Genomic DNA, 121,896 nt, shown 5'->3' with positions numbered 1-121,896 from the left:
CTACCCTCTTCCAGCGTACAGCCATTATCCTTGTCCTGTTGCTACACGCCCTTGTAAAAAGTTTTCTTTCTCAGCTTTCTTTTAAGTCCCCTTTAGGTACTGGATGGCCCCTATAAGGCCTTGAATCAATCAGCAGAAGGAAACTGTAGCTTGGCTGCTCCATCCTCTTGTCAATTTAACACAATTTAACACAAAATTTAACACAAAAGAGTCTGCTGAAAGATGCCAATGTATACTAGACTGTCTACAGTGTGGGCATGGTAGCAATTCTGTCAAAGGTGTACCACAAACCCCAGGACAGCAGTGTCTTAAAACACAGAAGATGGATGTGTATCAAAGCTTGATCAAACCATTCTTTATCTCTTTTGTCCTAGTGTAAAGCCAGCTGGTCAGAAGTGTAGAGCTACCTGAGGTTTTTAAAGTTTTAAAGGAGCTTAGAGATGACGTCTTGACTAGCAAACATAACTTCTGCGCTATCATTCTTGTCACCTATTCTATGACAAAGACCCCACAGGATAACACTTGGCTTTGCTAACTGGATGCCAAAAACTTTGTTGGGCTTGTGGTAATATTAACAATCTCAAGTGAATCACATAGTTGAACAGCCACAGGAAAATGTGTGCAAGTCCTGCAATAAAGCCTTTTGGATATTTTATTTTATTCTACAAATAAAGACAACTGTCCATCATTAAATGGAAAAAAAATAATAGTTTGAGTTATATATAGCATGAGACAGTAGTTCCCTTCACAAAAACATTTCTAATTCATTAGTTTATTACAAAATATCCACTCACAAAAAAGCACAAGCACAATCTTTATACTTGTGAAATGAGTTGATATTTCATATACAAAATAATTTCCACATAATTCCATATAACTTTATTTTATATAGAAATAGGTCATTATTACAACAGCTGTACAATACACTACTTTTTATTTATTAATTACATAAAATCTTTCTTAGAAACGTATCAACAGAAAACATACAAAAAAAGCGAAAAGTGCATTTCTTTTTTTTCTCCTCAAAGAAAAATTCAATCCTAAATGTTATAATGAAAGAGATATGTAATAGTCTGCAGCATCCCGAGTCAGTGGGCCAAAACACAGTGCATATTTCTCAGAGAGTTGCAGTGGGTGAGTTACTTAGGTTGAAGAGGGATCTGCATTGTAATATTGGAGAGTTGCATGATTGTGCTTACAATGTGAGTTCTTCTTTGCAATCACAATTCATACTGAAAACTGTCCAGTGCGGGCTGTGGTTATTTTATTTTTTGTTTTCTAGTCATGAAGAACAGTTAGGGTAAGCTGCTTAATACGTATCAGATTCTAAATCAAGGGTTATGAGCTGTAGACCATCTTCACCAATGACTGGGCTTTCTCCTCCATTGGATGTGCTAATTTGGCCACAAGAATAAGGAAACAAACTTCTCTTTACAGAAAGTGCCTAGGTTTTTTTCCTCTGTGCAGTTGTGCAAAATAATAACAATAATCATAATAAAAATAATCTCTTGTTCTCTCCTCAATAGACCTTTGATGCAGTGCTTTTCATACACAAAAGAAGAACTGAAACAGTGAAGGCCAAGTACCTCATGAGTCTGTCAACAGTCTTTTGGAATTGCCGGAGAGCTTTCGGAGCAACACGCCCAGGCTGAACGCCTCCTCCCAGGCACCCCTTGGTGATGGAGGCTGTGCAGGGCAGTGTTCCTTTTGGTGCTGCTCTGCCAGTACGTTCTGTGCTCACGAGACAGTGCACGCTGAACCCAGCATGCTGCAAATGCACCGTCTGTGGAAGTCTTGCACTCTGTGGTGTACTTCTGCCATAGAGCTTTGAAAGAAACGCTTGTGCAAAAGCCAGAGCAGGAAGTACAAAGTCATTCTCCTCGGCCCCATGTACCCATTGGTTAAAGCTAATCGTGCATTGATTGTGCTGGTGGGACTCTATCGCAGTGGCTGTGGTAAATTTGATGATTCTGATAAGCTATTGCTTCTTCTTGATGTTAGTTGCTGCTGCTGCTGCTGCTGCTGTGTCTGATGATACCCCCTATTTCCTTGCTGTGGTGAGTAAGATGGCAGGAGCAAAGAGTCAGGTTGCTCATTGTGCAAAGAACTTGGTGTTTGCACCTACAGATAAAATAAAATTCATCGTGGTGTTCAATTCTTTCACATGTTAAAGCTCTTCATCCTCATTGTACAAGGTGCTTAAGAATACTACTGGTTTGTTTGCTGGCTTTTATTTCTGGGGCTGTTTGGCATGGGGTTAGCTTACCTAATGCTAGAAGGAATGGACATAAATTGCAACAATTAGGCATTGAGAAAGGTTTTCTAATAAGAATGCACTGCCTAAGATTTGCAGGTTATCCTAAAAAGCCTTGGGAACCCTGCTTTAGAACAGGGTGGGCAAACCTGTCAGAAATAGCACAGATGGGTACAATGAAACAAACAGAACAGAGGATCCTAGTGTACCTCATACTGTCCCTTCTAGCCCTTCCTTTTTCTGAGTCTGCAATAAGGTGTGACCTTGCAGTGGTGAACTCAATGTGAATTTTGCAGATGCTTTTATTGAGACCAGTATCTGCCATAGTTTTTTCATTAATTTTCAGCTATGATAAGGATTTCAGTTCAATAAAAAGAGTTTAATAATTTGAGGTTGATGTTACTCTTTCCACAATTCCAGTCAGACAGACTGTGTTCAGCTTGTTTTTAGTTAATACAGAGGAACTTCATTTCCCCCTTCCCCTTTATTTTAGTTTATGTTGAATGGAGTAAAAAACTAAGTATTTTTACATCTTCATATCACCTGCTTGTTCCAGGCAATGTGCTCCATTTTATCTTCTTTGCCTCGCAGAGTTGCGGAAATATGTTAATATACTGAAGGGATCCAGATATCTGATCCAGATCTCATTTTATGTCGATATTGGTAATTAAAAATCATCTTTTGACTTGTAAACTACGCAAATTTTGTACAGAATAAAGAGTTCAGAAAAAATCCTAAGGCTGCAACTTTCTCTGTCTAGAAATACACTTTAATTACATCCAGGATAATCTGATTATGTTTTCAGTGTACAGAATTAATAATTTCCTTTGAAATATTCTGGTTGTTCTCACTGCTCCCTTGCTATACTGGAAGGGTACACGACAGCTCATCAGTGTCTTGCACATTTCAGTATCTATTTCAGTATCTCTAAAATGGCCATTTCTGCTGTGGTCAGGCTGCTGCTCAAACTTGGTGCCCTGTTTGCACAGCTCTGAGTGTACATTTTAAACACTGTCCTCTTTGTCCTACCCTACCTGCAGGTAGCGTTGTTGCTGATGCTGTTGGTGCTGGAGTTGCATAGGTGGCAGAGAAGATGGCTGGGAAGGAGGTGTAGTGGCAAACCCTTGGTTTAACACTGCTTGTCCCATCAGTACGATTGAAGAGCCACTGCTGGAAGTCTGTACTTCCAAACTTTGAAACATTTGTTGGGTTTGAGAGTATCTGTGGAAGAAAGAAACAAAGCAATCAAGAACAAACTTGCTGGAAGCAAAGGTCTTCTCTTAGCATAGGGATGGAGTTCCCTTGTCTTCAAAAATAATTCCTAACAAAGGATTCCAGTGCTTATGTGAACAGCCCCATTGGCAGCACTGTTTCCCCTTATTCTGTGCATGAGATGCACTTGGAGGGCAGAATACCCTTCAGCTCCAAATCCATACCACATTTTAGATTCATTAAAGATTCTGCTATCTGCACGTCTCTCTGCAGCCACAGCATCCACAGCCTAGGCTCTTTAAACCAAGTGGCCTTTGATTCTGTATGAATATGCAGAACTCTGAACTGCAGCAAGAGAGAAGTAAATACTCCCATTCTGCTGCCTGTGCTCTCCTGTGGGGTGGTAATCTCTTGCAGAAAGAAGGGTAGGGTTGATTACTTCTTAAGCTGCTCATGTACATACTGCCAAGTATGGTCAGCAGTTCCCATTGCTGTGAGCCTCACTGCAGAAACAGAAGAAGCCTCTAGAAGTCCTCTGGAGTGAGGAATGGGACAGAAACAAGTGACTCAGCTCCTCTTCCCAGTCTGCTTTTGCACAGCAAAACTTAAGTGTGTGTTATTTTGTGGAAGGCTGTGGGCAAAACCACAATGGGGCCATTGCCAACCCAGCCTAACTCTGTTTATCCTGTAATGGGTGATGAGATCATAGCATGGCGTGTGTGTTCGCTCAACAGCTGTTCAACATTAGGGCTTAGTCAGAAATGTTACAGTTTGGGTACTTGTACTCAAGATGTGAGCTCTGAAAAAAGGGTCAGGAAGTCTACATGAGCTGAGAGACGTCTCTGAAAATCAGGCCTCTTTTATTTAGATGCTTAAAAACAGATGAAAAGTGGTGTGGATTTCAAGCTGATAAATTTTACTCACGATAATCTTAAACAGCAATAGTGACTTCTTTAAAAAAAGAAGTGCTGAATACCTCCATTCCTGAGCTGACGTACAGAATTACTTTGAAAGTAATGATATGCAAACAGTTGCCTATTATTTAGCAGTTCACAATTAAGTACAGCGACAAAAAACAACTAAGAAAAAAAACATTCTGACTAATATTTTGAGCTTCCTCCACCCAAGTTCAAAGGAGATAAGAACTGGGGTGGTTTGTTCAGCAGCTTTTCCAAGAGTGCTGAGGCCCAGGGGCCCGTTGGTTCTTTCAGTTCTGCTGGTGTAGATCAGGCCCAGCTACACTGGCATTAGACCAGTGGCTCCCTGCCCAGAGAGCAGGGTCATTTCAACGGGGCCAGTGCTGACTTTTTCTCTCACGTTTACCTTGGTGAGTCAGATGTTCCAGCACTGAGATGTTCCAGCATCATGTGAGGAAGAAAAATCTCTCCCCCCAGCTTTAGCTTGTTTCAATGCCACTGGCACCGTGTGTTTCTCTCTGTCACCTTCCCTAATGTGACCAGGCAGGGTAAGGCTGACCCTGACACTGGAAGGCAGGCTCAGCACAATAACACATTCCCAGTATTTAGAACTTCTTCATAATCTCACTAAAGAAGGCTATTTCCCCTCAAAAGCAGCTTTCATGTTTTATCTTTGACAAGTCACATACTTTGCCTGGGATCCTGCCATGCTGAGGTCTGAAGGGTGTCTTGCATTGCAGGACCCGGGCATCATGGGCTGAATGGGCTGGCTGAGCAGCAGTCTGGCACAGGGAAAAAATAGGGAAAAGTGACATTGCCGTAACACAAGGACTGCACAAATCCCACGTTTTAAAAACTGCGACAGGATGCAGTTGTTGGCACAGTGCAAGGCCTAGGGCTGGGAGATCTCACCTCGGGTCCTGGTGATGCTGCAAGGTGGGGAGTGGGGCAGTGTGTAATGGGGGTAAATGCCTTGCTAGGAGGCTGGGCTGGGATTTCAGGAGTGTGAAATGTTTTGCTCCTGTTGGTGAGAATGGCTCACCTTTGAGCTTTCTGAGTAATAGACTAATGTTCTTTGGTTTGCATGTCAAGTTGGATGCCAGCATCCTAACTCTCCTCCACTGCCCACCCTTGGGAGCCTGGAACAGTTCAGCCTGGAGAAGAGACGGCTCTGGGGAGACCTCATACCAGCCTTATACAGACTTTTTAGCTGGGCCTGTAGTGACAGGACAGAGGGTAATAGTTTTAAACTGAAAGAGGGTAGGTTTAGACTAGATATTAGGAAGAAATTTTTTACAGTGAGGGTGGTGGAACCCTGGAACAGGATGCCCAGAGAGGTGTTAGAAGCTCCTCCCAGGAAGAGCTCAAGTCCAGGCTGGATGGGGCTCTGAGCAACCCAGTGTCCTTGCCCACAGCAGGTGGGGTTTGGAACTAGATGACCTTCCAAGGCCCCTCCCAACTCAAACCATTCTGTAGCTCTACGAAAGCACCGACATCCCACTCCCCCGGGGCTGGAGGTGAGAGGAAGCCCGGCAGCCGTGACGGCACACGGCGTGTCCCACCCGAGCGCAGCTGGGGGTCTTCACAGAGAGCTTTTGGGACTCATGCCAATACCGGGCGGCCCGACCCGGTGCTGCTCCTACCCCGACCCGTTCCCCCGTCCGGCCGGTCGGGCCCTACCTGAGCTGCTGGTCGTGGCTGCAGCCAGGGGCGGGAGGGCCGCCAGGGGGAGCCGCGGTGCTGCCGCCGCCGGGGGCTGCGGCGAAGGAGGGGGGAGCGCCGCGGGGAGGGCGGCCGCCGCCCGGCGCCAGCTCCGCGCTCCTCGGCGCCTTCGGGCCCTGCAGGAGATGGGGTGGGAGAGAGAGAGGGACATGGGGACATTGGGAGCACGGCCGTGAGGGCGGCGGGGAGGGAGCCCGTAGACACAGGCCGTGCCGAGCGCCTGGCGGTGCGTCCGGCCGGCCGCTCTCAGACCCAAGCGACGGCAGTGTCCCTGCAGCCTGCCGCCGCTTCCCGAACCCGAACCCGCGCTGCGTACTGCCGGACCGCAAAACCCTCGGGGCCAGAGCGCTCTGAAAGCAAAGCCCGCGGCCCGGTTGTACCGTCAAGCAGCTGGGGAGAGAAGCGGTACCAAGAAGTGGGGGGAGAAATGACACCCCACGAAGACAAAAGAGCAAAGTTCGGTGTGATTAGCGCTGGTGTAAAAGCCCAGTAATGGGAAAAAACCTTTTTTTTTTTTGAAAGACCTTTTTTCCCCTATTTTTTTAATCACGGATACTTTTTTAAATTATAGTGGAGTCATGATGCAGGTACGTAGAAAGTTAAGAGCTTCTGCTGAGGGGTCTGAAGTCATGGTGCAGCCGTGTTTGCTGCACACTCAGCAGAGATAGGAGCTATGATTTCTTTGAAGGGAGGTACAACAGGTGGGTGGGAGAGCAAACACTGGAGTGCTGAGAAACCTGCAGTTAAGGAAAAAAACACAGCCCTGCCAAACTTCCTCCTGGCTTTCACAGGTTCAACTCACTGAGGCTGAACTGTTTCCCCACACAGGACAGGAGTCTGCTATGCTCACAACCTGGGGGTCTCAAGCAACTCTCTGTGTATTCCAGCTGTGTGCCACTGCAGCAGACAGTAGGCTTCCTTGTGTCAGTGGCATCCAGCTGGAACCGGGGAATGAGCAAGGGCTAAAGCTTACTTGGAGAGATCCCACTGCCAACATCAGTTTTGCTAAATTCCATGTGGTTGGTCAGGTTTCTATCAGCACCAGCTGGGGAACAATAGGTCATCCACATCTTTTGCATGCCCCCTTGCTCAGTGGTCAGGCTGAAATAGATGCTCAAGTAACCCTCCTGAACCAGGTTTTAAAAAGGGGATGTAAGGTAAAGTAAATGCTGTAGGGAGACCCTTTATATAGGCTTATATAGGAGAGTATGGAAGGATAGGGAAAGGCACACTTACAGGACTGACATGATTTTACTTGCTCGTTTAATAACAGCTCTGTCTCTTTCTGTACAAATGCTTTTCTAGTCAAAGAAATTATTACCTGGCTCGATACCACGCTTGCTTCTCTCAGTGCTTGCTGGTTTGCTGTTTGAGAAGATGCCATTTGCCCTTGAAGCTGAGGACTGGGGACAAGCTGCTGCTGAGATATGGCCCCTGACCTCTGCTGTAGGGGTTGTGGCTCTGGCTGCTGGGTATTGCTAAAGCTCAGGGACACCGTCGGCTGCTGTAGGAACATCTGGAAAAGAAGGGGGGAGGGTTTAGTTACATAGCCCAGCTGTCTTGGATAATGAAGGTGACAGAATTAAATCCAAACATACATTATAAAATAAAGTCATCACATTTCTGGATTCACTATGTGTTTACTGTTTGTTGTAAATCACTTGTCTTTCTGACATTAACAGTTCTGCTGTCTCTTGGTTTCTTGTTCTGCAAGTGTACTCATTATTCGCCATATGTCTCCTGAAGGTACAAACCCCCTCTCCTTGGGGCAGGCACAGCCCTCATAAGAGCAGTTCCTTGTACATTCACTGTGTTCCAGGGCATCCTGACCAGAGAGAATAAAGTAACTCTGTGTCTTTTCAGTTTTTTCATTTCTCCTTTCAACAAAATCAGCCCCCTTTCCAGACAGTGCTGCTTCTGAATCTGTCTCTGGAAATTCAACAGCTTACATACAGTTGGGTTGTCAAATGTTCTAAATGAGGCTACGGGTAGGCCAGAGCTGTCCGTGTTGAATGGCTGTGTCCTTATCATTGAGACGATGTGTAAACAGACAGTCACTGTCATTTATCTGATTTCCCATCAGGTACCTGTCACCCCGTGTTCTTCCTAACTGTGCCATGTATTTGACTTGTGCAAAAAAGCTAACAGCTCCTCTGTTGGTGTCCCTGCAAATGATATCCCTACATTGCAAGGTGAGGCTTTCTTCTTTAAAAGTTGTAGGGCTTGGGAATTTTTGCTTTTCTAGGTGCAATTTCTTTTATTGTAGCTGTGCAGAGGAAAAAGGCGTTAAAAAAAATGGATTAAGAATGCTACAAGCTATCTTAGCAATATTTCAAACCTAGCCTCTTGCCACCTAGCACTCTATGGGGGTATACATCCCAGGTAGTTGAAGGCATTTTTGGCTCTGATTCTGATTCCACACCACTGCTACATGCGTGGAACTCCATTAATTTAAGCAGAGATACTTTGGGTTTAAATGAAATAAGAAACACAATTATTTTCTTCATTATTCATTCATCAGTCTCCTGCCTAGCAGTACATCTGAGCTACGCCCAGTAATTAGTACACCTTTCTGCAGCTTATTGCTAAATTAACAAGTCCCTGAACTATAATGTCCCCTCTAATTTCTCTTGAAAAAAAAAATGTATCTTTCTCCAAAGGACCAGCACAATGCATTGCTTTTCTTTGCATAAAAATGGGTTGATCTATCATATTTGTACTTCCTTAGCTAGCTTTTAATACATAGTTTTTATTTAAATATGATAATTTTAAATGAAGTTCCATGTGCCAAGATTTTACTTAGAAAAAAGGTACAGACAAAGCTTACATTCATCAGATGGAAGAGAAGGGCAATTAATAAAAATGTTAATGGACCTATTGCAACTGCTTGTTTCAGGTGCTGTAGGCTAACCATATCTCAAAAGATGTCTGATAGAAATAAATAGGTCAAGTAACAGAGTTGGGGCTGCTCACAGCATGTCTGAAACTAGCTCCGAGTATTTTCTTTTAAAAACACTGCTCACCGAGTTTGGAGCCATTACATACCAGAAAGACAGATGGTCTCACAACTTTTGCCAAGTAAGTAGGTCTTATTATGAATAAATCAAATACAGAAATTATGAAAATCCATTTTCTTGTTTATTTTCTGTATATAGCAGCTAATCTTTGGACATGTTTAGTAAGTGAATTGACTTGATGAGTTCTAGCAATGAAACAGGTGGCCATTGATACACCGTTTTATCTAAAACATTCAATGTGATATTCAGAACAGGTAAAGCAAGTTATGTGTTTCATAAATATGATGGAGAGTGAGCCCAGTGGTAGTAGCCAGATCACTGCAAATTAAGAGCTTTAGGAGGACTATCTTAAGTGTCCTCCCTATGTGTGTCAGACAGAGCTGGAGAAACCCTAAATTCATCGAATGCAACATCAACACCTATTGATGCAAATGTCAGGCAGGGTGTGAACTTGTGGTGAACAACTTACTCTGCAGGGACCTGACTGTGTGCATGCCTTACTTCCAGATGAAGGCCAAGGAGCTTATCCTTCAAAGTGAGCTGGTAATTACCAGAGTGTGCCACTGGGTCTGAATATGCATGGCTCATGGCTGGCAGCTAACATGCTATGAATTTACAACCAAGTTTATCCCAGTAAACCAATTTCATTTGTTTGTGTGTTCGTACCCTGAGAGGGCTCTGAGTGTTTCATACCTAGGGACACTCTGCAGCATTATAATGGCCAAACCAGCATGATTACTGTCTAAACATGAGTGTCCTGGAAGAAACAAGCTCAGGGCAGGAAGTGATGGTGCCATTTAACCCATGTCCCTGCAGAACTAGAAAACTCAAGATGCCTCATCAAAACAAGAGTTAACCTGAGACAGGATCAAAGCATGGAATTTCTACCTGCTAGTTAAACCTAAAAGCAAGAATGTGGTTCATTTGTAAAAACCTTAATGGTGTTTTTTCATAATGTATCTCTTTTGTGATAGTCTTGCCTGAATCCCTCGGAAACCCTGAAATATGGCAGCTTTAAATAACAGCAGAAACCCCCTAATAAAAATGAACTCTTTCCCAGCCTGACCACATCCATGTAGATAAATTAGCAGCCCCCTAACTGCACTGCTGCTAATGACATGTCTCGTGGCTGATTTTGCAGACTGCAAGGTCAGTGAAGCATCTTACAAATACTTTTAATTGGCCAGCTTGTTAACATATGCAGCAAAGCATCGAAGGAGGGGAGGGACCCTCTGACACTGCTGCCCCCTCATTCCGAGATAGATGGTCCCTATAGCTAATGGATGAATCACATTGGCAAGACATTGTGAAGAAAAGGGCTCTTTGACTCTACCTGTCCTTTGGATAATCAGGGGATTATAGCCTTCAGGCTCACCCTTAATGACATCAAGACTCTTTCTTTATGTAAAATATGGAAAGATGAGAAGCACAGCACTGGGAAGCCAAGATTCACTGACTTCGAAGGGAGCCTGATTTGCAAATGATGGGTGGCTGTGGATGGTCTCGTTTGTAGTTCTTGCAGGCTGGCCTGGCTCAGTCCTTCTGCCTTTCTCCCCATCCACAATTCATTAGCTAGACTGTTCAAATCTGGAGCAGACACAGCACCCTTCAGACTTCTGAGGTAACTCTGGCTGCTGCTGTCCTTCATACTTTATTTTGTCAGGAAAAGCAAGAATTAATGGGGTTTTGAAGAGTTTTGTTCAGGACCTACAACCCTCCTGCTCGTTTCATTGTTCATTGCACAAGGCTTCTGGAGATAGTTTCCAACACAGACTACAGTGCTCAACACCTGTCTGGTAGGGAAAGCGTTTCCTGGTGGACCTCCGTACTGCAGTTTTGAAGATCTCTGAAGGAAATGGAAATTGGGCTTAATTCTCCCTGTACACTTCTGTGTAGAAGGGAGTGAAGCAGTGGGGCTGATATGCTAATAAATCAGATAACGAGGGAAAATTGGAGAACAATTCTCCTTTTTCAGACAGCCTACAGCACTCCCCCATGCTTACAGCTCTTCCACACAGAATATTAAAGACACCAGAAATGTGCCTGATAGTAATGCTTGCCTGTTTGCTGCTGCCATGCTTTGTAGCTCTGATAATAGACACAGATCAATGTCAGCAGACATACAGCTCTCTGAATGATGAAACCTGTGCTGCAAGGCACGTGGTTGTATTTCTGATTTCACAGTTTACTCTTAGTTGCTTGCGAGTCACGAAAGCGCTGTGTGAAAAAACATGAGGCTTTCTTCTCAAGTTACCCCTGGCCAAATAAGACAAAGCTAATTTGTGGTCTCACTCTATCTGCAACAGCACAGTAATTTTTTAGGTTTTTTTTTTACTGAGAGAAAATGGAAGAAGGAAAAAGACCTGGCCATGAGTCAGTGTGACAACTTGCACCTCATCATCTTGTTTGTTTGTTCTGAGCAGACTGAAAAGCTGAGGGTGATCCTCCTCATCCAGCACTGTCCCTTCTGGCAGACATGCAGACCCTGCATATCAAAGCTGCCCTGCAGTCTTGCTACTCTCTCAGTTCTGCATCTGCAGTAAGCTGGGGAATGGTTGGTACTGACACCTGAGAACTTGTACTGGTATGAAAATACTTTGATCAACCTAGTATAGTCTTCACTGGGAAGAGTACCACCCAAATGGCAAAAAAAATTGTGTGGGGTAGGCAGTACATAGCTACCCACCATTTACCCACTGGGCCTCCTCTTCTCTCTGCTTGACTCTGTCCGAGAATCTGTCCCATGGTCTTTGGGTTATCCTTAAACGCACCACAGGGCATGTGGGGAAGAGCTATGTAAAAATACAGTCTGTTTCTTGCATATAAGAATCTGCTCTGATCTTCTATTCGTGCTTGAATTATTAAAAAAAAAAAAGGATGAGCGTGTATGGCTACTGAAGACTTCACCAGGAGAGAGTAATGGTTTTCATCTGCTTAAGAGCAGAAGTGAGAATTTCATGTCTCTTGATGTTCATAATAACAATAATAGCTTTCAGACATATGACATGATTCTGAACTGAAAGCCAGTTAATTGCAAAGAGACTTGCTCTTCCCATTAATAAAAGTCATCACAGAAGCAACAGAAGAAGTGCACTGAACTTAAACCTGGTCCATCTATATGCTTATATGGCACCAGGAACTGGAACCATCCTGGTTTGGGGACTCACCATTGCTGTGCTTTCTTACAGCAGTGCACATGCAGAAACTTATGTGGAAAAGTTCCTAATTTGGCTTCTCTGATCCCTTAATTGCCTAAAAATATGATTCCAATCTGTTTTAATATGTGAAAGTGATTTCATATATGCTGATGATGCGTGAGAGTCTATTTCTGTGGAAGTCGCAAGCAAAATTCCTGCTGACTTCAGCAGGTCCCAGGTTTTCATCCTGTGCTTAAAATGCATCCCTGCATTCTGTGACAGAGCTTGTCTTGTAAAAAAAAAATCTTGTTAGTATGATACTTACAGTAGGTCTCCAATGCAACATTTCTAGCAGGCTCATTTAACCTGGCATTTATAATTAACTTATGAGGAACATAGCAGTAATCACCCTGCATTTAGCAAACTTCGTAAAACTGGATGGTTTGTCTGTTTGTCATTAAGTGAAACCTGAAATGTACTGAACTGCCCTCTCTATTCTTTCTGAGCTTTGGTAGACATAAGGGGTAGTGCAAAGCAGAAACTGTGCTTGGTGAATTAAAAGCAGATTCACTCAGTGAATTCTGTAGGAGGTATCAAAGGCAGAAGAGCAGGCTCAGTTAGCTTCAGCCTAAAGGCTTAAGCTGGTCTGGTGAAGAACAAATTCAGACACCTCCCAGATATGAACAAGTGAGCATCAGCAGAGGTTTGGTTTTCTTATAATCTGACAAGGAAATGAATCTCTTGTGCTATCTATCTGGGCTGGGGTAGGGTCAGGAAAACAGGGAGTGAATGAAAAGAGATGAGGACTGCCTGAAGAAGGGCTGTTGGCTAAGAAAGAGCTGGACAGATGAGACACTGAGCAGGAGTGATGCCAAGCAGTGACTGTATGGAAGCTAATAAACTGGAGAGACATAATCACTGCCGAGTCTGAACTTGAACATTTTTCTGTTACAGCTGCTCAATCAGAAGACTCAATAGATACAAGTAGTAAAATGTTACTGTAAATGATGCAATTTCTTCCCCTCCTCCTAAGCTTGTGATATATCTTCCTTTCTCATCTTCTAGAGAGCTCCAAAATCTTCCTTGATATAGGTTATTCAAGAGACTTTCAGAGGGCATCCTCTGAACATCACCTGAACATCCTTGTTCAGGTGAGCTGGTTTCCACATGCCCAGATTTCCTGGACCCTGGAACTAATTTTAAGTTGCCAATCCCTATCAATGGCCATGCTGCCCCTCCCAGCAGTAACACACCTGTACACTGGAGTCCTGGACCAAGCAGAGCTGCTCCTGTATCTTCTGGAGCTCCTCCTGCTGCCACCGAATGTTGGCCTGAAGGATCCGGGTGCGCTGCTCTAGCTGGTCCTTGATGGTCTGGAACATGCTGAACTGTGCTGAGAACTGGAAAAGAAAAAAAGGGGGAAAAATTTGTAATTATAACACAAACAGGTCTCAGCAGAACATTGTTCTGCAAGAAGTTATTTGCTCTTGATTGTAAAGCACAGCCAAAGGAATAAAAGGCTTATTTGTAATATACTAGCATCTAGGCAGAGATAAATCTTGTTTATTTTCAATTTTACGCACATATATTAAATTGCCTCAGTTAGAGTGATCTGCTTACAACTGACCCTGTTATGTTAGGGAATTACCAGAAGGACTGTTTTTGAGATTATTCTACTTCAAAATATCAAGAACATCTTAATTGGATGGCAAACGTGCATTATTTTTAGTAGCCTGTAGACTGGAGCCCTTGGTGTGGGCTGTATATTCCCGATGTGTTTTACTAATACTTTCCTTTTTCCACACAGAAATAGCAGTGCTGCCATGGTTTATTCTGCTGATGACTTACTATGCCATTGTGCAAGATCTGACCACAATGAACATTTTCTAGGTTTCTACAGCTGCGTATTACTCAAGCTACAAGAAATGCTCATTAAGTTATTTTTATACCTGATGTAGAATGAATAGCGCAGCTCAGTGGGAGAAAGGCTGTTCTAAATAATAATATAAAATGGAGGTCACTACTTGGGGTCAAGAAGAAAGTGCAACCCCCAGGAACAACAATACTTGGCACAAAGTGGAATCATTCAATAAGCACAGAGGGGACAAACACGGCAATAAATTCCTAGATTTATTTGGTGGTTTTGGGTATGACTCAAAGTCTGCTAAAGTTAATTATTACTTTAATAAGCTTTGGAATATTGGTTTACATGAGCTCATATTCCAAAAGCAAAAAACAGCCTTTGAAAAGCAACAACAACAACAACAACAAAACTTCAAAAAGTCTCTAAGCTTTTTTGTAATCAAGGCATTGAAGACCTCTCTGAAAACATGCAGTGTTGTCATTGTCCAGGCTAGAGAAGAATAATAATTTTGCTGTGACTTGAAAGTGGTGCCCTGTTCCTGTGGTTGTTCAGCAGCTCTTCTACATGCTGCTGGAGCCTTCCTGCTCCATGGAGGGGCACTGGCTTACACATTTCTGCCTTCTTAACAAGAAAACAAATATGGTAGCAAGAAGGCAATTGAAGAGAGCTCTGGTGCTAGCAAATCTGTATAGTTAAATGAAATTTCTGTCTGCTTAGAGAAATATAAATGTGACATGTCAGATATGTATTAGAGAACTGCTTTGCCTTACACCACCTAAATTATATGAAATAATTTCAAATTCCTTTCAACAAACAGCTGAAATTTCCATGTATGTGGCTTTTGGGTGAGCAAGGATGAGAGTTAAAGTTTATTTCTATTTACCAGATGGAGGGGGGCTTTCCTGCATGACCCAGAAGGTCACCACTTAAAGAATTTCCCCACATGGCAACTTGGAGGGGAATTTCATGGCCATCCCTGCTTACGAGGAAGAAGGGCTGCTAAGGCAGCATGTCCTACTGCTGGCAGACACCCTCCAAGAACACTTTATGATGCTATAACATAATTAATTCAGATGCATCTAATTCCTGCTTTAACCTGCATACATACTTTTTTTTTTTTTTAAAGCAAAGTCTTGCAACCTAATTCCCTCAATATGAACTCTGTTCCTGAGGACTACTCTTAAGTCTTTAAAAGGCTTCTTATCAGAATGGAATTAAAAACATTTTTAGCCAAAAGCTGCCTGGCTTGCTGATGGAAGTTGTTTCATTAACGTGAAAACTTCTTGAAGACATTTTGGGAAAGGAACACCATTTTCTTCAGCTAATAAAAATAAGGATTTTACAACACATACTTTTATAATAATTTTACACTTTCATAAGAAACAAAATCCATTTCCAGTCCTTACTTTAGAATCTGAATTTGCTTTGCCAAGTTCTACTAAAAAATATATTGCTGTTGATTTTAAATTATTATTCCTTAATTTTTTCCAGTATCTGCTTATGTTATATATATTATAATATTTGCATACTCAGTTAGTATTGTCCTTTTGTTCTCTTATCCATATGCTTTTTGTATTAATACACTTAGCAACAATTAGCTGGTCTACTTGAGTGAGAGCCATTACCAGAAGAAGACAATGAACTTTCTCTTTTGCTTTTTTCCCTTTCCCACTCTAGCCCCCAAATTTGTTGATAATTCTAGCCATGATGCCTGTGATACAAGGCTTCTATTGTTTTTGTACAATGAGCCACTAACAGCAATTGACCTGCACCAGAGGGCATTTATCAATCAAGATCATTAACTTCTAATTAGGGGAGAAATCTTTAATGTTCTAATAAATTAAAAGAGCTTAAGTCAAATTTTCTTGCAGAAAACACTGCACAGCTTTAACTCTGCCCTTTGCATCAGATGAAGGTGATTTTTCTCATTTCGGTATTTACAAACTTCTGTGTACTGAGAGGACAAGGAGAAATGGTTTAAAACTTGAAGAGGGGAGATTTAGGTAAGACATTCAGAAGAAATTTTTTAATTTGAGGGTGGTGAGACACTGGCACAGGTTGCTCAGGGAAGCTGTGGCTGCCCCCTCCCTGGCAGTGTTCAAGGCCAGGTTGGATGGGGTCTTGAGCAACCTGGTCTGGTGGAAGGTGTCCCTGCCCATGCAGGAGGGCTGGAACCAGATGAGCTTTAAGGTCCTTTCCAACCTTAGCCATTCTGTGATTCTATGAATGTGATTCTTTAGGATCCTCAGAAAAGTGCATATTACACACAGAAAAGTGCCTGTTTTTCATGTACAGGTAAACATGGAAGACTAAAGCTGTGAAATACCTATAATTGCAGAGCATCACCAGTTTCATCAAGGTTTGTTAACACAGTAATTTAATCTGATTTCTTAAAAAAAAAAAAAAAAAGTTACACTTTTGGGACCATGTCAGCAGACATTCAGGTAGGGATGGGCACAATTCACCAGGCTCTGTGCCTGGTGTTGATACTGGTGCTGATGGTCCAGACAACCTGTGCAGCCCCCCAGGGAGAGGAAGTGGCACTTCTGGGCTGTGCCTCTTCCCCAGCAGTATGGACATGGACATCTGAAGCAAGCTTGCTGGACCATAGCTGAGGAGGAGCATTTCTCCCCACTGGATTCCACTGCAGGGTGCTGGGGCTACTCCCTCTCTCTAGGTGCTCTGGGGCTGCAAGCAGGGGCAGAGACCTAAGAAATAGTCCCCCATTTCCAGTGTGATGAACAAAAAGATAGACACCTCAAAGACATGCTACATCCTACAGGTTTCATGACAATAGGTAGCTGTGTAAAGAAGAGAGACTAATCAACCTTCCTTATCTGTCTTCCAACCTTCTGGCCAATGCTAGAGACATGCAACAGGCTTGTGAGAGTCTCATAAAGACCGGGTTGCTGTAATTCCATTAAAACTATAGCTATGTAAAGGAGAGAGGGATCCATTTTTCCTTTCCTCCTGGGGGAAAGGCTGGGTCCATGATTCAGCCCCTGGGAAACTGGGGTTCATTAGTTCTGCAGCCCACCAAACAACTTGTTCCTTCTTTCTGTCTCCTGAACAACACCTGCACAATCCCAGATTATTAGTGCTAATTATTATTCAGTCATCAACATCCGCTGTGTTGTAGGGGGGTTTAATTTATTACAATGAAGAAGGCAAACAAACAAATATTCAAATAGGGAGCACTTGGTTTAAAGCAAATAATTTACATTCAGGTGACATCTAGTTCATTCAGACGAGCAAGGCAGAAGCTAAAGCCGCATTTCTGTGGAACCCAAACCATCACAGCCTTTGATGGAAATAAAACTAATCAAAGTTCAAGCAGATGGTGCCTGAGGCAGCAGCTAGCTGCTTGCTGCAGATGTGATCACGGCCACTTAAAATATCCTTCCCCCCCCCTTGCTGCCCCGTTAGCCCCAAGGACACTCATCAGAGTGCCAGGGCCCTGCCTGGCCATGCTCAGCATGCTGATTTTTCATCTCCTGTCATCAGTCACTTTCAGCTGAGGGTCAGCAATCTACACAACTCCTCCTTGTGGGCTGGCAGCCGGGCACCCGGCCCTGCTCTTCCTAAAAGAGATAAACTTGGGTTCTGCTGCTAAACTGCTGCAAAATCATCAGCCAGGAAACCAAGGAAATGATTGGTGGTGGGAACCACAGGTGCTTGGGTTTTGTCCCTCACTCACTTAGCTCTGCGGGCACCTTGTCTTTTAAATAATAGATTATCTTGCTCTAGGCTGACATGTTCATTATTGTAAGATGGGAGTTAAGCAACTGAAGAAAGCAATTAATAGTTTATGAAAATCACCCAAGTCTGTGGAGAATTTCTACCTCTCCCAGGAGTATCTCCATGGGGTGTGAGCCTTGGCAACTTGAGCTACAACATCCTGGTGCTATTTCCCTGCTCCATCAAGGGAAGCTCCATCTTGGGCTTTTCCAGGAGCATTGCTCAGACTTTTACTGCTATCTGTAATCAGATTACAGATAGCAACTGATTTGCTATCAGTTGAGAGGAGGGTTGCTTGTATAGGCAGACTGAAATAAGCCCTCATCCTTTCACCAGCATTTAACCAGATGAACCAGGGGCCATTTAACTCTCTGGTTTGGCTGAGAAGAAATGGAACTGGTGTGCAAGTAAGAGCATTTACTGGGAAGGGGGGGGCGGGGCTCTCAGTAAACAACTGGGAATACTCACCAGGAGCTTTGATGGAGAAGAAAGGGAGGTAGAAAAAACCCAAACAAAACACGCATGGATTTGTAATAAATAAACTAATTTATGTTTGGAAGCGCATTAATGAGTAAGGGAGAGAAATATCTGTGAAAGAAAATGAATGCTCAGAGCAGATAATTGATATGCTGTTTCTTTGCTGCATGCTGGTGTGGAGTCATGAAAAGAATATTAAACATGAAAGATAAATGAGAATTTGTTGTTTTAAAGCAGGGATCCTCAGGACTTTATATATTTTATATGCTACAGGAGGAAACTCTGGCATCTTGTGAGGAAGTACAGGCTACCAATGATAGAAGCAGCCTAGGTCCAGGAATAGGGCGACATTTCTAAAATCAGAGGACGAGAGGGTGTATCATCACAGAAGGAACACAGGGGAGAGACAGTGTAATTGGAACATGGTAGTCAAATTTGCTGCTTCAAAATCCACTGCAAATAAGACACTGAGGTAGCTTTTTGGCCAATCAACTGTTTTTGAGGAAGGGGTTAACAAATTTCACAGGAGGAATTTGTCTCCAGTGGCCTCCTCACCATTACTGACACACTCACAAAATTACTTTTGTTGAACTTGTGTGTCCTTTACTGCTGGTTAGTTCTGTATCAGCACAGCCAAACAGGTGTTTTTAGGACTGGGTGTCTTTGTTAGTTTTTTGTTTTAATTCTCATTGACTTTGATTTGGATGGGTCCTGACTATGTAGAAGCAAAGCTGAAAACTCTTTTTTCATCTATTTTTTATCCTCCTGTGGAATTAGGTATGCATGTGCAGCTGACCCTACACATTCCTGGGCTTCTGCTGTATCTGTATGCAGATATAGGTTTAAACACACAAGCGTACAATTCGCATTACTTACCCATAATATTTTAAGTGGCTGAGAGCTGGTGGATTCTTGGATTTTAGCTACCAAAGAGAAAATCTAAAAGCCCTAAAAGACCTGGACTAATTTATTTATTAGATGAAAGCAGAAAAAATCAAGACATAGGCAAGTGACCTATTCCACTTCCATATTCCCAACTAACCTGTGCCAGAGGTGCAGGCTGATTTTGTAGAGTTGCTTGAGGGAGCAACTGTTGTGGGAGAAGCTCACATGGAGGCTGAGAAGGCAAAGAAACTTGGGTTAAAACCAAACCAAACCTAAATTGAATTGAATTAGATTAAACTGAACTCAATTAAACTAAACTTTATTTATAAGTTTGGCTCCTTTAAATTTCGGCTTCTAAGACCATGGCTTTTGTATAGGCTGTTTTTAATTGCTAAGTGGTGTATGTAGCACACACTTCATGGTGTCTGCCTATTTTGGTGACTGTGTGAAGTTACCTGAAGAGCAGTAGGTTGACTGAGTCTATGCACAGACAAATCCTGCTGCGTGCTTGGTGTTCTTGGCAAGGGAGTGTTAGGCTCTGCAATCAGCTTCGTTGGTGTAGCTGCAAGAAAAGTACTGGTGAGTTCTCACACACTGGAAATCATCCCTGTTTGAAGTGGGAGTTACAACAAGACCTGGCTAGAAATGATTACTATCTGCATAAATTCCAGCAGGACTAAAGGCTGTTCTTGTTGAGCTCAGTGGCAGTAAAATTAAACGGATAAGGTGGACCTGGGCAAAGATAAAAGTAAATGAGACAGATTATAATTCTGTGCTCCAATGAACAGAGCTAAAGGACCCAAGAGCTGTTCTAAAACAGCTGGAACTTCCTTCATATGGGCCAAATAATTGGAAATTTTGGTTGGCTCATTGGTTTTTCTTCCAGATCACGGAGCAGAAAGAGTGTATAAGGTGTGCCCAAGTCTTGGCTGGAGCATCCTGAACCTTGGCCAGAAAAGAATCACCCACAGGCTGTTATTACTCACGTAAGTCTAGAGGGCCTTCATATTGCTCATACTGATGCTCTCATATCTGAAGTCCTCATTTTCATAACAGATTGAAACAGCAAGACTCATGGCCAGTCCCACTACTCATTTTCCAGTGCATGGGTGCTTGCACTAGAACCTTCCTTCTTGTACGTAACCATTTCAGATTATGCATTTCATTGTCAGTGGCAAACACATATCATCGATACCTCATGAACAGCTGTTAAATTAGCAGCTGTGGCATAAATGCACACATTCTGTAACTTGGCTGAATTAAAAAATAATGCAGTAACCCAGGAATGCCACTCACATGCTGGGTCTGACTTGGGCGTGTGGGAAGATTTTGGTGAGCTCCTGGATGACACTGAAGGTGTCCGACTAGCACTGAGGATTGAGGCCCCAATGTCAAGTGCATTAAAGTGCTGTTCAGGATCCAAGCTGGAGCCACTGTCCTAAGACAAACAAACAAGAAAGGGTAGAAACATTTTGAAATGCATCTAGTAATGGGTGCACACCAAGTTTTCTGGCTGGCCTACAGTGATTTGAGCAGAACTAATCCTGGGTAGGCCAGCAGAAGATCTGGGCACAGATGCCAATGTCCCTTGCAAACAGCATCTAAGTAGTGCATTTTTAAAAGAGCTATCCCACTGCTTGAAATAAATAGCAAGATACTGCCACAGTCATTTGGTGCCTTCAGGTGTTTTTCTGAATCTTCTGCATTTAGATGGATACCAGAACAACTGCACCCTCTATGAGACACTCAGCCATGCAGTGAGGAGGAGCTTTTCTTTCTCCTCTCAGCAAATCACCCAGAAGGCTGATTGCCAGAACATGTCCAAATGAATCTTTAAACTGCAATACTTTGCCAAGGAAAAGTGGAGATATCTCACACTGCCCCTACCCCTGTTCCACTTAATTTGTGGATCTGTTACTGATCTCCAGGTTTATTCTTTCATGAGCTTATCCACTTTGCTTTAAAATTATTCCAGCAGGCAATGAATTCTGAAGTTGAGAGAATCCACCCAGACAGTGCTGGAGTCTTCAGTAATGTTAACATAGGAACAAGTTGTGATTACTACATATATTAATGAAAAATTATTTTCTTGTTGTACCTTTAGTGCTGAGGAAACAACCTCTGAGGACACTTCTTCCAAGCCCATCTCCTGTCTCCTCTCCACCCGGACATCTGCATAACTGAATGGAAAATATAATTCTATGTATCAATATGTTGTTATATTTCCTAAAATGCGCATTAAGGGAGTTCAGGAACAAATTATTGTAACGTTTTACGGCTTTATTGAACAACTGAAAACTCACTGAAGTTAAATGCTACTGAATAACACTTGACAAACTCTTTTAGTTTTCACTTTTTGTTCTGTTCCTGTCTTCTTGAAGTCAAGAAGAATATTAAAGAGGTGTATGTAAAGTCAAGTTCCCATCTTACAACTACTGTATGACTTCACTGGAAAGCTTCCATGCATCTCTTTAAAAACGATGCAAGGATTAGTAGAAGTGAATAGTTAAGGGGTCTGTCTATTCCCCATTTTTGCACAAAATGGAAAAATGCAACAGTTAACTAAACTCATGACTGATAAATCAAACTCAGCATAAAGTAAGGTAATTTCTTCTATAATGAACATATTTCCCTCAGAGAGTTCAGTCTTCATTTTTGCTACATAAAAGATAACCATGCTTCTATGAGGAAGTTTTGGCAGCCACGAGGATGCCCTTATCTTACTGTCCTTTATCTCCCCACCACTGGATATGATTTTCCATACCTTACCACCATGTGCGTGCACACAATGAACTCAGGCTTGGAGTTCCACTGGTGGTAGGTGATATAGTAATGAGTCTGGAGCCAGATCCACTGCTGTCCTTTGGTCAGAAACCGATAGCAGCACGACTTCCCCTTGCCAAACTGCATCACTGCCAGCAGAAAATACACACAGCTTGTAGCACCATTTGTAATGTGAAAATGACATACAATGTGAAAAGAGTGACAACAATATCTGTGGCCCCATTGATTCCCAAGGGAAACGTGAGTCCAAGCCTCTCTCAAGTCACTGATCCTGCCAGTCTTGTGATAAAGCAAAAATCATAAATATAGGTAGGTATCTTCTTCTGCTGACACTTTGGCTGGTACATTCCCACACAGAACAATTAACCTTAACTTTGGACACTAATGAATTAATGTCTGCCACAATTTAAATATAGATCTTACCCGGGTTCATGTGCTGATCACATACTGCTTAATTAGGCATCTGGGATTAATTTCTAAGTGTGATCATCTTAAGTTCTACAGCAGAAAAGTACAAGATAAAACTGCTTGAAAAGATGAGTCTTGTGTACAGATGGATTTGGAATGAAGTGGGTATTGGAGATAACATTGTTCAAAGACAAAAGTAATTGGAAACTGGAAGGAAAATCCCAGACTGACAATAATTCACAGTGCAGTAAACTGAAGCGTATTGAGGGTTTTATAAGATTCACCAACAAAATTAATGTCTCCCCCTGACAGTGATTTCAAGGAATTCTCAAACATGTATAGGTTTAGCTTTTCTACATTTTAATGTCAACATACAAAAGCTAATGTTGACGGGATATTTTTAGCTATCTGGAGGTGATAAACTGAGATGTTCCATCCAGTTCAGTAAACAAATATTTGAAAAGGATTGCCTCATTTTCTTTACAAAGTGAAAGAAAGAGTTTTGTTTTTTTTTTCAATTAAAACTTAATAGACTTTATTTAAGTAATCAGTTAATCCCAAATACATGGTGAACAACATTAGGGTAAACTCTGCAAGAGTTTTACAAAATAGGATCTCCTCTTGGATTGTGTGAACTATTCCTGGATATTCTTACTAATAGAGCAGGCGTCTAATCTGGTATACTTTATCCACTGAGTCTTGCTGACTGCTTCTGGTTATACAGAAGGTAAAACCTGCTCTTTTCAGAGCTCAGTGAGCGTGGCCCAGGTGCTGATCAGCTGTGCTGCCCCCCAATCTGCTATAACTCCACCAAGACTTACAGGCATGAGGCAAGGGTCAAAGACCTCCCCTTCCAAGTTTAAACCAATTTTATCTGAAACTACATCTCACTGTGAAGAGGTGTCCCAATGACTCCACACTCAAGCTGTGAGATACTTACAGTGTTCATGGCACCTTGCTAGCAGCTCTAGGTCATCTATATGGTAATAGTCGTAGCCAGAAGTACCCAGCACTTCAAAAGGCAAGTATCCTATAATTGGCGGCGCTCTGTGGTTAGGCACAATAGGAGTGAATTCATAAGCCATGAAAGAAACAACAGTTCTGCGTCTTGACATGGATATGTGTAAGGCCAGAAGATGCTCCCTCTCATTGGTGCAGTCTTCCCCAAAAGAGGACCAGATCAGGACTTTCCCCCACCTCATGCCCAGGATGCTTGGTTGGGCACGGCAGTACCGGTGCACACCATCCCTCTGGGACAAAGCCATGACAACCCCACTTTTCCAGGGAAAATGTTGCTGTGGAAAGCAACTCCTCAGGAACCTTCACACAAAAACCTGCTGTGAGGAAGCCATTCCCTGGCTGTTCCTCGGTCAGAGGCTCTGCTGCAGTTCCTGCAGTCCCTGCACACTGGCAAATGTGTTGCCAGGTGATAGGAAGCCATCATTTGCAAGGACTGAAGGGCTAGTAGGGGACATCATCTGGGCTGGTTGTGCCAGGGGAGGTTTAAGCTGGATGTTAGGAAACATTTTTTCACTGAGTGGGTTGTCAGGCATTGGAATGGCCTGACCAGGGCAGTGGTGGAGTCGCCATCCCTGGAGGCATTTAAAAGGCATTTGGACCTGGTCCTTAAGGACATGGTTCAGTGGTTGATTGTGGTGTTGGTCAAAGGTTGGACTGGATGATCTTGGAGGTCTCTTCCAACCTAAACATTCTGTGATTTGGTTCCCTCTGAGTGCCTACAGAGCTTGCCCATGGTGTGCTGAGGCAATGTTTCTACTTTCCCCAGCATAGCTGCCTCAGGCCAGAACAGACTTTTCCCTTCATAACTCAGTGGGAATTGCAAACACACACAATCAACAGCTGGATTTGGAAAGAATAATTTTGGCAGCTGTATAATAATTAGATGATTTTGCTGTGTGACAGGCTTTGGGCTATTGATATCTTTAAAGGAAACAACAAGCTGATCACAAATTCAGCCTGAGAAACAGAGTAGGTTTGTTTTTAAAGACTGATAAAGATAAACCCAGGGTAAAATACTAAATATCACGTTTTGCAGGAATTTCAGTAGTTGCCCTCTTCTTTAGATATGAAATGTGATTTGAGAGAATTGCACTTACAAAAATAACACAAGCAGGAGTGCTTTTCTCGTCACCAACCTGTGATCCAAGAATAAAAATTTCCACTCCAGACTGTGTCTTGATGTGAATTCCTCTAGAGGTTCTTCAACGATGCACATCTCCTGTATGGTGAAGAAAGCTAACTTACTGAGAGTTGCAGCTTCACCCCTCTGCTTCATTTAGTTTCTGTTAGCTATAAATACGTGCTATATAAGAAGAGAAACCAGAGGATTCACACATTTTCTGTGCAGTTCCAGAGAATGATATATTTATTGTATTTTAGATGGAAGATTTTTGCAGGAGTTGGGGAGAAGAACTTGAGATGCACACAGACTTCAGAGCCCTGACTGTTCCTTGGGGTACCAAAGTTTTTATGGCTTGGGGTGTGAAGACTGTGTTCTCCATGGCCTGAGAAGCAATGCCCCTTCCCAGCATCCAGTCTGAGTTTCATCCTACCTGGGTTTGCCACCTCTTTTTTCTCTTCGGTTGCATAAGATACTCACTGCCCCTGCCTGGCCTTGATGGATGTCTGCCTCCGAGCCTTCTTTGAGAAAGGGTAACACTCTTCTGTCCATCAAATACCTGGGGGCACCCCATGCTACAGAGTGGGAAATGCCTTTTCAGGCAGGTGGCTGAAATGCAGACATTTTGCTTGTGCAAAAGGCACTCCCACAGTGAAGAAGAATCTGGCTCTTAATGCTCTCAGCTGCCTTCAACACTTGCAAGAATCATCATTAATAATTGAATTACATGAGCCAGGGCACAGGCCACAGAACATCCTTGGCCCAGAGGGATGTGGATCAAGACATAGTTGGCAGGGATTAGTTGTTGGCAAGGAGGTGGGAAGGGGAGGAAGGATGGCACCACAGTGCCTGCTCATCTCTGGGCTGGCTTTGTGCCCATGGCTGGCACCCCCTCTGCTGACCTCTCCTCTCCCACTGATGGTTTGCAGGGGTAACTCCAGCTCCATGAGTTGTCAGCCTGGAGACCCCTGGATGGGACTTGCCAGCAGAAGTGCTCAGGATTTGCTGGCATCCAGGGCTACTGTGTCCCCCCATGTCTCCCCTGCAGGAGGGTCTCCATCGTCACTGGTAAGCCCCCAGAGCTGCTGTCCCCTGCTACCTGGTGTCACATTCTTCTGTGCTGTGGGCTCAGTGATACCCCCCCATTGCCTCCATTACCACAACTCTCTCAGCTCTCACTCTTGGGGAGAGAAGTGTTTCAGACAACCAAAGTTTTAAACCTTCTTGGGATCAGAGGAAAAGCTGAGATGCATTGCCATGGAGCATTTCTTTGATACATATCAATATTCACAACGTTGATTAAAGTTGCTGGCTGTACAGTGGCAAAAGGCTTTACGCATACCTTAAAATCCTCTCTCCCCTCCTTCAGTTTACACCAAAATCCATGCTGATGCCAAGAAAATATCCTAAAATTCAAGGTGCAACATGCAAACATTGCTGTGTGCAACTAAAATGTTGGCTCTACCTTGCTTAATATCAAGTCAGATAAATGTTATTGCCTTAATATTAGAGCAGAAAGTCAAGACCCAGGTAAACTGAAGAGATGGGTGCCCAAGGTCTCCTGGCAGCTAACACCTTCTCCCCCTTTGTATCAGGCAGCTCATTGTCTACCACGTGCATCCCATTTTGTTTCCATATCTATTATGAGACGTTAGCTCCCCAAAGACAAAGGAATTTGCTTTCAGAGTTCCCAGAGAACCTTAACTGCAGCCTCTACTGTTAATATGATTACTGTGGTTAAGATTTAGGGAAAGTATCCTCACTCACTTACCCAGAAGGGATTCTACTTGCCTGCCAGTGCCATGAATCAGTTCAGAGAGTACCTTGCAGGTCCCTGAGCAGTAATGGAGCCAGACCAAGGGAGAAGTGATTTCATACATGCTAGGTATTAATTAGACTTTTTAATCTCTTAACCTCTGAGGACAGGACATCTGATGCAGTAGCTCACATTTATTAATTAGAGAACCACAGTGCCAGGCACAAGGTTGGGTGGTCTATAATCCTGTCAGTATCTGGGAGCAGAAAAACCAGCAGCAGTCACCCAAAGACACTAAGGGGACACAAATGAAAGTGTTGGTGGCTACCTCTACATTGTCCCATAGCAGAAACAGAAAGCAGCAACAAAGGACCCCATTCCAAAGTAGGGTTAACAATTTCTAATGCAATGAGGCTTTCCATTTCCCATGCAAGGGGGGCAGAAGTGACACCAGTTCTGCCAATCCCAGTTTGCACTGGTAATCCCCTTCACTGGCTTTTTATGCGCGGAATGTGATATCTGTAATCCATTCAATTAGCAAAATTAAGAACTTTGCGTGTCACCCTGTCTGAAGGCGTTTTGAGAACTTCTGAAACGAATGGGATCTGGGACTCTTCCTTACCTTTAAAAACTGAGGTGTGGCCAAACGAACAGTGGCAACGAAGCAGACCTGCTTTCCTGGGGATGTTCTGTAAGCCCTTGGGACACCCTCATCAAAGCCATTGCAAGTAGAGTTAGGCACTAGGTAGGGGAAAAAAAATGGGACCTGGAGTCACACCTCATATGAGATTTGCTCTTCCTGAATATTTTTGCACACTTGAAGTGTACTAGTACTGATTTTATTCAGAGAAATGATTTAAAATCTCTTAAAGCTGATATGCATATATTTAAACACAAGTCAGACATGTTAGGCAGAAAAACATCAGAGCTTAGCTTCACGCATGAATCTTACAGGTTAATCCTGATAAAAATAAGGCCAAACCTTATTACAGAGCATAAACGAGCTTTGTAGAAAGAAACCACAAGCATCCCATTGCTCTTTTTCACCACTTGCAAGAAAAAATACATGCTGCAGCATGCCTAGTGTCCTGACTTCCACAAGGCAGTGAAAAAAGTGCTGGCAAGGGAGGTAGCTGAAGAGTTTGTCAAGTCATTGGTGGCAAAACAGTGGGATCCACCACCACTGAGGCTTCATCAAGCTTGCAAGAGGCTGCTTGTGATTCTGAGATGCTGAAGAGCACCTTCCCTCTCTGCATCTAAGGATAACTGTCCCCAGTGTGCCCAAGTTCTTGTTTTAAAGAAGAACAAGGAGGACCCTGTGTGGCTTCCAGAGATGGCGTTTCCAGTGAGTCTGCAGATAGCCTGCTGTCTCCTGAAATGCCGGGCAGAAGGGAAAACTGGATGCAACATGGCTACAGATTTTGTGTATGGTTTTTTATCTGTGTCTTTCATGATAACACGGCTCTTGTGTTGTCTTGAGGGCCCACCAGCACCTCCTGCCACAGAGATGTGTTGCCAAAAGCATGTGTTGCCATAAGCTAGCTCACAGTCCCATGTCAGAATGACATAATTCAAATTCTCCATCCAATTTCAAGCTGTTTAGAGATGGTAATCCCACTCTCACAGCAGTGAAATAAAACTGTATGCTGAGCTTCAGTGGGAACCAGGTTGGTCCCATGGGCTCTCACCCTGTCCAGCTGCCTGTCTCCCATGGTAGCAAAGAAGGTCCTACCTACCAGCCAGAGTTCCCCAATATGAGTTAACTTAATGCTAATAGGGATTAATGCTAATATAAAACTACCTTGCTTTACTATTAAATCTCTATATCCAACTTTATGAAGTTTCCTACAGTTTGTCTCTTGCACAGGTCTGCAAGGATAACCACACTCTTTCCTGTGAAAATGAAGTGTTTTGTATCCCTCTGGGGAAGAGATAAGTAGCAATTTTTATTCTGGGGTGCTTCTACACAGGGCTTTAGTTCAGTAGCATAAATTGCAGAGATCGAAGAAGACTCAATTTGAAACATGCTTTTGGAAGCCAATTCAAGCTATTTAAAGCTTTAGAATAATGATACTTAGATGACAAGAAAGGTAACAGGATATGAAACAAAAACAAGTACTCTGAGCAGAATTCACACCTGTGATTATCATGTTTAGGCCACTGTGTGCACAATATGTACTGTGCCAAAATGGGGAAGAAAGATTCCTCATCTGAGAAGGCAATGCAGATGTGAGCACCCACAGGGATTACAGCCCTCTCTTGCAGTTGAGTCTGGAGGGCATGGCTGGCTGGATATTGATATAAAAACACAGGCAAAATTCTCCTTTCACCAGAAAAGCACACTTGCTCTGGGAATTTCCTAGGAATATGTATTCTTGTTCTGCTCCTGGGGTTATGTGCATATAGGAGGGCTTCTTTGGGACTATTAATACAAGAGGTGGAAAAAAAAGGAAGACTTAGGAGCTGCAGGAAACTGGAGAAGCTTGAGTAAAGAATTATTGGTTCTTGTCTGATATGATTATTTTGTGCAAGTCTGTCGATTTCTGTAGTTGGTCCTGCTTAAAAATTAATGGTATTGCTATACACCTACATTAAAGGCATTGTAAGAAGTTATTTCCAAGCTTGTTATCTAGTATGTAGTCTTATTTGAAGTCAATGGGCTCATTTCTCTCTGTAATAGCCAAGTGGAGTAGCAAATGTTTGCAGGCTGGGCTCAGACTTGAAAAATAAGATAAGCACATTCAGCCTGCAAAGCACAGGTGTAAGTTAACCTGGTTACTGAACCCATGGGCTTGCAAATGACACCAGTTGCAGAAGAAAGCAGAGGCCAAATGGAGAGTGAGCTGCACCAAAGAGAGCAGATGGCATTTTTACATCAGCTGTTGGATACGAACAGCCATGGACCTGAGATGTATTCCCAGAAGAGAGCAGAATACATCCCTGAAGGTGGTGTTTACAAATTAAGATTAGAGTTCCAAGAGGTAACTGCAATTCTACCAGGGTAATAAGTATCATATAGGACAGCTATGTAATAAATTTGAGATTTTATCACAACATTTGGGAATGTTGAACTCAGTGGCAGTGAATGAGTCAAGTCGAAGGAGATGAGACGGAGCTGGCCTGGCTGAAAGTCATCCAGACTTTGAAAAGCTACTGTGCCATCTCCATACCCAGCTGCCCATCACAATGCCCAAAGCACTAAAAGCCTCAATGATGCAGGCAAGTAGCCACCACCTTGAAATGTACATCTTGATCTGAAAATAACAGCTACAATATGTGAAAGAAAAAAATCCCACATTTGTTTCTGAATCACTTTGCTTCCTGACTTACTTTGTTGGTATCTGTTCTCTCCACAGCTCTATCTGCATGGCCTGCTTTGGTCTGCTCTTAGAGCTGGTCAGCAAATTTCAACTCTTTTGATAAAATCCAAAGTGTTATTAAAAAAAAGAGATCATTACATGAATTGAAAAGGAAAAAAAAATAATCCTGATGTAATCTTTTAAGCGTTCCCTCTGAAAAATCCTATTTTACAATTTTTCAAGTCTCTTAAAAAGAAACATGCAACATCTTGAGGTAGCAAAGTTCAGTAGCTGACTTTCTGAAAGCACCACAGGAAAGCAGTGGAATGGAAAATATAAGATGAGGCTATGATGATATTAAGATTCACAAGTCAAATACAGGTCTTGGAGTTCTTTTGTCAGAAGATGCCTGATGAAAATGCAAAGCTGTCTGTAGATAGCTGAACTCAGCTAAATGTGGGCCTGTTTCACAAGTAAATGATCTAGATAAAATATTTTGAGTATGGAATTAGAAGGTTTTGTGAGAAAGCTAAATATATAATCTGAGAGGCGAAACAGTTTTTTTATAAAGAGTAGATAGCTGGGTTTTAAGAGTTTAGCATGAATTTTACTAGTTTTTGAGGTTACCTATCAGAGCAGCTACTCCTAGAGCTACCACAAAATTATTTTGTAGGTATTCTTTTGATGCTTTTTGTATCATTAAAGAACCTACAAATGTCATATGAGAAGATACAAAAAACCTGGTTTGCCTACACAACAGGACTTTTTTGTTGTTGCTTTTTGTTTTTGGTTTTGTTTGCTTGTTTGTTTTTTAAAGACAAGGATACTAGGAACAAAATGTTAAAAATAAGTAATATATGTAAGGAACAAAGACCTTAACTACCATAGACGAAATGTTTGTATCCTTAGGGATACAAATCATGCCACATGAAATGAATGAAAACAGGGTTAAAAAAACCCAGATGCTACATTATTCAGTTAATAATAGTACAGCAGTCAGTTAGTTGATCAGTCATCTGATTTTAACTTGGGATATTTAAAATGTATTCTTTCTTTTACAGAGAACTTCTCATTTATGCCAATTCCATTTGAAAGAAATCCCTCCTTCCTATTTTGTCAGTAGATGTTCATGTCCAAAGACCCAGTCTTAGTGATTGTTGAACAGACTGAACAGTGATTTCAAAAAATACAAGCCAAAAAGGCCAGAATAAAATCAAGATTGTTGCATACACATAAATTCAGATCATAGATAAACATATTATTCATCAATTTATATACATATATGTATGCATATATATATATATAAATAAAGATATATAATGAAGAAATGTAAAGTGCTGCCAGTGGCAGACTGGACTGCACTCAGTAGTTTTGGAGGAGTAAGTAGTTTTGGATGGATATTGTCCACATGTCACTTGTCTACATAGGTCTCTTTTTTCTTCCTCCTCTTTCTCCCCTCACTGTCCTCTGTGGTTAAGAATTCCAAGTCAAATCTTCAGGACAGGAATGGTGCCTTTTTTCTTAATTGCTCATGGAGCCCAGCATATTGTAGATTGCTAGCTGCAGTTTCTACAATATTGTTAACAGAAAATAATAATACGAAGCTGTCTGTTCTGATCAAAACATTCATTTTGGTTTGAGTTATTCTTGTTATCAGATGTTTCTGCATATGTTTATGGAGGCTCAAGATCGATGTGTCTTCTGTATAAATCTGTTCATTTCTTTTAAAAAGGAATTCAGAATTAATTAATTGTCTTAGGAGTGAAAATATCTTTTTTTCTCCACAGCATCATAGTTTTGTTGATGGTTGTTCTTATCTCTAAGAGATACATCAGCTAACAGTAGAATATCTGCTATTATTAGCATCCAGTAGCCAGATGCTTCCTGAGTTTCAATGTAATTTGGAAAAAAATGCATAATTTTAACTTCCACTATATTAGTGGATTATATTACTTGATCAGAAACTCTTTACACTTAATGGTTATCCCCTCCTTTAGGAGTAAAACTTCAGGCATTTTGGATGACAAGACAGATCTGCCACTTTAAAGGTGCCAGTGATCCTTTTTTCTTTTGATGAATACTTCAGAAGGCAGGACTCTGACTTTGTCCTTTACAGGAGTTTCTAAGCCTGTATGTCACCTCAGAAATAGGATAACAAAGACAATATTTGGCTATATAATTGTAAGAGATCTTTTCCTGTTTACAAACGTACAGTTTTCACAGGAGGGAAAAATCCAGCCTGCCTTATCTTTTCTTATCAGAGTTTGCTATTAAGCGGCTTTGTAAAATAATTTACTCTCACTTAAATTGACATTTTTTATACTGGGAGCTAAACATTTCCCTGGATTTTTTTGGAGGGTTATCCTTATTATTTGCCTCCCTCCTCAGCCCTGACATGACTCAGCCCCTTGTCAGGTACTATGGGTCAGCAGGTACAGAGATAGTACTTGGCTCTCTAAGGTGTTTGCATATCATCTCTCTTGTTAAAAAATAGGCTACAGGACTAGAACCTGGAACATATAAATTATTGGAAAGAGTTCCTATTTGCAAATTAAAAAAAAAAATTCTCATAGAAGCAAAGAGGGAACTCCACTTTCCTCTTCTGAGTGGCCCACGGGCTACCTCCCCGCCTCTCAAGGGACTACTGAGCCTTCACATCAGGTTACAGCCCTGCTTTTCTCACTGAAGCTTAATTAATGATGATTATATAATCCTCCCAAATGGAAAATCAAATCTCTTGTATTTGATTTAGCACAGCCAGTGACTCATGCAGTCCCTCCGCAGAGCTCACATTGCTGTTCCCCTGGTCGGCCGCTCTTGCTCGGGCACAGATAATTTCGAGGGCAGTTCTCTCATGTGCAGGCAGCTCCTGTCACATCCCCAGTATAGATACACAGCTGCAGAAATGCTGCTGCAGCAGGGGTTACAGAGTTTGACCTCCCTGCACACCATCCCTGGGACCAGCCCAGACGTAGACTCCCCTGCTAACCCTGGCACTGGGCTGTGCGGCTCCTCCAGCCTCTGGCTATAGCTGAGCCCAGGAGCTCTGGGGACTGTGATCTTCTGAAAGACTGAACACATGCTGTGAGCTCTGTAAACTTTCACAGGCAATATCTGGGGCTTGCACATGCATCTCCCTGCCCTGTCTTGGAAAGGGAAAATGTGCCAGTGACTTCCTCTGGGCGAACTTCATGGGCTCAAGGCAGGTAGCATGGCAACCCTGGTGGTGACAAGTCACCTTGGTATTAATCAGCTATTTCTTTAGCTTTAGTAGACAAAATAATCTCTTTGGCATCTCAGTGTTACAGTACAATAGTCTTTAAAGCTCCAGAGCTCCCATCAAAGTTAGGGAGAACATCTAAGCCCATAACTGGCTTTCTTAAGCCTCAGTCCTCTAACTTAATCCATTCAAACCTATCCCTGTATGATGTTCTCAGCCATAAGTCACAATGCAATTAACAGAGAAGGAACAAGGGAGGAAGGAGGGGGATAAGGTCATCGGGACTGCAGCACACATGTCCCCTTCCCTGAAGCACCACCATTATGTAAGCAATGAATATTTAAAAAAACTGAGCCCAAGAAGATGACGATTCAGGGGAGGTTATGTAAAAGGTTATTTGGAAGTAGAACAAAAACTAGAGATATTTTTGTTCTGGAGGGGAAAAAAGGACCTACTGGTTCTTCAAAACATTAGTGAAGGTTAAGTGAGAAGAAAAGGTGAAAGATTCATTAGGACTGTCACTGCCACAATCCTACACTAATGAGAATGGAATAGTTAAGTACCCTGATGATACAGCCTGCCCAGGGATAAAAACGTTTCCTGAAGCAGAGGGGCTGAGGTGTCCCTCTAGCAGGAATGTGCAGGCAGGGTGGACTCAGAGTACGCTCAGCAAACTATTGGAAACAAAGGTAGGATTTGGTGTTGGGTAGCTAAAAAGGATCAGCAGAGATTTGTATTTAGAGAACATCCTGTATCAGTCTCCCACGTGTAAATACATGCTCACACTTCCACTGCTGTGAAAAGCTACAGGGAAAAGCATTCTTGAATACATTCATAAGGAATGTCTCCTGCTAATTAAGCTTAATTTGCAAGTTCTGTCTTTCTCCCCTCACAGTATGCTCAGCTAACTCTTTTCTTATCCTTAGCTTAGCCTACTTCCTTCACAAACACCTCCAAAAAGCAGGATTTGGGGCCAGCTGATCCTATGCATGTAGGATGAGCACTGCCCTCTGAGTGGTATTTCTCTACCCTACCACCCCTCCCACTGCTCTCTTCCTTACTTGGAAAGGGGTTGGCTGGAGAACAGGTATTTATTTATTTATTTAATAGGAGGAAGAGAAGAGCAAATACTGTCAGGGCTGGCAGGTGACAGCCCCAGTGTATGGGCTGGTGGTACAGCCCTTGAAAATGGGGCATGCCAGGGCACGGGGGCCAAGCAGAGGCAGGAACCCACCCTTGCACTCATCATCCTCCACAAGTGCCCATGATAAAGCACAGCTGCTTTTCCCTAGCCCTAGGGCTGGAAAGCTGCCCAAAGGGCAGCTGCATTCATAAGGTGTTCACTTGAGCTGATGTCCCCCAAGCCTTGCTCAGGGTCCAGCTGTCTGACACAAGAAGCCCAGTTGGAGCTCATAGAGGTTTGCACCCTCCTCCAGATGCTCACTCTGTCCTTGGCCCAAGGTTATCAGCTCCCAAGCAGAGTTTGCTGCTGCTGCATTGTGAGTCTAGTGCACTTGCTTCCACCTTTGCCAGGAGGTAGTTTTGTGGCATGGGACACACTGGTGAAGTGAGAATTTCCACCAGGCTCTGCACTGTGCTGGGAAACTGAAGCCAGGGTGGACAGGTCAGGATGAACTTTGGAAATGCCACTCTTGAGTTCTGTGATGGGGAGAGAAGAATGGTGCAGGAGGCACCATTTCACAGAACAAGAGCAAAAAACATCCTCTCCCTGTCAGCCAGAGGGCTGGACTGCAGCAGAGCTGGGAAAATGTGGAAGAGGCAAAATACAGCTGGAAGATTTAGAAAAAAGGTGGCTTAAAGAAAAAAAAAAAATTGAAGCAGAAAGCATGTCTTATTTGAAAGCTATAAGCTGGGGTCTTTGGAAAACGATTTAGTGTCTTTTGAAATCAATATGTTCCCATTTAGTTTATATGCATTAAGCTTGGGAAGGTATCTGTAATGCAAGTTTTATCTTTCTTCTGAGAAATGGTCACAGATATAAATGCTGGGATATGAAATCCTACCGGGGTAAAAGGGCAATGTGTTAAGGTCACACCAAAATAAAAGGCTGAAAATCCTTGAAGAAAATGGATCAGAAATTCCCCTGGTAGAAATGTATCCTTATGAGTCAGCACCTGAAATCCAGTTTCTGCTCTAGAAAACAGAATATCTTGGTGTGCGAGTCTGTCAGGCAGCTGCATTTCGCTTTATTCAAACTAGAAAGCACACAGGCAGTTACATTTTTTTATACAAATAAAACCTCAAATCAGATGGCACCAAACATAATAAAATATACATATCTCCATCCTGCACATAGGTTTCTATTCTAGTCATGTGGAGCAAGAGCAGAAAGTTAAATGGGGACAGGGACATTTCTCTCTTTTTTTTTTTTTTTTTTTTGCAGTGTGGCATGCGGTTTTTGGAAAGCACGGTGGGGAATTTTTTAGCTGAGGATGACCTATTTGGAACAATACCAGCAACTTTGGAAATGCCACTCTGGAGTTCAATCAGGCAAGTAACTAAAGCAAACTTGGGCAGGCAGGAGAATGGAAAGTAATAAGAGAGTATTTCATTTCTGACATTAATGGCCGTGCAGCATTCTGTTTGTTAGGGAAGGGGCGAGGTGGAAATCTGCTCTTCATCCCTTGAAAGATGGTTTCACTAGATTGACTGTGGTGCATTAGCAATTGTGCTGACTGTATTTTTTTTATTCCTGGTGGGGTTTTTTTTAATTTTTATTTTTAAGAGTATTGGGGCTGCAGTGAGGGAGAGGAACGTAAAATGGCAGCTGGAAAGGGAGGTGAGTGGAAGTGTCCTCGGCCACTCGGGGAGCCCTCACCCACAGCAAGAGGCAGTAGGTGAAACACTCAAGTACGTGGCACTGCTGCCTTTCCCCAGGATGTGGCAGAGAAGAGTGAGAGGGCAGATTTGGCAGATTATCAGCTCTGGTATTGAATATGTGTTTAATGTAAGCCAGCAGATAGGGCAGCAAGCATAGTATTTAGCTAATAGGTAGAGTCTTAGCACACAGTATTAGCGAGCACAAACAAAGCCTCCTCTGAACCTGTCATTATTTGCAAACTTACCCAGAATCCAGAATCACTGCTAACAAGTGAAGGGCGGTAACAAAAGCAACCAATACAATTTCACTCCTCATAGGTATTCATCCAGCTATTGCAAAACAGCTGCAAGGTCCGTGTGAAGCAAAATTTACCCCATTATGTTAAAAATAGTCCTTTCAGTTAAAAGCCTGTCTTGTTCAATGGAGCAATACTTATATTTTATTTTACACAGCTAAAGTAACATTTATACAACAATTAAAGCTTACCATTGCTGTAAGACCGAAAATTTCCTACAAATTTTATGTATTCATATGTTGGAAATTCCTTTGGGTTCAAACTTCCTCTCAGAAGATGACAATAAAACTCTAATTCATTGTCAGCTGGATTGTTAAAAGAAGAAGAAGAAGAAATAAATATACTATTTAAGCTAAACACAACCAATGGTGTCTTCCAACCCAAATCTTGCAACTGGCAGCACGAGAGCAGCTTGTTACCACTTAGAGCCTTGTACACTGATATATGCTATACATTGCAGGATCAGAACCTCTGCAAGGAATTGCCTTGCAGGGATGCAGGCTGCTCAGTGCTGTTTGCCTGCTGCCCAGTGACAGCCTTCGAGAGTAACTCACCCTTCTTTTACACCACCTTCATCACAGGACTTACACTGCCACAGCACTGGTGTAACCAAGAAGAGAATCAGATCCTTCATCTACAGCTTTTTTTCTACTTAGGCTTTTCACGACTCACAGCAGCTGTACATCTACTGTTGGAAAACTATGCCTAATTACCTCAAAATGTCTATTAAATTAACTCTGGTATATTAGCTATCAGCTGCAGGTTTTGTATATTCAGTCGACTGAGCAGCTGTACGTCTTATATTATCGTGTGCTTTCAGGTTCCCTATGTTTTACCTCCTAGAGTGAATAAGGATGAGGCAAGTAAAAGCACTTTTAAGAAAAGCAAAATTCAATTTGAAAAAGAACTGCAATGATTTTACAGATACTTTTCAACTATAGTGCAAACCAAAGGTATGCAACATGGGCATATCTCTGAACAGCATCTTATTTGGACAGGCTGAAATATCAATTAAGATGTGATTTGTCTCAGGTGAACTCTCAGTTTCCATCAGCTAACCTATTTTCCTTAGCTGTCTCAAAAGATACAGTATTTAATAATTAACACAACTGCAAGTAGTCTTAGCCTAGTAAAGTGAAGGCAATGAGTTTCATTTAAAAATAGAACCAAGGGGTCATTCCAGGTGGCAAGATCTTTTAAAAAGGCTATGAACCCAGGTTTTATATTGCATATTATATAAAAAACAGTTTCTTAGTAAAATCTTTATCCTGCCCTTGCTTTTTCATTTACTGGGGAAGATAAAATAAAACTTACTTTTTAGGTAATCCGATGAGGCAGAATCTGTCATAAGCATACAAGAAGATAACATCTTATAAATTTCTGAATGTTCTTGTTCTGGGAGGAAATTTAACAAATTCTGATCCAAGACATCACACTGCAAAGAAAAAGGACCTTTGAGAAAAATAGAAGTATCACGATGAGCAACACTTGCAGAGATGCCCAGCAATGTGGAAACAAAACCTCTGGCAATTGACAGGAATTTTCCCCCTGATTTCCAGTGACTACGGACAAAGCCTAAAACGGGGAAAAACACCAGACAAACGAAGTGGCTGCTTCTCTGGGGGCCAGTTCCCAGCCTAACTCTCAGTGCTCAGTGATAATCCTCTAAAAATTCTCAGAGATCATCAGACTGGTTATGTCCATACACCAAATGTCCATGATGAGATCCGGGAGCAAGCTGGAAAAAGGTGCCTGGTTGCTCACACAGTTCAGCAGCTCCTTGCACAGGCCTGATGTGTCTCACTGGAGCTGGTTGTTTCCCCTGCAAACTCTGAGCAGCTGGGAGTCACCCTGAGCCACTGGATCAGAACCAGGTCCAGTCCCTGTCTGAGAGTATCCCCTCAGCTCCTGAGAAGTGCCCTCGGGGCAGCAGCCATTGCTCCTCCCTTCCTCCATCCTGGATGGATGGGTGCAGGGAGAATGTACCTCCCAGTCTGGGAATCCCTTTGCAGCAGCATTACTTAGTCTCTAGGGAGAAGGACTTCCCAGTGCCACTGGCACAAGCTGAATGTCCGTGTGTCTCTAGCCTCATGGTCTGTGAGCACAAACCTGAAATCCAGCTGAAATCTAGCTACTGAGATTTGGGAATGGAAAGAAGAGATGGGTTTGTGCAAAAGGCCACAACTGGCCCAGGGTGGAGAAGATAAAGAGGCTGTCACAGGGCTGCCAAGAGGAAAGTCACACTACCCTAATGCTAGAAGAGCATATCTGAAGGAAAGTCCTCAGATAAAGTGACCCTCTAATGGCACTGACTTACATCCATCCCACTTGAGACTACCTCGGGCTGAGCTGGCACACTGACACAGCTTCATGTGTCATCAGAGCAGCTGCCATCAGACTGTATAGTCATGCTGAAAATGTGTTAGCCCTGTATGAGACTGGCAAGTTATTAATCATCATCATTTATTTATGCATTTACATAAGACTGTGCTTTGGTTTCCCTCTGCTTTTGACCCATGCCTGCTGATCTTTGTGGAATTCCTAATTAGAGGGGTGAAATGGTATACTTTGAAAATCAGAGTGCCATACTTTATACTTATTGTGATGCCATAATCAATTTGGACTGTTCTGTTGTAAATATTTACTACATGTGCTCGTTATTTGAATACTCCTTTTGTGAAGAATATTTGAAAATTATTTTTGTGACTGTAGTGTATGCCTTATTAATATGCATCCTACTGATACAGTATAGGATTAAGTTTATATAATACATATATACACAGTATACCTTTTTGTTTATTTTATATACTCACATATATAAAATAATATACCCATGCATTATACTTATATTAACACAAAATACAGTACATTGTTCATGTAATTTTGGGCACGTGAAGAAAGACCACCTGGCAGGAAACTGCAGTGGTGAGTCCTGTCCAAGGCTTATGGTACAATCTCAGAAAAGTAATTTTCCTCCTTATTCCATTTCTACCTGCAAATGGTAGTTAATGATACTTATCCACCAGTTGCATATAAGTCTCATGGAGGTTAATTAATCTCCATCCACTCAGCAGTAACTGCAGGAGGACTAGATGTGAGCTGTCACTGCTTCTCAAACTCACTATTCCTTCTTCAGTGACCTGGGGATGTACCACCTTTTGTCTCCATACTGTAACCAAACTCTCATTCAAAACCTATTATCAGTTTTTCAGTGCTGTTTCTGTTTAAGGTGATAGCTGACAGAGCCCTGCTACTGCACCTACACTTGGAGTTGAAAGATAAGTTTTGTTCCACACACCCCTCAGAACAACCTCCTGCCCTGAGCACAAACTGTTCATTGATTTGCAAGTCCTGGAATTCATACTTTTTTGCTCCATCAGGTGTCATATCCAGAACTGAATGTTTGGCTTATATCTTTGCTGTTAGGAAATACCAACATTTTTAAAATGAGTTTGAAAAACATATGAGGTGTCTACTTGTTACTGCATTTTCCAACTCTTGCTTCCTGTAGAAGTTAGGCACACCTGTAAAGCAGCACGCAGAACAAAATTTTGAATCTTTTACATATCAAGACTCCTACAATGTTCTTGAATCAATTTGTCAAGAATATACCAACAGGTCAAATAGAAGGAAGTAAATATTCCACGTTCTTGCTGGAGCTGTAGGAAATGCCAGGCCAAGCAAGCCATTCAGAGCTAATTCTGTACTGGACCCAAAGAGCAGACATCTGGTGCCATGGCAAGAAGGTGACCAAAGATATGAACAGAATAAAGCTGGATGAGATGCTCACCACTCTACCACTCTGTGGGCAGGTGCAGCATCTTTTGTCCAAGTTTGTGGACAGGCAATATCCATAAGGAAGCTCCATCTCCATCTCTAGGTTGGAAGTAGTTTGTTGCTTGTGTTTAACTGTTTCACTCAGCAAAGCAGGCAAGAAGGGACAGAGAGAACACTCCTTCAGAGACTGCATAGTCTTGGAGTCATAGCATACCATATGACTGGAAAATTCTATGAGTCACGACCGTATTTCCAGGAGTTCGTTTCAGCTATAGTCAGTCTTACCATGTGAGTTAAACCTCTCTTTACATCAATGGACCCTAGGAAGAGCCTCCAGATCTTTTAATAACATGCTATTTAGAATTACAACAGAGGAAGTTTGTGTTTGAAAATGCTTCGTGGAAGTTAGGGAAGCTGTACTAAAGAGAATTGAATATATTTGTTCTCAGCACCAGAGTCTTTCATGCTTTTAATGAAAGAAAATACATCAGATTTCTTGATAGGGGCCCTCAGAGAGCCCTGCTCAATGTTCTGACCAGTTTTGCTTCCCTTTCAGTGCTCAAAGCAGATTTGCAGAGTATTTTTTTTCCCTGCAGTCACAGGGGAGAAAGATTTGGTATTCTGTCCCTCAAACAATGAATTTAGCTTACAAATAGATCCTGGTGGTAAACAAAGTAAGATACATAGATTTTTCCAGACAGAACTCTGATCAGTTTCAAAACTTAAAAAAGACATATGGAAAGGGCAGCACGGGACCAAAATTCCTAGTGTTCACCTAAGTGCACACTTAGCTGGGCCCCTGCCCATGACTGTAGCCATTTACCAACCCTAGGCAGGCACAGGCCTTTATTGCTTTCTCAGTTGCAGTCTCTGGCATGTACCCAGTCCCTCCACATGCCCGGACTGGTGGGGCAAATGTTAACCATTATCTCCCCATCAGCTCTGAGAAGGTCTGTGAGAACTCCTGCCCCACCTCCTGGTTGGTTCCTGGTTCGGGCTATTACGTGCTGCTTCTGTGAGAACAAAAAATTATGGTCATCCTTGTCCTTGTTTTGGGCAAAATTTATCACCCAAGACATGACTTGGAGGGAAAACCAATTTAGTCACTGATGGACCAGCTCAGGAATTATGCTCAGCTAGGATTTAAGGTTTTAGGCACAAGGTCTGAAATGTGTCTTCTTGAAGAGCAATGCTTTCCTGCAGCAGATTTACTATCTCCACTAAGAATCAGTATTTGGAAGGGATAGTGTTAAAACCCCCAGACCATGAAAAACAAAAAAAATACCATAGAAATCAGAAAATGTATGAAGAGACAACATTGTATGCAGGACAGCACTCTCCCCACCTTTGAAGTAAAGGCAAATGTCAGAAAATAGTCAACTACTGCTTTTCTCAACTGTTGAGGATTAAAGCAAACTGAAATGGCTCGATTCAGTTCAATCTGTTGTTGCATAGCAATATCCTTTCATTTACCAGGAGCTGCCGCCTTTCATCAAGTTCCTTTCGTCTCAGAAGAAAATAAATTTTGCTCATATTACAGCAAGGTACTGTGTGTGAAATACATTTGTCTGGGTGGAAAACATAACATGTATTTTGTGAAAAAGTAAACGAGAGAAAAAAGAATTGCAATTTCCCTAAGAACGTGTGTGTGTGGGGTGTGTGTGGTACAATAATGATTTGGCAGCTATTTTTTTTCTCCTGGGCATGTATTTATTTGAGACCAAGCTTCTAAAAATGAGCATGAGGATTAATCCTTAATTATTGTGCCATTTTTCCTGGAGCAGCCTTAGCAACAGGAGCAGAGTTCGAAGCCGTCCCTCTCCCCAGCTCCTTCAGCCCCAGGCAGCTCAGGCAGGAATATCTCCCACAGCAGCCTGCAGATAAAACAAACCCTACATGCTGGACCCCAGCACCGAGCATCAGCTCCACCAGCACCTCCTGGGAGCCAGGAACACTCCCCTTGGGAAAGCAGAGCTGAGCTGCAGGGGCAGCCAACTCCCACCCCTCTGAATTCAGTGCGGGGTTTGTCCTTTACCTCCCCGGGAGCTGAGTAAAGGTCTTAACAAGCTCCCTGCTTGGCTGCCAGTGGCAATGGTGCTATTCCCTGCTAGCTTAGAAATCAGAGATGGAAAAGATCAGCCAGGTCACTCTGTCCCTCCTCTGGCCACAGTATTCCCGCAGAGCTTTTTCCATTCAAGCCAAAGTGCTTCATAGCAACAAAAACCTGATGGGTATGAGTCAGACAAAGAGAGGACAGAGCTAATCAACAGCAGAACACCAGCCTAATGCAGGGACAAGCCCCTTTGCTGCGTTTTCAGGAAAACACCACCCCACCACCATCCTTTTACTTATCTTTCTAAGAGTAGAAAAGCAAGTGGCAGAATCACTCACCGGTAAATGCCCTAGAAGAGGTGTGATGCTGTCAGACACGTAGATGATGCTTCCACCTGTGGTTACTGCTATAATGAAGCCATCTAATGCCTAAGGAAAACAGAGAAGTGGAGAGTGATTTAATGGGAATGAGAGGTGTAAACAGGGCACCTCATCACACGTTGATCAAAACAGTTTGTCTTCAGCACCATATTGTAATCCAGTTGTAGGAATGTTATCTTGAGTTGCAGAACAGAAATTCTCTGATTTTACAGTCTGATTTAACTTTTACAACACTCTTTGTAGTCTAGTAAAACTTACTATTGAAGCAACAAAGGGCTCACAGGAACATTTCATGTCTCAGTTTTTAAATTAATCACACATTTTAATAATGCAAAATGACTAAGACTGGATCCCTTGGAAGTTACTAAAATGAACATTTGAGCTCTGTGTAAATATCAAAGGACGATGAAAGGATGCTCTCCTATCTCAGAATGGTACTTTTCTTCAAACCCCATAAATCTCAGTTTGTATTAATGTAATGTTGTATGTTACTGGGCTTTCATTTAAGTAAAAGCAATGCAAATGATCAAATAATCCTCAGCCTGAGTTTTAATTGAGTGATTTATTTTAAAGGTCATGGTATTAGATTACTCATTTCAAGAGAAATTCACTCTTCTGCAGGGTTTTTTCCTCACTTCAGTCCCACCTTGCAGTAACCCCCTTGACTCCCAGGACTGAAGGGAAATGTCAGCCTTATCTCCATCCTCTGCACAGGAGCAATTTCACCTTCAAAATTAGTTCCTTCTTTAGTCTAAGCTGTAAAGTTTTGAGCTAAATCTTGTTCAAAGTTAAATGTAGGTAGATTTCCAGATCTAAGGCAATGTACTCTGAGCAGAACCCTCCCCAAAATTAGGAGTCAACAGCAGGTTGACAGCACTACAGCACTGTATTAAAACCTAAGTACTCCTTGTAATTAAGGAGTCACTGATGAAGCTCCAATGCCTTCAAGTGGAGCAGGTCTGGGTCCTCTCTGTCAGTTCAGCTGATGATCTGGAGTTGGTGTTGCCTGCAGTGTTTGAGCCAAATGGGCACTGCAAACATGAGTGAATCAGAGCAGAGTCTGACTACACTGCAGAGGCAATACCTGGTCAGGAGATGAGTGTACTGCAGCCTGGTCACGGTGACACGGTGCTACAGAACCTTACTGCAAAGCCAGGCATACCTTCAAGCCAGAATAGAAGTTGATCCTGTGAGCTGCAGCACATCCTTCCCCCCTGCTGACTTCAATCAGGGAAAGAATTCTGAAAACACTAGAAAATGCTAATTGTTTTGTTTTTTTTTTAATAAAATAAAATTTAAAAAGGAAAACAGAAAGCCTTGAATAAACACACAAACATATGTTCCTTTTTCCAGAGAATGCTGAGCACCCACAACTATTTAAGTCAATGGGAATCTGCTGGTGCTACAATCCTTTGAAAAGCAGGTCAATAACTTATACCCCAGTAGAAGAGCATGTGTTCAGCATCTCTGAAAACCCTCCAGCTGCTATAGTTAGTTTGATTTTGTTAATCTAAGTGCAGAGAATATGTTTTTCTTTAGTGTAGTACATTCAAGCTGTTTTCTAAAAAAGCACGGTAGCTGTTAACCCGTAGAAGAGAGCAGTGGTTTTACAAGGCAGCTGGATTGTTCATGTTACTATGGTGAAGGTTTTTGGATTTTTAAAAAATCAAGTCTTTATTTCATATACAATGCAAATTATACAAAGTGACTCACATCATAATTTTGTGGTAAACTGAAGTTAATGTACGCATACATAATTCTATTTTTATTTACTCACAAATGGTCCTTTCAACATTAAGAGGGCATATCCATCTTCAAAAATTTCAGTACTGCAAGAGTTCTAATGGACAAACAGCATAATACCCACTCCTATGTAATTTGATGACAGCCTTTTCAACAGGGTAAGAAAAGGCCATTTTCAGTAAAGCTGATGTATTATCGCAGTCAATTATGCTCTGGTTCTTTTGAATCAGTTCTTGGAAAAAAACCTTCCCATCTTTTAATAATAAGATGGGAAAAACTTCAAGCAGTCTTGTCCAAATGTTAATAAAATAAGATCAGCAGAAAGGCAAAATAGAATGATGAACAACTGGCTCAACAGGACATCCCAATAACCAATGTTATCTTGAAGGGCATGGAAAATCACAGTAGCAAGAAAGTGATTTATAAGCTGGGAAACTAAAAGCAATTGTTTTAATCTAAAATTGTGTGGCATACAAGTAGAATCAACAAAGGCTGAGACAGTCAAGACTACTGCTGATTTGTTGCTATCCAAGGGAAATATTTCAGTGCAGGCTGAAGGAGTTATGTCCCGTGCACTGAGATGGGAATGGGCAGTTGTCTGTGCAATGGGAATCAAATGTCTCATAAAGCAGGACCAGGGGAGTCTCAACCCAATGAATTGTGATGGCCAATGGACCAACAGCCCCTGGGGGCCAGCAACATGCCAAGCAACATGCTCCAGCTTCGTGCCACCCCTTGGTGGGACAAGCTGCTCCCTAGCATCCCTCCCTGCCTGCCACCAGAGCCGGGGTCATGCCCCATGTTCACAGCATTTGTGGGAGGAAGAGAAGCTTGTTCTCAAAGAATATCCTGGGGCCATGCAACTTGCATGTGTTTGGTATGGGATAAAATCCTTGCTAAAGAAGGTTCTAGCTGTTTCTGAGAGAGAAAAATACATTTTAGCTGCTCATTTGCATTTCATCTCAAACCTACAAAAATGCCATTGAGTCACCTCCCTTCAAATCCCAGCTAGTGTTAAAAGCACCTATGGTATAATTTAAAGGTAATTTTAAAACTATCATTGCAAAATAACCCTGCTCCCTGATAGAATAAAAAGTGTTTGATAAGGGCCTCGAAAATCATTACAGTGGAAATATTAACTGCATCAAACCAAGAGGAGCTGTCAGGTTCTATCTGCTTGTACAGCACCCAGCGCTAGAAGGACACGACACTGTTGCTTTCTAGGTGCTAGTCTTGAATAAATATTAGGTAATAATAACGCCTTCCAAGAACAGGAGAAAAACTACTGCATGCCCTTTTCCTCACCTCTGTTTGTAAAAATAGAATGCAATGTGTGATGTGAATCTCTCCCCTGGATTGCATTTTATGGAAGCCCCTGTGCAGCTTTGCAGGCTGCAGCTGCAAGAGCGAAAAGCAATGTGTGGGGACTTCAACCCCTTGTCCCAGTGACACCTTTGCTTCATGGTCAAATACAGCAGCACCTGAAGCCTCCTCTTTGGATATGAAGATGACATTTTATTCAAGACCATGGGCTTTTCTATGGCTGCTAAATAAAATCAGGAAAGGTACATATGCATGTTTACCTCCAACATCAGCTGGGTGAATTCTTCGTTGCTGAGAAACGAAGGCTTCCAGTCTTGCTGAATTTCAGAAATCTCCGTCTGTGCCGAGACTTCTAGACAAAAAAAAATAAATAAATTTCAGTTTTTTCAATTCAAAGAAACCTGTATCTTGCAAGACTATATATGAGTCGCTATGAAAAGGAAGAAATCACCTTTGTATTAAAAAGTTGCAGTTTTCTAGCATGGGTTTTGCCCACAGAGACAGTAGCAACTATCTAATCTGGGCCTGGTCTTGAAAGGGTTTCCTCATTTTACACTCAGCAAAACTTGAACTGCCTTGAGTGGGAGCCTGGATTCACAGAGCAATTGGCTTCAACTAAGTAGCCTTATTTGGGTATTGATCAAAAGATAAAACCCCTTTGCATTAAATTAAAATCAAGGCAAGGATTACCATATGTCAAATTGATATTTACAATTTACAGCTTCCAAACTAGGAGGCGGGAGAGCCAGGGTTCATCTCACAGCTTTGTGCTGAAAAGGGAGCAGAAAGAAAACTCCTTCAGAGGAGTCCCAAAGGGTCGTGACCCCAGACAGCAGAGCTACTGGTCCCTTCTCTAAAATGTGAACAAATCATGAGTGCTTACAGCATCCTTGCACTGGTACTGCACCCCATCTCTTTCTCCTGTACCTACTGCCAGCCCCACAGTGCAGGGCATATCAGGAGAGGGAGGGGAGCACCAGCCTCTCATCCCAAATCCTGCCTGGAGGGAAGGGTCTCCTATGCTGTCAGCCCCTGAGACACTGGGGGAGGGGAGTTGCCCAGTCCCAGCCCTACAGCAGCCTAAGGATGCTCAGTCCCCAGGGGCTTTCCATGGAGGGGTGCAGGCACACAGGGGGGTACCAAGTCACAGCTTTGCACTGAAACTGGGGACCTTCCTGGGTGCACCTGATGCATCACAGTGAGCTGTTTCCTTCAAAAAACAGTCACTTGTGTTAACCCCTCCCTGAGTCAGACAGGGTGATGGGGGACTGATCTTAGAATTTACAGTGACTTGAGCTGGGTTTGTTTGCTGCTCAGCTCATCTAAGAGTGCTCCCTCATTTGGCTCTAGCAGTGGAGGGATGCTGAGCACAGCCTGTCTTCTCTTTTCAGCACCACCTGCTAATTAATCCTATTGATTAACCTAGAGCATGCAATACCCAGCAGTCCCTATTTGAAGCACATCATCAAATTGGCCAGAGTATTGCAAGTGGCTAAATGATATTAAAGACAGTAAATTTGTACCAGTGCCTGTGCATATTGTTGCCTAGAAAGAAATCAAAGCCTCTGTTTGGGCTTTATTAATTGAGAAGCAGCCTTCTGCTCTGAGCATCACTTTCTGCACTGCTGGGGGCTGGCACTGATAGCTTGGTGGCTCTCCACAGCCCCCATGGTCTTCTACAGAGATTTTAAAAACAGAGTAAGGAAAAAGAGAGATCATCCCTGAATAGATTTTTATTATATTATCTCAGAATATGGGATACTTTCAGAAGATCCAGTGCTTGGAAAAGCTGATATACATGAGACAGCAACTGTTAAAAGAATTTCTTGAGCTTTGGTAGATTCTGTGGATTATCAAGAAAGAGACTGTTTATGAAGCAAAAAAATCTGAAAGTTGACCTCCTTCTCTGTTAGAACTAAAATCTTGGTTTAGCCTACTAAATGAAAGGGAAATACTATTGAACAAGCCAGATCCAAAGTACACTGAAGATAATCAACATCTTTAAATGCTGATGCTTTGTATTATATTGTGTGACTACTAATCTAGTTTAAAAATAGATAACATTTGCTTTTTTTAGCAAGTGCACAAAACCCAGCCACAGTTTGACCCAATTGCTATGGAAAGATTTGTGACTGACTGTTGGCTTTCTTCTACCTAGTTGTTCTTCCAGAAATGAAGTGCCTTTCGGAGTAAATTATCTGGGCTATCAGATAAACTTGTCTACATTTATTCAAACTTCATGTGATTGTTCTTTGCTTGGCTTTATAACTGAGAAAATTCACATCTTTCTTTACTCTGCCTTGAGCAGCTAAGAAAGAAAAACGATATTAATACTGTAATTTTTAATAGGTATATACAATTATTAAACTTTGAGATGTCCTAGTCACTCCCTCCTGTATGAAATCACCTTGTCTGTGGCAAAAAATCATGTAAGGAGAAACTGCACTCTATAACAGAACCACTATAATTATTGCCTCAATAACTTGGACGTTTGTGATTTCATTATGTTGGGAGTCATGATGATATAAGAGGTGGTTTGGCCTTTTCCATTTTACCTAGAGCTCTCCAGGGACTGAGGACAGGAGGTGCTGGATGAGCAAATGTGATCCTGCTGATGCTGTGCATCCACTCTCAAGGGCCCCTTTTGCTTTGTGGAACCAGGGATGTTCCCCGTGGTCATTCAATGAAGCTTCTTCCTCACAGGACCAGAGCAAGAGGGCCTATTTTTAAAATGGTGCCCTGATTTATAAGGGAGAAGCATTTCAGTCGTTCAGTGCTCGCAGATGCCTACGCTACGCATCAGGGAGTCCAGAGCGCACGTTCCTCTCACTGACTGGAAACTTGACTGACCAGACTAGATCAGCAGGGTCAGAAATTGCCTCTGCCTTCTTTAAGAGTGCATTTCTAAGGGTTTTAACTTTCACTGTCTGTGAATTTTAAAAACAAACTCCTGGCTTTCCAAGGCTGAACTACCGCAACTCCATGTGGTGCAAATGTGACATTGCTTCTGCTTGTGCAAACCAGGTGACAGACATCAGCTATCTGTGGATGCAATTTGCTGAAGCCAACTTTGAAAACTGGGGCCTTTTCTGGTCTGAGGTTCCTGCTCACTGTGGAAAATTGAGTCCTACACAGTCCAGTGAGGTGCAGGAGGGCTGAACAGATTGCTTCCCTGCATATTTCTGCAGAGAAGATGGGGTGAATGCTCTGTTCTTCTGCTCAGAATACTACAAATGTAATGGAAGGGAATCTTCACTCTGGCTCCACATCTCTCTTGTTCAAAGCATCCCTCTTCTTCACAGGTGCTGCAGGCCAATGCTGCCCTCCTTCCCGGGGTTCCTACCATTTGCTTCCTTCTCTATCAGGTCGAGAGTCATCCTCAACTAAAGAGCATCCAAGGAGATGAATTTGGGCAGCACAGTGCCCGCAAATGATCTTTCTTTATGAGACAGGAAAAAAACCAAAACACCTTATGTTGTCACTTTCAGGCCCCTTTTACTGAAGGAAAGAGGATATTGTAGTAACCGTCTGGCAAGCGCATGAAGAGCTGCAGTAAATCTTACCATTGTGTTTCTGCAGAAAGCCAATGACTTTTTCCAGCACAGTAGTTTTGTCCATTTTGCGAGTGTTGCCTGGAAGCATGGAGCTGAGCTCTTTGATGAGAACATTGAACTGATCTCGCCTCTTCTTCTCAGACTTGTTACGTGAAGCCCTGTAGACAGGTAGAAAAAAGATGAGCAGACCAAGAGGAAAAAACATCATGTACCTGCTTCAATGTATACACATAGAAATGAGCTTGCTGCATACCTTGGTATTGTGAAGATTGACACTGGCCTCTACCAGAGCTGCAGAGACAAGTAGGAAGCAATTGTTCCTATCTCCTGCTCTTATCTTTGGGCCCCCTTTAGAGTCCAACAGGGAGATGGAGGCTCTGCTCACCCCTTTATGCTGCTGGTTAGGTAAAGCCACCAGGTTGTCCTTAAGCCAGGTGAAGGAGCTGTGTCCACTCCCTAGGCATGTGCAGGATCTTAAAAGTTCACACAGCCTTTGAGGAGGCACTCAGAGGAATAAGAAATAGGAATACTGTGACAATAGTAAAATCATTCATAGAAGTGAAGCATGGGGACTGGTAAAACTATGGATTGTACCCACCTGTGAAATCTTCACAGGAGAGAGGGATCCCAGCCTTGCAGCTCAGCCATTGCACTGGAGCTGGATCCACCCAGATGGACCAGACCACTTTGGTCAGTGGTCCTCTGGCTTACAGAGAGAAACTGGGATGTTGTCTTGCAGTCATTAGGATCAGGGACCTGAGCAAGAGGTTGCTGCAGCTCCCACCTCATTCACGTGCCACTTCCTTCAGTCTCTTTTACAAGGAAATGGGCAAGCAGGAGGGAGGGCACCAGCACTTCTCATCCCAGCAGGGACCATGCCTGAGATGGGATGTGTTCCCAGACCTGGGGGCTCAGAATTGGTAGCAGGGGTCCCCTGCTTGCCCCTAATCTTTTGTGCCACTGGGCAAATGTGATGGTGCCCCAACTCTTTAGCTGCAAAATGGGGACTCCACAGCTTCCTTCACCTATCTTGTCTATTTAGCTTGCAGAGTCCTCAGAGAGAGCCTGCTTCTGCTGCTGTGTTTGAAGAGATCATAGAAAGAAAGGACCTGATTTCATTAGGAGTGTTTTGGCATTGTAATAATGCTGTCATTAAGGCTGTGGGTAATCTTTTCATTGTGTGCACTTTTATTTTTTTTTAAACTATATGTCAAACTATACACAAACACAAGTGTCTTCTGAATTGTTCCCATGAATACGGCAATTGTTCTGCTTGGAGGATACCACCCAGCCTCCTGTAGCCATGTGAAAACAGAAATGAATTTAACCTAGAGAGTTCATCTATTATTCTGAAAGGTCCTCATGCAGACAAAATTTGCCTTGTTACATAAAGATCTAAAAATCTGGTTGCATTTTGACAGAAAAAAAAAAAAGCCAAGAGGCTTTTTCTCCCGCTGAGTTTCTCAGTCCCAGCTAACTCTAATGTACCTCACAAGCAGCTCTGGATGCACATTGCTGAAAATCAGAGCAAAATTTAGCCCAGCATTTACATCTTCCCCCTAAGGACCAGGATGGCAATAAACATTTTCAGCAGAGAAATCACTGCAGAGTCTTCTGAATGTTACTACTGACAGAGGGGTAATTTTTGTTTCTCTTGCTCTCAACCCTGAACACACTTGGAGATACACTGGATAGAAGCCAACACTTGATTATTTTACAGCTTTGAACACAAGAGATTGGGTGGATACTGCCTGACTGATTTCAGCCTGTTCTTATTACAGTGCAAAAGGCTGTCAGGACAAGATGTGAAAAGCTTCAGCTTTATCCTGATTCTGTACAGTTCAAGGGGACATTAGGAATATCAACATTTTACTTCCCCATAATTCAATCCTCAGTTCATTTTAAGCTCAAAGGGTCTTGATCTCCCTGAAAATAAAATAAACCATCAACCATTTATAGGGAAAATATTGCTTTTCTCAAAAAATAGAGATGTCTTGACAGAAATATAAAATATATATTTTTTAACACGACATTTTAGTCATAAAGGAAATATAAAAACTTGTAGAAATAACTCTAGCAAGATCTGAACTGATGATCACAGTAAAATCATAACATGGAAAAAAGATGAGAAAAATCCCCACAATTAGGTCATCTAAACTATCCCTGCACAGTTATAAATGCTTTGTTCAGTCCAGTTGTAAATGTCTTAAATAAAGCGGTTTTCATCACAGCCATTGGAAGATTATTCCCTAGCCATGCTTACTTCACTGCTGGGGTATATAATTTACAGCCAGCCAAAACAGTCTCTGCCTTACTTCCACATTATTGTCTCAGTTCTCCTCTCCTCTCTCTGCTCCAGAAAAATAGGGCATATCCAAGGGGAAGGAGACACAGTATGAATAAAATCTGGATTTTTAGTGAGTACAGCTGAAGGCAATACAGATTGAATTCAGAGTTATCAAAATTGCTCATTTAAAATAGCCTTTTCCTTCTCTTATGTATTTGCTGTTTATTGCCTTAAAGAGAGACTGACACTTGCTGACTAGGAGCCATTACGTCTTGCTGATTTACTATGATACGTGGTTTTACACTAAATTTCATATTTCTTTCTGCTGTCCCATGGGATACACTATATATGAATCAAAGCAAGTAACCACACCATGTATTTTCATTAAGACTCTTAAATTTCCTTTTTACTGGAGTAGAAATTGCAGGTGGTAATCCTTATCTATCAAGAACTTACTTATGGTTCACTTCAAGCTGGCTTTGTCTGCAATTTGGAATTCAATGGAATTGCAAAAAAAAAAAAAATTAAAAATAATTTACTATTAAAGCAAGCTAAGAGAAAAGCAGATAGAGAAAAAAGTGCACAAAGCATGCTTTTGGTTTAAGATTAATAAATCCATAAAACAAAGCAGGCCTTGTCTAGGATCAGGATTGAAGAATTGAAAATGACACGATGGTTGATCTTCAGAAGCTCAGTAAACCCCAGAGGTCTTCCATGCTCTGAAGTGCGGTGCCATCCTATCCATATTTTAGTCCTCAGGTCTTTGGAGTGAAATAATGACATAGGGAGCCAGGAGATACAGAATAGGGACTCAAAATAACCTGTGTCCTGAAGCAAAAACTATGCATCTTGGCCAAACAGTAACCACTTGGCTTGGGGGGTGAGAGTGCAGGTACCTCTCCCTGGTGGAGGATGCTCCCTCTCTTCTCAGCATGGGTGGATGTCTGTGTCACACAACCTGCACATGCCTAATAAATCACAGTGGTTTGTAAATGGTGTGTGTGCCTCTGCTAGTCTTACTCCCAGCCTGAGAAACCCAGCTCCTGGCTTGGGTCTATCCCCCAAGAGCTAGATCTAGAAACTTCCAGCCTCACCTAATTTTTTACTCAGAAAAGAGAAGAAAAGAAGAACTTTCTTGGCTTTTTCACCCCCTGTTCTATTTCTTAGCACTGAGGGACATGGTCCTTACACTAAGTAGAAGAAAACAAAGAAAGCATTTCCCCTGAAGCAAGGGACAGATGAGAGTCCTCAGTGTTCAATACACAACAGCAGAATGTTCAATGGCTTCTCCCAAGTTTGACTCTCTTTAAAGCTTTGGAAGAAAACATGCAGCTTTTAAATGAATCTGAATGGGTTTAGAGTACTCTAGTAACTTTAGACCTTCATGAAACCTCTCATGATTTCAGACTTAATTTTAAATTTAGATTTACTTCCAAAAGCAAAAATCTTTTAAAATTACAGTGTAAAGAAGCTATTTCTTTTTTTTCATTTTCAAAGCTCTAATTTTTTTATCCACCTTGACAGAGGCCTGCCCCAGGGTATGACAAAAAATTCCCCCCAGGAACAAACGGCATGGAAAGTATACCAGATGGCGATGAAAATCGCTGATAGCAAGGATACGTGTTATCCTATTTTTGTCTTAGATGGATTCATTCAGTCCTGTTTGTTTTTTATTTTTTTACCATTAGCACAAAAATATCTTGAAGATAATCAGGCCGTAGGCATATGAGGCAGCAGTGCGAAGTGGGCTCTCTTCTCCCTCTGCCCCCATCCCGGACCTCAGGGCTCTGGGGAAGCAAGACACCTCCCACCGTGCTACACCCTCTCCCAGGACCCATCTCCCTGCCATGCCTCGTGGCAGTGGGAGGCATCCCTTCCCCAAATCCATCTCCTCTCCTGTCCCCAGGCACCCGCCTGCCTGGCAGATGGATGGGCAGTGCTCCACGCAGAGCTGCACCCTGTGTTGTCCCTTTGCTGAGCATAAAGCCCCCCATGAAGGGCAGCCCCAGGGGCTGGCAGACTCCTGGCCTGGGTGGATCACTCCTTGCTGGTCTAACGGGGACATTTAGGTCAGGGTTTTCCCTCTCGGCGTCAAAAGCAAGACCTTCTGGAGCCTGAGCCTGCATGCACTAAGAGGAGGGAGCAAAGGGGAATGGTTGAGCACGGCTGCAGCCTGTGCTGACCTATATTGGTGAGAAAAAGCTGCAGGGAGGAAAGAAGCAGAGAAGGAATCAAAAGAGATGAAACTGGATCAACCAGTTGTGCCTGGACTGGAAATACTCTCATTAGAAGGAACCAAGAGGAAAAATGTGGGCTTCCTCCAAAGCAATTAAAATGCGGGCTGCAGTATTGATAACGTGTCTAGAAAAAAAACCCTCAAATGCTTCCAAACGGCTTTTCTGTAGATGCCAATCAGATCTGACAGTGATTGACATGGGTCTTCCACCTTGAAATACACCCTTCTCCTCCTCACAAAGTGTTCACAACAATCTCCCACCAACCGGGATCTGAGGATGGAGTGCAGAATGTGTGTGAATAAAGGCTTGTGACAGGCTAGGGCTGACACAGCACTTTCTGTGGTCTTTCCTGGCTCTGAAGGTAACTTTGGGGTGTTTTCATCACTGTGAGATAGGCATTGCCGTATAAATGACCATCACAATAGGGGAAAAAACACCCTATGCTTCTTCAGTTATTTTTCTTTTGCATTTTTTTTTTAATACCCACATTTTTATGCACCGGGGAAGATCAGATGATGTATTATAGCAGCAGGAGTACGTTGTTGGTTCTGCAGTTCTCATGTTCTGCAGTAATGTGAAGGAAATGATCAATGCCTTGGCTTTTTTAACATTTTCCACAGGAAACATTGCTACATTATTTTCTTCTTACAGAGTAGCCAAGAATAGGAATCTGTGAGATGGCAGTTTTTCAAGTTGTGCTTGGCTGTATTTTACTCTCTTTCCCTTTGATTAATTGATTATGGATAAAACAGCTTCTGCAGCAACAAACACTATCAAGCTCATCACAAATTAAAGAGAGTTGTAAAAGAGTAAGTGCTCACCTCTTTGCCCTGTCTTTCTCATCTTCATCCATTAGATTGTCTAAGCAGTTTTTTCTGTTGAAGGAATGCAAGAATCATTACAAAATGTCATTTGGTAGCTCTACTTGCAGGTTAATCTCAGAGTTGCTCTATTTCATTTTAATAACAGAGTGATGATATCCAGGTCAGATAAATGTGTCAGCAGTGCTTTATGCCACAGTCCTTGATTTTAGGAAACATCCATTGCAGATGATGTTATTCCTGAGTGTCACATCAGCCTCAGGGGCTCCAGCCAGGGATCAAGGCTCCCAGGCACAACATGGTGCGTCAGCACAGCACAAAAACAGATACTTCTTGGGGGATTTTTCCATACAGAGGTTACTCTCTGCAAACTTGCAGCCTGTATGAACCCTGGGGGGCTGCCCAAGTTCCAGAGATGTTTTCAGCACCCTCACAGTCCCCCCCAAAAAACATCCCAGGTGCAGGAGCTGGCATCACTGAAGCCTCTGAGTCCTCAGATGAAGCCTCCTCCTACTGGGAGGCTCTTCATCCTCCTCTGTGGGCTCTAACCCAAAGCCAAACAAGATGGTAGTAACTATACTGAATTACACCCCAAATTCAAAGTGTCCTCATAAATTCCACTTTCTAAGCTGAAAAAACCTTCCCCTAGCCCAGACAGACCATCTGCCTGGCAGAGCCAGCACAGAGGATGGGGACTGTGCCATCTCCATCACTCTTTTTGCTAATCTTTGCAAAAACTTTGTGGGCTGCCATCAGGTTTACAGTCCAATTCAGGTTGAGCTGTAAGGAGAAAGTACTCTGACCACAGGATGGGTTCAAAAAGCCACAGGGTAAAAGGGGGTAAACTGCATGAATTAAATAAATTTGTGTAGGCAAAAATTTGTGAAGGGAAAAATAGAAAAGCTGCCCAGCTGAAGGCTTTATTCCTCAGAAACACTTGTCACCAGCTCACTGCCCACCCTCCTTTGCTCCTTCACCTTGTAAGAAAGTGACACTCGAGCCATAGCTGCTTCACCCCGGGGAGGAAGCCTGGGGTGGATGCAGCCTCTCGTGGCACCTCGTGCCCACATCAGGCACAAAAGCCATTTGCTGCTGCATCCCACATAAATATTTTCCCAATTGGCAGCACAATGCTGGTACAAACCCTGGATATTCTCAAAGCATCATTTTGAAAGAGGTGGTGTAATGACAAGCAATGATAACACTCGTTCCCACAAAACCAGTGCTTCTCATTGAGTCCTCAACACGTAAGACATGAATAAAATTGGAGTGGGGTGGGGGGAGTTAATTGCTAGACATTATTTAAGGCCATGGCATTTTCCATATATGAGTCACACATAAATTTGCCTGTTTAAAGTACATTTTATGAGAAAAAAACAAGAGTGAAAACTTTATTGATAGTAAGAACAGTGAATAAATTCCCTCCTTCTGCTACTAGTTCTCTTACTAGTATTCCACCTGTTCATTACTAAACAGTTAGTTAAGAAAGTGAAACAACTGTGCAACTTTTTATCAAATGCAAGAGTAATGAGGAATTAAAGTAATGGTTCACTGATTGGAAGTTAAAACTGCTACTTTAAGGTATTCAGTTTGCTGATGGAAGAGCATAAATAGGAAACATGAAGGCTGAGGGACTGGCTTTTTTAGTCATAACGAGCAAATTTAAGCTGCTGAATTCTATTATACAGACCAAAATAACAAATAACACCATGTAATTTTTAGGGTTTTTCTGCATATTTATTTGTCCTTTCAAAACAGTCAAGTCAGCTACGTCACAATCTATACTTTAGATGAGGAAAATGTATAGACCCAGTTAAATTTTTTTTACCATTGTTTTACAAATACTCTCAACCTAGTCCCAGAATCAGACTGCTAGCCCAACAAGTGTTTTTCAATAAGTCAGGCTAAAATGTAGTGACAAAATTCTGTGGGTTTGGTGTTATTTGCTCACCAAAACATGCACCTATGTTATTTGAGAATAAAGAAGGCATTATGTATTACTGATGCAAGTGTTAGCATTTAGGATTTTTCTGTCTTTGCTAGAGCTTTGCTCAAAATTCTCTGTTGCATCCACAACAGACAAGCAAAATGGGGCAATATCAGCAGAAATTGTCGCTTTCTCTGAATCCCTGAAGGTCTTCCTCTGATGCACCAAAGCCTCCTCTGGTTGTAACAGATTCCCAGTAGAAAGCAGAAATATGGGGATGAGAGCTCTGGGTGGTTCTGAGGAAGGATGGTGGTGGAGGTGGGGCAGTCAGCATCACTGCTGCACAGCCACAGATGTTTTGGAGCAGCATGAGGTATCTAATGGAAAAGGGCTTCTTGCAGCTGTACCCTATAAACGATCAAGGAATTACACTGCTGAGAAGTCTCTACCCTTATGAGAGAGCAACAGGTCTAACTGGTCTGTTCTGCCAAGGATTTGGCTAGATCTGTAAAGTGATTCATGGCCAGCTTCCAGTAAACAAGGTTTCTCCCTGACTGACATGACATTCTGGACCTGCTGGGCTGTTGCTAGTGTTAGACAATATCTAATTGTCATTTTGCTTCTGTTTGCTCACACAGCAAACTCTCTAGAGCATTGTAAGCACTGCTAACAGCATTTGCCAGTACATATGTACCATATGAAATTAAAACTGTTCTCAATAAAATGGATACGGCAGAGTACACAACGGCTGCAAACCAGTGCTGCCATCCCTCTCCTCACCACACCACCTCATCCTCTCCACACCAGATGCTGGCTTACACCTGGAGAAGAAACCCATGGCATGGAGCTCACATATGTGCTTGGTACAACCCACTTGCTTTTATGTTATCCTCCCAGTCCATCAGCTGGGAGGGTCCCAAATGCCAAACTGGGAATCTACTCTCTCATCCCCATTAGTGCCTGGTTTCGGAGGAAATTCTGGCTCATTGCAATGATGCAGGCAGGCAGTAAATGCTATAGTTTTATGCCATGGCTTCCCTGAAAAAAAATTCCATAAAAAAACAAGTGGCACAAGGAGTTCTCAAAATTTGAACAACCCTTTCAACACAAACAAAGAGAATTTGGAAAACTGTGGGTAGGAACACCACATCACGTAGCTTCTGCTGAGGGAGTATTTAACACTGACAATTACATTTGGAGCTTCATTAGTATCATTGATTGATAATATCATTATAAACAAGGATTGAAGACACTGTCACTCAAAAAGATGGGGAAACACTTGGAATAAGGAGAAAGCTCACATAATCCTATCAGGGCAGTAATGATACAAACACACAGAAAGATGCATACCCGAAAGTGGGGAGGAATGGCATTCTGGAAACAAAAGACTGGCTAAAACTGTTAACTCTGTCCCCCTGGCTTAGTTATGAGATGGAGAATTATAGCACAAACATCCCCCCCTCCACATTCATTCATACAATGAATAGTTGCTTGGGAAAGAAGTAATTCAGGCAGAGTGCCAGCTCGCTCCAGGGACTCTCCAGAAGAAAGGTTGCACATGTTTATTTTGATACAGTCTATTCCCAGTGGACAGAGCTTGCACTGTAAAATTCATCTGGCACTGATCACCTTATCCTATGCTAGAAACATGTTTTTTAGAGAGTTAAACCACTGCTCTTCTGTGTGGGTGAAGTTGTTTTCTCTCCCTCCTATCCTACTGCCTATAAGGATATGCTACAAAAGGACTGACACTCAAATGTAAGTAGTCAGCTGCTGATTTCCCACTAAGTTGCCACGTGGCCAGCTAATCTCAGTTCCTACAAATCAGCCTGACATTTAACAGGAAATTTTAATCATATTTGTTTAACTCAGCTGAATTAAATCAGAGACATAAATTTCTTTTAGAGGTCCTGGGGAAGCCCAGTGAGAAATCACAGTGCTTGAGCTCTTCTGGCCCTGTGTGTGGCACCTGGCGGAGGGCAAGAATGGGCTTTTCCTCCCCTTCGCCTCCTAGAATGGGAAGGTACCTCCCTCACACACCCCACAGGCCTCTTTGGGGTTTTCAGCACTTGTCCTGTACAGGGCATGCTGTGTTCCCTGCAATACCCTGGTGCTGCTTCCCACTCACTATAGACATACCTGGGCCCTCCCTTGGACCTCACCCTCAGATCACTTAGGATGCTGGTACAATACCACCATCCTAAGTAAAGATGATGATATGGCACTTGGAGAACAATCCCCTCTCAGACAGGAGATGGGCAAGGACTGTATGGAAAATTGGGACACTGGAAAGAAACATCTTGAGCTACCTTCAGGGCTCTGGGCGGACCCTCCCCAACAACTCTTATCTTTGCAAGGAGGGAAGACAAAGTGCAACAGGGTGGAGGGTAGACATGCTCTTGTGCCTTCCAGACACATAGCTCAGCCTCAGTGCCCATCTCTGCTTGAATGCTACTTCTGCAAGATGCTGAGGGCTGCCTCAACAGGGAGTTACTCTCTGGTTCCCTATTTGAAGGGGAAGAAAGAGGCTGTCAACAAAGAGCTTGGTGTTATAAAGAAGGCATGTGGGTATGTTCAGTGGCTGAGGATTTAAAGGCCAGATCCACCCATGCACAGCATCCCCTGCATATTGTGTAAGACCCAAGATATCATAGGAAGAAGGCACTGAAGGGCAGCACAGCTCTGTGCATGAGCCAGGGGGACAGTTTCTGGCACAGGGGACAGCGTGTGCTGGCATCTCTGCCCAGGGTTGAAGAACAAGGTCTGATGGGCCCTGTGATCAATAGTGTGGTCCTATAGGTGCATCAAGGGTAAGATGGGCTCTTGCCCACGCTAGGGAGCAGCACTGTGGTTTGGCACTAGCAGCTCTACTGCTTCATCTCAGCTATGGCAGAGCTCTGAAATGAAGTAAACTTGACTAACAAATAAAGTATTTCCCTTTCAAGCCTTGATGGGTGGCAAAGAGAAAGATAAGCAAATGGGAGGTGACAGGGTGACAGGCAAGAAGTCACTATCTGACCATATTAAAAGGCTTCTTCCATGTTTCTCTGATGTGCCTCTCAGATATGCCATTGTGAACACACAGAGGAAGGGTCTGTATAAACACAAATCAGATTAAATCAACAGGTTCATAGACATATCAAACAAAACTGCACCCCTCCATCCTACTTTTTCCAATGTGAACCTCTGAACTGTTACAAGAACATGCTGGAATCCATAACTAAACACAGCAAAACCCCACCTGTAACAATCAAAATTGATTTCTCAAAATGTAAGCAGAGTAGTTGTAAGAAATCTTAAGAAAAGATAGAAAAAAATCACCTTTCTGATGATATGTATTGTCATTTGAGAAAGAACTGTGATTTTTTTCAGTGGGAGAATGGCAGTCTGCAGTTACCAGGGGCCATGTAATGCTGTGATTGTTATGGGAAATACTGTTTTTACGAGTAATGGAAAAATCCAGTAGCATGGTAAGTGTCCAGCTTTAGAGTTATGACTATTTTTGCTTGCCAGGGTGCAGCTTTGTCTTCCTGCATTCAGTAGATTACTGTATTTTGTTTACACTACAGAAGAGATTGTTTAGAGGTTTCTAAAAAAGAAAAGAAGAAATTTTTTTCCAGAAAATATTTGACTTCATGAACCTCTTGGGCTTCTGTTTCATTCATGTGTGTTCAAAGAAACTTTAGATAGTAAGGGCTTAATGCAAAACAGACATTAAAAATAATCCAAATGCAGACAATGAAAATGATGGAATTTGACAGAAATTAATACACCCCTCTTCTGCACTGGGGATGGCAGGGGAATGCTCACAGGTACTGCACCTAAGAATTATGATATTATGACAGAGAGAAGTAAAGGCTCAGAGCATATTTTAGTTTTATCCTGCATAGTACTCCCATTTAGTGGGAAGAAGTATTCTTTTCAGCATGTCAGAAGCCTTGCATGTAGTACCATGTGCTACTAGACAGCTTCCCCCTCCTACTGCTGGCTGGATTTCAGGGTGTGCAGCCTGTGAACCCTCTCTAGGTGTGCTATAAATCACATCAGTTTAAGTCAGGAGCGAGACGGATGGCTTGCAAGCAAGATGGAAAGTTTGGGATCTTTGATGAAGATCAGTACATCCATGCCTGTTATCTTCCATTATTGTTATTATTATTTGTTATTGTTGTTGTTATTATTACGGAATGACTGAAGCCATTCAGACTTCAGGGAACAGGCTAAGAGGATGCCTGGGTTCAACCGCTGCCCTGCTCTCCCCTCACACAGCTGGAAACAGAAAGGCAAACAAATTAAACTAACGTTAATCAGCAAAGACTGCCATCTGTATAACTCAGAGCACTTCTCTATGTGCCTGGCCCCTTCCAGCATTGCTGAACAGGATTAGCCTTCCGTGGGCGGACGGGGAAAGTAGGTCAGTTTGGTAACATGGAGGCGTGTGATGAACGGAGGAGGATGTGGCTGCCATGGTCTGCTGGCAGCTCTCTCACCTTCCCACCTTCCCAATGGCCCACCTGGGCTTGCCATGGGGTGTATGAGGCAGCTCGGACCCCTGCATCCCTGCAGGATGACACCAGCCACTGGTAGAAGCAGGGATCTTGCAGAGCATGGCTGGTGCACTGGAGCTAATGGGTGTATTTCAACAAGGAAACTGAGGTATGGGGCACCTAAAGGCTTAGTTACTACTAGTTCATTTACAGTCAAATATTTGACAAAGCTTGTGCATGAGCAAATTGACAAAGGATGGTAAATCACCCTGTGTAGGTATTTTCTGTCTGTATTGACTGTGTTGGATGTGTAGGGATGGTGGTAGGAAAGCCAAAGCTCACCAAGAGTTGACACTTGCAGGGCACATTGAGGGCAGCAAGAAGAGCTTCTGCTGCTACACCAGTAGCCAAACAAGGAAACATGAGTTGCCATGAACAAGGAAAGTATGGGACCACTAAAGTATTGGGGGTGGGTGAGGAGGTGAATTAGTGAGAGCAAATGCAGGTCAGCCTGAGGTACTGATGGCTTCTTTGCTGCAGTCTTCATCTGCAAGGTCTCCCAGACATCTGTGTTGGAAGTAGGGTCAGGGAGGAGAAGGACTTGCATGGGGTGAGGGTTGACTCAGGGAACTTGAGGGAGCTTGAGGAAAGTTGACCTATACAAGTCAATGGGGACAGACCACCTGCCACCATGGGGTAGTTAGTGGTGCTGAGGGAGTTAGTGGTGTCCTTGCTAGGCTGACCTCTCTCATCTTTGAGGAGGAAGGTGCCCAATGACTGAAAAAAGGCAAATGGTTCCTTTAAAAAAGGCCAAAAGGGTGGTTCAGGAAGCAACAGGCCAGTCAGCCTCCTTTCAGTCACTGGGAAATCAAGGAGTCTCCTTGGAGGACAAATGAAAGACACATGAAGGAGAAGGTGATCAGAAACACCTTCTGATGTTAGCATGGATTTACCAAGAGTAACCTGACCTAATGGGGAGAGAGCAATGGATGTCACTTCATGCTCAAAGGCAGGGCTGTTGTCATGGGGGAAACCCAAAGAAGCTGGAGGGAATCTCATGAAATGTGATGGGGGACAACTGCCAAGTTCTGCACCTGGCAGTGAAGAGCCTCTGATAAAGGCTGGGGATGGACTGACTCTGCAGGAATGTCCCTGGAAGTCCTGGCAGGCAGCAGGCAGTGATTTGTGTGCGTGAGTGGGTGGGATGCCTTGGCATGACAGTCACCAGCACCCAGGGCTGCCAGGACTGCACAGCCTGATCAAGGGAAGGAATTATACCACCCGACTCATCCAGGGTAGTGCGTCTGGTTTGGGGCCCCCCCCAGCACAGAAAAGATAATTTAAATGGAGGGAATTCATCAGAGACCTCCCTAAGGCAGTGGGGGCTGGAGCACTGGCTTCATGAGGTGGCACTGGGGGAGCTGGGCTCGTTTGATCAGAACAAGATACAGCTTTTGGACACCTTACAACCCCTCAATGTCTACAAGGAACACATGAGGAACTAGAGCTGCACTCCTCATGGTGGAGCAGGGTGAGAGCATGAGAAATAAAGGGTATAATTAGAAAAAAGAGAACCTTTTCTCCATTAGGACAGCCAGGCAGTGAAGCAGGCTGCCTGGAGAGGCTGTGCTATTCCCATCCTTAAGAGATTTTCAAGACCTGACTGGACAAAGCCCTGAGCAACCTGGTCTGACCTCAAAGCTGGTCCCTGCTTGGAACACAACATTGGACTGCAGACTTCCTGAGGTCTCTTCCAACTGGGATTGTTCTGTGATTCTGGATCTACTGAACTGTTTACCACTGGGAACAGGTTAAGCATATCAGTTCCCCCTGAATTAGTTCCTGTTTTATACAGGTTCCTGAAATCTATTTTGTTATGCTTTTGCTCTTCTATGCCGCAAATGGCTTGTGGCCTGTCTCCCCTACAGTGACATACCTCCTGCTTTATGAACCTGCCATCTAGGAGAAAAGAATATGAGATACACACCTTAACATTGTATGACTGCATATCAGGCATCTCTGATGTCACTTTTAGACACTGACTTTAAAAATCATTCACTTTATAACAGAACTAGGAAAAAAACAAAAAAAGAAAAGAAAAACCAAACACCAAACAATCAAAAACAACCACAAGAAAAATGCCTCTCATGAGAATGAATGGCCCTTGACTGCAAAAATCGTTTTTCCTCTCTCTCCTTCTCATGTTCTTAATCTGTTTTTGGTATTTATAAAACTTTAATCCTCATAGTATCAGAAGTCTCGAATGTACAAAGATTTTAAAATGTGCTTAACTCTCTACTGCTATAAGAAGTCCCTCATGTACGTATATATTTGCAAAGTCCAGGCCTAAATTTGGAGGTAGAGCTTCACAGATTATTTTGTAATTATTAGCTCTGAAATTTTCCCTTGAAAATTGTCTCAGTTATAAAGTATTCACAGTTGTAAAAATCTGTCTAAGTTTATTTCCTTCTGCAAATATTTTAAACAGAGGTAGAATAATATAATACCTGACCTATGATCTTCTGAGGGTCAAATGCTCAGCTGGTACAGGCAAACTGGCAGAATACATGAGTATAAGACTATAAAGATTTATTTGTCAAAGACTTAAGGACTGTTGTTTTGTTTGGCACAAACTACCTGGGAAATGCTAACACAAGCAGAAAATCTGTCTTTTTCGATGGGAATGTTGTCAAAGTTGCTCACTCTTTTTTTTCTCCCCCTCTTTTTTTTTTTCTTTTTTTTTTTCTGGTAGCAATAGCCCTGAAACGATCCTTTTAATCCTTTCCATCCAATTAAACAGACTACAGTGGCACTGGAGTATAAAGCAAGGTGTCCAGGAACTGACATAGGATGGTCTCATTGCCCCCATTTGCTTTTTGGCTTGTTTGTAAAGCATTTATGGATGGCTCTCAAAGTACCTAATTATTCTTCTTCTCAAGTCTCTGAGCCTGGGAGTAATTTAATTAACAAGAGAGATTTACTTCAGAAGAGAATCCTGAATTTTTGACAATGCTGTCAAATTAATTGTCACAGTTTGCACCAGCTGGGATGGTGTCCCCTACAAACAGAAGACACTGATATAAGAGGCCAGGTCTCTGGCAGGTTTCTGAGGAGATTTCAGCAGGAAAGCAGGCACAAAAAATGAAGTCAAATTTCCTTCTAGTTTTAGGTACCTAACCTGATGTGGCAGCTCTCTCTCTCCATTTAGCAGGACCTGGGGTAAAGGACTGTCCCATTTTAGTGTTTTTGCCACCTTCCTACCCTAATGGGCCTGCAAGAAGCAACAACTTCCCTGCCACATGCAAGAGGCAAAGCTGTAGCCCAAATCTGCTGCTGTACAGGGCAGGGGAAAAAAATTCCTATATATAAAGAATTCCTATGTATAAAGAAATAAATACAGATAACACCAATAATCCCATCACTTTGGTGTTAGCAGCTGGATAATGTATCTACTTGTAACTCTCACGCTGCACTAAATTTTCTCTTCTGTAGAAACAACTATATTCCTGTCAGCAGAACTAAATATTTAATCATCTGGGGAGAGGAATCACAAAAAGTTGTTTTGGAAAGGTATTTTTAAATGGACAACTTGTTGTCGTTTAATTCTGAGATCTTAGTATCTCTTCTCTCAGGAGGGACCCTGCAAACCTTTGACCATACAGACTACTGCTGTGTATGGCTTGCTGTCTCCTTTGCTGGTGAACCATGTAACCTAAGGGGTTTTAAGGTCATTTCTGACAAGACCAAGGCAGGAGGGTGCAATCAGCTCAGAGTTTGGCTGGGCACCACTCAGCCTAGAGGTGCACGGATGCCAGAGACACACAACCTGCCTGACTGCGTGGCACCTTGTCAACAAATACTCTCTGGTTGCAGACTCCCAATTTTTTTGTCTGAGCCCACAAAACTGTAAAGTGTTCAGACACAGCATCAGACCAAGGCTGCACCCATATTTTTCACTATCTTGAATGTTTATGGCCTTATTATGTTATGCCCCTCCTATCTCAGGCTGAGCTATGTCCAGCTGTGGTGCTGGCACATCCCCACCAACACCCCCACTGTCCCTGGAGGTTTTTAGAAAGAGACTGATGCGGCACTCAGTGCCATGGTCTGGTAACCACAGCGGTAGTGGATTAAGGGTTGGACTTGATGATCTCAGAGGTCCCTTTCAACCTGGATGATTCTGTGATTCTCTGATTCTGTGACATATGAAATGTCACTCTTCTCAGCCTCCTCATGCTATCAGTGCTTCCCATTTTTACAACGATAAAAGTTTCTCCAGTGTGATGTAAAATTCAAATCGGGTTTTACAAAACGAATCTCCAAGGAAAAAGGATAATTATTAAAGAGCTTCATTAGTGCTTTGCAATCTTAATTATGATAATTATATTTTTGTAGCTAATATAACTGAACTCCTGCTTTTAAATCCCATTAATGAGCATTTTTAATCCTTCTCCTACTGGGCCAACAAAACCGTAATATTGAACTTTATATTTACACAGGACACTATTTTTAACAAAAATTATGCACTGTTTACTTAGGATTTCCGTTCCCTTTTATCTGCACTTGGAAGGTGCACCTTCTCCCAGGATGCAGGACATGAAGAAGAGCAAAGACGAATTCAGCAGCTTGGCCTTGATTTCCCTTCCTGGCAACAAGAGGGCACAGTCCCTGTGCCAGGTTGGAAGCTGCTTGTGGGCATTGCGTGGTGTCTGGGAAGCCTGTGGCACTGTCACTCCCTTGGAGGCACAGACTTGCAACCTTTTTTCTGAACAGCCCAAGGGCTGAGCTTCACCTGCTCTGGATCCCCATGTGGACTTGAACAAGGTGATGCACACCATGAGAACAGGCAGAGGATGCACCCATGGAAGAGAGGCTTGCATGGAAGAGAGGCTTGCCAAGAGGAGGAGAGCAGGTAGTTGCTGCAGGACTGCATTGCCATACCACAGCTGTCCTGTGAGCAAGCAGGCAATCGGGGGCTTGCAGGAGCTGTGGTGTGGTGGCCGGAGATGTCAGAGCAGCCTGCAGGCTGCCATGGAGGGGCCACCAGCATCCTGCCAGCAGCCAGAGCCATCCCACCCCACTGCTGCTTCCCTGCTGCAGCCAGACAGCAGACACTGCCCTGCCTGTGCATGCCCTGCACCAGGTGCTTCAACCATCCTCACCTCCTGCAATGTGTCACCTCCCCCTCCAAAGCAGCTGGCCCTGGCCAGCATCACCCAGGGAGATGGTGCTTCAGGGGATTTAATTTAATGCTGAGGTCTTGTGCACTTCTTTCCTTCACTTGGGGTTGTAACTGATGGTCAAGGCCAGGGGAAAAGGTGGCAGCTGTGGGAAAAGTTCGAAAGAAATCTCAACAAAAAAGAAATTCCTGAGTTCATAAACTATTCATCTAGTGTGTGAGTTGGAAAAGGTGCCTCCCCAGCTGGGCACTGGAAATCTTGAAAAGTGACACCAAGTGACACCAGTATAAAAGGGCCTTTCTGAGTACCGCTTACAATTCCTGATAAAGTAGATTTTGCTGCTGTGTCCTACATTATAAACCACCCACCACCACCCAGATGCAACAGACTAGTGGAATTTTTTATGAGTCTGTTTGCAGCCAAATATTTCACAGTTACTAACAGAGAGAGAGAGTAAAAGATCAAAGAGGGAAGAGCATACAAATTCAGATATCTCAATAAAGAAATGAAAACAATAAAGCATATATTGAATATTATCTGCCCATTAATCTCTGGAGTAAATTCAGAAAACTAATTAAAAGCTTCTACACAGATAAATGATAAGCTTCTTTATTCAATAAGCTCAACATATGAACAAACAGAGGTTTGTGTTGATATCATCGTTATTAGCAATTGCATTAAAGCAAATGATTTTCACTGTGCTACTGGGAATATGGTGATTTGAAAAACAAAATGTTAAGAGATGAAAAATTCAAGCCTTTACTGCACCAAGCATATTACACTTCCTGCTCTTTTTTTTTTTTTAAATTTATTTCAGGTCATGGTAGCTCTTACGGGTAAACACAACAAAAAAAAAATGAAGACATGGATTAGAGAAAACAAACTGAAAGCCAATATTGAAGCAGAAAAATTTCTGCATAATCATTCTCGGGTGGAAGCCCAGCTTTAAAGGGTGATGTTGCCTTCCTGCATGGGAATTTCTGTAGTTCCCTAGCGCTTACTGCACCTTGTGTCCCTATTTCTGCTGTTGCCTCCAGCACTCACATCAGATTTTGTCTGAATTTTATTGGGAGTTTCTGTCTCCTCAACCGTAATTGATAGATGTTCTATTTTTGTGGTGCAACACTGCTGCCTTGCATGACGTGGTGTGGCAGGGCAGCACGGGAAGCTTGCAAGGCAGCCAGACTTCCTCTGCCTTGGTGCCCAGGGAACAGCTCCCATCCCAAGCATCCCTTTAGGCAGGTGCCACTTGGGAAAGGAGGATCCTGAACAACGTTTAAGACAACAAATTCTACAGCTTAAGCTGTGTGTTCCATTTAAATAAAGAGCCTGAAATAATTAATTTCAACATATAGTCCGTCCTGATTCTGATTATTTAGGATCAATTAACCCGGATCTGGCTCCAGAATTCAGCTATCCTCCTAAGGATATTACACAAAGTAAAAAACTTAAAAAACTCTTTTTTAAAAAAATCCATAATGCATTGCAGTGACCCAAGGCTTATCAGCATAAAACCAGCTTTAAACTGATGGATCTGGGGAATGAGAGTGAACTGTAGCTGCTTTTGTTGATAATTTCTATTCATAAACCAGCTACTTCTTACTTGGTAGTGTACATTAAACTCTTCTTATTGACCAAAATGAAACTGAGATTTCAAAAGGTCTCAGGCTAATGTACTCTTAAACATGGGTTAAATGCAGCATATAGCCCACATCGTGTAAAGTGCACTTAAATTTCAGCATATTCACTCAACTGAGGCATTTCAGAAACAGAGAAGTCATTACAAGCCCCACAGCAAAATATCAAATTATGACTCTGCCAGATATTAAGTTTCAAAAGAAAGAACAGAGACACTCTGAAAACCAGAGTGAAATACTGATGTGCTGATTCACTTCATGCTTATGTACTGTGCAAGTTAGAACTGCAAAATAATGTATCTCTCCTGTGACAAATTATATTGGTAGGAAAACATCTTTTGGCTGCTGCTTTCCATTCTGAATGGGCATTTTCTCTTTCCACTTACAGGAAAATTTGCTGTCAGAATGTCAAGTTGACTTGCTATTTTATTTGCCATCTGTGTCAAATATTAATTCAGACACATTTAGTATGTGCCTATGTCCCAAAAAGCCTGAGCTGTTGCAGTGTTACCTATCTTTCACAATTACCAGGGTAAAAACTAGGAGAGGAAAAAAATGACATAATTTTAGATCAGTACTCATGCTGAATCACTTTTTATTTCAAATACACTGCTAGGGCCATTACTAGAGCACAACATATGGAAAAATAGGACTTAAACCCTCAATGCACCATGAATTTTGTTAGTGAAAAAAAAAATCAGGATCAACTTTTCTGTAGAAAATAATGTGCTTTACATCCCATCTATTACGTAGCTACTACGGGACATCAGCTCTTGCAGGCATATCTGATCTGGCTTTAAACAAGCAGTGAAGCATTAATGTATCTCAGTGTAGGTTTGCTAGTTTACATATTTTCCCAGTGCCACCAAAAAAAGGTTGTGTAGGGCAGCAAAAGTGGAAAAAGAGAAAGAGGAGGAAAGAAAGAGAAGCAGTTGGCAGGGAGATGAAGTTGGGGTCAGGTGGGGTCCTCTGGTTCACAGCCTCATGTGAAGCAGCCAGGAGAGGTAAATCCCAGGGCCATGGGTTGAGATGAGGATAAAAGGGAAAGTTCCATGTCCTATTTCTATATCCAGGAAAAAAACCTGTCATCACAGGATGGACTGGTATGTTGGGATGCAGAAATACTATTGCTGCTTCTTGTCCTGTGGGTTTAAAGCAGTCTCAAGGTGGCTATAAAAGCTGTAGCAACTTTAGTGTCTGCAGAAAAGAGAACAAGTTACAGAAACCATGCCAAAGGCAGTAGAAAATTTGATACCACAGCACTTCACTTCCACTGACTTATACTTCACCCTACTGCCACATTATTTTCGGGATATTTGGGTCTGGGGATTTTTGCTTTTAAACTGAAAAATATTTGGTTCCCTGTGGGTGCTTTTTACCACCTCATCCTCCTTCCTTTAGATACTTCAAAAGGCAAGCTCCTGAGAAAACTTTTCTGCTGGTTCTTATTGTTTCCTACTTCAAATGAAAAAAAGTACATGATGTAAAATCTGAACACCAAGACTTTGTGAATGTGTAAACTTCAGAACTCTAAACCTTTCAGCCTCTGCCAATGTAAACCACCTAAAGTGCAAAGAATTAAGTACACTTTATCCTCTCTGACCATGATTGAACATGTTCCAGTCCTACAATCTGCAGCAGGGAGTCTCTGAAATCTCCCAAAGTGGGGCTTTTTCAAATGGGCACAAGAAAAAGGGAGAATCTCATCAAAATCTAAGTCCCAGCCCTTTAGATCTCTTCTCTGAAAATTCTCACCTTGCTGTTTCTAACCACCTCGCTCTCAAGGACATCAGGCAGGAAAAGAAACCTAGCTACCTTTGCTAAGCAAAATGCTCCATATTCCCAAAATTCTGGGAAACTTGCACATAAATTTTAATAAACACTTTCACAGCACACATTGGGGTCTGTCTGGGTCACCCATCCTTTCCCACATTGCTCCATTAATGTCTGACTGATCTTTTTGCTAGAAAAAATAGGTACCTTAGCCCAACCCCTGGAAGCTGAAAGGGATAAAATGTGCACTTTGGGAACCCAGTTGTGGTCTTTCTGTTCCTTGGGCAGCAACAGCCTCCCCCTCCCCTGCCTTCCCTCCCCTGCCTGTAGCACCCTGGGCCAGAAACCTCTTTTCTCAAGCGAAGCCACCCCTGGGGCCATGGCATCCTGATGCCTTCCCCACGGACAAGCACACACCATCCCTGCTCCCCTTCATTGTACTGGATCCAGTACCTGAGCTGGAGGTTCCTGCCTTAAATAACATCTCCTGTGTGCTGGGGATGGGAATCTGGAAGCGTGTGAGCAATGCTACACCAGCCAAAGCCTGATGTGCACCTTGGCCATGAAGAACTGGAGTTTGGGTGCTTGGGTGGCCAGAAATGTTTAAGCTGATGCTGGTCAAGGGAAGCTGGAAGAGAGAGCCATTAAAAGGCTGGCATTCCTTAGATTTCGCCTTATCTCTTTAACTCTCAGAAATACTTCACTGGGAATGGACTGCAGTGCAGTCACAGCTGTGCCTCAGTCTGTAGGATGAGGTTTGTTTTAAACCTGATATTATCTGAATGAGGAGTCCTAAACTATACTGTGAAGCACACAGTAAATTTTTAAGTCTGCTATAGACCGAGGAGTGAGATGTGAGGGAATGTTTTTTCCTGATATGTTTTTTCTCTCTCCTCATGGAAATATTGATGTGAAGGACAGCAGTACTGCTACTGAATTCTGACCTGCATGGCTATAAAGATACATTACTTGCATCAGTCCAGACGACAGTTCTCTCAATCTTGCTTCCTCTGCAAATGTGGTTATCTTGCTCTGGCACTTTGCAAAATCCTCTAAATTACTATTAAATTAAATACTTGTAATTTATGGAGGGTTTTAGCTGAACTCATATTTCTGTGCCATTAATTACCAAGTATTTTACTGGCTCTGTGAAAAACATTAATAAATCAGTCTAAATGAACTCCCACCTTCCCCCATGAACTGGGGCTGGGTGTCATCAGTCACACTCCAACCTGAGAAGGTTATATTTCCTTTGGATTCATCATTAATCCCTTTTCAAATTCTGTATTTCTGAGTGAGCTCAAGGAAGCATTTTCAAACATGGGTCTTTTCAAGCTAGTGGCAGCAGTATACTTAGCTGCCTGAAAAAAAGCATGGATTTTCAGAGGTCTGTGGTTTGAAACAATTCCCCTTTTGCAATGTTAAGGTTTATTTATTTATTTATTTATTTATTGTTTTTGTTGCCTTTCCCCCCTCCACCCCCCCAAACAGTAATTACACTGGTTATCTTTTAGATAAAAAATGATTTCCAGTGTATCCTTAGTCCCAGTAGAGCTCTGGGGTGGAATCAGTGGAAACACAGGTAGAGATGACTAGAACGGAAGGACACGTGAGTGTCTGGAAGGTTACTTAGTCAGATGAGTAAATATGGATTTAAGTCTGACTCCTCAACATCCAAAATTGAAATTATTGACCTTGATATCCAGTGCTAGTCTTCAGTGTGCCTTCACGTGGCAAAAAGATCAGCAGGGGTCCAATATGGGAAGTCAAATCCCCAAGCACAGTCTATAAAGATTACTACAGTAGAGCAGGGCAGGGACATGAATTATCTTAGATGCTGACAACACTACTGGGGACATTCTTATTACCACCTCAAAACAGTGGTACCCTAGAGTAACAAAACAACTGTTATTCCACAGACCAGTCAACAAAGTAGATGCTCCCATCTCATCAGTGTTTCATCCTCTGTTTGCCAAATCCAACAGAAATCTTGCCAAAGGAAGGTATTTCATGAAGTTATGTGGACTGGTTTAATGTGTTAATCTTAACAGTGACACAGGTTATTAGAAACTCAATGATATGTGGAAGATTTTATGATGTGCTTTCATGCTGATAAATAGCTAATCACCATGTATTTGTGACAACAGAGCATTACAGAGAGCAGTGATACATGTTCTGAAAAATACCACTGGTTCTTTTACGCCCTCTGCATAATGTCCAATCATCTGCAGTGCTTAACTTTGTGCTCTTGCACTCATATACACCAAAAAAAAAATAATTATGAGAATCCTAGTATTTGTCAAAGCCTCCATTCTGGTCTTTTGTGCGGATTTTTTTGTTTTTTTGTTTGGGTTTTTTTTCCCTCACTAAAAGTGCATTACATGCAATTTGACAGCTGGTAATTGTATGTGTATTGAATTAAAACATTGATTTTAATTTCCAAAGTCAACCTCACTCTCTTTTAGCTGAATAAATTACTTTTTTCATGAGAAAAAAACATTGGTAGGGGACTTCAGATACCAGATCAGAGCTTAGGCAGTCTGTTCTCAGGGCTATTTTCTGCCCTTTCATTGAGAGGTTCTAACTTGCCCATTACCCAGACCAAAAAAACCCAACAACAAACCAACAAAAAACCAACAAAAAAAAAAAGGAGATAACAAATCTCCAAATGTCTAGTACAGCTCCGAAATTCATATCTAGCTTTCAGTTACTTTATGTAGATTTCCAATTCCCTGGCTGCTAGGATGATTTTCAATTGTAAAGATAAGCAATGACAGTCATGGCAAAGCCTGGATAAGAAAACTTGAAAAAAACCCCAGGTACTACTAGGAATTACACTGATTATGCCATGGATTGAAATCTATCTCTGAGTCAATGGTAAGGTACATTAAGAAGCCTCCCTGGGAAACAGAGGCTCTCTGACCCTTTCTCCTGTATTATCCTTTTCACAGATGCAGACACTTTTGCTTCTCTAGTCTGCTCCTGACAAACTAAACTGCAGACCAAAGCAGTCACTCTCATGTGGAACCATAGGAAGAGAAAAAAAAAAAAAGGATCACAGGTTGCCATCCCAAACAGATGTTCAAAAATAGACCAAGGCTTTGTGCCAAGTTTCAGGAGACAGACTTCTTCTCCTCTCTCAAAACCTAATCACCATAAGCCAAGTCTCTGACCTGTTGTTTTTATGATGCACTCAAAGATATCTGTAGCTTTTCTATTCATAAATGATCAAGTCCATTATTTTGGGCTCAGGCTGGATTTTGGTCCTCTCTGGAGTGAATGAAGCTCTTCAACCTGCCCTCCTGATGGCTCATGTCCCCAGTGAGAACCACCTCCTATGGCATTGCCCCATCCAGGTATGGTGCTGGGTAAATTACCAGCATCCTCCATCCAACACATCAGCTGGGATGGAGAAATGAGGCCAGTTGCTGTTCTCACACACATTGGTGAGGAACAACAGGAAGTCACAGAATGCCCGGGTGGGAGGGACCTCAAGGACCATCTGGTCCAACCTTAAGTCCTTTGAAATAAGTGGAGATAAAGGTCTGTAAAACTGACCTGAAATTCTGACCTAGCACTATACACTGAGCTGATAAGTCTGAGCTGGAAAAGGTGAGCAGAGCAGCTGTTTCCCTTTTATATGTAAGAGGTTTCACTGATAATGTGGAGTCATGGTTTGGTCGAGGAGTCTGCCCAGCTCCAGGCACACTGTTTGTTGTAGGTGTGACAGAGTCAGAAATTGGCTGAGGAATTTTTTGTTGTTGCTGTTGATATACTGTGTGTCATATTTGTTCCTAGCAGACTGAACAAAGACAATCTGCAGAGTTTAGGAATTTATTGTAATACAGTGTCTTGATTCCTCCATACCTAAAGATTTTACAGACATGCCATAGCTTTCTCTTGTTTCTTTATCTAGCAATTTAGTCCTCCAAGACAAGCACTAGTACAAAATCCAGCATTAGGACTTAATTCAACTCAAATTTACCACTGCAAAAAATATACACTCAGAAAGATGTAGCTGATGTCCCAACTCATGCATTTTTTGCCGTTCTGTCAGTTTATGTGTCAGAAAATGCTAGTCCAGACCAGTTACTCTGTGGCTTTTTTTTGTTCTAAGACTCTAAGACCTGTGGTTCTTTTTGCAGCTGTGCATTAAAATGGCTTTCCTCTGGGGCATAATAAAAATATCACAGTAGAGACATAAATCATCTTTTGGATGCCATGTTACGTGATGAAATTTTTCATGGTACACTTAGTTTGCATTTGTCCCAAGTAACTGAAAGGGAGAATGTGCACTGACCTGCTCCAGAGCAATCGTATTAGCCACCAAAAATGCGTCACATGCGTCGATTTGACTCTGTGCAGCACAGTGTTTATTATTTCTGCAATAAACTGTGGAAGAAAATAAAGTGTGAGACCATTTCACTCATGTCTGGCTGTCCTATTGCCATGGCATTACTTAACAGGGGAAGTAAATACAGGGATACGTGCACAGGACTTCTCTCTGTTTGACCATGATGTCTGTATTACTGACCACTTCTGGTTTTGATTATTTTAGTCAAACTCTCTGCAGCCTTTTGAAGTGGAGTACGTTGATTTGTTGTTACTCTTCTCAGGCTTAGACTTAGCTACTCTTACACAGCTTCCATTTCAATGTGATCAAGTGAGACACTGGTTGAGAAGCTTGATGCTTATATGAGGTGTATCTGCTCTTCTTACAAAGGAAGGGAGCAACTGATGCAGTATCGTTGCTGTATAGCTTTTGCTCACTAGTAAATTTATTCCCGTAAAACACTGAGGGTGAATGGAGGAAAGGGGATCATGCACAGATTCATATGCTCCTTGACACCAGAATTTGGGAACCTGATACTGCTGATTAGAGCCATGGCTGTAAGCAGGATTTTCCAAGAAGCAGACACTCCTTGTAACGCAAAGGTGAACCTTACAGCAAAGCTTAGGATTGTTATTATACTACAAATAAATAGTCTGATGGCAGATCTTCATGTGAGGTTTAAAGAATCATGATAATTACTGGCCTCTATCCAAGGACAATCATGAAGAATTTAGGGAATTAGCACTGCCTTCAACACAGAAGTCACTGGTTGCCCTGGGACGATGTGGATTTTATATATGGTTCTTTTGTTCCTAAGATTACAACGGCTTTCCAGTCTTGTCTTTGCAAAAACATGAAAAGATTTTAAATGGGCTTTACCCTAGAGGGACAAAATCCAAAATGCTGTTACACAAATAAAGTGATGAATGGGATGCCTATATATCATTTATTTCCTCTTGGAATTGGTGACCTTCCATCAGTCAGTAGTTTCCTTCACACTCCCTCACTTGTGAATTATAAGTTAATCAAGAGTACAATGGAAACAATGCATCCACAGCCCGCTCCCTGCATTCATCTCTCTCCTCAGGGTGGATTACGGATGTTAAAGTTGTAATGAGATTTCTTTCAGTCCAGTTTTGACCTCAATTCTGACTTTACCAGCAAAATTTTTTTCATCTAAGTTTCAGCAAGACATATTGGGAAAATACACTGGGATCTGGAAAAAGGTGTTGTGAAGCAGGAGTAGTGTAAGAAAGTAAGAATATCTCCTTGCTTTTAACTGCTTTATTTTAGGGAGTGGGGTACATGGAAAAATTTTTTTTTTACTTGACCTCAAAGGGATCTATTTCTGAAAGGTTAGTTATTTCTAGAGATCTTAAATCCCAAATTTACAAATGCAATATAATGGTCATGTGTGGCTGATGTGACAAGAAATGTAGTTATGTGGAAGAGAGGTCTCCTGCAATACACTGACATGCTACCTCTTGAAGTCTGGTCCTAATTTTACCACACTGAATGATTGAGATGCTATTTCACACTTACTGGTTCAAAGGAGGGAGTATTTTAGCATATCAGTCTGGTTTATAGAGCCTGAGGCTGGTCTGTGAGGCTCCCCTCAAAGGGACACAATGCGTGTGTTGCAAGTATTTATTTTCAAAACTTACAGGTGTACAAAAGCAGTGAATGTAATACCAGGAAAAATTATTCTCCCACAGCTGATGATACTAGTGGTAACAATCAGGAATTATTCTCATTATAAAGGAGAGTTGATCTGAAAGGTAAAGAGAGGTGGTAATTAATTTCCTTTAATAGTCACACTGGGATCTCCTGTAGTGTGCGGTCTGATGTTAATAATATATTTTCCCCCCCTATAATTAATGTTCATGTTCTGTTCCTGGGGGACTCTTCTCCACTATCCTCAGCATTGTCGTTACTTAAGCACGCACAAGCAACTTTAGCACCTTGGTGGCTGCAAATAGATAATCCAAGCACCCCTACCCTTGCCTGCACCTTCTCTCCAGCCAGCTGGGTGGCAAATGCCATCACTGGAACATGCAGCCTCAGGAGAGCTGGGAAATCATAAGATATTTTGTCCCGCTTTGCAGGAATGCAAAGTTTTAAATAAAACAATAAAGTATTGTGGGGAGCTGAGTGAGCCCCTCCACCTGTCCTGCTTTCCGAGGATTGGGATTCAGGGATGGGAGGTGGAGACTGACTCCTCGGGGACCTTGTGGAGGTGTTGGACCTCCTTAGTGCACGGCTGTGTCACAACAGAGCAAGCAAGGAAGCCCTTGGATTTTAGAGCATCCTGTGGCTCTTGAGCCGGCCACTAAGGTAATGGGCAGAGAAGGAAGGCAGGGCAGAAGCAGCATGGCCTGGGCTCCTTCTGGCTGGCAGTCCCAGCTGGAAATCAAAGCTTGTTTGAAATAGCTGTCCTGTGCGGCAGAGACCAACCAACACCTGATTTACTCTAAGATCCTCTGAGTAAGCCAAGCTGGATGATACTGAGCTACAAACACAGATTTGACTCTTCTTGGAAAGAAACAGATCTGAGAGATTACTTGTTCCTTAACAGAAAGAGATGAAGAGCAAAAAGTTCAGGAGGGACTAGGAAACTAAGTGCTCTAATGCTGTACTACTTCTACATAGTTTTATACTGTGTGGATTTTCTGCAGGAGAAAGGTGCCACAAAAGCAACTCTTTTCCCTTTACCCTAAATTTGCTTCTGGCCTGCAAAGCAATGCTGAAATGTGTTTATCACACTTTAGAAAACTATTACGCTCAATAAACAAGTAAGGAAAGAGGGAACACGACAAAGAGCTCAATTTCTCTTTCTGTAGGATAGCAGAGATACATGCTTAAGAGACTCAGTATTTGCATTAAGAACTAACTCAAGTCACACAAATGCAATTTTTTTTTTAAATTTTTTTATGTTATTTTGAAATGTGGCCCTTTGCTTTAGTTTGTGCTCTTTGGATTGCTCAGGCTTTTTCTGTAGCAGCAGTGAAAACTAGAGAAACCCTGAGAGCCACTTTCTCCACCTCTTCCCTCTGACCTTCTCTACCCTCTTTTTGTTTTTGTTTTTGTTCTCAGTACAAGAAAGAGTGAAACAACAATATGTGAGGCAAGTGAAAGATAAAAGCAACACTACATTAGCAAACTTCCCTCCCTAATTCCACTCTTACTTTACACCTGTGGTCCTGAGTCAAGGATAATGTACTATCTGACTTCTTTTAAAAATGTGTGGCCAAGCCAGAGATTTAAATTTTCTGGAAAGAACTTTACATATAAAATGTAACAGATTTTTCTGGACTTTTCTTTAAAGGAAAAATGAAGGATCTGTAGCTTTCACTTTAAGACCAATTTTTATTTACTTTTTTAATGAATAAGAAATCTATTATGCCCAATTCTGTTAGCACATACAGACATCTGCCAGATATATCCCTGAGAAAAAGCAAAAAATTCCTGGCTTTTGAACACCATCAAAAATGTCCGGGATTAGGCAGAGCTATTTCTAGTTGACATGTCTCACAGCAGTAAAATGATGAGGTAAGTAACTACAAAGATGGAAATAGAGAATACCACCATTACTGACCCATTAACAAGAGGGTTCCATAAAATCCAGAGAAATTATGTAAACAGACTTAGAGCAATAATGCACAAAGCCTTACAGCACAAACCCACATTCCTAAAAGAAATGTTTGGAAAACAAATGCCTGTATGCATGATACAGCACACAAAGCACAATGACTTCATGGTAACCTAACTAGAACTATTTCATTGAATGTAGAATCTTTTGAAGGGTAAATTTTCAGTACTTATTTTAAACACTACAGATTTTTCTGACAGAAGGTATTTCTCAAATACATGAATTTCAAGCTTTTCCCAAGTTCTCCAATCCTGTGTTTCCTACTTTGCATTGAAAACTTTTAAATTGAAGTTCTCATATTGTTTCCAGATCCTTATATTTCTAAGCATTGCACATTTACAGAAAGGTTAATGGGAAATGTTATTTCTGAAATATAAATGAAGGACGGGACTGCCAAACAAGCAGTAAGTAGTGTTTTTCTACCTGAAAAATGGTATAACTTGATTAACAAACACCAATACCCAAGATATTTTGTGGATCTTTCAAAGTAATCTTTGGGACACTGGTTTTATGGAAAACTAGAATACATCTTTTTACTGGAATAATTCAGACTTTCTGACATTTTCAGTAAACAGTAACTACAGGGAAGATACATAAATATTCCAGAATTGCACATTGGAAGTGTCTCATTTGCACATAACTGCTTGCAGGCATTGTTCACTGGTGTAGGTGTTTGCCAGAATAAAACCTTTCAGAATGACCTTTGCTTCTTTCCCCACACAGGGTAATTATCACTGTGAGACACTGATCCAGGAGGTGATGTGGGCACAACATGAACTGCCCATGCAGGTTTCTGCTTCTGGGAGACCAGCAGGGGATGGTATTTCTTTAAGAGGTGGCTCACGCCTTTCTAATCAGAAAGATTTTGTGGGTCTTCACCCCCAAAGTGGTAGGAGACCCTTAAGTGCCAACCAGACCCATAATTTCCAGTAAGAGAGCCATGGTAGAGCCATACATCACATCTGATCTCCCTGGCATGACTGGGGACCTGTTAGTACCATGTCTGGGTGTGCCTCATCCCTAGGTTCAAGCAGGGAAATGATCCTGATGAGTGAGAGCAGTAAGGCAGCTCTGAGTACTGCTCTTAAATAAAGCAAGGGAAGCAATTCCTTTACATTTCCACTAAGGTTGAGAATGAACCCCTTTCTCTAAAACAAAGTGATGTCATGGTGCAATTTAAAATACAGAGTGGCAGCACAACGTGCAGCTGCATAGCGATGCAGTTCTCCCATCCACAGGGGAGCCTGTGTCTTGAGATACACACAAGCTGTTCTTATCAAAGCTTTGCTTCTAATTAGGGAGTAACAGAAGCCCTTTTTAACACCTGCATTGTATGGATTTAATATGCTAATGCGCAAGTCTGTCTCAAATTTCTAATCCCAAAAATGCTTTACTTCCTTTTTCGTTATTCTTAAGTAGATAGTCCTGCTAATTTAACTCCATCAGGCTGAACCCATTAAATGAAACGTCTGGAAGGAATTAATTTAAGTGCTTATCAAAGACTGGTAATATCAGTTTCCACTGGTAAGTAAAATGAATGTATGTGAACTGGAATCAGATACATTGATTCAGCTCTATTGTGAAAACATAGCTTGGAGATAAGTAGTACTACAATTATTCGCCCAGGAAAATGTGCATCACCCTAATGGAACTGCTCTAATGACCTTGACTAAACGAACTGCACTCCGTCTTTCTCAAAAGCAATGCTAAAATACCAACAATAGCATGACATATATATATATATATGTCTGTTTTCCAAGGTGTCAAATTTACAGCCAGGCATTGAGAAAAAAAAAATCTTTATCCACTAACATTTATTGAGTCATATGTGCAGTTACTGCTGTACTTCTGCATGAGGAAAACCAGATAACTACTTGGGGCAATGTTCAGGGTCTATTCCTGAGCTACAGTTAAAAGGCAAACCAAGATGCACTTTTCCAGTGCTCTACTGGCACTTTCAAAAGACAATCTTGATACCATAATAAAGCTCACATCTGCTGCTGAGCTGCTTCCCAGAGCATCCTTCTGTGTTAGAAGTTCAAAGACAAAACAGGGTGTCCATCAGTACAAATTCAGGAATGGCATTGACTGGTGTCTGACTCTGGAAATGCTGAAGCTGAAGTGTTGTGGCTGGTTTCTCCAGACCACAGGGCTGTGATTCAGTCTAGGTTGGTTATTTATTAATCCTGGAGATGTGAGTGGCTCCAGTCTGTATGGGTGGAGATGAGATGGGGGCTAAGGACTGATATAGATGAAAAGTAAACATTATTGTTGGGAAGAACAAAGCTTACAAAGCTCAGAAGAATGTAAGTGCAGTAAAATATGACCAGCGGTAGGGTTGGATGGGAATAATGTGCTTTAAGTTGTGCTAGTCTGGCACTTAATGGCTTGGGATAGAGTTTGGACCCAAAGAGCTGAGTTTGTTACTGGACCTCACAGGACTTCATTGATATTCCAGTTACAGACAAAGACAAAAGCTTGCCACAGGCCTCCCTGCCCAAACACAAGGCTATGCCTTCACCAGCACATAGGCTTCCTCATCATTCAGTCTTGTAAAGTATAAACTCTTAAATTAGATTTTCAGCCGTAGAGGTGTTTCTTTCTTTGCTGATAGGTTGCACTTTTCAAGGGTTATTATTAGCTCACTGAAATGAAACTGCAGTTGATATGAAAAGCTTTGATGCAAAACCAGGACAAAGTGACTTGGAAACAAGTATGGTCGTGTCAAATATACAGGTTCTGTCGAGGTCTATCAGTGTGTGTGGAAACCAATGAGGATTTACATGCAGTTACCTTAGGAATAATTCTATTAAAGACAGTAGACCCATATTAAGAAAATAGACAAAGGAACCATTTCTTGAGACCATGTCTCTGCTGCAGAAAAGAAGAGAGTCTGATCTGTCACTTGTTTCGCTTATTGAATGAGGAAGCAAGAGCATGAATCACTGATGTGAGGAGTCAAGAAGCTTACAGCTTTCTAGGTTGCTTTATATTTGTATGGGACACATGCTCATTAGCAAAGATTTTTAGGGTTCTTGCCTATTCTGGCATTTTTTAAATCCCATAAAACAGCAACTCTGGCTGGAACACCAGAGGTGCTGGGATAGAATCGGCTGGGTTGGAAGGGAACTCTGAGATCATCAAGTCCAACCCTTGATCCACTACCACAGCAGTTACCAGACCATGGCACTGAGTGCCACATCCAGTCTCTTTTTAAATATCTCCAGGGACGGAGAATCCACTACTTCCCTGGGCAGCCCTCTCCGTAAAGAAATTCTTTCTAATATCCAACCTAAACCTCTCCAGGCAGAGCTTAAGTCCATGCCCTCTTGTCTTACTGATGACTGCCTGGGAGAAGACACCAACCCCCCCTGGCTACACCCTCCTTTCAGGGAGTTTTAGAGAGTGATGAGGTTTCCCCTGAGCCTCCTCTTCTCCAGACTGAACATCCCCCAGCTCCCTCAGCCCTTCCTCACAGGACTTGTGCTGGATCCCTTCACAACCTCCTTGCTCTTCTCTGGACCTGCTCCAGGACCTCAATCTCCTTCCTGAACTCAGGGGCCCAGAACTGGACACAGTACTCAAGCTGTGTCCTAACTAGTGCTGAGTACAGGGGCAGAATCGCTTCCTTGGACCTGCTGGCCACATTGATACAGGCCAGGATGCCATTGGCCTTCTTGGCCACCTGGGCACACTGCTGGCTCATGTTCAGCTTTCTGTCAATCCAAAATCCCAGGTCCCTTTCTGCTTGGCTGCTCTCAGCCACTCTGTGCCCAGCCTGGGGCTCCCCATGGGGTTGTTGTGGCCAAAGTGCAGGACCCGGCACTTGGCTGTGTTGAACCTCATCCCATTGGAATCAACCCAACTCTCCAACCTGTCCAGGTCCCTCTGCAATGGGATACACCCATTCTTGTCTTGGGTCCTGCACTAGTGTCTGTGTTGCAGTGGGAATGACCACAAGCAATGTTAGAAAGCATTGTAGGCCCTCTGAGCAAGGCTGAGCATGAATGCCAGCAAAGCAAATGGCTTGCAAATAACCCTGGAGTAGATATGGGCTGCCACAGTACAGCAAGGATGAGGGTTAGTGTTGGAGGCAGGGTTAAAGGATGGGGTAGTGGGCAGCAGTGGCTTCAGGAGTTTTAACTGGCAGACCCTGCAAGTTCAGCAGGGCTGGATGAAGCAGCTGAAGAGTATGTAGTTATCTGCACAGTGAGGAGGGGCATGTGAACTTCTCTTGATGTGCAAGTTAGGTGTAGTGATATGACTGAGATAGGAGTCTTCTATCTGACTTGATCTGTAGGGCTGGGACAAGGCCTGGGGAAGAACAAGCCAATGGCTGAGGATTACTTGTTGTTGTAAATCTGGGGTGCTTCAGTTTCTGCATTCCCTCCTAAACCCCAAACGAAAACTAATCTTCTCTAAGTGCCTTGAGGCAGCCTGCCACCATCCTGCCACCCTGGGCCTTACACAATCCAAATATTAATTAAACTCTTCAGATCCGCTTTCCCCTAACCTACAACAGAATGAAGCCAGTAGAACTCAGTAAAGCAGTTGTCTCTCAGCAGAGAGACAGAGAGGTCCTTTAGCTCTCACTGCCTCTCTCTATCAGCAAGGTAAGCACCTCAGTCCTCTCTGTTTTTAATTGTAACCACCATCCTTATCCTATCTTTTAATTATCACTTGAAGATTCCTAACAGTTAAAAAAGCAAATGTAAACTGCTTGACTACATGGATACAAACTAGAGGGTAGATTTAGATCGGAAGTTAGGAAGAAGTTCTTTACCATAAGGGTCCAGGAAATACTGGAACGGGTTGTCCAGAGAGGTGGTGGAAGCCCCATCCCTGAAAGTTTTTAAGCCCAAGCTGGACAGGGCTCTGAGCAACCTGATCTAGTGGGAGGTGTCCCTACCCATGGCAAGGGGCTTGGAACTAGATGATCTTAAAGGTCCCTTCCAACCCTGAACGTCCTATGATTCTCATTTGCCTCTTCCCCTACAGATGGTATAGGATTCAGCATCAAACTGGAACTGCTCATTCTTGTAATTCTTACCACTCAGCCCCACTCCGCATGCATCCCCAAACTTCCTCACCTGTACTGCTCCAACCCTCATGGATCCAAAATCCAGCTTAGAGAGAGAGTTTGGTTCTCTCAGCTCTCCCTTCATACTGGCCTCCTGGCCTTATGCAATCCAGGAATATTTCTCCTCACTCAGTATTTCCATGTCTAAAATTTGACCTCATCTCTTACCACGAACATCATGTAGAAGTTGCCCAATATCTCCTCCTTTCCTCCACAACTGGCTATCAGCCCCTGCACAGACAGAGCTTCAACTGGCTTCAACTGGCACTAAATCCAGGATTTCCTCTTATCATCTAGTATTGAAGTACATTCTGGTGATCTCTTGTAGCAACAAGTTGAATTCTCTTGCCTCTGTAATTGCTGCAGTAACCTCCATGGTAATCCTAGCTTTAATTTTCTTGACCCCAAGACCAAGCAGAAGAACTATGAGGATCAAAGGGCTGAGAGCAGGTCAGAGCACAATACACCTCCTTGACTTGTGCCCATTAGCATTTGGGTCCAGAGGTTTATCTTCCCTGATCAGTGCTATAAGACAGGTATGATGAAGGTGTTACAGCTTCAACTGTGTGGGGACCTTAGAGCTATGGGAAGGCCTGAGGTCAGGATTAGGAGTAGAGACTGAAGAGCTAGACTGGCTCCTATGTCCTTCAAGTTCTTCTGACCCAGGATGACACACTGTCACCTGATTTTGCCCATGCTTAGAATAGAGAAGAGAATTTAAACTTTTTTACACAGCCCCTTTATCGTCTTTCTCTACACAAATATCAAATAAATGTCACTCAGTTTTTGACTCATCGGAGAATTCCTCTGAAAAAGTCCTGGCTGTCTGGTGCTGTCTAACTGCACAGGTGTAAAGCAGAACTGCTCTGCTTTAAGAAGCTCCTATGGAGCTTCACTGTCAGTCCTACAATAATACTCCCCACTAATCCCCACCTTCTTAAAGATAAAGTAGTTGTTACCACCAAAGTGGCCTGAACACCCACCTTTATATCTTGCTTGAATCCCCATATGCCACATTAAGTGGCTTCCTGGCAGTGGGGTGGGTACTTTAGAAGCGTAGAGATGGGAAAACACAAAGGTAATCTTTCTCCTCCAGGGCTGTGCAGGAAACCCCTAGCTGGGATGGAGCAGCCTGCCCACGGGTCAGTGAAACATCACCTGTTTTAACTGCTGTTCTGCACATTTGCCTGAAATTTTTGGTTCTGAAGAGGCTGCATTTTTCGGGCATGTTTCTAATAAAGTAGTTTCTCGTTTGCTGCCAGGTAGGAATGAGGAGTTGAGCTTTTAAGAGCACTGAGTGGCATATTAGCAAGTGTAAAAGCTTCCAGAAAATGAAAGAGGACTATATTTCTGCTTCTGATTCACTGTTCTATGCCAAATAACACTTTCCCAGTCACCTTTTCTTCCTCAAAGAGAACAGGTTGCGACAGATTGAAGTCTTCTCCCCTGCTATGTCAGGAGCCTTTACGTGACAATTAGAACATCATTTTTGTTTTACGATCAGCTGAAGTCAGTTCAAAACAGCACGTCAGCTCACACATGAAATAGCACGGCTTTATGTGACGGGGACTGGAATTTGGCAGGAGCCTTTCCTCATTTGCAGTCTGCTTTTTTTCTGTCTCAACGTTTTACACTTGATGCAGAGTAACTTGAGTTTTGATGTCAGTCAGGCTGATCTGGAGGAGTGACTCATCTAGGGCAAGAGGAGTAGCCAGCTCCTGCTTGCTCTGAGGGGAACTGAAATGTTAAGCAGTGGAGGAGGAGAAAAAATTACAAATCCGTGTAGGGGGAAGACCTCGGACCTTCCAGATAAAATCTGTGATATTTATCCCTGGCTCTGTAAAGACTCAGCAGGCAGGTTCTTCATCTCCTCACCATCTATTGTCTTTCTCTCCAGTTTTTCTTTTCTCCCTGCTCATGTGCCACTGAGAAGCCCGACCTCAGGAAGCTCCAAGAGAAGCCAGCTGGCAGTGTGTGAGTCCCCAGACCACTGGATCCTAAAGATGTAATCAACAGCACCATGTTTCTAAGGTTTTTTTGTATGTCTCTAGAATAGCAATTAGCCACGAGCAGATCAAATGCTGTGGCGTTCACAGTGATTTTGGCTTTCCCTGAGTATTCACTTTTTCACATCATCTATTAGACCTAGGAAACTAATACAGCATTTCCCATTAGTAATCTCTTCCACTTGGGATTTCTTTTCTTGTGGCCAGAGGAGACAAATTGTGCGGTCACTGCACAAAAACCTCTATAGAGCAACCACCACTGTAATACTTCATCTGCCAAAATTGCTACAGCCTCAAGAAACTCAAGAAACCTGGCCTCAAGCCCATCCACCTTTCTCCCTGTCCTGAATGGTTCCTACTTACTTTCTTTCCTGGATTCTCTCTTTTTAAAATGTTTATCTTTTAAACCAAAACACACAAAAATATGGTGATCCTAGGACCCGTGTCAAGGATGGCTGCAGGCAGAGGCTGGCAGTTCTGACTGATTGTAGGCAAGCACTAGCAGCAAGTAGCTTCATCTCACCTTACTCCTAAATCTCGTGCTAAGAGCAATGTTACAGACATGGAACAATTCATGCGGATGTGAGCTACCTAGTTCTCCACCAAATCCAGATCCAAAAAAAGCATTCGCAGACAATAAATCAAATTTTGCAAGCAATGAAACCAGTACCAGCTGATGGCCTACTGGTTTCTGTCAGAAAGCTCTTGTGTCAGTTCTCCAGAGTCTGCAGATAACCTGCTGTCACAAAACTTGGCTGGCAGGTTTGAAAGATAACCTGTCAAGGCTGTGCAAAACGCACATGATAAAAATGAACAAATAATGCTTCATTTCCCATGAAAAATTATTGGTTTTATCTCAATACGCAAACCAAGCAGTTTGCAAGGAGTGGGATCCAGTAAAAAAAAAACAACCAGGACATTGGAGGTAACAGTGTCTAACTTTTATACATCTGGGTTGTAGCTCATGGCACCTAACCTCAGGTCTTTGCAGTACAGATGCTGGCAGCAGAGGTAACAGCCAAAACTGTTGTTGTAGTCAATGGAGAAAACCAGAAACTCTTAGGGCACAAGTAACTTAATTTTAAGCGAGTTATCAAAACTAATCAAATAATTCATGCTTGAGATATTCCAGATGATAGAAAGGAACCAGGCTCAGGCTCCAACACCCTTCTCCCTCTCTCTAGTTCCCCAGGATCTCAGGAACCCTCACTACTGCCTTTTCACACACACACTGCTTCACCTTCCTAAACAAACCAAACTCTTCTACTTTCCTCTTTCAAGCCTCAGACTCTTCACTTAGTCTAGCAAGTTGTCTCTTTCCCCCCGTGAATTTACACGTAGTCTTCTGAAGGGAAGAAATCTTGCCCTTTGTTCATCTGACAACCCTTTATTTTCTTAGTCCTTCATACTTGTGGTCTGGCACTTACTCTGCCTCCTGCCTGGATAGGCCTATCAGAAACAGGGAGAAAAATAATACATTAAATGTGCAGAAGCATAACTGCAGTAGCACAGGATGGGGATTCAGGAGTAAGGGGAGTCTCTCAATTCACTTCAAGTTAATTAAAAAAAAATATACCAGGCTGTCAGAGTGAGTGTGTCCCTTGGACCTCAGTGTTTCTTGAGCTTTAAAAACCTATCTAAAGAGCATTAACATTCTGCTGCTGTATTTTTACAGGATAAATTACAAATGAGAACAGTGAGTGCCTCTCGGAAGTGATGGTCTTTCCTTTGGATGCTTGATATTCTATACAGCTAAGTGCTGCCTTAAGACCGATGAAAATGTTTGTATGCTTGTTTTACAGGCTATTTGGGGGTTTAAAAGTGCATTTAATACTTTCATTTCCTTGTTCCCTTTTAATTATTTTTTGCATGCTCAGGCTGCAGTCCAGGAAAAATGCAAGTTTTGCGGATATGTTTATCGACCTTTGCATTGTAATTTAGTAATATACATCAGCTGGTACTTGTATGTCCTAAAAACCCAGTAAGGGAAGATGTTGAGCACATATTCCAAAGTAAGTGTATGCTTTAAATATGCTATTAAATGGTAGTACTTGTTTTTCTTCATTTTCAAGATTTTTCCATTTCCTTTCCTGGAGTTTTAATTCCTCTAGGGCATATCATAAAGTCCTTACTCAGAAAAAACTACTTTTCTATTTACTTTGTTTAGGTTGAAAACTGCATGAGGCAGTTTCCCTCAAGACAAGTACCTTCTTATCATTTAGGCAAAGTTAAATTGCTTTTTGACACAGTATCTATTGAAGAAAATAGTATTAAGGTCACCAGTCCTTTTCTTGCAGTGACTTTCTTAAAAAACCAGCAAGGGTTCCAGATGAGTAGTCTCAGTGTTTATACAGGTTTTACAAATAATGGCTCATATGTACTAATTTTTTGTACTGCTTACAAAATTTTAAAAATACAATGAAAGCAGTTTTAGTCCTGCATGGAGACCACCCTTGTGTTTTCAACACTCTCATCAATCCTATTTGGGCAATCAAGCACTGTGGAATTTAAATTCTCCTTTATTACTTTCCTTTTTGATTTCGTACTTTTTCCTTTGAATTTTCTCTTGCATTTGCCTTTCCCTCCATTATTCCTTTATTCCAGGCTCTTGGGCAATGGACTGTGGGCCCATAAATAAGTTAGGAGAGTGCTCAGCATTTTATCATCACCATGTCATATGACTTTTCACATATTTTTTGTTATTGTAATTTCAATGGTCCCTTCAACACTGACAAAATTTATAACATGCCAGGAGGGCTCTCTTGGATTAAGCTGTTTTCTTGTGTATTAAAGGATTTTCATGGAACATTAACCATCAGACATCAACTAAATGGAATGAGACTTTAACACAAGGTTGATGACCTATAGCTGGATTTTGGTACCCTTTCTCCTAGGAGAGCTACTTTATTACTCTGCAAGTAGTTTCAGTTCATTCATTGGGACTACTTGTAAAATGCAGTCACTGTGATTAAGGAGGCCAGAATCTATCCCTGTTGACAAAGGATTATTTTAACACTTAAGATTTCCTTTGTGCAGCTTTTGCTTTGACTAGTGAGCACTTCATCAGGTGAGTCATCCCCTTTCTCTGGGACTAAAGCTTGCACAGCTTGATCCATCAAGATATATGGGCATGCATGTGTATACCCCATTAAGCTACATCACTGAAGTGCAGGACCCAGCTTTGGAATAATGAGATATTAGCTGTGAGCAAGTAATATTAGACCAGGGCTAGAAGCACACTGTGAGCATGTTGGCAAAGAAGGAGATTCCTCTGAAAGGGGATCTGAGCTGAGTGATATTCTGGGCAGCTAGACCTGATGTTCAAGCAGTTCTTTCTGTAGTGGAAAGCAAAAGCCTGAATCAGATGTCCCATGTAATATAAAATAGAAAGCAGGCCACCTTGGGGCAGGTTTCACAACCCAGAGGGAAAGATTTGTTGTCTAAATGGAGAAAGGATTGGGGCTTTGTATTCCTATCTTCCAGATGGCCCTAGTAAGGCCCTGAAGTAACAGAGTAATGCAGGATTTTAAATCACCCTTCTACCCTGAACATGCATTTCACCTGCTTGCTGAGCAAGCAGATCATAGTCTGCATCTTGAATGCTGAAAGCACAAACAGAGGGCCAAGTGGCTCATGGCCACCAGAGAGAGGAGGTCTTTCTCCTCTCTTGCTCCTCCTGCTCTGCTCATCCTTACTACTGGTGCCTGCTCGTTCTGCGAGCTGTTTCAAGGCTGTAATTTGGCTTCTCCTGCTTATTCTTTTCTTTTCTGATACAGAGAGCTGAAAGGATTTCTGCAGAAGCCTCACTAGGTTGGACACCAGAAGGCAACTGGCAGAAACTCACAGCTAGGAGTGGGGGACTGGAGCTGGAAAGCTGGTGTGTTCCAGACCAGAGGTGCAAGTCCAGCCCTTCACCTCTGAAGTGCACTCAGTGGTAGAGTGGACTTAAATAAGCTGCATTTTATTGTGAAACCTCACCTTTCATACCTCAGTTGGTCTGCCTGTGAATCCTGCCAACTGCTTACAGAATCACAGAAAATTAGGGGTTGGAAGGGACCTCATAAGATCACCGAGTCCAACCCCCTTGCTAGAGAAGGGTCACCTACAGAAGGTCACAAAGGAACATGTCCAAGTGGGTTTTGAATGTCTCCAGAGGAGACTCCACAACCTCCCTGGGCAGCCTGTTCCAGTGCTCTGTCACCCTCACAATGAAAAAAATTTTCCTTGTGTTTATATGGAACCTCCTATGCTCAAATTTATACCCGTTTCCTCTTGTCCTATCATTGAGCATAACTCAGAAAAGCCTAGCACCATTCTCCTGGCTCTCTCCCTTTACATATTTATAAACTTTCACAAGGTTACCACCCATTCTCCTCTTCCCTAAGCTGAAGAGCCCCTGCTCCCTCAGCCTTTCCTCTTAAGGGAGATTTCCCACTCCCTTCATCATCTTGCTCGCTCTGCACTGGACTCTTTCAAACAGATCCTGGTCCTTCTGGAACTGAGGGCCCCAGAACTGGACACAGTATTCCAGATGTGGCCTCACCAGGGCAGAATAGAGGGGGAGGAGAACCTCTCTCGACCTACTAGCCACCCCCTTCTAATGCACCCCAGGATGCCATTGGCCTTCTTGGCCACAAGGACACATTGCTGGCTCATGGTCATCCTTCCATCCACCAGCACCCTCACGTTCCTTTCCCCTTCACTGCTTTCCAAGAACTCAGTCATTAACCTGTACTGGTTCTTGGGGTTGTTCCTACCCAGACGTAAGACTCTACACAGATATTTCCCTGTATGGCCTTGCAAGGGTCCAACTGCGTCTATTTGGGTCAATTTTGTCCTGAAAAATTTGAAATAGATTTGGTGAAAAAACTTGCCGCTTTTTCCAAGCAACAATGACAGCGCTATTGGAAGTACTAACAATATCAGACTAACTATACAAAATCATATAATTAAATTGAAATTATTTCATTTTAAATTAACATTCATGACATCTTTCTGGAAGGTTACAAAACCAACTTAGACTAAGTGCTTATCAATTCTATTTCATTCCTTGTCAAGCCTTCCTTTCATCTCACACTGTGAACCATAGAAATGCCAGAGTTTTTCCCTCAGACTTTGATCATTGCATTACCATGACAACAGTGTATTTACTGTAGCTATAATAGATGGACTTCAGATGTTGACTGGGTCACTCTAAAGCCCACAGGGGAGCTTTTGGTTTCCATATACCAGGATATATGAAAGAATGACTCTTCACTGAAGAGCGAACAGGTAACTTATATTTGCTTTCAATTACTGCCTGCTCTTTTAGCAAAGTCCACTGCCTTCCACCAGTTTTAAACCTACTGAATATTTTAATTGTAGGGAAAAACAGGTCAAACATTTATTTACCAACTTGCTTTGTTTTTTTTTGCTGACTGAAGCCTGTAATCCAGCAAGTTAATGCATCAATCTGATGGGATGTGACATATGGACACTGCAAAGGTTTTTATTCTTACTGTTTACATTATTCTTCTTTTCTGAGCTTTCCAGCCTTGCACATCAGAAGAAAAATGCGTAAAGCTTTGCTCTTAAAAAGCTCACAACTAAAAGATGATATTTTGCATACCTATAGGCTTGGAACATAAAAATACATGATAAAAACAAAACCTATTACTCTCCTGAAGACATTGATACATGAGAGTAATAAAGTCACTTCAACAATAATTTCAAACTTAAATACAAATACTAACACATTGTTGAATTATAGAGCTACTATAAACCACCACATGCAAATCCAGCTCAGCAAGCAAGAAGCAGTTGTTACAGTAAGATTCTTAAAGTTTGTATTTCCTTAGCTTAAAGAGTTTATGAATAGACAATAAAATCCCTTCTGTGCAAGGTTTTGTAGTGAGTAAATTATAAATATACATAAAAAGTTTCATTAATGCCTGTCAATCTGCTTCTAAAAGATGTAATTAGAAGATCAGAAAACTAATTAGAAAGTCTGTTTGATCTCAAGAGTTCGGTTATGTACTGACAATCTTGAAATAATTCATAACAGAAATAACTGTTGAAGGTTTATATAGTTGTGATCACGAACAACTGATATTGTCTACAATATAAAAATACTGCATAGTTCTCTCAAATGAAAATTATATTACTAAGGTAGTCATAAAAATGATGTTAGCTATAAGAAAAAATCTTTATTAAAGTCAGCTAGAATTTTTCATTTCAAATCTTGAAAGGCTGATTTAACCATACCAAACCAGATGTCATAAAAGCAGGAACACCTGAAAACAAAGAAGTAGCATTGTGGGCTTAATATTTATTATTTCTGAATTATGTACATTTCCAAATGCAAATTACAAATTCAGTGTCAAAATTTATCCTTTAAACTATCTTACTAGCTGTATGACTTACTAAAAACAAAGCTTCCAGGGAAATACTTTGCAATTAAACAAAATGCTGGGGATTTTTTTTGTTTGTTTTGGATTTTTTTGTTGTTGTTGATGAATCTCAAGTTTGCTGAACGACCAAGTCCCCCTTTTTGAAAACAGATTAAGAGGTCAAAAAATGAGGCATGTTGAGTCAAAGTAGCACAAAGTGGTGAAGAGGATCTTGCCAAGTTCTTCCAGTTACAAGAACCTTCCTTGGTTACACAGAACATTTCCGTCATCAAACCACTTGAGTTGAACAATTACAGTCTGGTAACTGTTGGAAATAGACTTGGAAACAGCCTTGGAAATAGATTTGTTCCTGATTTCATCCAAGAGAATTAAGAAGTAGAGATGATATGTTCTTGAGAAAACTTAGACCTTGCTTTGCGGATGCATGGGCTCTTTGCAACAATGATATCCCCATTTACAAATCTGCCTGGATTTGCCAACATTTAATAAAATTGAAGTTGTTGCCCTGCTACATGGAGATTAATGGTGTAATTTCAGACTTGGCTCAGTCCATCCTAAGCCAGTAGTGGCAGCAGAAATCCTTCTCCTCCCCTCCCAGCTTATGCCAGTACTCACTGAACTGACTGGGAACTGCCAGAGAATTAACCCGACTTAAAATGACCGATAACAACAAGACAAAAACCTGATTTGATCATAGTGTGATCATTAAATCTTTAAGTACTGAACCATAATGAATATGCAGGAAGTGAATAAATTAAAATTACACAGGCAGACGTAATTATACTATTTCCTAATTTCTGAGAGCTCGATTTTGCATCTATGGTGGTTAGCATTTAATGCAGTTTCTGTACGTGTGTGATCTTGCTAAGTCTTTCAAAAAGTGAAAAACCTCAATATTGTGCATTGTTGTGACACTTCCAAATATCAGCAGCCTCCTTGTCCCTTCAGCTAACAAGTTGTTCCAGCTGGAGTGATCATAGGGTCCAGCTGTAGGTAGGGAGAAGGCAGAGCAGTGAGGGCAGGGTTCTGAGGCAGCAGAGGAACACCAAGTTTTCCAGCACCGGGCACCCCTCCCAGGTGCCCATGTGTGCAAGTAGCTCCTGCTTGTCCTCCCGACTTCTAGCCTGATGGATCCTTTTGTACCTCAGGCTCCACACTCCAGCCCCAAATTTTAGGATGAGCACATGCTCATCTTTGTATTTGGCTTTCCAATTCTCAGGCACTTCCCAAGCAATTCTGAGCAAAACCTTGCTTTCCACTTTCAGTCTTTGCTCAGCTCGAAGACCTCCTTGGCTTCTCCTCCAACCTTTCTTCCCACCGTGCTGTACTCATCTTGCTGCCCTGACCTCCATCTGTGAGGCTCAGCTCCGTGCTCACTCCTTTTCCCACATTCTCTTTTTTTCCATTTGTCCACAGCATCTCATACTTACCCAAGCTTGTACTACGGGTTCTTCCTCCATCCCCTCTCTTTCCTTTCTCCTCACTGACAGCTTAAAGTTCCTTGTTTCCCTTGCTACTATTCCATTCTCTTGCGTACCTTCTCCTGCTAGTCATAACTTTTTGCTCCATGCACTCTCCTGCTGATTCCTTTTTCTCATCAGTTCACTATCCCCAACTTTTACAACTTCCCTCAGTCTCAGCCCTTCATTTTGTCACTCAGCAGCTCCCCTCAGGACAAATCCCATCCCTGCTTCTCTTCTGCTTCAGGACATTCACATGGAAACCCACACCAGCTCCAAAGGAAAACCTGCTTTCCTCTTTTCACCCCCACAACCATTTGTAGGGCTGCACAGTGAACAACTAAAGAAACCACAACAGCCAAAAATTAACCCATCCAGGTTAGTTGGCCAGGGAAATTGTTGCTGTCCCCTCCCTGGAAGTGTCCAAGGCCAGGTTGGATGGGGCTTGGAGTAACCTGGTCGGAACTAGATGATCTTTAAGATCCTTTCCAACCCAAACCATTCTATGATTCCATGATAAAGAAATATTTTGGCTTTAGCCAAAACACATAAGATTTGATCAAGGAATGTTAGATCAGTCTTAAATAGAAGGATATGTGATGGGGGAAGTGCTGCCTGAGTTTATGGCAGAAATGTCTCATAACCCTTCATTTACTGCTTTGTTCTGTAAGACGATTATCTTGCAATAGATGTCACATTCTGGCAAGGAGGGAGGAGTTTAATATGGAACAAACTTCTCCAAAAGAAACCTGTAGATTAGCTGTGAAAGAAGACTAGGGAGAAAGATCCAACAAGCTAATAACTCCAGATGAAAACACAGGAAAAAAGGCTGGCTTGTAGTGAGCAACTTCATACCTTAAAATCCCTGAAAAATATGCGACCTCCACTGTAGCTGTTCTCCTGGTTGAAGTGTAAGAACAAATGCAACAATTAAGGCTTATAATCAGGCAAGTTTTGGAACCCATTATCCATATTCTCTTTAGGTATAGTCTGTATGTCAAATTTTGGGTTTTCAGTGAGCAATGTGGAAAAGTCTTCAGTGAACCCTACGCTGGAAAGATCTTTGTGCCAGCACCAGTATACTCCCCTGAAACTTCTTTTTGCTGGGATACCTCTTTTTGTTTGGGGAAACATCTTAGTTTTGCCAGTAAAGTAACTGCATGTAATATGTATCTGCTAGAGAAAGCCACCATTGTGCCCTTACATGTATTACTGTCAGCAAAGACCTTTAGCAGCAGACAAGACCTGGCTTGCCAAAATGACCTTCCTGCAGAAGTATTTCTGAGCTTGCTCTGCAGTGCCTTTCTCTTTCCTTCTCTGTCTTGCAAAAGATTAATTTAGATTCATAATAAAGATCCTCAAAAGAAGCAAAAGAGGTTACATCAGTGCCTGAATCAATTTAAGTTTTTTAGGTAAGACTGTGAACCAATATTTTTCATGAATAAAATAGTTAGAAAGAGCCAAAAGGTTTGGGTATGTGTTCACTGCTGACAAATACTTAATAATTTTCAGAAGCCTTCTGTGGCTGACATAGTCTGAGTAATCCTCAAAGGACTTAGCATACAGCACCGCCTTTACATACAGATTGCCTAAAGTATTCTGCAAAAGAATGCAATCCTCTTTCTGGGATGCTGGATGGGTAAACCTTAGAACTGCCAAACACGAGGTTGCAGAACAACCAGACTAAATTTTAATTATAAACCTACTTCAGATCATCCAAGCCCTATGCAGCAAAATTCAAAATGAAGAGAAATGGGAGAAAAAATAGGCATATGAAATAAGAAGTCCAGGCTTGCTTCTCTTCTCGGGGCCACATGAAGATAAAGAGTTGTGTCCCAGAAGAATAGGATCCCTGTGTACTTCTCAGCTGCCATGCTACCTCAATGACTGCTCCCCTTCCATCCAACGCATCCTTGCTACACCATATGTGAGTCAGACTGGGGACACGCTCAGCCCTTAAATATGTGCTTAAGTCTTTCCATATTCAGGAGAGAAAACTCAGATGAAATTCTGAGCAAATGTGTAATGAAAAGCATGTGCCTAAGTGTTTACCTTTATAAAGCTGCTTTGCTGAATCTGTGCTAAAATGTCAAGAGCATGTCAGGCGAGCTCAGGATCTTCCACAGCATTCTCACTCGTAGAGCCTCTGCCATGAAAAACGCTGTGCCCCCAAGGGGGAAGAATTTTTCCTGGAAAGCAGCCCAGAACAAAAGGAGCCACCAGATCAAAGATAGGTCTACACCCACCCTTCACTTCTCCAAACAGCAGATTGAGGTGGAGGAGGTCTAGAAAAAAAAGGAAAAAAAAATTTTTTTTTTCCTAACAAAGAAGTAAGAGGTTCTCCCATCTTCCACTTGGTTTCTCTGTGAAATGCAGCTAAGGGCAGTCTGTTGCTTGCTTGTAAACTCCTAGACTATGAAATGGTAACCCACAGAGTACAGGAGTCAAGTAATTTATTGCCATCTCCCATCTCCAAGACACTTCACAGCTTGGCAATGCACGGGAGGGTTTTCAAACTGACCACGGCAGGGTAACCTTTCCTCCTCCACAGATGGAATGGTCTTCAGCCACTGGGATTCAAGAAGCTGTGGATACTTTTGCTCATTGGCCATTATTCATCAGCTTTGGAAGACGAAGCTGTTTAAGCTGAAACTTCTCAGGGTGAAGAAAAAATGTTGCACATTTTACATTATCTCTCAAAAATATGAAAGCTTCCTGCAATCTTCAGATACAATATTTATGAATTGGTCTTTCAGCCAAATCCACTTTTGCATAAGGATACACAGCTGCCAGTACCCAAAAGTATGATACTTCCCAAATATATCTTTGCCATTTTAAAAATTGTTCTAGAGGCTTGAAAATAATATTTCTTTCATTGTCAGTGAAATCTCTAGTTCTGGTGTTTCAAAGAATGTCTGAAATTAGCTGGGTTTTGTTTGTGTTTATTTGTTTGTTTGTGCAGAAGAATAATTGATTAAATCAGCACAAGCGTAACTGATTATACACTCTACAAAAAGTACTGAGGGATTCAGCTGCAAAACTATCAGCATTGTGAAGAGCCATGCCCAGTTTTTATGTTTGAATCTCTTACATGGAATCCCTCTTAATTATAGAGCAGCAGATTTGATATGTGTCATTACCTCCCACCACTGGATATTGAGCTTTTGAATGAATGTAACCTGCATTTTTCAGCATTTCTAAGGAAAATTCTTTATGACGTCTCTTTAAACTTTTTTTTTTTTTTAAAGGCAAAATTTACATATTAGAATATTTAAATACCCATGACTTCTGGTAAAGAATGTCAGCCTTCTTTCATTAACCACTGCAATGACCCTCTAGTAGTTTCACACTGAGAAAAAATATGCAAAGAAACAGGCCAAGTCTAAGGCCAATTAGGACTTTGAAAATATTTATATTATAGACCCAGCAAACAAAATGTGAAATGGCGAGTAAAACTGGAACTTATATATCCTTTAGTACTCTGAAAAATAATCTACTTTTAATGGAAATTGAAAAGCTATCTTTATCAAATTTCTCATTCAGTCGGCAACAAGAAATCTATTGTTCAGATGTGGACAAAATTGGTCTTTGGAAGAGGAGGGTTTTGAGAAAATAAAATAGAAATTGCATTAAAGAAGAAGAAATGCCTTTTTAACTGGAATTACTGTCTATATATAGCCTGTAGTTTTTGATACATTTCACATTTGCCAGAGTAACAGGCAATTGGACACCATGAAAAATTGTTTGTAACCATTACAATAAGAGAAAATGTGTTTGCTTATTTAAGGGAGAATAAGCAAGTTTATTGTTATGCCTTTTACTTTAAGAAGTATGTCTGCAGGGATCCAGATGCTAAGAAACAGTAAGCTGATGACATTTTTTTTTGAAATGCCACGCTATACATTAAGAAGCCATACACCTACTATTTATTCACAAGCATGAATTAGGTCTTCTGGAAAAGAGCTTGAATTTCAGTCAAACTTGCAAGAAAATAACAATACTTGGCACTTGCAAAATGCTTTCCATGTGAAAAAAGAAAATAATTAAGAGGTAGCTGGGGGAACTGAGCCATTGTGCAGGTCACCAATGGCACCAGGACATCCAGGGAAAGCTTCAGCACCCTCAGATGCTGCACAGCTGGAAGCACAGTGCCTGTGCTATTTCCTAATGTCTCCTAACCACCAAGAGGGACCAGTGTCCCAAAATGTCTTGGCTGTGGCTCCTTTTTATGCAAATGACATATTTATCACCCCCAAGATCCCCGCTTAGTGCCCCTCTCAGATACCTGGTGACAAATGGCACCCAGAATTGATCATAGCCTACAATACCCTGCAAAGCTGCCCAAGTTTATGGATTTTAGAGAAGTGATGCACAAAAAGCATTATATTTATATATATATATATATAATCTAAGTTCATAGAATTGCACAGTTGAAGAACTTCGAATAAAACCTATTCCTTTGGAGATTTCCAGTTTTGTCACCTTCAACAAAACTCTTTTTACTCAGACCTCAAAATCCTTAACTATTTTTTTCTGACTGCAATACCGTGGCAAATACTTATTTTATCAGTCCGAAACTCAATTTACTGCTGAAACCCTGCATGAATACTTCAGGTGAACTTCTAAGATCCTGCCAAGAAGAAGAGAGATTACAGAGATTAATATCGTGCAAATAAATCTCTGCCTATATCACTAATATTACAGACTGCTGCTTTGCCCTAAGGCACCTGTCTAAATAAGGGGGTCTAAATAAGCTAAATGAAATTCCTGGAACCATGCATGATGCATAGCAACTTTTGATGGTGCCACAGTCAGTGAAGGTGAGAGTGACAGAAGGATAACTGAATGAGAGAGCAAGGCAGAAAGGAGGAGAAGGCAAGGGGAGAAGTAGAAGGTCCTAAGGTCTGACTGAAGTAGAAATAAAAAAGATCCTAGTAAAGAAAGCTAAATATATTTATATTAAAAAATAGAAACATAAAAGAAGGAGACTGAACAGTTCAATTACAAGGTGAGATAAAGAAGAAAATAAAACTAACCCCCCCAACAAACAAAATCAACCTCATCCCTCAAAACAAAAATGTGCCAGAGCAAGTTTAGACCTTTCAGAAGCTCAAGACAGTAATTATTTTTAAGCCAAAGTCTCCTTGATTTCAGTGGGAGTTTTGCCTTAATGAGGACAGCAGCATAGGCACCAAATGCAGCTATATTTCTTATTCTTGAATAACAGCAAGACATAGCAAGACATTCTGTTGTTAAAAAAGACGATGTCTTTTTAAAGAAATATGGATATTAGGAGCCAGGCACTATAAATGTAATTGCTATGGCCAGCTGAGTTACATCAGTGTGCATCAGCTGCCAATAAGGTCCTTTGTGCTAGAAAGAAAGAAAAAAAGATGAAAAAACTGACTCATGTCACCTTGCAAACAACCAAATTAAAGATTTAGAATTATTCCATTGAAGTTCCCATTTACTTCAGTGACAGTCCAGAAAACAAGCCAGATCCTTCAGTCCTTCCCATAAGAAAATATATATACAAGAGTGAGTATGTGCGACCTATTTATTTTTTATCAGTATTTCTCTTGCTGAAATTGTTGGAAATACACCCACCTGGTTCACAGAAATATTGCTTGATAAGGTTGTTTTTGTGAAAGTATCTTTCCCAAATATTACATCAATACATTGAAAAGAAAGCATAAGATAAGTAGATCGGATTAAAAAACACGTTTCCCAAGCCTGGTAACCAAAGATAAAGCAAATTAAAATAACTCAATACTCATCTGAAGACTAGAATGATAATTCTACCTAAGTAGTGGCCTTAATGGTTTGTGCAGAAACCATATAGCTGTTTTTCCCTTTATAAGTCATAAATGAAAGGAACTCTCACTGGAAGTGTAATTTAAATGTGGGTAAGTCTTAATGCAAAGCCTCCAAATTGAAAATCTTTTACTGTTCCAGACGTCAAAACCAGGAACAGACCAAATACCACACGTAAGATCTGTAGAATTACCAATAAAAACACCAAGGCAGATATTTTGTATGAGAACAAGGAACAGAAGAAAAATACCCTGTCCCCAGCTGATCATGTTGCACTCAGTAATAATAATATATTATTGACAAGATTTTGCAAGCACAGCATTCTTATCCATAAAATGGGAAATACCTTGTCAGTTCTTCATAATGTATTAATGAGAGGTGTCCCAGCCAAAGCAATAAGCCAGGGACATGCTCAGAGTTGGATTCATTCAACCCCTGACTAAATCAGATAACCAGTAATTCCCAGGATTTGCATGGTTACATCCACCTGTTGATTTAGGGATTATACCTGAGAGCTGCTTACTAAAATTGCTCTCTGGCTTCAAAATTTGACACACCTAACAGAGGGAATTGAGAGAAAAACAGCCTGGTCTGCTCATCAATGGCAAAATGGTACTAAATAACCAAACTCAACTATTGTTGTTTGCAGAGCTAAAATAATGCTTAAAGAAATTCATTGCCATCTGCGAGCCTGTTAAAGTTGATTATGATTCTCTCATGCTGGTTCTCTCCCCAGTGATTGAACTGCATTGTTTATTTTTAAATGGAAAAAAATAATAAAGCTACTTGAATAATAAAATTGGTTTTCCCAAGATATAACAAACCATAGTCATGAACTTTAAGAATGGTTACCAAATTAGAATTGAGAATGAAAAACAAGTATTTTCCTGTTCAAGGTTTTGGTTTTACCATTTTTTTATTTTTAACTGGACTGAGTGCTGATCACAGAAAATTCAAGGCTACCCCGGACATCAGTCTGCTCAGCTGGCAGCAAAGCTTGATGACTTCTCTAAAAAGTGAGGTCTGTGTGTGAAATTAAATCAGTATCACTGTGCTGAGATAACATGGGGGTGCAAGGAGGGGAGAGGTTAGTACCTTACATCAAATAATGTTAAATGAGATGAAACAAGATGGACAGGATTCAGAAGGGCCCTGGGAGCTCGGGGTTGTTTCCCCAGGCTGCTTATGCAACCTCGCTGAGGCAGGCAGTGCAAGGGTCTGCCATTTCATTACATAAGAGAGCCCAAAAATACAGCCAGGCAGTCCTGAGCTCCATTAAGGGCTGTACTGGAGCCTCTGTACCAGCTAGCATCCAGAAATGGTAAGAAATGATGGGAAGGGCTTAGGCATGGCTGAGACTGGGATTGTTGCTGTTGTTTTAATAGCAATAGATCTCATCTACACGCTAGCAAGTATCCTCAGCCTGAGCTACTTCGAATACATTGCTTAAGTGCACAGCAAAACACAGTCTTTGGTTTAAGACAGCGGTGGTAAGCATGATCTAAAGATGCCTTTCAGATGATTAAGCAAATAGCCTGGTTTACTAAATAGCAGTTGATGCAACATTATTGTTTGAACCAGTGCTTAAGTACAGTGGGCTAGATGAAGAACACTAATTTCCTGCACATCCTCACATCATTCTCAGTTCAGAATTTCAAAGCCTGGTCTCCTGCAGACAGATAGAACTGTGACAAAAGTAATGCCAGTGCAGGGAAGAAGACCACCTTGCCCTAAATCATCCTCTCCCTGACACAGGACAGCAGCATAGCTCAGGAAGCCTGTACAAGCATGCCAGGAGTGCAGCAATAATACAGTCTCCCAGTGGAGACTCCTTCAGCCAGGCATTGTATCTTGGCATTTAGAGCCTCTTGGTGGGATTGCTTCCATGAATATAATTGCTTTCTGAACATCTTTGAACCCAAGAAGATAAGGCTGTCTCTCCTTGCCATCCCTGCCCAGCTCAGTAATAGGACACCCAGGAGTGAGCTTGAGCACAGTACCCTCATTTCTGCAGCTCCACTAGAGTTTTCTCTCATGCCCTGGCTCTGCTTCAGCTGGTTTCTTCCAACGTGCTCTTTCCAGGGCAACTGTGAAGCCAGCCCTGAGCAGTGAAGTTGCAAGCCACCAGGAGCCCCTTGGCTTTGGAAGCCTCGGAGACCTGATACTGACCTATTTCATTCATCAGCAGATACATCATCAGGAGGGTCACCTGGCTCACCACCTCTCAGCCATGGCCAGACACGAGTGCAGAGGGGCAAGTACAAGAAAAAGACAAACCAATGGTGGTATTTCCTTGGGATACTCACTGAGCTTCCAAGAATTTGTAGCTCAAAACTTTCTAAGCCAGAGGCAGTGGTTTTGTATTTAACGGCTCCTGACGAATTTCTCTTCCATTAACTCATCCAGTCACCTCATTAGCTGATATAACCTCCCAGCATCCACATCTTGTGGTGAAGAGCTGGGCAGCCTGACCTTGACACCTCCTTTTGCTTCCATCTCCACAAATGTCTGCTCCACCCCATGCCCTCTGCTGCTACCACTGTGGACAGTCATTCCCAGTTTGCCTTCTCCAAGCTCTGCTTAATTTCAAGAGGTTTCTTTTGCATGGTTTTGTCAGTTCTCAGGCAGGAGCTCCTCTGCTCCTTGGATCACCTTTGCTGCCTTCCTCTGAATCTCCCCCCTTGTGCTTATACACCTTCTAGGTGTAGCACATGGTACTGAAAATGTGGGCACACCATAACTAATACAATGAAATAATAAGACTCTTTTTTTTTTATTTTCTATAATTTTAAAAATAATCCCTAGTCCTCTATTTGCCTTTTTTTCTTTTCTTTATTTTTTTTTAACTCACATCTGAGCATTGCACTGATTTTCTTCTGAGCTGTCTCTGGAAGACCTTATGTAAGCTTCTGCCTCTTCAGTGACCTGTAGCAAGGAATTCCTATGATTTTGTTTTGGCTAACATATACTTTCTTCTATTAACTTTCAACCTGATGTGCATATTATATTCCTGTGCCACGAAAACATTCAAAGAGAAAGGGTGGTTGAAATGCCTCACTAGATGATGCTCTGTCATGCTGTCACTTCTTGCATGTTTTGAAAGGGCAAAGAGGTTTCATACCTGAAGTTTCACATTTCTATTCTGATCTCAAATGAGCATACGTGCTCTTCAGATTTTTTTCCCATATAATTTCACCAGGTTAGAAATCTTCTATTTTATGCACAGATCCCTAAGAATAGTGGTAAAATCAGCTGAAAAATACCTTCTGTTATAATCAGGACAGCAAAAGACCAGTTGTTTTGCATGGACTTGTGCTCAAGCAGGAGAAGGGAAAATGACCACCCTACACTTCTGGAGTCCATTGGAGCTCTGGACATGCAACCTGATGCACAGGCACAGAAGAAAGAGATGGTGTTGCCTCAGAAAGTTCACAGGCAAAGGACAGGACAAGGAACACCAGGCAGGTACTGATAGAGCACGGGGCAAAGCGTGTGGCAATACTGTTTCCTACTGACAAAGGTCCAAGCTTGCCAGTCACGTAACTTTTGAGAGAGTTTTATTTTTCTGTAAGCCACAGGTGAATTTTTCCGTCTTAAGCAGGATTAAGGCTAGTATTGCGAGTGCATAAGACTATTCTTCCCAATCATGGCAGGCAGCATGCAACAACCACTCATCTCTCTCTTGGCCCTTGGATAAAGGAACAGAAACATCTTTACCAAAACATAAGCAAACACAACATTTTTGTTGGACTAAGTTGTACTTCATTGTTTGCCTTCAGGGGAAGAGGCATAGGAAGAGAAGCATATAACCCAGTATTTATACCCATCTCCAAAATGTACATCCAATTTAAGCATACAATACCAAGAAAGCTGTGCCCTCAAATCCATCAGTATAATCTCTGGAATCCCCGAGCCAGATAAATGTAAGGAGCAAAGATGGAACTGGATCTGCAGTTTCTCAGCTGCCTACTCAGAGCACGAGCTTACAGGTCCACATCCCATCTTACCCTCTTGCTTTTCCTGCCCAATTCTTCTAGTTCTGAATTCAGCTGAAAATACAGTAGTATAAATACACATATATCCTGTGTGACCCACAGCTGGTCACAACAGAACAGTGGTTTTAGTCCTTCTCAAAAAACTGTGATATACTGAAAGCACCACCACAAACAAATCCACCAGCATTTACGCTTTCTGCTTTAAAACTATTATATTTTTTTCCCTTTCAAACAACAGTAACCAGTCTCACAAAGAAAAAGTCAGTCTATTAGCTTATACTGATTTCTGCTTGAATTAAATTAGCTAAAATACAAATATTTGCATGGCCTCAGCCTAATTTTTCAAAAAGAAGTTTTAATAAGATCAAGGATTGACAGAAAGCTAAGACGAATCTAAGAAAATAAATGGCTTTTATACAGATCCTTCACAAAATCTGTAACTCAACAGCATCTGCCCTAAGATGCTGAAAGCAAAACAAATAAGTTACTTCAATTCTATACTGCCTAACTTATAAAGAAAAACAACAGAGTGCACATAATACACACATTAGACTGACACTTTCAACAGTATGATATTTACAGTCATCAATTGTATAGTGATGTAAGTGATCTGATTGTTCAAAACTTAAGAGTTGAACGTAGGCAATGATTATTTAAATTATTACAGCTGCTGTGCAAAATGTCATATCTCTGAAGAACGCTAGAGGTATAAATCAAATCAGTCGTTCATCTTAATTTTCCTACCTTATATGAATGTATTACATTGCAACATCAGTTATATGATGACATACTGGGTTTTTTTCAGAAAGACTGCAGAGCCTGGACTCCACAATGAAGAAAGCTCCTCTCCAGGTCTAAAGACCATGACTGCAGCAACAAGAGTTGCTTCTCATGGCAAGGACACAACACTTTCTGTGAGGGGACAAGGGGAGGGGCAAGGCAGTGGAGGCAGGGGCTGAAGAACACAATAGGCAGTGTGAGGAGGAAGGTGAGAAGGATGAAAAAGCAGTACCACCATGACCCAACCATCAAAAGACTGTAAATGACTGCTTTTGCAGGCTCAGATCTCCTGTTGCTGTCCACCACAAGTCTCCCATCCACTTTTCCCCCTCTCTTTTCCTTTCTTTTTCCTTTTCCTCTGGTCTGGGTTTTCCACCTCTATCTACAGTTCCAGCTCTTTCCTTTCACCTCATTCCCTAGCTTCGTCATCTATGATCCCATCAAGACCTCTGACTTAATCTGAGGTCCAAACTCTTCACTTTCCCTGTGCGTGCATCACCAAGGCTGCTTCTTCTCTATTCTAGTCCCCCCCTCTCTTGTCACCATGTATGTGAATTTAATTCCATCAGTTTCCTCCTCCTTCTCCACGCTGCCTCCACATCAGCAGGCACAACCTGCCAGCAAAAACACAGCTGAGGCAGTCTTTATGGTCCCTGCTTTTGGTGTTCACCCTAACAGTAGCACCTAGGATGAGAAACTGCAGGGGAAAGTCCACTCAGACCTCCAACCACCCACTTGTAACTCTCATTCTTCCCAGGATGATGAGCAGTTGCTCAGCACTTAACACTGGGGGCACTCAGTTTGCTCCATGCTGACTGAGAGAGCATCTCCACTGAGCAAATGCAATGGCCAAGACCTCAACTGAGAGTGGACAACCTAGGTGTTGTGACAAAATGATAAGACAAATTCTGGAAGATTTCCATCAGCTCAACATAATGCATACTCCCATCGCAAGACTGATCCAAAGCCAAGGATCTTTTTCCTGCTCCAAAACACAAAGCCACAAGAATTCAGCATTCTCGATGAAAAGTGTTTCTCAACACAGCCAAAAAAATGAAGATTCACAGAGGAAAAAAAAAAAAAAAATCAAGGTCTCCTAAGGCAGGATGATGTATTTACCTCAACTGTCTTTGTCAGATACACGGCCAAAGAATACATCGACTTCTAACCATGTTCTTAGAAATAGCTGAACCTTTTTGTCTGAACCTTCCTAACTGTCTTCAGAAAACACTCAACCTGGAAAATGTCAGCCTAGTTTTAAACTTAGCAAACGCAGAAGCACCTAAAAACATGCACAAGCAGAGCATTGTATCAAAAAGCATGAGATCATTTCAACCATGGACAACATTGCTGCCGACAATAAAATAACTCCTTCAAAGCGCTTCACATACTCTAGACTAGAAAATAGGACAACAGTTATTATTCTGCAGAGTCTAGACACATTCTGGACACATGCAGGGTGGCACCTTTATTCAGGAGAGAAAGCAATTTTAGGCAAGCCTGTTGTCTCCAAGTTGCAGAGCCAGGCTCAGCAATGCAGCCAAACCTCGGGAATCACCCTGGTGTTGGATACCTGCTGCTGGAAAACATGTTCCTTTCCACATGTTCAGGGGAGACGGTGCACAGCTTGGCAGCTACATTCCCTGAATACTCCTGTTGCAAGGCAACTCGGTCAATATTCACCTACAGAAATGCACGCAGGATTTGGCACTCCGCCAGCCGACAGCTCTCAGGATCGGACACCGATCAGCTTATGAGCTAGTTCGGTCTGGAAACCGTGAACACTAATTATTTGGTATCGCCAAACAAACTAAGCCCACAGTGGGATACAAATTAACATTTCACAACCGGGAAGGAGAGAGATCATTTTCCACTTCAAGAGGCAGCCACTTGTTGAGCTGAACGCTCAGGTTAGCCGTGCCCGTCGGAGGGAACCCTACAGCCCCTCTGGAGATTTAGCACCGTGAAAAAGATTAAAGTTCCTCTGCTGGCTGTAATGCTTATAACCACTAATTATGTCTGAGTCACTTGAGTGAAAGTAAACTGCCATCCTGCAGACAGTTAAGGAGTACGGAGGAAAAGTTTCTGGATGAGCGTGCTTGTTAATGGGCAAATCCGACCGGTGACCAATCGAGGGGAAACACCACCGAAAAACATCCCGGGAAAGAAGTCGCTCTGCCGCTGCTCAGCCGGGGATTTAACACATCTCTCCCCCCCCCAACCCCCCCACCCTTCTGCAGGCTGAAGGGAGACAAGCGGGATCCCAGCGCAAGGATGCAGCAGCAGGGAGGCTCTCCCGGAACACGACACAACCTCTGCTCCCACCAGGAGCCTCTGCCCATTAGAAAATCCCACTGGTCTAACTGGAAGCTTTCCTTGACCAAACACTGCCCGGTCGCATCGCAGTCCCTGTGCCAGTGTAGCCTAAATGAACCCCCAACGTCAGGAGACTGCCAACAACACCAAAATTATACTGGGGAGAGGGGGTAGGTAGATTGGGGGGCAACTTATTTTTCCAAAGGGAGGGGGGCTGGCGGGGTCCGGCCGGGATAGACATGCCACAGATGCCACGCTCCCCGTGGAAACTTTCCCGCGGAAGAGACGATTCCACCCGGCACCGCCGGACACCTCCGCCACCGCCGCGGTGCGTGGGAGCATAGGGGTAGAAGGGAAGCTGACCCTCGCCGATGCCGCGGGGGGGTGTGTCACCCGTGGGGTCGGGGGGCCGCGGTGGGAGCCCGGCGGGGCGGGGGGAGGGCGGGTCGGGGCCGCAGGGCCGCGCGTTACCTGGGGTGCTGGTGCTGCGGGAGCGCGGCGGGGAAGCCCCAGCCGCCTCCGCCTCCGCTGCCGCTGCTGCTGCTGCTGTCCGCGGTGGCCACCTGGGCGCGGGAGCCACTGCCGGCGGTGCCGGTGCCTGTGTCGCCGGGCTGGGTGCTGCCGCTTTTCCGGTGCTTGCTGGTGCCGCTGCGGCAGCGGCCGCCGCTGCTCCAGCCGCGCAGGAGGCCGGCCTCAGGAACCGGCAAACTCTTCCTCGCCGACGAGGAGCTGGGGACGCTGCCCGCCTGCTGCCTGCCGCCGGTGCCGGTGCCGTGTCTCATGGTGCGCGGGGCCGCCGCATGCCGCTCTGCCGCCGCCCCGGGCGCCGCGGGACCCACGAGCGCCGGGGCCAGGGGCTCCGCCGGCCGCGGGAGGCCGCCGGGAGCCCGGGCTGCTGCGGGGGGGGGAGGAGGCCGGGGGCCGGGGGGGCTGCTGGCTGGGGCTCCCGCTGGGGCATTAAGTTGGACGCGCGGCCGGGAGAGGCAGGGCGGGCGCGGGGGCTGCGGGGCCGATGATAGTTCTCCGCGAAGTTAGAGCCCAGCGGGCGAGGCGGGGGCATCCTCTCCGCCGGCCCTTCATCGCCGCCGCCTCCCCTCTCCTGCCCCCGCCGCCCCGCGCCCTCAGCCGGCGGCGTGTGGGGGACGCGCCCCGCGCCCCTCGCCCATGGGCAGCCGCGGCCCCGGCGGCTGGCGGCGGCTCGACCGCGCCGGCTTCCTCCGCCGCTTGCTCGCTTTTCCCGGCAGGGAGGGAGGGAGAGAGAGCGGGGGGGAACGGGGGGGAGCCCGAACCAGAGGCCGGTGAGCAAAATGGGTCAGGGAGGGGCAAAGGGAACCCGGAGCTCGCCTCCCCTCACCCCGCGGAGGGCTCCGGGAGGGCGGGCTGGGGCGGTGGGTAGCTAGAGGGCTGCGGAGGAGCTCTCCCGCCCCGGCTCCCTGTGCACAAGTGCAGGGAATGTTCCACTGACCTACATATTTTTCCAAACATACGTGACCTTTTTTTTTCCTCTCCCTCTCTCTCGTTCTGTGGGAGGAGACAGGCGAGGATCCAAGAAAGGGAGAAGCTGGAAAGAGAACGAAAGGGGAAGCAGGGGAAAAAAAAAATACTAAAAACCTCAACCAAAAAGCCAGCCCCTCATCAAGGATGGTTTCACAACGCCTCAAGAAAACTACAGCTTGCCGGCGTTCAAATATGGCTATGGCCACATCCCTGAGCGGCACCTCCAGCCCCCCCTTAAGCCTGACCCCAGAGCCCCCGCCGGCCCAGGACACCCGGCTCCGGTGCCACCGTCCCCGCCGGGCAAAGCTGCACCCAGGTGCCCGGCCGCCAGCTCCCGGGCCGGCTGGGCTCGGTAGGGCTGAAGACGACCTCCCCGTTCGGTCGCCGACCCGAGGGCGGAGGACCCTGCGCCCTACCGGTGACCGCTCTTCCGGAGGCGGCGGTGGCGGCGGGAGCCCAACCGGAGCGGGACACGGCACCGCGGTGCCCGGGGGCCGGATGCCGGCCTCCCCGGGCTCAGGCGGGAGCTCCCGATTTGGTTATGCAACGCCGCACCGGCAATTAGAGCAAAACCTTGACAGAGAGCGCTTTTCTTTTTTTTTTTTTTTTTTTTTTTTTCAAAGTAGGTCATTCTTTTTATTCTCCACTTTGCATTATGTGGTTTTGTTGGTTTTTTCTTTTTTTTTTTTTTTTTGCCTAATACTCCTCCTGCAAAGTGGCCAGTGAGAGATAAGGAAGTGTGCGGGAGCCTGGGAGAAGCTGTTGATTCGGAGGCTCGCCAGGCATTCCAGCGGACTTCTGACGGGGCCCACGAGTGGGCTCGGGGGGTTGCCTCACCCCCCCTCGCCCCCCCCGCCAGGAGGGCAGAAATGGCTGGGAAGCGAGGACACAATTAACCCGCTGATACTCTCGGAGCTGCTGAAGTCCCGGTCCCTCCCGCGCCTCTTGCCAACGCAAACTCCCGGCCCCGCTGCCCATCCCGCCCCTCCCGGGCTCTGCCACCCATTGCCCCCTGTCGCCCTCGCACCGCCTCTGCACCCGGGGGTTGCTGTCACTGCTATGTCCACTCAGTCAAAAACCTCCTGTGCTAAAGGAGCACCCGGAGTAGGCACCTCTTCCACTCGCAGAAGGGTCTCTCCTGAGTGTGTGTGCGTGTATTTGCTCTCTAGCATGCTTTTTTTTTTGTTTGTTCAGAGGAATGGTTTGCTGGGCAGGGAAAAGCTCCTTTAGCCGGTGCAAGCTCTGTCCCCAAAGAAGGGCCCGGGTGCTCTGCCATTCCTGTGCCAGCGGTTTGTGTGAAGGAGCAGGGGACGTTTCCCCATCTCCCCCCAATCTATTCTGCCTCCCTTTTTAAAGCCGCGTTAATCCTTGCAAAATAACAGCCGGCAGAGACCTTTCTGCCCACACGGAGTGTGTGTGTGTGGGTTGCAGGCTGCAGGAGATACCTGGCTCCAGTGAGGAGCTGTGCTGCTTCTCCCACTCACCTCGTCACCCAGATCACCCCGTTACCTCGCCGTGATGTCCAGCTCCCCCACCCCGCCCCCATTACACCACATCCATCTAGTTATTTGATCCGATTCAATCTCAGATGCCAATGTTAATAATTACAAAGTATGGGAAAACGTTGTGTTCTTTTTGCTGAGTGCTTTTTTACACCGTACTTTATACAACAGGCATGACTAATGTTGAAAGGGTAAAGTTGTTTACTTTTTACCAAGATTAAATACAAAACTTTGAAAAGCTCCTCCCTTCCTTTGGATGAAACCCAGCATTTTTTCCCATTTGGAAATTGTCAAACAGTGGTTAAACAATCCTTTGGCAAACAAGTAGTGCCTGAGGGAATAAAGCATCAGATACATGGGGAGTGGAATAAAAGACATTTCTGTTCCTGAGGTATTTTTCTTGTGTTGCACAATGAAGTTTAACATAAAATCTTCAAGCCTTGCAAGGTTAGGGAAAAAGAACTTCCCCTGTTTATACATATCACATGATTTGATATTTCAGCCCTTTTGAAAACCTACCAGAAAACCTGTCCCCAAATCAACCCTAGTTTTCAAAAGCTAGGAAACCAAGAACCTTGAGGAAAATATCACTTTGAGAAAGGCAAGCAGCGAGACATAGAGGAGTATGTAAAAAACTCCTTCTCTACGAGGTTTTAACATTTTTTCTGAGAATTTGCAAGGACTCCATTGCACAAGTGAAGAAGTGAGACTGGTTAAAGTTTGTTTCTTAGTTCATTGCCTAGGTTACCAGTGTAAACTTTAATTAGGGCAACAAGCAGCAGATTGGCTGAGTGTGAAGCAGGCTTTTCCCAGCGCATACCTGAATCCCGTTGTGAAACACCAGCCATACAAAACACACAGCCTTTCTCCTGGGCTGGTGACAAATGGAAAATAACCCAATACTATCAATACTGTGTTTGGCTTGGAAATTAACCAACGGGTTATGCTAGTTGACACACGTAAGGACTTTAGGGCAGGAGCCAAACTCTCAGTTAAAAAAAAATTAAATAATCTTATAGCCATGAAATATCTGTAAGCACTTTTCAGACACCAGGAGCCTGTGATCCAAAGCCACACTCCCTTTTGTTTCGACTAGAATAGGCTGGCCAACCTTCACATCCCAAAAATGATGCAGCAGGGTTTTCAATGGGCCATGAACCACAAGCTAAGGTGCCTTCCAGGGTGCAGGGCCAAGAGGAAGAGCAGGAGAGGACAGCAGCTCCCCTGGGACCCTACTGCTCCATTGTGGCAAACTCGTGGGAGGAATGTGGTGTTGGGTGTGAGTTCAGTCTGGACAAACGGGGTTTAGCTCCCTGGATTGCTTTATCTCACTGCCAGGGGTTCGGGTTATGCAGTGCTACCACTGCTGCATAATGTTAACCCTCAGTGAAAGAGCTACCTTGGGCATCTCTTGGCTCTAGAGCCAGAGCCTGACTACCACATCCTACCTGCTCAGGTATTAACTGTGCAAGATTGATGCTTTTAACCTCTAGTGGACACAAGTACATGTTGAAGGGAAATAAGATGCACTTTGCAGATTATAATTTAAATGTAAAGCCTATGTCTGAGTGGTGTTTGTATGACTTCACTTGTGCAATGGAGTCCTAACAAATTCTCAGGAAAAATGTTTAAACCTGGTAGAGATGCAGTTTTATACACACTCCCCTGTGATAATCATCCTCTAATTGTAACATAATCTCTAACATAAATGGCAATAGTGATGCACCAGAGAGGTGTGGCACCGTGGGAAAGAGGGATGTGATGGAAAAGAATAAAGTACCCTCAAAGACCCAAGCAAATTACACTGAATGTGAAACTATTTCTTACATTTTCAGGTAAGTAGGGCAATGGACAAGGATTAATTTGATTATTATTAATTAAGGGACAGGACAGACCTTAGGCTACTTTTCCCCCTACCATCCCTGCTGCAAGTGAGAACTACAGGTACCAATACACTGCAAATAAATCCAGGGGCTCTGGTTAGCAGGAGGAGCCACACCAACCATGGAGCAGAAGGACAGGAGAGCTCCTTCTTTGGGTAACACACTTTTATAACCAATTTTGGCAGAAATTTCTGCAGAGGATCAGCATTATTTTTCATTCTGTGGCTTACAGCTTCCTGTGGGAGGGAGAGGTAGTGCGTAGTTATCAACCAGCAGCACAGCCTCTGAATCAGGGAAAACCAGGGAGATACCACAGTGAAATGGTCTTTCAATGCATCCTACTGGTGCTGCCCTAAGCACTGCAGTAGGAAGTCTGATAGGTCTTCAGGATCACTTCATCTAGAAAACCAAACTGCCTATTCATCTACATGGTTATTACAAGAGAGGAGCCAATTTACTGATTTGAACTTACTTTATTCTGCTCTATTTTGAAGCAAAAAAATATCTAATGCCAGGGTTTTCATGGAAGAACTTAATAATATATAAACACTAACAGAGGGTTTTACTTTTCCAGATTAATAAAAAAAGTTTTCTTTTAGTGTTTAATGGATGAAGCAGGGAGAAAGAAGGAATGGGTTGAAAAATTAGTAACTAAATGTTGGATAGACTTAATGTCTGGAAGGTCTAAAATTGCTGCTGGGTGCCCAGAAAGTGCTGAAGCTTTCTGCCTGGAAAACCTGTGGCTGAGCATTTACAGCCTTGCTGTGCAGCAAAATTGTTCTGTGGCATGGAGCATACTGTACATATGTGTGTGTCAGTCTTGGTGATCCAAAGCTACAGGCTGTGGAAGGAATCCCTTCTCATATGGGTAAGAGATTATCCATTTATCTTCTGGTTGGCAGTGGCCTCTGTATCACTGTACCTATTGTCCCACACAAGACCTTTAATTCACTTTCAGTGAGGATGGCAAAACATGTCATGGTAAAGTCAGTGGGACTGCACATGCTGATATGAATAAGGAATTATGGCTTGGCTGTATCTGGCTCTCATTCAAAACTAGGCTGATGGGGCTTGCTCAGTTTTGAGAGCTCTTCAAGAAAATGAAGTTTGACTCTGGAGTAAAGGATCTTCTGTCTTTCTCTGGAAGTCTCAGTGAAACAGAAGATAATAAAGGGTTGTAGATCAGCAACTGAAATAAGAATGGCTGGGAGAAGTCTGAATGTAATCACATCATATTTGGCTCTACCTTGATTTATAAACCAACTGCATTAATGTTGGACTTCAGTAGTTTTTTTTTTTTTTTTTTTGAAAGACAAATCCCTGCAGATCTACATCAATATTTTAATTCCTGACAGGTTTTTCATAAACCTCCTACCTCTTCCAGAAGGTCTGGATGAGAAGGAAGGTGTAGCAAACCATTGCCTCTCTCCTTACAGCAAGAAGCCTGATCCCTCTCTCTGCTGACTTTGGCAGGAGCTGGGATAAGCCTGGAGTAAATCCTTGCTTTTGGGATTCCACATTGTTTTCCAAATTCTTTGCTAATTGTTCCCTCCTCAGTTGTTCCTGAATCACAATCCTTGCTCACAACCTTAGAGTTACACTAGGTACCACCATTCTTCTCAGCTTGCTTTGATTCAATCCAGAACTTTACTCTTGCATCCTCCTTAAGCTCATTATGTTATTATTAGTAATGACACATGTTATTAGAAATATGGAAAATTTAAACATGACAGTTGGGCAAATAAGAGAAAAAACATAAAAATCTTGAAGCTAGGAGGTATTTGGATATGTCGTCACATATAGCATTCTGTCAAATTTTTATAGCAGTAAGCAACTAGCAATAACAAGACAATGTGTAAGTCTGAATTTAGCTGTTTGACTTTAAATCTGATCAGAATATTTTATTCTAGGGTACTTGTAAACACACTTGTTCATATCTTTCTCATTAACTCATATACAGTTCCTATATATGAGAAGAGACTATTAGAACCATTGATTCTGACCTGAGCAAATCCAGGACACAGAACTCTCTCTCAGTGCATCTGGCCAGCTATCTTGTTGTTGTGCTTTACAAAGACATTGATCCTGACTTAAAAAAATTCCAAATCAGATTAATTTTTATTAGTCCTTCCAATACCTGAAGGGGCCTACAGGAAAGCTGGAAAGAGACCCTTTACAAGGGCACATTACAAAAGGAAGAGGGTTGATTTAGGTTAGACATGAGGAAGAAATTCTTTCTTGTGAGGGTGGTGAGACACTGGCACAGGCTGCCCAGGGAAGCTGTGGCTGCCCCTTCCCTGGAAGTGTTCAAGGCCAGGTTGGATGGGGCTTGGAGCAACTTGGTCTGGTGGGAGGTGTCCCTGCCCATGGCAACGGGGCTGGAACTGGATGATCTTTGAAGTCTGTTCCAAACGAAACCATTCTGTGGTTCTATGATATAATTCTATGATCTCTTAATTGTCTCTTTCAATGTTTTGACTGGTGTTGCCTAAACTGGAGCAGTCCATAGGCACTAGATGTCTGTGGGGCATGAGGAGTGTTTTGCAATGTACTAACACTTTCTGAACAGATGCTAAATTCCTGGTAAGAATACAAAAAACCTACTGAGTTGAAAAAACAATTTGCTGTTTTAAACTCTTAGTTTGAACTAAAAAGAGAAAGAGTTCAGAAAACATTTTTCCTTGGAGCTAGGTTATTTCCTTTCTATGTTGTCAATGAAAATGGGCTGCTTCTCAGACTGCTCGTCCTTTTTTGTGGTTGTCATCTCCTCTATCTGATATTCATGCAAACATGGTTCTGATTTTGTTGTGAGCACCCTGGGAGAGTGTTAAAATACAAGCGAACACTCAAAAAAATTTTCACTAATACAAAATCAGGTGAGCTGATCTGTTGCTTTTGCAAAGTCAGAACTTTGGCTATAAAAACTTGGAAGGTGTATTGGGCCCCTGTCATTAGGGCAGACTGTGCTCAGGTAGGGCTGCCAGCAGAGGCTGTGTTATTCTGCTTGTACAGAGCAATGCATGAGGGAAGGAAGCAGAGAAAGTGTTAAAAAGGTAAATATTGACTCAAAGAAAGGAGACATAAAGGAGAATGTGGGAGAATTGTAAATGAGCCAGAAAGGACGGAGAAAAATTCTTCAGCAACTGTAATTAGGTTAAATTTCAGAAGTAATTGCAGCATTCCAGCATCAGCAGATACTGGAGGCAATATTTGCCCTCAGCTGCATTTGCAGAGAAGAAGGTGAGTTGTTTCAGCCCACAGGGCCTGATCCTGACATGGCTGCACCAATTGCTCACAGGTATGAGCCCAGTACAGTACCCAACATCTCCAGGCCACTGGAAGTGGAAGCAGCTCCTGGGCTGGGATGTCTGTAGGGAATGGAAGCAGTGGGCACATAGAAAAACATAGAGCAGTCTGTGTGGATGCAAACACACAGGCTAAGTGGAAGAGTGTGTGTTTGATGGAGCTGCTGGTGCAAAATGGTGTTAGCAAGTTAATACTGAATAAAAGGCAATGAAACTAATACTAATACCAGTGCCTGCCTGATGCCACCACATTTGCAGAGGGCATGGGGAGGCTGAGCTGGTACCTGTCTCCTCACCACAGGCTGGAGAAGTAACCGGGATGCAGAACAGCAGTCCTCTCTGGTTTCTTTAAGATGTACTCCTCCCCTATAAAAACAGATTATACAGGCTTTCTGCAGGGAAAATAGATTTCGCCTTTAAGTCTTTTGCAGAGGTTTTACATTAGCAGTTCACGCACCATCAGAAAATCAATTACCATTGGTATTACATGCAGATGAACAGCGCAGAGTAACGGAGAATTCGCTTTACACAATGCTTTTAATAAAATGCTAAATATTGCAAAATATTTTCCAAAGGGCTATTTATAGGTCCTGGGTGGGAAGTATGTCTCTGAAGGGAAGTCTGCACCTTTGTGGTTTGGCCTTCTTAATGCTAACATTGGACATTTCTGCCAGGGTGGATTAAAGAAGACAGCAGTCCATCATCTGTATTGCAATGTCTCTAACTTCACATGGAAAACTGCTCTATCTTTTATAAACAAGAGGTTCACAGGCTGTGTTGTTGAAGTGCCAGTTGTTTCAAGACCTTAAAATAACTGAATTATTCCCTCTTTCTTGACAGTCTTATCATCTCTTCCTGTTCTTAATGCCAAAGCAGTTTGCTGATTAGATTTGCTCTGCGTACTTAAGTAAATCATTGACATCAGAACCTGTTTACCAAGAGACATATCTGTAATAACAGCCTGAGTCTTACCTGAGTCTGGGGATGTAGCTGGGGCAAAAAAAGGGACTCGGGTAGTTTTATCAGGAAGAAATTATGAAAATAAAGACAGCAACACAGTGCCAGACCAAAATATGTTGCCTCTAATACGTGTGAAGAATTGACCAAGAACAGCACAAGCATGCACTTCCCTGAAGTGCTCTCTCAGCCGTCAATAGTTTATGCTCAGGAGCTCCCCATATGCCCATGTAACCACCATGGGCAGCATCTTCCTGCAGGGAACCCCACAGTTTAACTGTACATTTTATAAAGAGCCATCTGGCTTCACTCATTTTGAACCTGCTAGTCTTATTTGGCATCCTTTCATTTGTGTGCTGAAAGAGAAGGGGAATTATCAGTCCCTCTCCACCCTCTTTATGCTACTAGTGGCTTTATAGACATGTGTCATATCCCCTCAGTCATCACTTTTCCAAGCTGAAGAGCCAGTGTATGGAAAATGCTGCATGTTTTTGATTGCCCCTGTGGCTCTTAGAATGTTTTCCACTGTATTTCCTTTAAGGTGAGAACCAGGACTGCAGCAGGCAATCCAAGTGGGCACATGCTAAATCTGTAGAGGTGCATGATGGTGTTCTTGGGTTTTGTTTGTTTAGTTTTTGATTGGTGTGTTATTGTGTTTTGTTTGGGGTTTTTGTTTTGTTTTTTTCCCCCTATTGACTGCTATCATGATGCGATGGCTCTTGTCTTTCAGAGCTTCTGAGATTCAGCTCTGATACATTTCAGCTACATGGGCTCAAGAACAGTTTTTTCCATTTTCCCTTCACCTTTAATAACCCCGCTGAATCCAACCCAAAATAAAAGAAATTTGTCTTAACTTATTTACAGATTTAGCTCTATGGAAAGAAAAGAATGGCCAGAATATTGCTAGGGAGAAAATGAATTCTTACTCATTGTACCTTCCAAGGAGGGGCTGTGTTTTGTACACACACACACACACAAAAAAAAAAAAAAAAAAAAAAAAAAAAAAAAAAAAAAAAAGAGAGAGAGAGAGAGAAAAAGGAAGAAAAAGAAAAGGAAAAAGAAAAAGAAAAAGCCATGCTGGAGGAGGAAAGGGTACAAACACAGAAAACAGGAACAACAAAAGGAAATGTTTCAAAATGTTCTAAACTTGTGAAAATAACTGTATGATAGGATAAGATAGAATGGAATAGTATAAAAACCCCCCACTTTGATAATTTCCCTGCAACATAATGTGCTCGCTTCTTGTAAGTATTTTTTGACAGAGCTAAAACCCATGAAACCATGAAAACAACTAAAATAACAGATGAATCCTCCTGCCAGTTGCTATTGCAATTTATTTCTTGCAGGAAGGATGCATGTTTATTTTAAAATATCCTCCTTGTCCTTAAAGATGGAGTCAGATGTTTGCATCACTTGAAAGCTGTTGTAAATATCATTATTGCCCAGTTACTTTCCTATTTCACAATGTTTGCTAGGTGTATTTTTTTATGTCTTACAAATTGAACCTAATTTGTGCAGGTCCTAATAAGTGAGACAGATGTAGCACTATAGAAAGCTAACAGTGATGACCTAAATTTCAACCTGATGTTTCCTTCTTCCAGGCTAACCAACACCTACTTCCAGCTTGGCTTCACCAAGCAAACCATGAAAGCCTGAAGCCAATGTCCACCCTCAGGTTCTTCCTGCAGCAGTGGCCTTTAATCCCCATTGCCACTCTGGGATTAGTCTGACAACCTCAAGCCATGGGGTACAAATATTGAACATGTGCCTTAAAATGTCTCTCCAAAGTTTTGACTAAGTCTCTCCAGCTACTTTGTGGGAGTGAGTGAAATGGCCTGAAAGCTTCATTTCAATTAAAGTGATCTCTGATTGCTCTACTTGCAATAATCAGCAGTGGCATTCAGCTTTCGATGGTAACGTTGTATTGGCTGGAGTGTGCTGGCCTGTTCACTACTTCTGCAAAGAGCAAATAACTCTGGTCTGCATCACACAAACAGAACTTCATATTTTCAAAACTTTTGATCTGCAAATTTCCTATCCTTACCACTCTCTCTTGGGTTAGGTATTTGGAAGTCTTCCACGGAGATGCAGGCGTTTCTCTGGGGCACGGCGAGCTTCTGCTTTTTGCCTTTTGCCTTTCTTTGATTATTTATTTTTAGAAAGATAGAAGGCAAAGATTTTTTCTGTGAGCACGCCTGCCCCAGGCAGCCACTGTTCACAGTGGAAGCTGAGTAACAGTTTGCTATTCAAACAGAAATCTGAGTGTACTGGATGATTGCAACAATACTGGGCAGACATGGAAAGATGGCATGGAGCCATTCCTGCCTGACTGGTAGAGAAGAAAAATCAGGAAAGGCAGGTAGAGGGAAGGCATTGACAATATATTGGCAAGGCATGAAGCAAAAATGAAGAAGCCATTGGCAGATATGGGGGGCACTGAGAGAAGGCGAGGACAAGAATCTGAGATGAACTGTGAAGAGTTTGGTGGGGGATATGGACTAAGACATGCAGAGATTTGCTGTGGCCTAGTGATGTGAGAACTTTGGTGAGAACCTGGAGACTTTAAGTCTGAGGCTCAGGGAGCTGCCTTATTGCCTCTGGTGAGTTACTATCTCCCCACCACTCAGATTTCCTCCCCTATGTCTTTGTGCTCATCAAAGCCACATCAACAACAAATCATCAAGAAATGGAAAAAAGGAAGGTAAATTTTAAAAAGTGAGGATACAGAACTTGAGTTTGAGACAAAAGGCAAGATGATTCTGTGTGGTTTAGGGGAAAGAGATGAAATTACATTAGCTTCCTTCAGCTAAATCTTGAGCAGAAGATCTGACATCGTTATGTTCTCAGCTCTAAATGCGGAGAGCGATGCTGGGGATGAGGTACAGAACATGCAGCACACAGCCAACATGACAAAGTCGTTGCCAGGTAGAGATAAATTAAGGACATGCAAATTACATAAAGCTCATCTCTCTTGGTCTTTGGCTGCTGAAGAAGGATGGGGTGTTCAGAAGCTCCCCCTGTGCAGTGGGGCAGAGCATACTGAGTTAAACTGCTCCTTTAATAGCACTCAGTGAGCAACACATGTCTGTGATGCTTTGTGATTATTTTTGGTTTTATAATCAAAATCAGCTAGGCTATGTCCTTGTGGACATAGTCAAGTCTGTTTTCACTTATCATGTATGTGATCATGCACCTTAATCATGCGCTGATGGATTAATTTGTTTACACAAACTTGGCTTCAAAGTCTGAATGTCCTATGAGCGTAGCACGGTGAGGAAGGGTTGAAGTCTGAGACCTGGGTCCTGACCACGTGTTCCATTCTAATGGTCTCACAAAGCAGCACTGGTGTGCTGTGCCCATGTCCCCACAGAGCCAGGTGCCAATGCAAGGTTTCAAACTCAGGTTTCAAGCAGTTTTAGAGACTTTCAGACAATAACTCCAAGACATCTGGAAACTGCAAGCTGTTGATGTAGACATAGCCATAGTGTACCTCCTTTCAGAGAGGCAGTAGCCACTATTTTAAAAAAGTCAGAAAGAAAGACTTCTACACAACATCAGGAGCTTGCTTGGTTTCAAGCTACAAGTCAGGCTTCCAGATGCCCAGGTACAGTCCTTCTCTGAACCAAGAAAGGCTAATTTCAGGTAAGATCCTCACTGATGTTGCAAGAGAAATTAAATTATCTGTATACATCTTAAAGCACTCAGCTCTCCTGAAGCAGTTGGTCCTTTCATGGAAGCAAGAGCCATGAACTGATGTAGAGGAGATCTAAGACTCCTGAAAATACCAAATGCATCCATCATAAATGAATTATTTCTAACTCTGTAGGGTTTCACTGAAGTTGTGAATGAGTCCAGCTCCCCATTCAACCCATCCAAATTTAGGTGTCTACATGTCAGCTGGATGTTTAAGCTTCAGCAGTGGTCACTGGAGATCTAAAGACTACAGTCAGTGGAGCCAGGGATAATTCAGACAGGCAAATAATGGAGTTTACCTCATAATGTTATTAATTATCTCTCTTAACTCCATTTCCTACTGCTTAAATTTCCACTGACTCTAATAGAAGCTGAAACATCTAGCTCATGTATAGGTATCTATATTGGATGCACTTAAATGTAGGCATCCATTGCAGCAACTAAATCATGGTCTATAAGGCGCATTAGATCAGACTCATATGGACAGTATGTGGCCTTCTGTTCTGTGTGCATTACTTCAGTGCAGAACTTCTCATATCATCAGGACTGAACATTGAAGTGGCAGGTCTCAAAACAGAATAAATTACTTCAGAATATGCTTTATATAGATTAAATGCGTTTGAACTTTCAGATTGCTGAGAACTAAAATTAAATGTCTGAAAGAACACCTGAGTGCACCATCCAACGAACATGATCCTGAAATAGACTTCTTTAAATAGTGGGGCTTGTTACCACCAACACTTACAATTGATCCTGCATTAGACCAGAGTAAAGGTCCATCTAAACTCACACACTGCTTTCAATTCTGACAGCCAGGAGACAGTCCAAAAAGGAGTTACCCTTCTTCTATGCCATCACAGCTTCAGGGTTTGGAGTGTTTTCATCACAACAACCATTAGGGAACTTTGTGCACTGGAGAATGCACCCACATTATTTTGTGTAGGTGCCCCTGTGGGCTTTCCCCTTTTGGGATTTATACCTTGGACCCCCTTTGACATGCTTTTCTTCAGGATGAGAAATTCAAGACCTACTTCTCCAGCAGGAAGTTCCACAATTCAAATATGCTCTGTGTGGAATCAGCATTGCCTTGGTTTTCTTCAGATGTGTTTCTCAGAGGTGCCCGCTTGTTCTAGCATCTGGAGAAACAGAGAACTGTCATTTTCCACTCACCTTCTCCATCACTTCTCTGATTTTATGGACTTCTATTGAAGCCTGTCACTGCCAGAACAAATGGTGTTTATAATGAGCTGCAAACATTTGAAGAGACATTGGTTTGTGTGAGAGTCAGCTCCAGGAACCTGAGCAAAGTCTCACTGTAGGAAGGCATCCCTAATGAATAGAATATATCCGTGGGAAAATAAAAATTACCTTCAGAGACCTAATACTGGATTTTCCCCCAACAGTCAGGTATTCTCAGTACATGAATCGTCAGTATCTGTGAAAACAGTGAAGCAGGGGATTACTAGAGGCTCTTTCTCCATTTTTTAAAATTTCTTACGTACGATCCTAGGAATGAAATCCTTACCCATTCACAAAATCCCTTCAAGCTGAATGCATTACTAGTGGTATCTTCAGATTTCATTTCTAAAGAATGAGGAAATGAGAAATACCTGTAAGTGGGATTGCACTTTACGTAAACCACTGGTTTACATAAAGCTTGTGTAATTCACATTAACTTGAAGCCTTAACAAGTTTCAGTCATCACAGGATATTATACTTAGTAACAGACATATTACTTTAATACAGACATAATATTATACACAACCTCAATCATCATTATCTTACAGTTCTAGATAGGGAATGTATGCTGAGTTCTATTTTTTAAAGTTATTTTGGTAGGTGAATATGCTATTCAGTGATAAAGTAAGATGATGCTGTGTTTCTGTTGTTTATTATTCACGCATTGCTTAATGCAACCTGAAGAAAATAACTAGAAGAATTTCAGGTGAAATTTACAGTGAATACTTCTAATGTATTTAATAGAACAACTGAGCAGTACTGAAAATTGAATGTAGATTATTGAGAGGAAGACTGGATACTGAGAGATGAGCATGAGAAATTAGTACCAATAAACACAGCATAATTTAGAGGTGACTCAGTTTACTGTGGAACAGAGATCCTTTAATGTGTGTGAAATAAAACTTGGGATATCAAATTCTGGGTGCTAGTGTGAAAGCCCAGTTTTTGTCACATGACTCCTGGCTCTGCATATATTCAGTCTATCAGGGACTTCAGTGACATCTTTTCACTGAACCTTTTCTTCTAGGACATGCAAGGTTATCAGATAAATTTTGAGTGGGGTGGGGAAATGAGCCATTTTAAAGAAAGTAGTTTATTGAAGCACCTGACTTCTTACAGTTTTTCAAAGGATGACCTGGTTCAACACTTCATGTATGAAATGAAAGTACTTAATTGTACAGAGCATTAGTCAGTGCTGATCTCCTGAGTAAATAGGAACTTTAGGAAAGATGTCTGCTTCCCACAGTGAGGAGTAAAATTGCACTATTTGGAGAATATATGTTAAGCACCTAAGGCTGTTTAGAGAAATCTTAGATCCCATAATACACCACTATGGTATTGTGAAAAAGAGTTTTGTGAAGCAAGGTGTTCAGTTTGAAGTCTAAGAGGAAGAAACTGTGAAATAAAATTGGGTAAATTAAGAAGAGGAAAACAGTTGACTTGAGCTATTCTGGTGAAAAAAAGAAACCGGAAATGAAAAACCTAGCTGTCTTTCAGAGGGAAAAGAATGAAACCAAATTCAAGGTAACCCTGCCCATGCAGGGTGGTTGGAAGTAGATGATCTTTAAGGTCCCTTCCAACCCCATCCATTCTATGATTCTATAAGAGCATCACGTGTGTCTCAAAATCCTGTTGGTGAATGTCAGCCAGTGAACAGCCCTTACTCATGTGGAAGTAGGTTAGCAAGTAAAATACTGGGGACTGACCCACAGGTTTCTAGGCATAGAAATACAGGTTCTGGTTAGAGTGTGAGCACTTTAGGCTGGGGTAGGCGATCTGAGCACACATCTGTACAGTGTATTACAGGCAAAGGGAAACTGTCCACTCCTGGGACTACAGCTGATGGGTAACTCCAGTCAGAAAGCCAGGGACACAGTCTTGTGCAGCACTGTGCCAAGGCATACACCCCTCCATCCTGTCCCCCATGGGCTCTGGTGTGTCTGGGGACAGAGAGATAGAGGAGTCCAAGTGTTCTACCCAGCCCTGGCTAGTCACCGTTCCCGCTGCTCCTAGGAGACAGCCTAGGATCCAGGTACCTGCCTGGGAAATTTGCTGCTATTGAGCCATGCCAGGACAAAGACAGAAAATAGTGACTGCAACCAGAAGTGAGGGAAGTTTTCAGGAATCAGGTTAGCCTTTGGTTTTGTTCTATCTGTAATTCATAGGCTTACCAGCCTGCAGTGCCTATTCAACATCGCAGGTCTGTCCTTGAGCAAGATGCTGCTGACATCAGCTCCATGGGTGTTTCCAGGGAGAGAAGTGCAGGTGCCAGTCTCAAAACCTTGGGGCAATCCAAACTTGGCAGTTTACAAAGGTTGTTTGTTTTTTTCATGTGAGAAAGAGAGGAAGGGGTTTCTGCTCTTTTGTTTGGAATGTGCAAGAAGCACTATTGGGAACAAGGTGGTGTCTCAAGAGAAAAGAAATCACAAAAGCCACATTTATAATTACACTTCATGCCTACTCTAAATACTGTCCATGTAGTGTCCATATCAATAGGGATCGAGCAAGACAACTGTGCAAACACACTTCTGCTCCCTAATAATTTCTGTTTTCATCTGCAAGCCAGATAAGTGCAAAATGATGATAAAAAATCAGCACCTAGTATAAATATTGTCTTAAATATTTTATTAGTTTATTTTGTTTTAATTTCACAGCATAACTAGGAGGAGTAGGGGCAATAGAAGAGAGGAGGAATGTGCCTGCTGTTTGCAAAAGAAATATCAAGGACCTTTCCATAAGGCAGTTTTAAGCTGAAAGTGCCTTGGCAAATCTGTAGCTTGGTTTTCCAAATGGTGTGCAAAATGCCATCCAGTTTTAAATCTGTAATATTGCTTTAATCTCTAAAAAAGAAATAA

The 121,896-nt window shown here is 42.6% G+C and overlaps 1 protein-coding gene across 3 annotated transcripts; it reads right to left on the bottom strand.

Moving 5' to 3' along the window:
• Positions 1 to 756: 756 nt before the first annotated feature.
• NPAS2 (neuronal PAS domain protein 2) lies at positions 757 to 105,753 on the bottom strand. 3 transcript variants are annotated; one of them, XM_030469554.1, is made up of 21 exons: positions 105,437 to 105,753; positions 54,143 to 54,196; positions 48,807 to 48,955; positions 45,504 to 45,595; positions 42,136 to 42,225; positions 37,282 to 37,402; positions 36,159 to 36,272; positions 26,934 to 27,052; positions 24,572 to 24,654; positions 23,356 to 23,462; positions 21,988 to 22,135; positions 21,322 to 21,403; positions 20,520 to 20,661; positions 19,679 to 19,785; positions 19,381 to 19,455; positions 13,513 to 13,659; positions 7,427 to 7,621; positions 6,064 to 6,221; positions 5,073 to 5,165; positions 3,289 to 3,475; positions 757 to 2,121 (listed from the first exon to the last, which is right to left on the bottom strand). In XM_030469554.1, exons 1-21 carry the CDS (start codon positions 105,745 to 105,747, stop codon positions 1,939 to 1,941), a joined length of 2,757 nt encoding a protein of 918 aa, XP_030325414.1. In that variant the 5' UTR covers positions 105,748 to 105,753; the 3' UTR covers positions 757 to 1,938. The 3 variants fall into 3 exon arrangements, with proteins under 3 accessions (XP_030325414.1, XP_030325417.1, XP_030325416.1); XM_030469557.1 differs by lacking the exon at positions 105,437 to 105,753 and adding an exon at positions 73,444 to 73,526; XM_030469556.1 differs by lacking the exon at positions 36,159 to 36,272.
• Positions 105,754 to 121,896: the final 16,143 nt, after the last annotated feature.

This window comes from Calypte anna, chromosome 1, assembly GCF_003957555.1.
Source record: "Calypte anna isolate BGI_N300 chromosome 1, bCalAnn1_v1.p, whole genome shotgun sequence".
Classification (NCBI taxonomy): domain Eukaryota; kingdom Metazoa; phylum Chordata; class Aves; order Apodiformes; family Trochilidae; genus Calypte; species Calypte anna.
The sequence above is the reverse complement of the archived record's forward strand: the minus strand, read 5'-3'. Positions and strand labels throughout refer to the sequence as shown.

Coding starts and splice junctions, on each gene's coding strand:
- NPAS2 (XM_030469554.1), bottom strand. CDS start 105,747: ATGAGACACGGCACCGGCACCGGCGGCAGGCAGCAGGCGGGCAGCGTC. Junction 24,655..26,933: donor CCACACCTCAGTTTTTAAAG/GTAAGGAAGAGT, acceptor TTCACCATACAG/GAGATGTGCATCGTTGAAGA. Junction 21,404..21,987: donor TGCACGCACATGGTGGTAAG/GTATGGAAAATC, acceptor TTTTCCATTCAG/TTATGCAGATGTCCGGGTGG.